Genomic DNA, 144,179 nt, shown 5'->3' with positions numbered 1-144,179 from the left:
GTTTCCACTGTTCTAATGACTTTTAAATGTTAAACATGAAATATTGCCTGAGGTCATTTCCCTAGCATATTTCTAGTACAGGTTTGTAATTGTCTTCCATATTTCGAAACAAGAATGATTACAAATCTGTCAGTTCTTCAGAACAACCTGCCAGTGGGAAAACTGTCACTGTTCTTCAATGCAATGAAAAATGGTCTACTATTAATTAATAACATTAGCATCTGTAATTCTAACACCTAGGCTGTACTTGTAACATATTCTTCATAATGAGCTAGCAAACCCCCAAGAAAAGACTCAAGGTTTACATTTTTTTAGTCAATTTGACCATACAAAATAAATATTAGTTKTTTCTTTCTGCATTGGTACAGCAGGAGTCACTATCAATATAACCATAATTCCACCTGGAAATCTAGAGAGTGATTCTTTCATCCGTAAGACAAAAATCTAAGTAGGTTTATGGTAAGTTGGGCTCTTGTAACTTCAGCCCAAGCAATCTTATGTCACTGCACCTGAGACATCAAACTGAAGAGCAGTCACACAAGAGTGAGATCTGTCTGTCACTCCCCGTAGCCCACAGCTCCGTCATTTCTGCTGATGTAGTGGTAACATCTGGGGGTCCCAGCACCAAATTGTATATTGCTGTTGAACCTGTTCAGCAATCAGGTGGTAAAAAAGAAAGAACTTGTGTCTAACAGATTCACAGCCTGAGAAAGGTCCCACTCAAAAAACTTTTTCTTAATACTCACTATGGCAAGAGATGGAAATATGCTTTGGTTTTTATCAAATATTTTGTTTGCACAGATTTCATGATAGTAAGTTTGGCAATGGAAGGAGCAGAAAGTTCTCCAAAGATCACAACTGAAAGTATGCAGAATTATACAGCACAGGTATCTACCTTTGCAAATTTTTATGAGACTAAGAGGTAGGAGTCTATTTCAGGTGCTGAAACAAATTTTCTTTGCAGATATGTTCTGGCAGAAATGTCATAACAGAGTAAACAGTGCAAAACTAATGCCCTTTCAATATCATTTTGAGCCCTATTATTATGCTGTAGAGCAAGAAACTAGTCTGATGAATTTGCACACTTGCGTGCCATTTAAGAAAGTTCATCAGTGAATGCTGTTTTAATTGTCCCTCATTCTGTGGTGGTCATACCTAGCCACAGAGTTGCCACAGTTTGTAAGACTGGAAGTTAGCATAAAAGCTAGCTGAGGCATAAGAACTGCTGTCCTGATTTCAGCTGGGACAGAGTTAATGTTCTTCCCAGTATCTAATACAATGCTGTGGTTAGAAATTAGCATGAGAATAAAGCTGATGACACACTGATCTTTAGTTTTTACTCAGCAGTGCTCACCAGAAGTCAAGGACTTTTCAGTTTTCCATGCTCCATCAGTTAGAAAAAAGTTCACCTTTTTTCTCTTTTATTATGTTCTTAATCTTGTTCTAGAAAATAAGTTGTGATTTAATCTTTCTATGAAACAATAATGCAACAAATTTACTTACGAAGCTATACTGAAAATATCAGTAAAATCAAACAGAAGTGTCACATTTTTAACCCTTACTCTAGGCATCTTTGCATCAAGAATTAATAACAAAATATAGAAATTGGTTATGTTTTTATAAGACCAGACTATGTACTTGAAAAACATGGTGGGCTTTTTTTTCATAACTATTTTCAAAATAAATTTTAAGAAAAACCAAAGCAATTTTATAGCCATATGAAAAAGTTACAGTGCTTCATCCCTGTCTGTACAACAACTGTTTTCTTTAGGCTACTTGCTAGTAGTAAAAATTCTTTCTCAATAAATACATTGGTACAAATCAATAGAAAACCCCATACCTTCTTCAAGTGGAGGGAAGGAAGAAAGTTTCATCTCAAAGTATTCTTCTTAAATCTCACATAATATTTATCAAAATTATAAATCTAACTTGCATCTGTGTTACTTCTTAAGCAAAGCACATGAAATGAATAAAAAAGGAAACATGAGGAATAAAATGGAAAAGTCAAACATTATATAAAAAAGGTCTTTGTCCTTTAATGTTACTAAACTTAAAAAAAACAGGCCAGTATAAAAATAAAATATATTAAGTGACAGACTTAGCAAAATACATGCTTAAATAATAGATAGGAGTATACCTCTCGCCATACCGTGAGGAAAAAAAAATCGGCACATTTTAGATCCTTTTCTTAAGCTAATTTTATATGCTGAGACATTATTATTATTATTATTATTATTATTATTATTATTATTATTATTATTATTATTATTATTAATATTTCATACTCCTTTTGTAGAAGCAAGGTTTATTCATTATAATTTCACCCAAGCTTGTCCCCTATGGCTGACTAGGGATACCATTGAAAAGAGTATGCAAATATCAAAAAGAAAAAGATAACTTTTTCTTTCCTTTAAAGATTTGGTATTGAAAGAATATGTAAGTTGGCAGCAACAGTAATTCTTTGGGTTACAAGAAAGGGTACTGAAGTGTTAACGTTGAGGTTTGAGAGCAAAATGAAGGGCATTAAAATTCCAAAGGTAGGGAAGAAATAATGTGCATTCATATGTGTTTTGTATTTCATTATATTTAATTTCCACACTTAGCATAAATTACACAAATTTGCACTTAAAATTCTCCATGCATTTTATTGACTAACTGTCCATTTTATCAGTTTGAGAATTAAAATAAGGGAGACGAATGGGAAAAATATACATGAAAAATGTTTTCATTTGCTTATAATTAAAAATCTTCTTCGGAAAATTCAGAAAGAGTTTAGGCTTCAACTAGTGGTTTGAAACCAATTCTAGTAATTTATCCAAAGATAAMTAGTTCGCACTGAAGACACAATATGCCCCCTACAGACAGCAATAGTTAGTCCACATCTGTGCTTGAATCAAAACACCAGACCTGAGCAGTCAGAATCTGAAACTAGGCAGGGAAGAAAACTCCAGCCTGTCGTAACATTTAGAGTCAATTTCAACTTGACTTGACCTATCTCATCAGCTCTGCAGGTGTCAGCTCTCTGGCCAGCTCATTCCCTCACCGCATATGCCATTTTACACTGGAGAGCTGTCATAAAGTTAGCGCAACACAGAATTGCTGCTGTCCTCTGCAGCTACAGGGCAGAATGGAAGTCAGGAAATACACCGTGATCTAACATTTATCTGTAAAGCCTAAAAAGTGCTGCCACAGGTAACTTTACAATCATAAATAAGGATTTGTTACCACTTGCTAGTCAATGTTAAGGTTAGTTATAGAATAAAATTTACTAAGTCTTTGACAGGCAGGTCTTCTCATTACAAATATTCCTTTGTTGGATGTGGCATTCTACATCACAGACCTTTCTTTACTAAGAGGAGATAATAATCATAGCACTGACAAATGAATCTTGGAGTGACAGAACAAAAGCCAGGATTTCTAYAGATTGATGTCTCATGTAGAGTTCKTCAATGTATACAGTGATGTGAGTTCTGACTGAACTTTTTATAGRTGAAACATTCACAGTATTGCTCTCACACCTGACAATTCACAAGAGGTAAAAGATTGAAATCTCTTTTCTCTATTTTCAAAGGGAATGGAGAAAACACCTCCCTTGTGATAATTTGTGCAATTTCAGAAGCATGGGATTTTGAATTAAACTTGGTCCAAAAAAAAACTTGAACAAACAGACCAAAGCTTCTACTGAAATACAGAGACATGGTACATTAAGAACTACAGCTTTCATTATTCATTAAGCATCATCTCACAATAAAGAGAAACAAATGCTCTGGTACATAGAAATAATTTCAGATTTTTTTACAAGATATTCAAAAGAAGAGATCACACTGCATTAGTAATTTTTTTTWAAAAAATCCACTGTATTGAAAATGCAGTCAAATTAAAAGCCTGTGATAAATGGCAGAAATTGTAACAATTTTAATGAATGCAAATCAGGAACTACAAATTTAAGAGAAAATAAGAATAGAGACACAAGAGGAAAATAGTACAAATCACATGCGATTCTGAGGGTATTTTAAATGTACACATTGAAAAMCAGTAATCCTTATAACCGCATTAATATACTCCACATCAGAAAGAGTAGATACAAGAAGGAAGAACCAATCGTTGCTACTGCACACTAGAAAAGGAGAGGTGAGAAGGGAAAGCTGAGTCATCAGTCATAAGAATGTTTTTTAAAAATCAGGTRTTTAATCTTCATAACTCAAACTAAGATCAATTATTCTATGCCATCCTAGACACTAATTTCTAAAACTCAGAACTAAAATAAGTCTTCTATCATGTGAAAGACTGTGTATTTGTAACATCCTTATTCAGATTTGTAAGCTCCTAGCCTGTGATCTGACACTTTTAAAACAAWTAACCTTAAAATATTTTAACCTGTGTACTACTCGCTCTTTCATTTCTGGATGAAGAGTGCCTTTTGCCACTGATTAAACCCAGTTCCCAGTTATTTGGCTTGTTCATGTAATTTCAGAAGGGTAAAATTTGCTTTAACTATGAAGCTGCTACAACAAGTAGACTGGAACAATCATTACCGCTCTTCTTCTCATGAATCTGGACACCACTTTTCATAATATTTGAGTAAGAAATGTTTCTTCAGTAAACTAGTTTACTTCTTTCACAGCTGTAGCTCTCAGAACAGCTAACCTTATTATGGGTATTTCCAATCATAATATCTTTAGAATACAATCTGCAGTAATGCTGATACTAGGGTTTATAGGAAGCCAGCAAGATTGACAGAGGGATTAGAACCTTGCACTTTAGAAAATCAAGGTTTAACTTCTTCAGGTGCCTTCTTCGCATGGAAACTGCCTCAGGAGGCTAAGGTGTGCAGGAGAGCTGACTGATTTTCAGTCAGTCTCGTCAGAGCAGAGGGATGGTCCTTTCCAGTGGGCAGGAAGGCAAGTAAGAGTGGCAGGAGGCCAGCATGGGTGAGCACAGAATGCCCCTCTCTGCACAGACASACCATGTGTGACTTAAGGTGGAAGCAGGAGCACAAAGACATTGTCTGCACATGTAGGTACAGAGCGAGGAAAGCCAAAGGTCGGCTGAAACTGAAATTAAAAAAAAAAAAAAAAAAAAAAAAAAAAAAAAAAAAAAAAAAAAAAAAAAAAAAAAAAAAAAAAGGAAAGGGTGTGCATCAGCAGCATAAGGAAAGGTAGTCAGAAAGGAATTGAAGAAAAGAGTTGGATATTGCTTAACCCTGGACATGCAAAAGTCTCAGATACCAGATAAACGGCAGGAATAAATATTTTATGTCACATGAAGAATCACTGATAAAGGTACCTGTCCTAGATGAGAGGAGTACTCCTAAATATTATAATTTCTGTAAAAGATTAATTAATTTATGTGAGCTGAAATTTTTAATGCTAAATTAAATTATGTTTCTTATTAAAAAGTGCTGGAGATCCTAAACAGGAAGAATTTCAGACATGGAGGAGACAGCCCCCTTTTTCAAGTTTGTGTTTCTTAAATTGAACTCAAAACAGCTAAAGAATATTAAAATACTAAAAAAGTAATTATTATGCTTATAATAAAAGTATAAGATGCTTTCAGCTGCTTCTGTTATGCTTTGCTAATTTTTTTAATTCCTGGGAAGATTACAAATGTGTAAGAACACTAACATCATAACTGCTACTCTTGCTTCCACCACTGTCTTTTTGTTTTAGTGAGAACATCAWATCACCTGTATTCTCTTCCATGATCAATGAAATAAGTTTCCAAAGGTGATATTTGCATAATTACACACACAGAGCAACAAAGATAAATTACTACATATCTAGAAGAAAAGTGTTCTCTATTCCCACTGTTGCTCTAAACCGTTTGGCAGAACTAAATAGGAATGTAGTAGCCCAGATGTTGTTGCAATGACAGGGTTGTCTAAATTCATTGTAAATTTAATAGACAACAGTGAAAGTTCTTCTGCACTTAACGCTTGTATAACTGGCAGCTGTAGAGGATGACATTTAGAAAGGAATGAAAGGTTTTAAAGAACAAGAAATATGAGAWAAAAGGGCATGGTACATAGGTTCTAGGTAGTATAAGGGTTAAAAAACTTAATTTAAGGAAAGATCTACAAGAAGCTAACGTTATAAAAATACTTTTAAACACTATGCTTTCTAAAATTTACAAAGAAATTCAGTCAGACATCTGATGGAAGTTATGCATGTAATCTTTTTGGATGTAATTTCRTTTCAAAGTCAACTCAGAGGATTAAAGTGCTCAGGGTTACTTAGTGTAGACCTCCAAAATGAAAGGCCATAGTCAAGAGCAAACATTTCCTCACAGACACTGCACCTTGTTGCATACTCTTCTAGAAGTATATACCGTGATTTCTTTTTACATTATTTCTTCCTGTTCCTTCCCAATAAACTGTGAAATAGCTTGTCAGTATTTCTGGACATTTTGGAAGGTGATGGAAGAAGATGAGAACTGAAGTAATTTAGCTTGTGTTATCACTGGGAAGACCAAGTTAGCCATGTGTGTAAAACGTTTAAACTACATCCTACACATCTCTGCTGGAACTTTAGTGTCTACCATGGCCTTACTTGTACACATAATTTGAGATGAAAATAAACAGTTGACCCTTTCACTTCAGAACAGAGCCATTATTGCCTAAAACACTGAAACAAACTCCAGGTCAGAACAGTCTAATATGCGCTTGCAAGTGTATATAGGTACGCACACACAGGTGCACGGTAAGTGAACTATGGAGCCATTACAAGAAYGGAGATCTTCCTCACCAAAATTTTTTGCAAAAACTGCATGTGWGTGGTTAAATAAAGCCCCACCTGTTGGGCAAACTATTGCCCTCAAGCTGTAGATAACACAGCACTGTCTCCCAGCTAATGAGCCCATGGAGTGCCCTGCAGGTTTACACATGACAAGTTGCTTTACACATGGCCGGTCTGAGCTTGTTTTATTTCCTGGAAATAGTTTTGCAGGCACATTTTAAGAGTAAAGACACTACGCTCAAAATTAGTGCCACAGGTTGCCATATAATGAATGGAATCTCCCCAAAATACTGAATAACACCAGATCTAGCTGTAAAACAGTCCTGGTTTGCTGAACTCAAGAAACTAGGACAGTAAAAGAAATTCTTCATTGAAATGGTCATCAATGGAAAACTGATGGAAAGTCAYACATTTTCACAGGTGCAGACATAATGAAGTAAATAATGTTCAGAGACTAATTTTGTTAGAAAAGCAAACTTTAGTTTGCTAGAAGAAGGCATACAAGTGATAAGTGTCATTGAAATAAAATATTCTCTTACATCCAGCRTCTTTACTAAGGTATATTCTGGTGTAACTGTCAAACACATAAAGCTCACTAGAAGATCCCAGGGTGTATTTCAGTTCTAAGACTGATATTTAGGGAGAGGATTTGAAGATTCTTACCCTTTTTTATATACCAATTTTATTTTAATACGCAGTAAGCCTATATGCAAAATTATTTACAATGAATTTCAATTTTAAGATTTTGCCTCAARTTTTTCTCCCATTCTTATATGATCCATTTAGCAAGAACTGCATTTGAAGTCATTTAGAGGTCAAGGTGAATTCCAAGTTTCATCTCAAGCAATTCCAGAATCTGTAGGTTCTCATACACATTTCATATGATTTTCTCCAATCAGCAGCTGCCACACACATGAAGAAAAATTTATATGGTTGGATGACTTTAAAACTTGTCTTTCTACACTGAAAAGCTGATGCATATCATTAAACTCTTTCTTTTCATCCTTGAAGAATGACTTGTTTTTTACTTTTCTAATAACCTTTTTTAATGACATTTTGTATTCTAGTCACTGCAGCTCCTTCAACCTCTGACTGTTAAGATGCATTGCTAGAAAGAAGAAAATCACAAAACTCTAAAAATTAAGYTGATTTGTATTAATTCATCTACTTTATTCATGGGGGAAAATGTTCTTTATTAAATTCTTCTCTGGGAAAAGAAATGCCTCATTAATTTTAAACACATCAGTCTGAAAATGCAATCCATGTCAGATGGAATAATGACTGACATTACAGAAAGCACAATAAACTGCACAGAAAATACAATCACCCATTATTCACTGTCATGTGAATTTATACTCCTGTGTGTAAATACACATGCTTTTTTGTGCTATGAAAGCCTTTAAAAGTAGAAATTTCAAGACTAATTGTATGTAGGTAAGAAGAGAGATAAACAACATGGATTTAGAAATCCATGTTGAGACTGATTGAATGCTGACTTTTGCATATTTTTGAAATAATTGATGCTATCTTGCATACCCTACTCACCCTATGTCCACAGACATAGACATCTCTTCAGAGAAAGCAATCAAATTGGTCAGGTTTGATTTATTCCTGGTAAATCTATGCTGGCCTGTTCTCACTCACTCGTTTTACTCATTTCTGGAAATGACATCCACGTGGCTGCAATGCTATGTTATATTGCGAGTATCAGTCTGTTAAGTATATCTCGCTGTCCCATTTAATTTCTGAAACGTATAATTTTAGAAATGCATTCTTTCTTGAGATTGCTACAAGAGAAGTGATCCTTTTGCTTGTTTTTTCTTGTTACACATGGCATGGACATGCACTAACAGCCTGACTGATTAAACATCTGATTGAATGGAGTGAAGGTGGGGAAACAAATAAACAATAGTTTCATAATATATGCAAATGTCAGCTAGTTAACCTCTTTTGAAGATAGCAGCTATCTGAATGGATATGAAAAAAAACAAACTGCCAACATATCTGTTAAATCACACCCCCACACCACCTTTTTGTAATCCCTATGGAAGCTTGCTCATCTCCAACATTAATAGTCACAATGTGTCACTTGATTTATTGCAACTAAGTTAAGTTGAAGGTAAAAACATCCAAGGGATTTAGGAAAAAAAATCTAACCTGATCACTTGAAATATGTGAAAAACAATAATTCTCAAAGAAGGAAAAAAAAACAACAAAGTAAAATATGTTTTATGAGGGAAAAAATATAAGTAAAGGTATCTTTTTCTTCAGCATGTACAGTTGCTTTGAGGCATTTCTTCTGCAATACCCAAGTCCCGTTTGTTGCTCTACAAGCATGAGTCATTCTTCTTGTCTTGCCTCAATATCTACTTATTTCTTAATTTATACATTTGAAAAGATGGTCAGCGAATCAGTCAATTGATATGAAAGAAGACGGCAGCTGAAAAAACTTGACTCACTAAAGATTTATAAATTGTTATCAGTTTTTTATTAGCTAATACAGCTCTATTTTTCTATTAACAGTGGTTATCGCTTCTCAGCAAGTATAATTTTTAATGCCTGACAACTAAGGTCTATTCAAAGAAATTCCTACTGCAGATCTCTCATTTGTCTGAAATAGAATCTGTTATCAGACTAAATTACTGTACATGACTTTTCTCTCAAAGTATATCTGTCCATTTAAAACTACAAGCTCAGAAGGAGTTTAAGGGAACTTTGAATTCAAAGTTTATATTCAACACCTCATAGCGAGATGGAACTTTCCTTTCCTTAGTTATCAATATTTGTCCATATTTGTCCAATATTTGTTCTAATCTCTAATTCCTGGCAAGACACAATAGTTGTTTAAAACATTTATATGTGGAATCCACATTGGCCACTCTAAATGGATGTAAWGCACTGTATTTCACAATTATTATGATATTTGATCCTATTTCATAAGAATGTGGGTGACTCTGAAGTGATGAAATTAACAGGTTCTACTATACACTGGAAAAAAAAAAAGAAAGAAATTTTATGTTTAACTTTCTTTTTGCATCTTATACTTTCCCCACATATAAAGAAGAAAATGGTGTATAGCATATTCTAGAAATAGCCTGACATTCAGTTTATGATGAGGCAAGTGTGGAAAACTCCAAGCTGACACAACTTTTTTTAAGCAAATGGTTGTATCAAAGCTACTTTTATCAGAAATACACTATTCCTGAATATTTCAATATAGGGTCTTAAAATAAAAAGCATCAAGACTTCTTTAAAGATGCAAAGAAAGCGCACTAACATTGTGCTGACAGAAAATGCACACAGAGATACASGCTTTTTTTCTTACAAAGAACTTTACACTTCTCCTAAACAATGTTTAAGACCCTTTTATAACCAAAAGGTGAAGCTGATAARCTTGTAGCTCCCCTTAACATTGTTTTCCTTCTTGAAAAATGAGCCCAACATTTGATTTGTTGTATTCATTGGGAATTCCCTTATATATACATCAGTTTAAAAGTAACACAAATATATGACTATAGGACTTGGATGTCCTAACTGTTTGTTGATCTGAATAAAGTATTTGTGAAATTCACTGAACTTCATTGACTTCAGAGAATGTCAGATGGAAAACACTAGAGATGAATAAATAATAAAAAATATTTAAAGCMGATAAAATATTAGAAATGGGAGATTAAATTATAGGAAAGACATTGCAAGATATCTAGACTTATTTTATTTCAAATACTTAAAAATTATTATTTTGATTTACAACAAGAAAGCTTACAGTGGTTGTGTAATTTCCAAAAAAAAAAATATTCTAAAGCATAAAATTTTTRATAGTGGTAATATATTCGTAAATTCTATTTAGGGTGCTGCAGAGAAATAAAGAAGAATAAATAAAAATGTCTTTTTTAAAATCCTAGCATTTAGTATATTCAGATCGTCTATGATTTGGTTTAAAAGAAAATAATTCATTACTGGTCTCATCAGAAAAAATTAAGCATGATCACACCCTCTGTGCTATGAATATTCCTGTGATCATTTTCATCAAGAAAATCCTGGTGGGTTGTTTTTGTTTGTTTGTTTGTTGGGGGGTTGTTTGTTTGGTGTTTTTTTATTTTTTGGGTGGTTTTTTGTTTTGTTTTTTGCTATCAGTTTTCCATAATTATTCACATCCTACATGTTCCAAATCCTTTGGATTGCACCACAGTAAATCAAGTGAACACATCTTTTCCAACACTTCAATTAGTAAGCCTGTATTTTATATTAGMTTCTTAGCAACAGGCAGTTAGACATTTAACTTTGCCTAGTTTCATACATTAAAAATCAAGACTAAAGTTCAATATCTCAGCACCTGAACTTGTTCAGTTTTTCCTTTAATAAACTGAAATTAATGGACCACAGCTAAGGTATTATTAATTGATTTGCTTTCTGAAACTCCAGAAAAACTCTGACACAAAACTGCTTTCAAGTAGTTTAATTTATTCTGTCCCTTTTCCAGGTGATTGTTTAGTGCTTTTTGATATTGCCTAGGTGATAAAATGATGTTTTTCCTTAGTGAAACAGTAGTTACAGGAATCAGTTTTATGAAAATTGTAAATAATTTTATTTTCCCCCTTTGGCTCTTTGATTTAAACAGAATTTATGGATAAGCATCAGCAACAGGTCTGGTGATTTTCCTAAAAATTATCTCATCAGCTATTTTGCCTACTACTCCTAGAAGATATTTTTGAATAGCAAAAAAAAAAAAAAAAAAGAAGCTAACTGTTGAGTTCATCCTTCATTACTGAACTCTTTGTATATCTTTTCAGATAAAATAATGGGTGTATAGATATCTGCTTTTTGTATGTTCATATGGAAAGACAATTATCTAGAATTCACATTTCATAATTATTTCAGTTCAGAAATATTCTAATTCATGACATACTGAGTTCAAATAATAGTGTTAATATTCAGAAGTACTCATCACCAAATCAAACACACCATTAAAGAAAGAGAAAAAAAAAAGAACTGGCATTTCTGATGATGGGCTTATTACGGACTAGACAGTAAAAGTTAAACAAAACAAAACAAACGTGAAAGTCCTGCACACACACTTTAGAATAAAGACTCTTATTATTAGGTATCTTACAATAACAGTATCTCTAAAATGAAGTTTGCCTTTTCTCAGAAGATCAAAACCAGGTCTTGAATTTAGCCTTTTCACTTCTGTGTCCTGCTGCACACGGGGATAATAGATTCCCCTGCTATGTTAGTGAAAATGAGAGTTGGGACTTACTGTCCAAGATTTCTGCCGAGCTGAGGGATTGATCAAAGTATGATGAACCTTGTCTTACTGGTTCAGTGGGGCAATCTCTGGGCAGCAGGTAATGAACCTCTGCCAACACTGCCTGACAGGAACTGAACAAATCTCGGTACAGCATGAGTAAAAAGGATAGATATGAAAAGAAACACTATTTTTTAAGACAGACACATGATGACAAGAAACATTAGTTGAAGATGTTGTATTTTCAGATACTTCTGTATAGAAGAGGGAAATTGAAGGAAATTCAAAATGTTTTGTTTTGGKTTTTTTTTCTCACAGAACTGAAATTWGWTKWWMWATYATWTAWATRATWKWWMAWCWAAAGTGCTCCTTTTGCAAAACAAATACATGCAAGAACCTTAGTAATTTATCTGGTAGGTAATGGTTAAACTGAAATTTCCATCAGATGTTCTTATGGAATATTAAAAAAGCTTGCTTTGGGACCCATATTTGAAGTTAAATACCAAAGGGAAACACTGAAATTGCATTCAGGCATATTTTTCCTCACTCCTCTCCCTCTATCCAGTGGTTTTGCCCTTTTTTAAATGAGTTTGCCCAGGGGCATCATCAGCTGAGGGGCTCAGCAGAGCCCTGCAGGGGTCCTGTATATCACAACTTGCTTCTAAAGGTGTATTGCGAGGTTTTATTCAAAGATATGGCATGAACCAAATATATATAAAACTAACTGAAACACACTCTCCTCAAAATTATTGCATTGGTTCTGAAAGTCTTCATACAACTGAGCACTTTGACAAACTGACTCTTATGACCAGTAATGACTTTGTATTAAGAACTATTGTTGAGCAGAATTTTAATACAGTTGCTTGGAAAGATTTGATATATACACACAGACATACCAAAAGCATGTTTTGTTCAGTACTTAGAATTCACAAGACTTTCTAATTAAAAAAAAAAAAAAAAAAAAATTATTGACTACATGAGCTGTGTTTGTAACCCTGAGAACAGCTGGAGTTTTGTTCAAACTGTACAGGGTCAACTGAATTAATAATTACAGCTGCAACTATGGGTGATGAATTACAATTATGCCCTTTCTAAATAATGAAAATACTATACAGAAAAGCAAATGAAAGCCTTGGTATTAGATGCAGCAATAATTTTTTTGAAAGGGCATCTAAAAGCCAGTCACATCCCATAGTTTTTATGAATCCACAATAATTTTCTGTTCTTCCTCAGCACTCTATTATTTGGTCTGTACATTGGTATATAAATGGAAAATCAGTTATGTGTACTTATTTCATACTGTCCATCTTTTCTCTCTTAGCTGCTATTAAAGATCAATAATTTTCAGACAAGGCAAGAAGCCAAAGAATAGTCAAAACACTGACAACATGATTTGTTCTTAAGATCACTTCAGAACCACTCACAAGTGTTAATCTTCCTGTATACTGAAGACAGATAATTTTAGCCTACTGGACAGTCAAGGATCCCATGTAATTGTCAAAGGGTTTTAAAATGTCCCCGTGAATTTTTTAGTCACAGCTCAAAGGCACAAAGTAATCCCTTTGAAAATACAAACATACTCTCTAACCTGTCTTTCTCTTGCTTCTACATTCCTTCAAGGCTGACCCTTAAGGGGACTCTTGCGAGTTCTATTTTCCAGTCAAACTGGCTCCCTCAACAAGCTGGTTTCAAAGAATCAGAGAAAGACTTGGCTTGGAAGGGCACCTTAAAAATCATTTGGGTCCACTCCCAGTCATGGGCACCTTCCCCTAGACTGGGTTTCTCAGACCCCCAACCAGCCTGGTCCTGAACACCTCCAGGGACAAGGAGTCCACAACCTTCCTGAGCTGCTTCACCACCCTCACAGTAAAGAATTTCTTCTAATATCCAATCTAAACCTACTCTCCTTCATCTGAAGGCCATTCCCCCTTATCCTGGCACTACATACCCTTGTGAAAAGTTTCTCTCCAGTTCTCTTGTAGGCCTCTTTAGGTACTGGAAGGTGCTATAAGRTCTTCCTCAAGCCTTCTCCAGGATGAACAACCCCACCTCTCTCAGCCTGTACTCACAGGAGAGGTGCTCCAGCCCTGTGATCACCTTAGTGGTCCGCCTTGGACTCATTCAGGCAGTTCCATGTCTTTCTTGCATTGAGGATCCCAGAGATCTATGCAACACTCCAGACAGGATCTCTCAAGAGCAGAGGGGCAGAGTCCACTCCCTCRCCCTGCTGGTCACACTGCTTTCCTTGCAGCCCAGGATGGAGCTGGCCTCCAGTAAGAAACTTTCCAGTTTGCAGAAGATTAATCTAAGTGAAGATAAAACACTGGAACAAGTAAATGTTAAACAAATAAATTTATCCTGAAAAATTTTCCCACAGAAAATGAAGACAAATTTGAATAGTCTGAAGGGCACTGTCAAGAATTTTTATAAGCCTACATAATGAAATGAGAAGTGGCAGCTCCTTAGTATGTTTCTTTCATTGAGCAATTTTGTACAAGGAGCACACACAGACTAAGAGTTTTTGGTGTATTTACTTTTAATACCTTTTCCTTAGTTTCCTTACAAAAATCCATATGGATACATCTCTTAGCAAAGTGTCTATGACTTTTTTGTAACTTGCCAAAATCTCAGATTTTTGGAGAGCAGATCTTGCTCTATCACAACACCTTTACTTACAAAAATGAAGTAAAATGATAAGATGAAACAGCACAACAGATATAATACAGTTAAAGAGATGTTAAAAAACTCCACTAAATAGTCAAAAAAATTATCAAATATATGACAGGCAAATGAATGCAATATGTCACATGTAGAGCTCAGCATATCCTTGCATGTGCTTAACTTGTTCTGTGCCCCTGATGCTGAGATGAGTTTTCAGCTGTAACTCTTTAGGCAGCCAGAATCAGTCAGATCTTGATTCTGGCTCTGACTTGTAAGGTTGTGGAATTTAATTGCTCTTGAGAGGGAGCAGAAAACAATACCATCAACAATCACTAGTCCAGAAAAAACCTCATGTACCAAATGCGTGTATGGTTAAATTCAGCACAAAGAAAACTTACTTTTAAATGTTGATATAGCTGGTTGGAAGTTCCACACAGGATTTATTAAACAGACAAAGATCTAAAAACTGGCTATTTGAAAAAGAAAATAAAATGTTGATTGGAAAAAGGAAGGTAGTTTACAAGATGAAGCATAGACCTGTGTGTACTAATTGAGTAAAATAGCAGAAACTGCAACAGTGATATTAGTAGATAAAAGAGACAATTGAGAACTTCCACCACTGGAGTTTAGAAGCCACAAAACCCGACAAGCTCCAGTAAGATCCTGACCATTGCTTAAGTAGAAAGCCACGTGGATTGTTTAGTACTTCCAACCTAATCTCTGCTCTGGGAAAAGGATTTGCTAGTAAAGTATAATATTGGGGTGCACAAACAACAGCATGATGTATTGGCAACCATCCAGCCTCTCCTTGAAAGCCTACAAAGTGTAGAAGAGCATGTGTGCTTTTTGGGTTAGGGAAAGGGTTTGGTGAGGACTAAACTGCAGAGTACTGGAGTCTGTAGGACTGTGAAGGGTGACTAGAGATCACAACACTCATCCAGCAAGCTGCCCAGACTGTAACCCTATTAAATTAAAGTTCTAAGACTTCCACTGAACTATGTCAGCATTACCATCAGTCTGGTTTTCTCCCATAACATGCCAATATCACTTCCCTGGTTTTCAAATTCCTCAGCCATTTGAATTGCTTTATCTATTTTGCTTTTTCTAGACTACAATTCTGCTCCAAAGACTGGATATATTCCAAATATTTGGTCTCCTGTATATTCATTAACTATTCAAGTTTCACCTTACGTTTCTGTCTATTAATATTTCTAGTATTTCGCCATTCTAGAAGGAACATTTTAGCCAAAAGATTTGAGCCTTAATTTGATGACACCAAGAATTGCTCATTTCCTCTGATGCTTTAGTCAGATGTCAAACAAATGTCCAAACTTTAGTGCTTTATCTCAAATTAGGAGTGAGTTTTTGAAGATCACCCAATCATCAGTACCCACAACAGATCAATTTGTAGGAGGGCCTTGTGGGGTATACATTGTAGTCTTCTGTCTGAAGCCAATCTAGAAAATGCAATTTACTAGTGGATCTTCAAGACCTGAAACCTTAGTTTCATCTTGGATCTTGCCTTTGCCCGTGAAGAGTACCATTGGAGGAAACTCCAACAAAAACATACCAGAAGGTTTTCTTTAATCGTTATTTTCCTCCGACAGTTAAAGGTATTACCACAAATAAATTTTTACATGTAGAAAAAATAATAGTTAGATCCAGTATTAGACTATGCCTTTTTATGATCATCAGACAGACTAAAGAACATACAAAAACCATAATACACCATGAAGAGGAATGTGCTAATAGATCAGAGATGATAAAAACATTTTTTCATTATGTATTTAATAACTTACTGATTAAAAGAAATCCTAGACAGAAGAGTAGTAACTCACAGGAGAATAAGAAAAATCAGGTAGTTTCCTATAAACATGCCATTTACAATGTTTCTGTTTATCCTTCAACAAATGATTCAAACTAAATCTTTCAGGATACTCTATGAATATAAGGATATACTGGTTACTGAAGTAATGTGCCTCTCATACACTAAGAAGGAAAAAAAAAAAAAGCTGTATTTGTTTTTTTTGAATTTCATATCCCTTATGATCCATAACACACAAGGTCAGGCAGACACAGCAGACGCTAGTCACTTTTAAGACCAAGATGTTTCTGTTTAGATATGAAAGCTAAATTTTTAAGTTGTAGCTGAGCAGAAACCATAGTTATTGGTTTATCTTCACTTAATGCATGATCTAATAAAACAGCCTGCACATGAAATTCAAATCAGGCTGGCAGGAACTCACAGAAATCAGACAAAGATAGCAAGAGACACCAACAGTGGAAACTCTAAATCCCCTCTCACAGGACAATTGTTATGACCAGAGAAGGATGCTTAATACTTTTTTCATCACCACATAGTTTCTGACCTGCTTATGACTTTGTTCTGTAGTTTTCTCTGTTGGATAAACAGTCTCAGAACAGCCACTCGGGTCTGCAGGTGCTCTTTGTAAGTGGGATTATGAGTCAGCCAGATACAGGGCAGAGCCARGAGAGTCTGTTTATAAAGTCCTGGAAGGGCTGGCCCTGGTCTTCTGGGGTCCTCTTAGTTGCAGGTTCTGAGTCAGCTGAAAGAGCTGCATAAAAAGTCACCTGCTCCTCTACCCTTCCTTTTCTAATTTCAAACAAACAAGATCCTGCAGTACCACAGTCCAATGACAGTGTGATCAGAGCAGAGAAAATTCACTTTGCACTGATGTTGCTGTTTTGTGCAATCAGCAGACCTTCTACAGACAAAATTGATTTAGCTCCTGAGGTCTAAATTACAAGATGTTGGACAAAAAAGAACAGCTCACAGGAGACTGCTGTCAGGCTTTCAACATATATTCTCTCTGGTGATATTTAGTACAACACAATCTGATGTACTCTCTGTCTCCTTTTTACTCCATCTATYTTCTCTGCTGATTAAGGTTATTGGTCAGACCCAATACAAAAGAAATTGTATTCATGACTTCCACAATGATGTTTCAAGGAAATCAAAATGGGAAATACTTAGTAAAAGGTAATTTATTTCACTGTAGCATTAGGTGGAAAATTTAACTCACCTGTGTTCCCAAAGTAAGATGCAGGTTTCCTTAGAAGTCCTAACATGCAAATCAAYAGTCACTCAAAGAACAAAACCTCTAAAATCTGAAGTGAAGAAAGCAAAGGGAATAAAGAAAAGACTTTCAGTTCTAAAATATTCAGCATATTGGTTATATTCAGGGAGATAAGTAATTTAACTAAGGCCTGAAATACAGTAGAAACACTTCAGGAGAGGAAACTTTTGCCCAGAAAGAGCTCCTGCAGGATGAGGACTTGAAATTTTTCTCTTTTGCCATTAGCTATACCATTTAGGAAAATTGAATGGATTTTATATAAATAAATGTTTTGTCATGACTAATAAAGCAATGATTTTATTATTTTATATTTATATTATTTTATTCWTCTTCTTCTAGAAATATATACTGATATTTCTACAGTGCAAAATCTCATGASATACAATATCGACCTATACTGACATTGTCAGATGGCAGGTCCAAATGCACCAAGACATTTTTGTTTAATTTTAATTGGCCCAGCAGAGTGGCCAATAAGCCTTTCAGGAAAAATACAGAATGTTTTACTAGAAAAACAATATAAAGTTACAGAACAAATCACCTGTTCTTTGTTTTCATGTTTGCCCTGATTTTTCTTCCTTCTCTACTGAGCACAGGTTTACATTATTTATCTAAAAATCCTCATTGCAATACAGCCTTAAAGAGAAGAAACTCCTATTAAATTTCCAGTACAAACATTTAAAAACTATGTTTCATGCTTCCAGTGATTCCTAGTTCAAACCCCTCCATGGTAGGAGAGACAAGTACAGGCTTTCCTTTATACAGAGAAAGGTGTGGGAGATGTGGGAAATAAAGGACAAGGAATAGCCGCATTTTCAGATTCTGGAGTTAAGGATTCTTGCCTTACAATGCCTCTCACTAATCAGTCTAAAGGGGACAATTTTAGACATCACARCAAGTGAACAAGCCATCTCCATCCTTGAGGTACAAACAGATTTAGTTACATTTGACTGTAGTTGCACTATAGCTGGATTAAATATTTCAAGCTATTTCTGAATACACTCAGTCCATTTCTAACCAGCATGATAAATTGAACTTGTAACACTTAGTACATTAATTCTTTACAAACACATAACATATGTTATTTTAGGATATGAATGACAAATTTCACAGAGGTGTCCTATTCTTATCAATCTTCTCATCACAAAACCTCCCATAACACTCACAGCAAGAAAATAAGTCACAAGAGAAAGCCACAAGTAGAGCTGCATTAGAAGAAATATTACACATAAAATTCAAACTGTAATGACACAGCAGATGATCGTCTGTCTGTTTCAGCTATCCAACTGTCTTTTTCCTCTCAGATCTGCTAGTATCAGTTAATTTACATACATTTTTGAAACATAGGGTAATTATTTGTAGTGTTCATTTTTATGTTGTGAACTAACTACSCAGATGTTAAACATTTCATTTGTGGAATTTTCATGTCATTAGCATGGAAATACAAAGGCGACAATATATGCAACTTGTACCTGTTTACACTGCTAATATGTGATAAAGCAGACTTTGCCTTTCCCCTGGTATTCTCACTTCTTTTTTACACTATGAGTTGAGGACAGAATTCATGAAATACAAGTAATTAAATAATTTGCATCTCTGAAACACCTGAAAGAGGAATAATTTTCTGCATGGTAATCTCTAATCTTTCTCACTGTCACAGTCTTAACACAAAAGAAGATACTTTTTTTTCCTCCTCGTGAAATGAACTTACATGAAATGACATACTTAAAGAATGCCCATCACCCAATATRATTCCCCCACCTCAGAGGAATAGTGGAATAACAGTCTCTTTTCCGTCTCTGGAAATAGAAGTGTTGATTTTGCAGTTAACTGTGATTTCTAGCCTTCACAGCTGAAATCTGCAAGTGATGCTTGCCCAAAATCAAATGTTTCTATCCTTTTCCTGAAAACTCTTATCTCATGGTCCTGTGAAATTTTATTATTCCCTTCTTTGTTAAGAAAATACAATGGCAAATATTGATTATGTATTTATCTCCAGCTAATGAGAGGCATGACGAAGTGTAAACACTGGGACAAATCCAAATAATTCCCCCCTCTTTAAATTCTTTTTCTACTACTCTACAACATAGTCCAGTCCACCACTCAACAAAACATAAWATGTAACAAGCATTTCTACTGAGTCAACATGCAATTTCATTTAGAGATCTAAACATACAGTCAGTAGTGACTTGAATCCTTCTAAGTTGTCACAAGTACAGCTAGCTGTATGGAAGCTAAAACTTTCATATTTCTGGTCTTCTGGACAGCTATCCTGTCCCAGCCAAAAAATCACACATATGACCTTGAATAGATATTTAGATAGAAGTTTCCATTTTAGAAGAATTTAGAATTTAGAAGTTATTTTTGGTAACTGACCCCATGTAGAGCTAGGGTTGACATACAAAATTAATTGCAAACCATTTACAATGCTACTCCATTCTCATTTGGAAAAAAAATAGAAATATGGTGATAATGGACTATTTCAAGATGAAGAATGGGGGATAGGGAAGGAACACTTAGTTTAACTACATTTAGAAAGCACTTTAAAGCTATATAACTTGTAAAAACCAACAATTTTATAATATTCTTGGATCTTTGATATTGGCTATAGCATAAATAATACTCATCAGAAAGGTTTTTAACTGCCTAGGCTCCCTTCAAAATTTTTTATTGTATCTGTTTTTTTACAGTTAATATTCCTATGGATGTGGTGGCATCTAGTGGCAAATCAAACATGTTTATATATAAACTAGCTGGTTTTCAATTATCAGAAACCTGCTTTCTTTTCTTTTCAGAAAACTACTCTCTTACTTAAATAGAAACTACTCTTCCGTGTAAGATTAACTTCAACACAAAGTAACATCAAGAAATAACAGAGGTACATAGCACACTGGCAATTTCACTGACTCCCCCTCCCTCCCATCTCCTGCTTGATGTGTGTCTATAGGAGCTAAAAATAGACTTTGCAAATAAAATCCCTTTTTATCCTGTATGCTCTGTCAGAATTCATAACTCTGTGAGCAGCTTCTTTTAGACATTTCACATGAGAAGGGTTTATTTAATGCTAAACTTACTTATTTGAAGATATTTCATGCTACACTGGATTTTGATTTAGCATAGGGATATGACAGAACAGTGAAATCACAATAAAAGCAGAACATAGCAATTCAACATACAGTGGGATCACAATGCAAATATGATTTCTATTACTGGTCCGTATAGGTTTGTTATCATGGCACTGGGTATCCTCAGACACCAGGAAGGARTATTTATGTTGAATCCAGCTCAAGCCTGTTTCTGTCTAAATTCATCCTGTTGGCTCTTAGTTTTTATACTTTATTGAGCAACTTATATCCTTCCTCCACGGTAGTCAGGCTAGCTCATGAAAATCCTCACACTCTTTATTAACTGGGGAAGCAAATAAAATAAAATAAACAATTAGACAACCAGGTGATCCACTCAATGGATACAGCCAGCTGATCTAAACCAAAGTCCACCCTCCAGTCCTCCTTGAGCTGATCTAAAATCAGCTTTTTTTGAAACAGCTGTTACTGGTCAGTCCTTGCTTTCTTCCCTGAGCTAATGAGACAACTGACTGCAGCCACTTCATCTGAGCAGCCTTCCACAGTGGCTTGATTGTTGTTCAGCCACACCACCAYCTCTTTTTCCTTGCCTCCATCAGGAAGAGACCATGAAGAAGCAGATTGCCAATTATGTCAAAGCTGTACTCAGATCCCTGAGGAGATCATCTAAAAAAAACACTTTTCTCTCTTTCATCCCAAGATGTGCAACTTAATATATGCAATAGGTACAAAGGTGAGGAGAAGTTCTTCATTTGAGTATTTTTTWAATTGAATAACTTGACCATAACAAAAATAAAAAGTTAGATAGTTAAAAATATTTCTTCATTTCAAAAATCAAAATTTTTATATGAACAGTGAATGCCTCTCTGGAAGTTTTAGAGCTTGTTTCATCTATTCAAATTCTACATGCAGCTTTGCAATAAGTTTCCTCAGTTGTCTTCCTTAAGGCTTTCTCCCTGATCATTTGAGCACATTCATCTGTCAAATTGTTTTTCCTTTCCTTGTTTCTGTCCAAGGCCCATATGAAGTTAAACAGGCAAGCAGTCTGCCTAAGCCTTCATTCTGCATAGCAAAATCCCAGTGTTCCCAGAGATGCACCATGCAAGGATATTTTACTCGCTTCTCACAGAATCCTTGGCACCAAGTTTTGTCCTGCACTGACATTTTGATTATTAATATTTTAGCACTCAGAAGCCTCATGCTGTAGCCTTTTCATTATAATACTGATTTATGAAAGTCAGCTTTAACTAGGCTTTTCAGGTTGGATTGGGTTTTTTTTTTTTTTTTTTTTTTTTTTTTTTTTTTTTGTTGCTTGTTTGTTTTACCTAGATATATCCAGCAGCAAGCAGTATCTCCACAGGGCTTTGCAGATCCTGAACCAAGGCTCCTCTCTAGGGAACTGAAAAGCAAACAAAGAAAGCAGATTTTGCTATGGGACTACAACACAGTTTCACCATGCTTAGGAACAGAAAAGACAAGGAAAATTTACAATCTATATCCAAATACATATCTATCTTTTTTGCCAGTACTGGTGCCTCATGGGGTCCACCTCAAAAAGTCAGATGCTTCCACAGGACTCAGAACTCCCAGCAGCCAGAGAGCTCTGACCATTCAACCTGCTCCTCAGGAGGAGGAAAGAACACCAATCCTACTATCCTCAGCGACCTCACATAGCTCAGTCACCAACATCATTTTGGCTARCAACTCTTATCATCTGGATCTCATTATCAGCTACAGAGAAAGTTCACTGAACTCATTATAGGCAGCAGATAGGAATCACTTGTTCATCTTTTTTCCAGGATACAGAAAAGTTGTGCAACTCCATTGTTGTATTGTAAGCCTCTCCATAAAATTGCACAATTTGACATGTCTCACTTAAGCTAGCAAATTTTTTTAGTACGGAAATGGATTCTTTTGTTCAAATTATTCTATCAAATCTCTCTCTCACCATTACAATGAAGCATTATAAAGTAGAAATGAAATACTAAGAAGTGAACTGCCCTCTGAATATCTGGCATATGGTCTTGCAACTTTATCTAGGACTTTTCTAGAAAATCTAACTACATTCAAGACTTCTTAAAATCACAAAGTCAGTCTTTCCCAGCCCACATTAGGAGAGCATAAGTGAGTACACCTATTAACATAAACAAACACAGGAAGAGATTAGTCAATTAGTCAACCTGATTTCAGTGTTTATACAGCTGTAAGGCAATAATTTCCATGCATGGATGAAATTACTAAGATATGCTTAGCCAGAGAGGGATGGCCATAAATATACAAAATACAAATATTTGTTGAAGATTCTGCTATAGTTTATATATGTAAGGACACTACATTGCCTCATCTGTGGCAATTAAACTGTTTTTATTGCATCAGTATTGTAATGCTGAAAAGATAGCATTACTCTCAAAGTGACCTGAAAAATACTTGCTCTACAATTAAAGTAGTAGAATTAACTCTTTCCCAGATTATTTAGATCAGAGAGATATCCTCTCACAATGGCAACGGGAAAGGGAAGTTTTATTTTTACCTTTTATAATGTGTAAGCGTGGAAAATCATAGGAAATGAAAATTATAAAAGAGGTGAACAAACAGAAAAATTACTGAAATACCACAGAATTTTCAAATGTATCCACAGACTCTCCATCCAGCATTGCTAAAAAGTGTTTTTCTATTGTCACATTTTCATCTTTATTTGTCCATATCTAGATATCTTTTCTCTGTTTAAATGGTGTATGTCCTATATACTCTCTGTATTGTGCTCATGCTAAAGTCTTATAATTTCAATACAGAAAGCATACAAGATWAAGATGATTTTCATCATCCTAAACTAGGGTACCCCAATTTTTAAAGACCACAGGTCAAGTAGGCATTCTGGTAAGACTTTTTTTCAGCACTGAGGAGTTATTCTGGAGCATTCATTCACATATGGATCAGGCCATGTCCTAAAAGAGCTTCTAACAGAGGATAGAACTTCACTTTTCTCCCATGAATAGTCATCTGTGTTTATTGTTATGATAGAAATTACAGCAAAGTCTCCTCAATTCAGAACATAAAAAGTAACCTGGAGGTTCAGGCAATTTGTCCACTTGCACAGTATTCTGTCTCAGACAATGGCAACAGGAGATTTCAGGGGAGACAAGCCTGAAAACTTTACGTCTGCTTCCCCTCTACTTTCCCAGAACCTGCATCTACTATATTTATGATACTAGAGGGTCCAACCTTATCAAATCTCTTATTTTGTATTAGAATAACTCTTTTTACAAATCTGCCTTTTTTTTTTAACTCATGATACCCTCTGCTTCCATAGCCTTCTGTGGTAGCAACATTCAGAAGCTCACTGCCTCATGTATAAAGAATAGCTTTCTTCTACCTGTTCAAATCAACCCTTTCTAGTTTAAATGCCTTCTAACTCTTGTATTATCTTAGAGAATAACAGCTCCAAATTYAATTTCTTCCTCAGATTTCTATGAAATGAGAGGTGCCTGTCTTTTCTCACTGCCTTTTTCTAACTGTTCTTGTCCCCTTACAGAATTTTGATTTYTCTTCATGTCTTACTTGATGATACTCAATGTCTTGCCGACCATTTTGGTCACTGCTGCATGGTAAGACAATTTCAAAGAACTGTCAAAAATGACTCTAAGATTTTTTCCTTAATTGGAAACATCCATTCAAAATTTGATATTGTGTCAACCTRCATGCACTCTTTGCATTATTTACCTTAGAGCAGCTCAGGGTTGAAYGTCAGCTGCCACTTTTTGTCCAGTCTCTCAGTTTTTAATGTCTTACTTGAAGCCCTTACCACTGACACAGCATTTGGCTGTCCAACAAAATAACTACTGCACTTTGTACAATATATCTAGCAGCCTTCATTCTGCTGGGGTGCTTTTAGCTGCTTACTGAGCTAAAAATTTATTAGGTTTTGGAACTTCATACTAATTTAATTTCTTTTTTGAAGCTATGCTTAGGATTGCTGTGCTCTTACTCAACTCTGCACTGATTAGGTTAACTACTAATRCATGGGAAATATTAGAGCACATAAAGAAAAAAGATACAGGCTGATCTGTCGGCCTCCTACCTATCACTCATCTTACCTAAACATCTGCCAAAAATTGATCACAGCTTTGCCATTTAAATTAATTATCATTCCACAGTTAACAACTGACAGAGGTAGAAGCAATCTACAGCCTGAAGATGAGCTGACATTTCAGCTTCTATACCTTCCTTTCTAGGCTAAGCATGGTCCACAATCCGCCTTCCCCATTTTGAAATGTGTTTCAGACTGACATAGTTCACCTAAGGTTTGCCTATGTGATCTTAAAATAGTGTTGAAAGKTTCCTCAGGATTTATGTCAACCAGGGGCCAGCCATCAGTTTTTGTCTTCCCTTCTCCCATCAATACAGACCTTTCCTAATTAGCAAATATCTTTAGTCCACCAGCCTACAAGTCTATATGCCTGTGTGACATATTGCCTTCTTAAAGCACCTTTTTTTTTTTTTTTTTTTTTTTTTTTTTTTTTTTTTTTTTTTTTTTTTTTTTTTTTTTTTTTGTACTGTGCATGCATTGAAAAGGCTGGAATCTAAGATGCAGAAAGTGAATGTGTCAAGATAGAGGAATATTATTTCAGGGAAGAAGTAGTGAATGTGAGCTAAGATCCCTTTGATTAAGCACAGAATAAGCAGAATCACAGAAAACTCRAATTTTCAACAGTGCAACCCGGGAGCAGAAAGTGAAAAATCCTAACAAAAGATGTTATCTCAAGGAAGTTTTTGTAAATGCAGACCAATGGAGATGTTTTACTAGAAGAGGATTAGAAATATCAGATTGGCCAAAAGCATGTATTCATATCCAGAGGAGAAAAGTCTGCAGATAGACATTAAAAATATGTGTATGTGTCAGACAGAGAAAGAACACGCTTCCAAGTTCTTGTTTATAACCTGTTTTTGTCAAAAATTTAAACACTCAGATAGTCACTGGGCTGCAAATGAAGACAAAAGGACAGGAGTTGTCTAAATTTGAAATCACAGGACATGTTCCCAGGATCCATTTTATAAAATTAATGTGATGTTTTCTGCTGACTAAATCTTCCATTAAATATTCTTGTCCCACAGAAAGGGAAATAATCTGCTAAGAGAGAGTAAAGGTTAAATATCGATCCYTACATCCTTAATTTGCTGATATTTACTTCCATACCTGCATATTTTCTTAACTGTAGTACTGAGAATTACTAAACATGATGCAGTTAAACTTGGATATGTGCATGCAGTATTAGAATTTATGCCATTGTTTAAAACCTTTAAAGTCTAATTGAATTTATATTATTCATAGATATTTAAAGAGAAGTCCATAATCTTAATTTAAACGTGCCTCAGGAAAAAATGTGTCATTTTAAGAAAACATTTTTCACTAATTTAGGTGAAGAGGAAAGCAAGAAGGGAGGAAAAATAAGTGATCATTTTTCCAGCAAACATTACATTTTCAAGGGAAGATAAACCAACCAGATTTAAGTTTTCTTAAAGCAGTAAAAAATAGATTATCTCCTTTTGTTTTCAACTAATTTTGAAATTGATTGATTCTCAATGTCTTGTGGTTTATTTTGTTCAAACTTATCATTTCATCATGAAACGAAACTTACTAACAAAGCCCTGAATCCTGAAAAGATTTATGTACCTGCTTACGGTTACAACATTTGGCTATTATCATTGACTTTGATAAACCTTTTCAATATCCAGGATTTTCTGTGTCTACACACAATATATATTTCGGTGTGTGAATGTAAACTTCTTATATTTTTTAATTTTCTGCCTCTCTCCATTGTTAATCTTTCCAGTTCTGAAGCTGGATAAGTCTATACATCACTTTTATTCTCCCCCCTAAAACATTTCCAGAGGAACTAATGTAAATCASAGAAGTAGCAAACAAACAAAAGAAAATTTCTCTAACACTGACAATGATCTAAGAATACTGTTAGCAATACCTGTAGGATTAAACAATGCCTTTGTGAGAAAATTCAGCAGCCTAATCATTGTCTCAGACCTAAAGCTACAGGCTCCTTAGTTATTTATAAAAYAAACACAAAGATTTTTGTCCTCAGTTTTGCAGTAAGATATGGATCTATGGTAGTTAAATAAATCTATAATATATACCTATTCTTAAATCAGTAGATTTTAGTTCAATTTAAGTAAAATCAATTGAGACTGGATTACAAGCAGATTGGATTTCAAGAAGTGTTTGAACAATAGTCTCAGGCACATAGTGTGATTCTTGGGGTGTCCTGCGCAGGGCCAGGAGCTGGACTCCATGATCCTGATCGGTTCTTTCTAACTCACTATATTCTATGACCCTACATTTCTATTTTTTTTCTAATTCTTGGTCTGACATGCAAATTCCTTATTTTTTGTGCATAGTACACAGAAATTCTCATTTGAAACAGARAATACAGACAAGATTCCATCTTTAAATTTACAAGATCAAAATTATAATGGTTTGACAGTGAGAGCATGAATTCTTTTTAAAGATTTCCTTAATGAAGTTTCATTTAAAGACKTTTTACCACTTCTGTATTGAGAAGCCTGTTTTTATCTAGTTTTTAATTKCACAATACAAAAATACAAGTCGTTGAAAATAAAACCAGATTTTATACTACAGTATCTCTTGTATTCTTTGCTATTCAAGGGATCATTCTGTGACTTCTCGTCATTTGAAGATCTTCTACATAATAGTAATACTTCCCTAAAGATCCACACAAATAGTTGGATTTAGTTCTACTTAGATAAAGACTTCTACTTTAATACAACTTTCTATTAATACTACTTTCTACTAATAGTTGGATTTATTTTCTACTTAGATAAAGATTTTTAATTTCTTATTATATTTTATTTAATTCATTCTGAGTGATTTCTGTCACACATCACCTCTGTCAAGACAGAAGAGAGATCATAATTGTGTCATTTCACTGTGCCAGTGAAAACTTTCTAAGAAAAAGTCTGTTCACTAGCCATTTTTCTTTTTATTAACATTATTTTTGGGTTACTTATAGATGAGGAAAGTCAGACAGAGCCATCGATGTTATTGCAACTATTCTCAGCCACTGCAATGGATCTCATGACAGTATCAGTCAAACTTTTAGGAATCTGCACTGCTGCAGCAAGTCAGTCGAGTTGAGGCTACAACATAATAATAGCTAAATGCTTATTTCAATCACTAGCCCCACATACWTGCTGTGGGACCTGAGCATAAAAATGCAGCTCACTAAGAACTGAAATTCAGTCCAGTAAGAAGAGCAGAGTCATAGCAGCAATAGTCACAGTCATATTAGTAGTTTTCCAGAGCTTTGATTTATATATAATTATTTTCAGTAGATATTCAGGCTTAAGTATAACAAATTTAAATTAAGTGGCAATTGTCTTGCTCTGTAAATTGCCCTTTATGTGCTTTGAAAACGTCTCTGGTGGGGGTTAGAAAGCACTGCTAATGCCAAAACTGGAAGACACCCAAAACAGTCACTGTTACTTTCTCAGTATCACAGTTGGGACACCTTGGACATAATGAAGAGTCTTAACCTCTAAGAAATTATGATTACTATGAGCATCTGCAGGGAGGAGACAAGACTCCCAATTCTTCATTTGCTGGATGAAAAATTTAAATGGTGTAAACATTTCTAAAAGAGTAAATTCTTGCTTCTCTTTTTTTTTTTTTTCCAAATTGTATTGCAACGACTTAGTGATACAGGAAATCATTCTGCTTCAGCACCCTGGTTGATAAATGTCTGTTTTATCTGGAGTATTGCATCTTTACAGTAATTGTAAGAGAAGAAAGGAGGAATAAAGGGCAGAGGAAGTTTGCTTTCTTTTTATTTATTTCTGTAGAATTTGATAATTCACTGGGCTGCTTTTTTTATGTACTAGACTTTGCAGGCCATGTCGAGGTAGCTTGCAAGCATTTCATTCTTTATTTAGGCAATGTACGCTTAATGATTTTAGTGTCTGAAGTTCCATCTGAATTAAATTTTTTGCAGTCTTGGCCAGCCTTGGTTTCATTTCATTTGGAATCTGGCAGAAAAGAAGTCACAGAGGGAAAACAACGAAACCCCACATTCCTTGTTTATGTCCTTTYTCCCAGCCACATTTGAGGCAGACTATGAATTAATTATGAATCTGTATGYAGCCAATAACTCGGTGACTGAGGTTTTTATGTGTTCTGATATTTTATTACAATATTATACTCTGTGATTGTATTTCCATTGTTTTTGCTTACATTCAGAGTTGCAAAGATCTATGTGCACGTGCTTCTCAGGCTTTTTTCAAACACATGAGTTATCCAAATGTAGTTAATTTTAGTGGTAAATATGTTCATTTGGTACACAATCAAGTAGTTGCTCTGAAAAAAAAACAAAATTAATAATACCAAAGGGGAATGTTGAATAGCTTACTTAGATCTAAAAATTACTATTCCCCTGAAGGTTCAAATGAGCTATGGGAATTAATACTTTCTTTATCTCTGGAAATAAATAAAGACCCATGACATTAATTATGGATATATCTTTATGGAAAGKATGGATCAAAAAAGAGTATATACAAATAATTATACAGCAAATGTATTCAGTACCATCCCAGAAACAAATGTTAATCACACTGTAACTTCACAAGATGTCAGTAAATAATTAGAAAGATATTGTTAAAAAAAGAACATGAATCATTGAATAAATGATCACAGTGCTGCAATGCTTGTTACAATACAGGCACATACTGGAGACCTGTGTCCAAAAACTCAGGTGCAGGTTGCATGCTTGGGATTCAGGTCTATTTACCCAGAAGGGTATCAACAATCTTGTGAGTAATTTTCTCATGACTGCCCAATACATCTTCTAAAAGGGGTGACAGTAGCATTATAAAATCTAACAGAAAGAATGCTTAATTTACGTGGGAAATCATCGTGTAACATGGGAAAAATATGTGGGAGATCTCTGCAACATSAGACTGTCTCACACAGTCAGCTCCTCCTAGGGGGATTCTGATACTGCAACTCGCTGCACAGGCTTTCACCTGGTAGAGAACAGCTCTATGGCCAAGGCTTTGATCTGACAAGCATACTGCTATCAAGCTGACAGAAAGTTAGCAAGCCAAAGTCACTTCAGATAATAAARTTAAAAACAGACTGCACTTATTGAGATAGTGCGTGGCTCAAGGATTCAGGAGGAAAAATACTCACCTGAAAGGATATAAATCTCTACAGCTGTGTATATCCTGTTTTCATCATGCACAGTAGAAGACCTCGAACAAAAGTGACCTAGTGAGCTGGATTACCAATAAGATCCTACCATGAGCCGTGTAAAACTTCCCAGCTTAACAAGCATTTGGGTTTGAAGTAAGCTAACTGTAAAATTTGATATTCTGTCATACAGAAGAGATAACACTACATGATTTAGACATCCTTTTTGAGTTTAGTTTCACAAATTTAAGTTCTCTCTCAGGAAAAGGATAGCTTTGATTTTTAAAGAGAATCAGTTATAACATTAGAATGCCTCAATGTTAAAAGCAGCATCTTGCTCAGCCTGCCAAGGACTATGCAGCAAAGGACAAAKAACAGCTTTGTGGATACATGCCATGAAAATACAGGATTGTGTTTATGGTGGTGTGAAAATGCTTTAACTGTCTGAAGTATAAAGGATTTTTTATCCAAGTTTAAAATATGTCTGTATATTATTTTCCAAAAGCCAAAACAATGTGCCAGAAGATACAACCTGCAACAATAACAGCTTAGGCAATGCTTAGGTGGCCCCATATGGTAGGATCAAAGGAGTCCATATAGYTCATATTTTGGCAAAAAAAACCTTACTGGATGACATATTTGATTCTGTCAAGAAGTTTTGAAAGTGCAAATGAGCCACCAACAAATTCAAAATCTCAAACCTTTGAATTCAAAAAGTGACTTAGAAGTGAGCTAGCAAAAATTTCATACGAAGACATTTTCAGAAGTGCAGAGATGGGACAGAAGGAACTCAGCGATTTATGACACACATACTAAGATAAAATTATAAAATCTTCAAGGGGAGAATAAAATAAAGCGGAGAATAGGACATCAACTCAACAGTATAAAGAATTAGCCTGTACAAAAGGRCCTGTATTTCCCCCACTTGAGAGGCAACAGTTGGGTTGGCAGACTCCCTTCATTGAATGTGGTGAGCACATTAATGCTCAGCGTCCTGGCCAATTATCTCAGCTATCTAGCTCTCTGTCTCGTTGAACCACCAATAAACAATTGCTGCAGGTTGCCTCTGTTACAGGTAAAAGATCCCAAAGTGACTCAAAGTGGAAAGAGAGCTCTCAGCAGTGTGCTAGCGTCCTGGCTATAACTTATTTTCTCACAAACCAAGTTAACCCTGGATTATTTAAAAGTATATGATATAACAAAGCCATATTTTCCACATCTTGTTTTTTTCCAGCTGTTAGGAATTAATCTAAGAAGAAGGTGGTAGCACACTCACTACACTATCCTCCTACAGCAGTCAGGCTTTGAAAATTGATTGATTAGCTCTTATCAGTCCATTCAGAGGGTGCTGAAAAGTGTTAGTGGATTACTTTCTAGATAAGATTCTACTTTCTGAATTTTAAATGGAATCATGTTTTTTGCTGAAGAATTATCTGACTCAGCACCAAAGCACCATGGAGTAAACAGTGATTAGATGTGTTTACTCTTTCCCAATAGCCCTAAGTTTGGGCTCCAACTAAACTCAGAAATATTTTTAATTTACTTCCTTAAGTTCTTAAGTTCTTAAGTTGCAAGTTTCCCAACACATGGTATAAAGATACTCATCAGCCTTCATAATCTACTCCAAGACCATGCACCCTGTAGTTCAGGATCTTGAGTGTGTGAAATCACAGACAAGTGCAGACTTAATGGGGCCTTGAGGGGAAGCCATATGAGAAGTGTCTGAGGTRACTTAGTCTGTTCAGCCTGGAGAAGGGGAGACTGAGGGAGGATCTCACTGCAGTTACAACTTCCTTGTGAGGGGAAGAGGAGAGGCAGACACTGATCTCTTCTTTGTGGTGACAGTGACAGGACCTGAGGGAATGGCCTGAAGTTGTGTCAGGGAAGTTTAGGTTGGATATCAGGAAAAGGTTTTTTCATCCAGACAGTGTCTGGGTACTGGAACAGCTCCCCAGGGAAGTGGTCACAGCATCAACCCTGACAGAKTTCGAGAAGTGTTTGGACAATGCTCTCAAGCACAGGGTGTGGCTCTTGAAAATGGTCCTGTGCAGGGTCAGGAGTTGGACTTGATGATCCTTGTTGGTTCCTTTCCAACTCAGCATGTTCCTTGATTCTGTGATACTTTTGGACATAGAAGAACTCCTATGTTTTGCTAATTTCAAGGACAAGAAATCAACACTATTTATAGCACACGTTAAAATACATATAGATAAAAACATGTTGAGCCTTATTAAAAGTCTTCTTGTTACTATTTACAAAACCATGAAGGTAAAATTAACTTCCAGCAAACAGAAACAAGTCAACTCCCTTTATTTCATAGAAACCTTAAATATTTATAACAAGTTGGTAGGATTGAATYACTTGGGGCATCAATAATTAATTAGTAGAAATGTTTCAGATAGCTTATAAATATCAAAGGCTTTTAACAATTACTTTACAAATCCAGATCAGCAAAAAATCATGAAGGCTTTAAACATTGTGGGAGGTGGAAACAAGCTAAGAAGTTGAGAACTGTAAAAATTATCAAAAATGAATCAAATACTTTTTGATCTTATGCTATAGCCTTGTTACGATGGAGATTAATACTATAAGCATGATCCAGCATGGATCTTTTGATGCTCACTGGAATTAACAACAAAGCTTTTCACAGCTTTAATGATCCAGAACCAGACCCATAGAAATGTCACAGTATCGACCATGTACAGTTCAAGCATCAATAATAGCACTTCAAAGCAAGGAAGCCAGCAGTTGCCATTAGAGAGTAAACTTGCTTTTGAATCTTAYAAGAAAACACATTAATGATTTCCAAAGTATCATTTAATGTGAGCAAATGAATAGAACTCCTGAGAAGTTAAACTCTAAAAAACAAAACCCTCCCAACTCCGTACCAAGAGACTAAAAAAAAAACCCATAATAAACCTCACCATGTATTCTTAAAGAAAAGCCCATTGTTTCAACTTTAGATCAAATGCAGGCCACTTCTAACTATGAAAAAAAATCATAAGAAAGGCATTTTAATTACACAATATTGCTGATTCCCTAGTTCTGACAGTTGTCCTGCAAGGTCAGTGTATCTATGAAGGATTTTTTTAACTGTATGCAAAAATAGGAATTTTCCTTTTAATTCATTAGACTGCTGTATAAATGCTGTGAAATTTTCTATTACAGTTCTTGATACTGATGTTTTCTTAATGAAAAACACAAAAATCTCCAAATATTGGAGTAGAAAATCTTGTCCACTCTTTAATTGTTTTATAAAAAACTGAAACTAGATGACCTTTAAGGTCCCCAACCCAAACTATTCCATGTTTCTATGAAAAATAAGCATGTATAGTCCCATTACTTTCCCATTGGCAGAAGACAGAGAATAAATTGCAAATAAACAGTTCATTGTCAAGTATGTGATTTCTTGTATAATATAGTTATGAAAAAATCCTGTGAATCTGTAATGGCAGATTTATTTGCACTAGAATCAGATGACAAATAGATCCTGAAGAACCAAAGGCATTATCATTAACCATCCCATAGTAGACATCAAAATCCTCTATCCCAAGTTGGAGGATATAACTTTCCTGATGTTTTGTGACACTCACATTTTTTCCTGACATCCAACAGCATGAACTATGAGACATCTGAAAGGACAGGTATTTCTCAGATAAATCATACATGGAAGTAAATTCAGTGTTAAGTTCACCTTTGATCTGTGCATACTTAGCAAACCTGAAACATCAGACATACTCAGCATGCAATAAAGTATCTCTCACAAACGGTGTAGTATATCTATTCCAGCCTGCAAACACTTCCAATCAGCACCACAGGCAGTAGTCAAAAGGATTAAAATAGCCAAGGGAACAGAAAGGGGCTGGTAACAAGTTCATGACCTTGCAGTGAGGTGTAACGGTACAGAAGTCTGGGCATTTATTCTAACCTGGACAATTCACACTATTTGTCACTTTATTAAGTGACAAGAAGCCTCTTTACTATCAAAACATATCTTGTTACAAAAGCATGCAATTATACATTACTTCTTTCCTTGTAAGAGAAGGTAAAAGCATTTTTCTCTCTCACATACTGTTACACCTCAATAGTTTTAATTTACACCYAATATTTGGACTTTATCTACATTTCTTCATGCAAAATTTGTAAGGTGTTAATAAATTGACATATAATTTAGACTCCATGTTGTAGTCTGCCATGTTTAGTTAAGTCGTGAATGCAATTAACTGTAGTATCTGGCATAGATTCATCCTGGGTATTTATTAGGAAGAAATAGAAGAGAAAATAGAGCTAAACTAAAGCAGCTACATAGAAAGAAAAATCAATCCTGGTCATATTAGAGCAGTAGTGCAGCATGGCTCTAACTGATTATTCAGCAATGCTGCAGTCTGTGGCCCACCCTATTTAATCATTGATATCGATGGAGAAAAGAGCGCATCAAGGTGTTCACTGCATCGATGCCATTTAAGAGGCAGCATTTGATGGCAGAGCTCCTGCTGGAGTCCCCGCACAGCCATTATTTGTTGGTGACTTGTAGAGCTACTCTGTTGTAGAGCTCCTTTCTGGTTCACAGGAGTAAATGGGTTGTCCCTATCTGGTATAACGTGACCTGAATCCTTTGCCTCAGCTGTCTCTATTTCACCAAAGAGGCTGTATCATGTTGGTCACCTACTCACTAGATAACTTTGGTTTTCTTCACTCTGAAGATTTACAAATCTATTTTCTCTAATTTTGCAACAGGTCAGACACAAGCATCCTACTTTTTTCTTTCCCCATACTTCATCAATGCTTACACTTTTATGTCTAGTACATTCCTTTGCCCTCAGTGGATACCAGGAAATGAAAATTAAGAGTCTTAATCTTCTTAAACTCTGAAGCTGAGATTATATAACAGCATTCTTCTCATGAGTGATTCATTCATAGAGCAAAAGCTGGCTGGGCAGAAAGTAATATAATTGCAGTGATTGCCTGTGAGACCTTCAGATGCAGAACTTTGCAATACCAGAGATTTAAAACTCATAAAATATATAGTTCAGTCTCACAGGAAAAAATCAGGCAAGGCCAGAGAGGATTGGCCCAAAAGAAATGTCCTAATTGTTATTGAGCTGTTTTCTTTTGGTAAAATGAAGATTATTTCTCGTTTATTAAGTTCTGATGAGATGGCGACAGCAGAAATTTGCAAAAAGTTCTGTACAATAAAATTATCACTACTCCAATACATAGTATCAAGGGCAGAGGATCATGACAAAAACTTTCACCACTAGTTAGCCTCTCAAATTAAGTGATTATAGGATTTGTTTGCATTCAATGGCCCCAAATTATAAATAAATAGTTATATTTTGTTTTATTTTATCGCTACTCTCTATGATTTGTTCTAGCTTTTAATCTTCTTTTGAAAAAAAAAAAAAAAAAAGCAGCTCACTAAAGAAATGAACACATTTATTTTTGGATTTTTGCTGCCATCTTGTGCAAAGTAATGTTTTGACTGCCAAGAAACTTCTGGAGTATGACAAAATACCAAAGTTCCTATAAATTCTATGAAAAAGAATGGTTTGTGGGAGGTTGCACTGAGACCTCACTTCTTTCTCATCAGCCCAAATATTGGCATCCTTGGATTGTGCCTTGGAGAGTGACTGTAGACTGCTGAAGCCTTTTGCCCTATCTAGAACTTTCTCTTTGTCTAATTTACAGCTGCAAAAAAAAATTCTTCTCTTAAGACCTGGACAAAAACAACTGTCCGTCCTGTGCCCCCAAGAGTGTTATAGCTGTTCTACACCTCTAAGGCAAATTCCTGGGGCCAGGTGACAGAAGAGAAACCAGAGAGCAGAAAAGTGTCATCCTACAGAGAAGATACCATTTACCGTAACAACTTCACATTTCTGCGGTCAAATTCCATTCAAATACAGCAAACCTTATGCAAGAAAAAGGAAGCCTTGTGCATTTTTCCCCCAACACTGCTGAGAGGCTGAGCAGGCTGCTGCCAGTTCTCATGCTTCATTAACAAGCTTATTTTTCAAACTCTGCTAAGATACACCTCAACAATCCTGACTGAATGGCATGGATTAGCCATGATGCTGTCGATAATTTAATCAAAAGAGTGGAACTTGCACGGGAGTAATAGAGAAATGAATTTGATTCCATCTCATTTTTGAATATTGATCATTCCTTGGAAAAGAAAAATAAAATCAAAAATTTCATTTTTCTGGAGGTCTGGCTGATATTTTTGTGTCAACAGCTCATGAGACCGTGATGAGGGGGGGTTGGGGAATTGGGTTTGTACTTTAATGGGCTGAATATTAATATTAGATTATTCAGAGGTAACAGTTATATGTATTTACATTCTTTTACATCCTGCAGTCAGTAGGATGGGTAATGACCTTCCTTTAGGAGGAAGAATTTCTTGTGACATTTGCTTTTAATCATGCTTACAGGGCACAACTGAGCAGGCTATGATGAGCAGACTCTCTTCTCGACAGTACTCCTCCAGGAAGTAATTAAAAGTTAAATTGCAAATACAGCTTGTGTTACTATTGAGTTATAAATGTTTGCAAAAAATCATTCCTAMTTCAATGTTTTAGAAGCTGACAAATTTCTTCTATGAGCAAGCACTATCYGTAAGTATTGAGCAGGGAGCCTGACAGAAGACAGGTCCTTAGTCTGCCAGGAAAAAAAATGAATCTACTTTAATCCTTGCTATTTGTTTTACAAGCAGCAAACTGCTACACTGCAAAAGCCCAAGAGGCTAMACTGATCTCTTAGCAGTTGCCAACTAAAGGTAGAAAACCTTCACTCATGAAATCTAGATAATTTATTCATTTAAATATCTTTCCATGCTGACCACTCTTATATTAAACTTTCTCTTCTTTGTGATGCCAAAAAAAAATTTAAAATCTCCATGTTACCATACATTTGGCTTTTTTTTCCCTGTGTGTTATTTGCTCTTTGTATTTGCCTGTACCAGACAGCTTGTGTCGATTGTTCAGTGTGCTCAGCTCCCCAGTATGGTGTGCCCAACTCACAGAATAGTTTTCAGCCAGGAACATCAAGTAAAAGCACATATTAAAGAATAACAAAATCCCAAAACATTGAGCATTTTGTCAACAGCTGTGGGGTTAGTTTTTCAGGAAGCCTTCAGTTCTCTTAAAAATAGAATATTTAGGCAAAGGCCACAATCTTATAGGACTGAGATTAGCAACTTAAATTAAGGCAGTTATTTTGCCAGTTCTCATCCTAAATCAGAGTGCTGATCAGCTATGTATCTGGTCATTTTTAGGGTAATACCAGGAAATAATTTCTTCATACATCATACAGTCTGCAGTAAAACCTAGGCTTCTGAGGCACAATTCTTTGAGAGAACTAAGGACATGTCACTTTCTCCTTAGTTTTTTCTCCTCTGATAACCCGCAGCTGGAGAGAGTAATTGTGAGAGCAAGAGGAGGGTCACACTGATGATAAAAAGGACAGGTCTCTGTGGGGAAGACTTTCYCTCCACGCCTGTGCTGGTTGGTGGTTGGTGCAGTGTGCTTGCAGAGTCCCAGACCAAATTTCAAGCTGTGCTCCCTGGGGGAAGCCTGATTGCAATGCCACTGCCTGTCTGCCTTGCAGGACTCAGAAAGAAAAGCTAATGATAGATATTGGGAAGAATAATCTGAACTACTAAYGCACCTTACAGGACTCTAAATTATCTGCAATTGCGGAGGGGAAAAAAGGACTTGGACACTTCTGTGAACAAGCCAATAACAGTCTCTGTTCAATACATGGCATTGATCAAAAGAATGAATGTTAAGATGCAGAGTGGTGTTAAAAACAGTATTGAAAGAGAACACCATCGTATAAATCAATGAGAGAACTTCCTCTGAACTACTATTCTGTGCTGACCACTTCATCAAAAAGGGATGTGGCAAACAGTTTACATACACACAACAAAAATGAAGAGATGCTTTGGCAAACATCGATTATGTAGAGAATTAAATGACTGGGACAGTTCAGCTTTGAGAGGTACTATTTAGGGTGCCATGAATAATACTTTCACTAAATTGGACTTAGGCAGAGCTGGGAATTTTCTAACAACCCTTCCAGTAGAAAATATGAATTTGTCAAAACTGGAGTATTCTGTCAGAATGTACCATTTCAAAGGAATAACAGCCAAGGTTACTTCTTGTCAAGGACTTTTCTCCCTTTAGAAAAACACTTTGTTTCCTCCAAGTGGGCTGTCTGGRATCCCAGCTTTCTGTGGCACATGTGTCATGGACATCTTCAGACACAGTGCAAGTGATAATTTAGCTTCAGAACTTCAGGTCAAAAATACTGTAGGGACAACMAAGAATTTCAAACTGAACATTTCCAATGCTCAGGGATTTCTGAGGTCCAACACCACTGGGCTTGTAGAAAGGTAGAAAATCTCTCCAAGTTGAATAACTCAGGATTTCACAAGTATGAAATTCACACAATGTCCTTCATTTTTTATTTAGCATGCTCCTCTTCATAAAGGAAATTAGTAGGAACATGCAGACTGTAATCCAAGGGGAACCAAAGTGTGCAGGCAGTGGGGCACCATCCTAAATAATCATTCCTGAAAATAATTTCTGTTGAGCAATGACSTCCACTGTGCCCTTCCACATCCAATGGTCTTCCTGTACTCATTGCTGGTCAATTCCTGTCCTGAGGAAAATGTTGCCCCACAAGTGGACACTGCATTATACTCTGGACATGATCATGGATCAACAAGGTCCAAAGCAATTGCAGAGCCTTTGAGGATGTTTGTATTGCATTTACACAGCCTGGTTTTGGTAGCAGGGTAGCTACAAGAGTAGCTTTGTGAGAAGCTGCCAAAAGCTTTCCGTATGAATGGCAGAGAAATGCCAGCTGGCTCCGAGATGGACCTGCTGCTGGCCAAGGCTGTGGCACCCAGGAACGATGGTAGCACCTCTGTGGGATCACATTTAAGAAGAAAAACAAAAGGTGTCACACAGATGTAATTGTGGACAGAGAAAAACAGGATGAGAATATGTGAGAGAAACAGCCCTCCGGACACCAAGGTCAGTGGAGAAGGAAGGGGAGGAGGTGCTCCAGGCACTGCAAATGAGATTCCCCTGCAGCCTGTGGTGAAGACCATGGTAAAGCAGGAAGTCCCCTGCAGCTCACGGAGGACCCTTCACCACCCTTGTGGCCCTCCTTTGGATGTGCTCTAATAGTTTAATGTCTCATTTATACAGTGGTGCCCAAAAATGCACACAATATTAAAGGTGAGGCCACCTCAGGTCAGAGYAGAGMGGTACAATCAYCTCTCTTGCCCAGCTGGTGATTGCCTGATGACCTCAGGACACCCCAGGCTGGCCCTCCTGGCTGCCAGGGCACTACAAAAACCTATTTCCACTATGAAATTTCATAAAAAGTGGTTGCTAATCTATTAAAATAAACCTTTTGAATTGCCAATCCTTTGCTTTTAAATAAAGATAGTGTGTACCATCCTAGAGATTTTAAAATAATGGCTTTAAAACAGCTTTTTTCCAGCAAACCAAATGTTGGATCAGTCATGTTAGAATAAGGGGAGTCTGCTGTGAAACCCTGAGGTGTGTCACTTTAAAATAGTGCAGCGCACTCTAGGGCAAATAAAACAACAACAAATCAAAAGAGTTCATCTATTGCAGCTATTTATTCTACAGCAACTTCAGCTCAAGCCATGCTGGTAGTTTTTCTAGAGCCTTAAATCAAACAGCAGGTATCTGTGGCCTGAAGTTAAGAAATGCTAAACATCTGCCAGTTTCCACATTTGAAACAATGCAGCTGCCTTACCTGAAGGATATTTTATGATTAGAGGACCAGGAATCTCAGTGCTACTGTCATGTGACATTTTCACTGTGGAATACATCACTGTCACTTCACAAACTGTTAAACGATTCCCTTGACCAAGGATCCAGTTTTAAGTAATTTGCAAAATACTTTGATTGTCATATTTTTAAAATCCTTGTATTGGACACAAAAATACAGCTGCACATGATACAGTCCTACTTTTTAACAGGCAGAAGAATTCTCTTAACAGCTGGCAGTATCAGTGCGTAGTTCAGTAGTCCATTCATCCAAGGTGTATTGGCACTATTCTTACTGACATGCTTTAGCCTACGAGAAAGATCTACAGCTGTAAGCATAATGGACTAAAACTAATACTCCCTGAAAACAAATATTTAATTTCTGAATGTTAATGGTCTGGTACTTGTGAACACAAACTATTTAAGTCTTCTGTCTTCCCTTCATCATCAGGTACTCCCAATTCCAAACAGAACAGAGGTTTTGATTAACAGTGGAAAACTGAAAGACCTGGGACAAATCACATTTTATATAACTTGCAACTGATGGTTGCATTTTAATAATTTATTTTTCTGCCTACAATTCTCTACTATATTTTCCCAGTTTGCAAATTTTGYCTCCAAAGTTAAAGACTTGCAGCATTTCACATCCTCATCCATCTCCAAGAGCAATATCAATTTGGCAGGCTGCAACACATATTGAAATGGAAATTTTGGAAGTCACTCTGATGTGATCAATCAAGTTACACCTGAATTTAAGAATAACAATGACAGTGTTGAAATCACAATGATTACTGTGGGTCATGTTAAAGTATGTTTTGCTTGGTGCATATTCAGTGAGGCAGTAAAACTTCAAAAGCTGCCCTGAAGAGGATCCTGGGGGGCAGAATGAGTTGTGAAGATGTAAGGAGGACAATCTAGCCTTAGATTAAAAATTCATTAATAAACCTTGGACTCAATGATCTTGTTGGTCTTTTTCAACCTCAATGATCCTTTTGCCACGGATGAACAGCAACAACAATAATACCAATCTTTGAAGACATTACTTTTTTGCAGGGCAAGTAAAATGCGCCATAAAACCCCCAAAAGTGTCTTTTGTTTGTGTCCTTAAATCACCTAAGGAGACTTGGATGTTCACCTTACCTTCTCAAATGGCCCTATCAATTTTATATTTAGTCTTGGCAAACTGCCTTTTCCTTAGGGAGTAAAAAAAGCAAAGAGGGAGAAGGGTTTTAAGCATACTATTTGTACTCTCAGGTGCCTCATATCTATTACTGTAGCATGTATCTATCATAATTTCCACCTGTAAAAAAACCCAGACTTTGAAAACCAAAGGCATTTAGAAAAATTCTAAAATGTTTCCAGACTGGAAAAATTAAAGGAGACTCTCAGCCTGGGAACACCTTGTTTCAAAGACCTCTCAGTTTCCCTGAAAAGAAACTGTGATGACAACTGTCCAGGAGAGGAGATAACAGGAAACACCTTTTGGAAAGCATATAGAATGAGAGAGAAGTAGGGTTGCATCATCACTGTTTTATGAGGGAAAAAAAAAAAAAAAAAAAAAAAAAAGAAAGCTATATTATCAATTTTGAATATAGGTAGCTGTATTTCGCCCCCGAGTTGGCCATAACAAGACTATTGTGGCCTTTTCTCTGAATGTACAACCTTTGCAGAAGACCGCGGAGAGGCTTTAGCTCTGAAGAGCGGGAATCAAGCACGTGGGAAGGAAGGATCATGCTGGGCATTGTTYAGTCCCATTCCTTGGACTGCATCGTCCCCTGGTGGTGTGAGAAACAGTTAAATGATTGACAGACTCGATTTTTTAAAAAAAATAAATTTATATATTTACATAATGTATTGCTGTACAAGGAAGATTTTATCAGAAAATATCTTTATTAGGGGAAAACTTTCAAAATCCTTTTTAAAACAATGTCTACAATTCCCAGGGACATTTTGTTCCATTTTTATTATACAACAACCAATGTTTTTCTCATTCAGGTGTTAACTTAAGATGGACTTTCCTACCTTAATTAATAAACAGGTTATTTAAAATCTCAGTGCTGATGAGATGCTGGAAGTTAATGGTTTTAATTTAGCCATATAGGTTTGTTAAAGAATGCAGGATCTCAGACTGAAAGTTTTGCAAACTTTAGTCAAAACACAGGTAGTAATACTGTTATTCTATTGACTAATGAATTTGATTCACCTAGATTAGACGTTGGATGTGCTTTTAGAAGTACCATCTGGAAAAACATTAGGATATCTTAACATGTATAGGGTGAAAGCAACAAATTTCTTATTTCCCCTGTCCAATTCAGCAACAGATTATGGCCACGCATACTTAATACCAGGGCAAGTTCAACTCTGCTCCAGTGACCTCTGCCTCTGATCTTTGGCTCATTATCTCAGGGCTTRTTTTCTAAGTGTAAAATAGGGAGGTCTGTCATGCAATGATTATGTGAAAGTACAGAAATGCATTCTTCAGGGCCTCATTGYAAGAATATTCTGTTTCCTTTGGCTCCTCTCTAGGGCTTTAAAGGACAGAGACAAACAGAAAAGATTAAAATGTGTAACAGGGAAAGTGTCTGTGATCAGGAAAATAAACAGGTATTTTTATTATTTTAGAGGATCTTAGTGTCTTTGAAGCTATGAAAGGAAAATCTTGATTAAGGATTTGATCACACAAAGCACTTGATCCTTTTTTGTTCTCCTGATTTCTGTCAAGAGCAGTTAACACTATTTTTTAGTATCTGTGAATTCCTGGGTTGAGCAAGTAATGACTAACAGCATTCATAATTTCTCTACAGAAAGCTCTAGTGAAAAGAGATAATGTACTGAAGCTGTGATTCCACAACAATCAAGGAGTAGCCCATTATTGACCTCATGGCCACGTCCTTCTCCTACATTTCCTTGTCTTTCCCTGGAGCTAGGACTGACACTCAGCCCAATCATCTGCTGATATATTCACACCTTAAAATGCTAGGAAATTATTTACTTTTGGTTTTGGTTTGTTGAGTTGCTTTTTCAGGGTGAGGACATGGGTTAGTTAAAATTGTATCAGAAGGTGCCYTGTTCTTTACGATCCCAGTCACAAAGGTGCTCAGATTCTATAAAGGACCTCTTAAGATCCTGATTTTTTGAGACCACACTAAAAAGAAAAGGAAGATAGTATAGATAATCATATGACCCTTCAGATGCTGGAAGCCCCAAGTTGTACAGCATCGAATGGGCCTCTGATCRCAGCACAGCACACCCTGCAAATCCCATCCCAAGTTACCTCACTGCGGTCATTGTAACTCTTACAGAATTTTGCCAAAGAAGCCAACAATATTCCTCATTTCTACTGTCAGACAGTAAGGATGTCCACCTGAGAACTTGCTGCCCTGATAAAGGTGTGGCCAGGCAGGGAGTGTAATCACTCTGACCAAGCAGGAGCTGCCACTATCCCAAGAAGCTGGCTGATTTTCTCCTGCAGTAAGGGATCTGCGTGGCACAAATCAGCAGGCAGCATATGCAGCAGAGCACAGCCTGCACTTTTACATCCATATAGCAACAATACCAACCAGTTGCACAAATTAAATATTGAAATCCTTTTAAATGAAATACTAAAATCAGACCAGCATAAAAACATTTGCCCATGCCCAATTATGGTTTTATCAAATTTAATACTCTAAATTGTGGAGACATTGGACAAATAGTAAATGAAAAAATTATATTTCTTTTATGTGAAAAAGATAATTAAAAAACTTTATCAATATACTAAAAAATAATTTGATAAAACAGCCTTTTAAATTGAGATTTGTAAATTGTTTCAGGCAGACAACATGTGACATGCTGCTGCAAGGCATTATGTGCTACAATTTCAAACATCAATGCCTAATTAGAGGTGGAGGAACATTTCCAACACACCTAGTTTTTGATTTTAAAAAGAGGCTTCTTGTTGGTTTTGTGCATTTTTACTTAGCTAAACCGGATCCTCYAGGTTTTTCTGTTCTTCTCTCAGCTATGAAAAATTATGCATAACTGCATATGTGTCTAATCAGTACAGCACTTTTTAAGTTACATGATTAAAAATTCAATTTCAAAAGAAAATAAAAATTACACCATTATTGACATAATCTCAACAAAGTAGGGTAGAGAAATGCATGAGTGTGTTTCTCAGAGCAATAGAATCATTTCAGCCAGAAGTACCCTGGAAGGTATCTGATCCAGCTTCATCTTCTAAGCAGTCCCAGAAGAAAAAAAAAAGGCTCTAAGATGGCAAAACGTTTTCATACTCACAGATGCCACCAAGATAATTACTGATCTTAATGTTACAGCAAGAAGTTTGAAGGGCTTTCTTCAAAAATTGATTATGTTCTAAGAATGACCAAAGGTCAGGTAAATGCAAAACAACTGAAAAAACATCTGAGACAAAGATATGAACTCATGTATATGTAACACTTCAGTATGAGGTTTGTTTCCCCAGAAAGCAACATTAAAGCATTCTTYCTACCAGTCTTCCTCTCAGTCTTTATAGCATTCTTCATATTTTAGTTTAAAATGCTTGTAAATACATATCTCAGCTAATTCTGAAAGTTTTCTTGTGAAGTACATTTAGTTCATAACATAGTTCTCCTGCTCTACTAAAAATGCAAATTCTCAAGATCAAACTCAGACTGAGTCCTAAAACATCTGGCAAAACAGCTAAACCATCAAGGAATCTGGCTCTTGTACCAGAAAACCATTACATTACACTACTGCTGATTACATTAAAAGTCYTCTGAAACTGCTAAGTATAACTAATAGTATTTATTCATATTAGGAATTATGCCTTAAAACATCTGTCAAAAATAGGGGAAGACTCTGCTTAGGGGTTTTTTTTCATCTCTATGGACTATTCCTATCTTATGGTGTAGAGCCGTAGTCTGTAAAAATAAATTCAACTGCCAAATTTTTAGAATAGATTAAACTTAGTGAATTATAGATCTTTATAAGTGACCATGCAGAGCATACTTTTTAGTGTTTTTAACCAGTTTTGAAACACCATGGTGTATTTCCTTCCTGCACCTTCTTTTAGGAATTCATAGTTTCTTCATCTTTGGATATTCCAGTTGATAATTTCCTTATTTCCCTTTAGATGTTTCTTTTTCTCCGTTTCTATTCACTTCCATGTCTTCTTTACTCTGCTGTCAAAAACAGATATATACAAAATTTTGAGCATAATTTCTTAGAGTAAAACTACATTTCTGTCTTCCAGAAACATTTTAAGAAGTAAAATTTCAAAATGAAGAAGGAGATAAAGGCTCTAATTTCAGTTTTCAAAGCAGCTGTAAAATGTATGAACAGTCTTTAGGGTATCTTGCAAATGTTTTGTAGCCTGAGTCCTTTCATGAATTCAGACCTCAGCTGCTTGTTCAGCCATTGATGCTTCATGAACAATCCAGCAGAGAAACAGATAGATCAAACTTATTTGGTCTCTACTGTGTTTGTCTGGTGCTAGAATCCAAAATCCCTTTTTGTAGCACCATACTTTAAAGTCAGGTACACATTTTGCTTTCATATAAGTCTTACTGTAAAAAAAAATTAGAAATCACAGGTTAGTTATGCAGGCAAAGGTACATACCTGCTAAGAAATAAAACTATTTCATGCTCTTTTGGACTACTCAGCTTTGATTATAATCTTGCAGGTTTTGACTGAGGAAGTTTTACAAGAACTTTTACATTTTCTAGGTGGGCAGAAACACGCCAGTTCTCCTAAAAAGGTTGAATTGTAACCATTTCTATCAGTTACCTGAGTGGTTGTTTTAAATTTAGAGAATGGTTTTGCTTGTGGATTTCTTTTCCTCCAAGTTGGTGAGTTAGAAGATCCTGAAGTATATTTGCCTATCGGAAAAACACACACATTGTTTCTTAATTTTAGCACAATTTCAAGAAAGACTCTTTTATTCTGATATGTGAATTAAATATTACATTAGCTGAAGTTTCAATAAATGCATCAGATGAATCAGACATCACCTCTGAAACAAATGCTAGTATTTAAGGCAGACTCTAGAACTGTAAAGACAATTTGTAACACTGCAGCATTTCCATGAGGCTCATGGGATCCTCCAGATGAGGAGATTCTGCCATGGACATCCTTGGTTTTACCAAAAAGAATGTTCCTGTGCTAAAGACCTTGCCAAAGGCATCAATYGCTTCCGTTTTATCCCTGCTTGTGAAAACACTATATGCAAGACTATATTTTGTTTTTGTGCTGGACAGTTGATTATGCTTCAGAATATGCTGCTTAATCACAAAGCATTTTTTTTAAGAAATTTGAATTAAAAATGAAGATTATTAACCTTCTTCTGTTAATTCCATCTTAATGTGATTAATTCAAATCATTAATTTYGTTATAATCAATATTTGCAGTTTATACACAATGTGTAAATATTACCATAGTTTTCTGTTTGTGTCCAAAATCTCCTATTGGTGTCAGTCTGATTCTTTTGTTTGGAGCTTTTCTGACCATAGGACTCAGGAACTGCTGGGAAGAAAGGCAGCAAAAATGTTGATTGCTCTTATGACAAAAATGCTGATTACAATTTTTTCCAAAATGTTCTACCCTTTTTTAACCTGGAAATCTAATAAAACGCTTCACAAAACTCTTCACATAAAGAATGTTCTCTCTATAATCTCTATACCAGCCTGCTCACATTTAATGAAAGAAAACATTCTAAGAAAAAAGAAAACAGACACAGCTATTTGTCCCCAAGACAAATTCCAAACCGATGCTGGAATTTGTTTCACTTAACTTCATTCACACTAAAGTAGGCATTACTCTGTCTGAAGGAGGTTCCTGTTACTAGAAATTAAGAGAGGGAGGCACCTCAAAATGGAGAATCAACCCATCTTAAGAGAGATGACTGAAACTGGCAAGATTAAATCACTTTCTTAACTTGTCATTATTTAAACTATTTACCACTAAATCTGCTGACAAAGTGACAAATGAAAAAAATACAATTATGMAGAGAAACCATGGACATAAAAAGAGGAAATTCAAATAAAACCCAAAAGATGTACCAGATTGGGTGAGGCTATATTAGCATGATAAAAATAAAGTGAAAGATGTAATAAATCTGAAGCAGATTGCCATAAAGAAAGATTCAAGACTCAGAATCCCACCTTGTAGGTTTCTTGTCAAATTAATGACATAGCACRTACCATCAAGAAGACAGTAAAGTAAGATGAAGGGAAGTATTATGGACAGCAGAAAGAATAGTCTTCTGTCCAACATAATTAATGTGAAAAAATACTACTAATGTATTACCACAAAGATTTATACACACTTYTCTTATCAATTTAAATGCAGTATAAGACCCAAACCTCTGTTTATTCAAGATAAAAAATAATCCCAGATAATGAAAATAAATACAAATCCATAATAATGAAAACTCCATAGATAAGTTATTATTCACCTGCAGGGAACACAAGTCAATACAGACAGGCATTTTAAGAAATCTGTGTAAGCAGGAACCCACCTGTAGATCCACTGAATTTCGGTTTTTGAGTGACAGTCCGGTAGACTACATATGCTGATCGTCGAGGTTCTGGAGAATTTAAATTACTGTATCTTCCAGTTTCTCTCCCATAAGGACTGGAAGAAGTAGTTTCGTCATCCTTAGTTTGACCTCTTTGCTGGTAACTTGGTTTTCCTTTGGGGTCCAAAGTGTGAATTCCTAAAAGAGCAAATAAAAGTAAAAAAGATTGTGCTATTATTCAAAATTTCACAAATGCGGGTGRCCGGAGGCTGGACAACGAGATTTAAAATATGTTATTGGCAGACAGGCAAATCAAAGTATGGGTTGYCCATATTTGACACTAAGAACAGAAATTAACTAGATACTGGTAAATCATCTCACAGTTTAGTGAATAGAAATGAATAAGCCAAAGTATTTTTTTTTCAAAATACCTTTGCCAGTTATTGCATTAGCTGAATTTCTTCGGTCCTCAGAAATCCTTCTATTTTCCTTTATGTCCTTACAGTGGTGGTTCTTTACCAAATCAGTGTGGTTTGTTTCTGAGGGATTAAAATAACACATATTCACTTTTTTAGAAAGTACAAAAAATATTATCCAAAAATGCTCCCACTTCATACGAGGTCACTTTGGGTGGAACATGGTTTCAGAAGTTAATTATTCTAAAAGTTCCATTTCAGAAGGAAAACACACTTGTCTATATTTCCTCTAGCAGAAAAAGTCATTAAATCCAACCAAAAAAATTAACTCTAAATGCAAAAATCAGATCAYCCTTTCTCTATACAGCACAGGTATGGACCTCTGGAACACCCATGGTTGAGCCCATGGAGACCAGTCATTGTAAATTAACTACAGCGCTCTTCTCCTGGCCCCTGATACACTTCAGGAAGATGTGGCTTTGTTCTTCCTTTTCTCCTGCTATTGTAAATAAGCACTTTTTGTTTCTCTCATTTCAGGCCAAAATGTGGTAGAAATTCTCTACTTCTACTTCAGTTTATGGGGTAGTTTAAAGACAAAAATCTGTCCTSTTTTTGTTCTTTTTACTCTAAAACTGCAAAGAAATAACTGGATAACAACCCATTCACAATAAGATTTTCTACATTGACAAATATATTCTGAAATTCTCTTGTGAGAAGGATGAAATTTATCATCAAGGTACTTTGGTGTAGGTATTTTAATTTGTATGTGACTAGGTTTTAATAAACACAYTTTATTCTAAATGTTATGCTCTTTCCTTAACTATATTTTTTCTGATTTTATTAAGTCCCATGTTCTATTAGACACCATCTACAATCAAATCTGTTTTACTTGATGGAAGTGGAAAGTGCACAGCACTCCATATGATCTAACGTGCAAGCATCAAGGGCTTTAGTAACTCAGGGACTCACACTACCAGAGGATGCAAACTGGCTGAAAGAACCAGAATTAAACCATAACATACAACAAGTGTTGTCATCTTGCAGTGAAGGAAATCACACTTTTAATGGAAATTTCTCTTCAGATTGTTTTTACACAAATATATAATGTTCATCATACTTGCAGAGGAACAAAAGTAATCTAATCTAAAAATTTGGAGATATAATATTGAAGTACCTTTCATATTGGAATACTTTGTTGTAATAGGCTCTTTTTCCCGAGGTAGTACCTCCAATCTGCTCCCATCAACAAATGCGCTCCTTTGTATCACAGTACCACCACCTCCTGTAGGAAAAAAGCCTTACAAAATTATCCATACTCAAGAGCACTCTCAGAAAGATGAACAATAGAAACAGTCTGCATTTTATTTGGCATGTCTTTAGCTGAAGTGAGTATAAAAGTACAATGAACACAATGAAACCAATTAGCTGACTCAATAAGGCCCACAAAAATTGGAAAATATAGTCTGTATAAAAAGCTTTAAATACATATAATTGTGAACATGGATTTAATTATTGAATTGTGTCTCAGTGGTATCTGTTTATACAGACATAAAGAATATTTTAAAAGAAAAATACTTTTGTACATAAAGATTTTAGAATGTAAAACACATTTCTACTGTGCAGTGCAGTTCTGGAGCTAGAAAACCCACACCAGTTTGCTCCAAACTAGAGCAAGTAGCCCTAGCATCATACTGCACTATTTAGCATTGACAAACCAGGAGGAAAAATAGTACAATTATTATTATTATTATCACTAATAAATATTTATTAAGAAAAGTATTGAATAACACTAAGTATTAAGTAAATTCAGGGAGAATGGGGCATTCTTTAACTTCAATGACAGGATTCAACACTGAACTGAATTGGCAAAAATAGTGTGTCTTCATTAAGGTCAAGCAAGTTCATGCAGAATGGTAGGATCCTGTTACACAAGAYGAAGGATTGCAGCTTTGTTATTTTTCTGCAGGATAACTGAAAAATACAAAGCATATTCATCCTAACTATGAATAGTCCCACAAAACTAACAGGTTTTGAAAGCATTTTGACTTCAGAGAGTCACAGAATCACAGTCACAGAATATCCCTGTGTTGGAAGGGACTCGCAAGGATCAAGACCAGCTCTTAAATGAATGGCCCAGACAGGAATTGAATCCATGACCTTGGTGTTACTACCATGAGGCTCTAACCAACTTGTCTGCATCTCTACACTTGCTTTTTCATAACTCCAMAGAACCCTGTTTTTCCCAAAATCAACTGTAATCTGCATAACGGATTCCAGTACATTCCTAAAATTAGCCTAATATATAATTATAAATAATGAGTTTGATGGTTACAGTTAATGGTTCAGMATGAGAAAGAGTGTCTAGAACATAAAGAATATAGAATAACTCAAATGCAAAATGGTGAAGTGTAATGCATATTCAGTTATTTTATTTACTACATAATGTTCAGCAATGAGAAGCTGATGCTACAGTATATTACCTCCATTGTCAAAAGATTTATAATCTGTTCTGGGAATACTCTCTATTGATACTCTCCTTTCAGAACTCTCTTTTTCTTTTCTTGTATTATTAAATCTTGTAGGAATTGTATTACAATCACCTAGAAAGGCAACAGAATGAATGTTTATCTGTGTATAGGAACAGGTAAYGGCACTGACATTCTCTTCCTTCCTCCCACCCCTATGGACCATTGATTAGCTTAATGCAATTGCTCTTAAGCTCTCATTTCATAACCTTTTTTTCTCTTTCATTAGTTATCGGGATACTGTCTAGTGTAACTGATGTATAACTTTCATGCTGTCTAGGAAAAGATCATAATTCATAGATTAAAGAAGACTATGGCTCCAAAGTAAAGACCTAGGTAATAAATTACCACTTATTCATGAGTTTCTCACTATCCATGAATTGTTATGCAACCCATCGACTGAATTTATGGCATTTTCAGAATACATGTAATGGTACCTAAAGCCTCAGAGAACTCAACTGAAAAACTCTTTTGGGGAAACATATCTCTTAATGCATCTAGTGATAAATAAAAACACTTCTTAAAAGGTAACATTTTTTAACACTTCTTAAAAAGTAACATTTGTTACTGATTCCCTCATCTATATTCTAAATATGTCTATGTATTTGTTAGAAAGAGTTTATAAAAACTATTTTAACAACAAACATTTTAAATTTAGAAATTAGTAGAGAGTAATGAATAAAGAACCATAAGAACTGGGGTAAATTTTTATAAATTTGTATTCCTTTGACCTTATTTATTTTGGATAAAGCCCAGAATTCAAAACAAAATGCAACTCTTTTGTCCCTCTCTTTTATAAGGCAGTACAGAAAAGTTTTAGGTATCACTACATTTTGACATCAAGACATCCAAGATAGCCAGCAGAGATCACCACACACCTCTGGGAAACAGGCTCATCTCACCTTTCTGTGCCATTGTCTGTTGACTCAATATATATGAGATCTATAAGAGATCCTGTCTCTCTCCAATAAAACAGAGAGCCTCAATGAGAAATTTATAAACTACATTCCTAACCTCAGGATGAATAAAATTAGACTACATACRTTTTATAATGAAATTAGGTGAAATACCTATGTAGTGTATGTCAGAAAAGTACACAGTGGGTTAATACTATTTCCCATTTCTACTTTTTTCATCCATAACTGATGGAGGTCATCACCACAAGTACGATTATAAACATGGCAAAAGAGAATGAACTGATTTTGTAATAAGCTTACAAATACAAATATGTGTTTTGTAATATTTTATTTTTGYTAAATTTAAAATATGGGGAGGAAGAGAAACCTATGCAATAGTATCTCCCTGTTACAGCAATTTTAACAGTGGTAAATACAGTCTAAAGAAATCAAAAGACTTGCCTTTCTGCAAGTTTTGTTCAGTAGCTTCCAAGGGTAAAAACTCATCTTGCCATGGTGAAGACACAGTTTTTGCTGATTGGTGTTTGTAAGGGTTCTGAATCCCATAATACTCTCCTACACATGTCCCAAGAGGGAAAAAAACAAGGCTTAAAGTTTACCATATTGGAAGCATTGCTGTTTAGGAAAGAGTGACTAATTTAATATTTACCAGACTTATAACATATATCCCTTATTGCTCTTTCCTCTTCAATATCTGTAACAGTCTTAGGCATCCAGTTAGACACATCTGTAGGAAATATTTGTAAAAGATTACATAAAACATTACTATACAAAGACCTTCATATTTCTTAATAATCAAATATGATAATGACTTCCATTTCTGTCATTGGCTATTTTTGTTTCTGACTGCAACCTCTGCTTCTGGACTGAAAAATGATTCCTTAATGTTAGGTATTTTCAAGTGCAACGGAATTCCAGTTAAGACACATTTTAAGATGCAAAAAATTATTCAAAAACATCTCTAATATTCATTTTCAAAATAATCCTTCATTTACACCCACAAGGAAATCTGATTCACCTTGCCACCAGGGTGTACTTGTCACAAAATCTCTGCCCAAAGTTACTATCCTGCAATGATGGCAGAGACGGTGAAGTGAGTGCTCCTTATCCCTCCCAGTTAAGGCTATGAAGATCAGCAAAGACCTGCTTTCCATATTGTTTTAGTTAAAATGTCATACTCAGACTGAAACCAACTTAGGAAACACTAACAGGCTGCTCTGCCAGCCAACCTTATGGGCAGGGGAAAAGTGAATAGTGGCTTGGGGCAGCACAGTAATTTGCTGAGTGCATGCCTGAAAGTAGGTAATTCTCTCACTTTTCACTCTCCAGGAATGTGTAATTTGTTCCATCCCTATGAATCTCTCATCTCTAAGTGAGATACAGTCAATGGTTTGACTGTATTTACATATATGTGTGTGTAGATAGATAGATAGATAGATAGATAAACATTCAATTCAACTGGTGAAGAGTTTGCAACAATTCTATTTGCTAGATTTAATAATAACTTTCTCTAAAAGAATAAGACTGTCTACAGAGTTTGGTAATTCAGCTAAAAAAATTACTTGAAGTCACACGACTATCTTTTGTAAAAAATCTGTGACCACCTTCACTGAGGAGTGCATACAGACCTGGYTCAAAAATTTATTTTTGAGAAAAGAAGTACCTCCTAAATGTGTAATTCCATCCCAAAATTTTGAAGAGTTGTTGATGGCCATCTGAATTAGGGATCACAGCAGTTAGAAAATATTACCTTGCTCACATCTGGTGACAACCAGTTCCAACATTTTAAAGAATAGCTGAAAACTATCTCAAAATATTTATCAACAGCTCTTTTCTAAAAATGTAATGGCTCTTATAACAAATCAGTTGTGAAGTACATTGCAAGAGCTGACAAAACCCATTCAACTTCCTTGTAAAAGAAAGAAAAAAACAGTTTACAGTTCTCTTCCTCYTCATCATCCTCTTCATCATCGTCTTCATCATCCTCCTCATCACTGAGGTTTATAATCAGTGGAGGGTGAATTGGTACCAAAACATTTTCCTGGTTTCTGAGTGAGTCTTGACGATGGGCTGGATGCAGAATGCCTCCTTGGACATCCTGTTTCAATGGGACATCTGCAGACAGGAACATTGGATTTACTTTATTAAGGGAAAACTAGAGTATGAAATTCAGGTTCACACCAGSAGGCATACTTCTGAAATCATGATCAGGATTAGGCATTATCTTGTGCAAAAGTTGGAGAGAAGGCACCTTGTTACTCCAGGAAGTACAAAAAATGCAGGTACTAGCTCCTGTGAATGGACACGAGCCACTGTTGAATACAGACTTCTGAAAAGAGGAACATTTTCATCACTGCACTATTTAAAATGTAGGCATGCTGTATTCACTTCCTACAGCATTCATTTTGAAGAATTTATCAGTGTTAAGCACAAGATTGCTTATTTTAAATTCCATAATTTTTTAATATCAAATTGAATCTCAACTCTCTTTACTAGATACAAAATGTAGATTTTGTGAAAGAATGTGAAGTTCACGAAAACAATCTACGCTTAATCAGAAAAAAATTGGAAAATAGATTAGTTTCCTTAGGGTTTATAGTCACACATAATATTTCCAGCTAAATGGGTTTAGTACTAGGATAACATATTTCAAGATCCAGGAAATGCAAACGACTGAAAAGAAAAAATGATGAAAAATGGTGAGTCTATGGTATTGTTCAAGCTGACTGATTTGCAGCCATATTATATTTAAAATATTGAAGTTTGATATATTTTCCAGTCTAAAAGGAAGCATGGGCTTTTTCTATTATTCCAGTTGGTTCTATTCTTGTGMAGGTCTTGCTTGCCTATGAGCAGCATGTATATCGTATTAAACCCTTTCTGGTAACATGATGGCAGATCAGATTTGTTATATCTCATGTAAGAGATGTGTAAGRTACAACATTCTAACTTAATAGAACCTTTTTCACTGTCCAAAACAGACTACTTTTAGCTCCAGGTAGAGTAAGCAAAAACAAACTGGAATTAGTTTAACAAGGTTTTTAGGCACTAGAACAAAAAACAGCAAGTTTAGTATTTGCAATGACACAGTGGAGCACACAGACTTTGAATTTGTACATATTGCAGTAAAAAGTAAAAGGGTTTRGTCTATTTTCTAGTTGTGATTTCAGCTTTTGATTTCTCTTAAATTGTTACCTGCATACTAATCATTTGAATTACTAGAGGGATTAAATCTATCAAAAATTTAAGCAGTATCTTTATTCCATGGATCTCAGAAACCTAAATGTGACTTCATCTTTTATACCACTAAAAAGTATGATGTTTCATAACATGACAGCTAAAATAATTCATGTGGCAATCTGATTCAAATCCCTTTCATTCCCTTGAATTTGCTAGGATAGCAGACCACACTTGATTGATTCGCTATGGTCCATTTCTTGACCCTATTATATATGTTGCATATGCACTGGAAGCATATTTTTGTCTATTTTGTTACTCTAATGAATAAAGTTGATAAAATATTTTTACTCACTGTTACTAGGTGGCAAATAAAGTCCATTTATGTTACGAGGTTTTCTGTGAAAGAAGTCACAGCTTATCCTCCTACAGCCTACGGGCTCTGTCTCCCAGAAACAGGAGAACTTGCTGTAGTTTTGCTGCAGGAGAAAACAGTTTTCAGGTGTTGTAAGTGCAGCAATCAAAACTGAATAAATGGATTAGTACATGCTGTGGGAGCATAGGATCAAATATATGACAGTTCACACTGTTGTAAACATATGACCACGATTTTGTAGGACCACATTCTTATTTCAAATTATCTTGAACTTTATCAAAGGCCCTAGATAGCTCTAAAGTTATCAAGTTAGGTCAATGGCATTTGTTGCTGTAAAATTGTTTCTATATTAGAATAGTCTGCTTAGTTTACTGCAGACTTTTAATGAGATGCTGTGAAGAAAAAAATCATAAAGTCACTTAACTGACATGGATGAGATTACTTTTCTGAAAAATGGGAAAATCAGATTAATCTCCAGTGAAATGTGCTTCACAAATGCAAATTTTATACTAGTACTGCCTTATTCTTAAAGGACATGGATCTATGAGGAAACATTGGGTAAGAAATAAAACCCAGAAACAAAAACTGAAAAAATAGGGACATTATGTTGAGACTGCTGCTATTACACTGTTTACACCATCTTTCACGTTTTTAAAGATGACAAACAAAAACCTAATAGAAATGGGAATGATCGTCTACATGGATTTTTTTAAATTATCTTTTCTTTATTCTTTCATGTACTCTTACTGCTGCTCTCCCTCTATTGATCAATGAGACACCAGCTAGTCTACACAATATGGCAGAGATAGTACTTCTATAACACAAGTCACTTCTTTTAGTCATATATAAAATTATTGTTCTGCATCTRTCTCATCAGAGTTTGTAGCTTTTAGCGTCATTTTTGATAATGCAATTCACTTATCCTTATAACCTGAGCTATCTTCCTTAAACATATGATAAACTTGTAATTCTAAAGAGGCAAGTGCTCACAAGCTTTACTCTAAATATGTAAACTCMGATTTATATACCAGGTGTGAATGGCATCCCACTGAGAACTGTAAAATCCAGGTTGGGGTTATTTCTGAATGAGTTTCTGAGTATTTTTTTTTTAATTAAAACAAGGCCATACTCGAAAATACTGGAATATYTGGAGGCATATTTCTCCCAGTTCCAGACATTAACAGCTAGGTCTAGCAGCAGCATCTCCAAAAACTTTTGGAGTTTAGTCAGTACAACTGGGTCACCCCATGAGATACAAAGCCCATCTCACAGGCTTTAACACCTAACTCCCCAGCTCTTAAAAATGGATGCAATAACCAAAAGCCCTACACCCATCCCTGGATTTTTACCAGGTGGAATATAAGTACTTCTCTGAATTAAAGCCATCAGCAGTCAGGCAAAAATCATCATCTTATCCTGAAAGCAGTTTTCTTCCAAATACTGGACCTTCAGGTGAAACGAAACTCAAATGGATAGTGTAGTTAAAACAAAAGATAGCTGAATGTAGTATGTGGTACCTTCTCCATGTGGTTGAACTGTTGAACTGAACTGAGAGCAGTTGTTAGCCAGGGTGGAATGTTACACTTTAACAGTTGCCAACTGCTCCTCCAGCTTGGGACATCAGCATGATGCTGCTACATGTCCTATCCAGGCTGAACATCTTCCTTTCTTTCTATTGCATCCAAGTGAAATATAGAACATCAGACTGTTTTAAAGAGTTGCCCATTCTGGTGCCTTTTTAATGTGAAATGGAACAAACCCATATAGTCAAGCTTAAATAATACCCAACTTSTTGCTGATGAAACTGTCCTCTTAAAAAACAGATCTTTGATACCAAAAAGGTACCATAGTCTGCTGGGCAACAACAGTCAGAGGGGGCAATGAGAATATACATGAGAGAACCCTCCGACGCCAAAGTCAGGGAAGGAAGAGAGGGAAAAGATGGTCCAGACGCTGGGGTAAAGAGTGTCTCCTGCAGCCCGTGGTGAAGGCCATGGTGAGGCAGCTATGTCCCTGCAGTCCATGAAGATCCACGCTGCAGCAGAAATGCACCTGCAGCCGGGGGAAGCCCCACGCCAGAACAAGTGGATGCACCCAAAGGACGCTGTGACCCCATAAGAAGCCTGCGCTGGAGCAAATTCCTGACAGGACTCCAGACCCAGGAGTCTATAGAAGTCCACTCTCGCAGGAGCCGGCGCTGAAAAAGGCGCAGCTGCCCCCGGGTCCCGGTGGGCCGGGCCGGGCCGGGCCGGGCCGAGCGGAGCCCCCGCGCTGATGGGCCCGATGGCGGGAAGGAGGAGGCGCAGCAGCAGCGCCCCCGGCGGCGGCCGAGGCGGACTACATTTCCCGTGGTGCAGCGCGGGCGGGCCGGCGCAGACGCGGCGGTGGCGGGCGCGGGCGGCCGGGGCCATGAGGCGGCGGGGCGCGGTACAGCGCAAGGTGCCGTGTCTGTTCGTCACCGAGGTGAAGGACGAGCCGTCGGCCAAGCGGGAGCGACAGGTGGCCGGGGCGGCACCGGGACGCGCGGACGGGTGATGGGCGCCAGGCAGGTGGGGCTGGGCCCGTGCCCGAGCCYAGGGGAAATCGCTGGGCCGCAGGTTGCAACAGCACAGACCATGTCAGAGCCCCCGGCCACACCCTCGTGGCCAGAAGTTCCGCTGAAATTTTAAAATACTTAATCTAGCGAGTTCAGGGAGACTCACGGGAGAGGTTGGCCTAGGATTGTCCCCATGCAATGCAGGGAAGAAGGGCCGTCTGAGTGCCGTGTCAGCTCAGCCCCACGCTTTTCCTGGCAAGTGCATACAGGTGTTCGCCCTGATGCTGTGTTTGCTTTTTCTAAGTGAAGGCCACTCCAGCATGACGCATCCAGCCTCTGTAAAATCCCCCTGCCATTCCTACCTGTGAGCCTCGTAGGAAGAAAAAATACTTTATCTCACTTTTGAGTTTGGTTTTTTCCCCTCTTGTTGTTTTCTTTTTGGAGTTATGACAGAAGAATTCATTTGAGGCTGTGAGATGTGAACAGATTGGGGTGGCACTCACCTGTCTAGCTGCAGACCGACTCCCAGCTTGTGTTTCCTGGTTTTAGTAGCAGCTGCATAGTGAACTTGAATCCAACTCTGGGTGACTTTCTCCCATTGGTGATTGGCTTCTGGATGAAAGAGCTGAATGGTTTCCAGTTGTTCAGTTCAGAATGAAACCATCTCAATAATGGTCATGTAAGGGTACATCCCTACATTGTTGTTCCTATGTACAGAAAAGGCTATTAGATCTGGAACTGGCACATGCAGGGTTTTTTAATTTGTTTGTGGGGGTTTTTTTTCGTTGTTGTTGCTTTGGTTTGGTTTTTGTTTTCTTTGTTAAAGTTTAGGCAAGGATAAAACAGGATTGTGATTGTTAGGGAAGAAAGAGGATGGTAGTGATGGTGAAACTGATGGGAATGTTTTCTCACTACCCTGAAATTTTTCTTTTTCATGTAATCTTCATACCTGTTGTTTGTGATGGTTACAAATCCTATAATATAAAACGTCTTGTAGTGTAACAAGGGTTCTCATTTTATGAATTCCATGTTCTGTTTCAAGACTTCTGCAAGAGAAGTCTTGCTTTGTGTTCTGCTAGCAGAGRCAGTCCAGATTAAAAGACAAAATTGGCTGGGAAGAGGGAGGTACGATGATTACAGAGTAAAAGATTTGAATCCAAACACAACAATGAAACTCTTAGAGAAGCTGTGTAGAAGAAATCTGTACTAGTTGGCTATTTGTTCCAGATCCACAGATAATGTATTTCTTTGCTCTTTTGAAGCACAAGAGTGTTTAGCTAACAATACTGTTAAGTATTTAACACCAGGATGCTTTTGCCACCACCCCTGGTCTGTATATTGCACTAACATGAYGGTATTGACTTTCAGCTCCAAGCTGAAAGCTGGGGAGTACTTGTCAGGAGGAATTCCTACTGCCACCCTAATGCAGGAGGGCATTTTTCAAGCTACTGTGGTGTTGGACTGGAGCCCTGCTAGCTTAAATGCCCTTTTTAAAGTGGAAAGCAAAGTCATCTCTAAATAGTAATCAAGAATGGGAGAGGGAGAGAATTTACAAACAGATTACCCAGTTTCTTCTAAGAGTACTTCGCAAGCTATAAAGTTTTGAAGAAACAAGTGTGCATTGTAATGGTATTAGAAATCAGCTCTATAATACATATTATTTAAAGAGTTGGCTTTATAGAGGCCAGCTGTAAGGAGCAAGAATCTGTATGAGAGCAAGGCAGTAACACAGCCACTTGTCTTCTTTTCAGCCATTTAAAGTTTTGGCAACTGACACCATAACTGGAAAGGCATTAGAGGCAGATGTACACAATGCAGTTCCTACTGAAAAGGTGGATGGAACCTGCTGTTATGTAACTACGTATAAAGGTAATAAGGAAGATCTATTTGCATATTTCTCATGCCAAGTAGAAGTCATTTTACTTAGTTTTCACTTTTATTGCATGATTTATTTACAGCTGCTGTGAATTCAATTAAGTATCTTGACCACAAAGTAATAGTTACCATAGATTTTAGGTGGTGTTTCTAAACCTGTTCTAGAATTTAATGTGATTATGWACATCTAAGAACTATTCCAGTTTTTAAACTTCCTATTAGAAGTGTTACTTGCAAACTGGCTCATGTATAAGAGAATGTCTAATTTCCTTGGGGAATATCAATAGAAGTACAGAGGTTGGGAGGAAATGAGAAGACTGCATTGACTCACTAGGGTTCATGCCTTCACCTAAAATTGTAAGAAACTCTRTATTACACTAAGCAAGTATATAGAATCTAAAATAGATTTGGAAATTCATATWGTGTAATTTGAATTTAAATAGTGGCTTTGCTTATAAAATTTCTCTAGTAGCAAATGAGAATTCATATCTTGCTGTTATGTAGTTGATTTCAGTATTCTGCAGGGTATGGTTACCTCAGTAAAGTGCTGGTTTTATATCTGGATATTCCTAGGACAACCCTACCTATGGGCCAGGTTGGATCGAAAACCCACCAAACAAGGTGCAAAAAGGTTTAAACGATTCTTGTATTCATTGGAAGCTTGCAAAGGTTAGTGAAGAATTCTTTCCTTCTTTTTGGCAAYGGAAGTTATCCAGTTGGAAGATCAGCTAGTCTAACACGGAAAGTATCAGTGATTTTGCTCCAGTTTTTTTTTTAAACGTGGTTCTTTCCATTAAACTGGAATGTGTAGCTATTTTTTTAATCTTAATTTTTGGACTTTCAATCTACTTAAAGTCTAAATGCTTCTTTAAACCGACCTAATTGTAGACCACTTGAATGYGACCTCTGTTGGTGCTTGTACAAAGTGACTGGGACTACTGTCTGTAAAACAACGTTTACATCAATGGTATTTTGGTATTTGCATTAGAGCATATAAAACAAAGTTAGTTAACAGTTTACCAAAAACTAAATATTGTGTTTATATGTCTAGAATTTGTTTGGAATATTGAAGAGGATTTCAAGCCTGTTCCAGATACCTGGATTCCAGCAAAGGACATAGAATTCTGTAATGGCAATCCTTTGCCCGATGAAAATGGACATATGCCAGGTACCTATGATGCAGCACGGGTAAAACTGGGGAAAGATGTGTGTGAATTTTTGAAATGAATTAGAATTAGTTCCAGAATTACAAATAGTAGTTAACGTATTCAGAAAAAAAAATTTGAATRTCATTCATTCACTATCCAGAAAGGCTTTGTTCTTCTGACACATAGAAATAACTGCAGTTTGCTGTACAAACTTACAGGCCTTCAGCTTAGRTATAATTGTGACATTTACATTTATCTGAGATACAGTTTTTAGTCTTTTTGTAGTTAACTGTAGGGTTTTTTTCTAATGCAGGTAACAGATTCTAATATGTGTTTAATAACTTCAAATATTTACTTTGGTAAAATGCGGTGTTTTCTCATAGGTTGGGTGCCTGTGGAGAAAAATAGTAAGCAGTATTGCTGGCACTCATCTGTTGTAAATTATGAGGCTGGAATAGCACTGGTCTTGAAACACCATACTGACCCAGGGCTTCTGGAAATCAGTCCTGTGCCATTATCAGAAATTTTAGAACAAACATTGGAGCTTATTGGGACTAATATTAATGCAAATCCATATGGTAAGTTTACATGGTCTGTTAAATACTTTTTTAATTTAGTGGTATTTTTGAGTCAAATATGCATATCCTTTGTGTGAGTTTTTTTTAGAAGTTTTCCAGTAGCAATCTTTTTAGAAAGGAGAGGAAGGGCTGGCTGAAGGAACTCTCACCCAAAAATACTCACCTTAGAAAGCTGAGTTGTCATGGAACTAGTTATGTCTATTCAATCTGAGTTACTGTAAAAATGCATTACTTTAYTCCTTCAGAAAATACTTTAAATGGGAAAGCTGTTTTAAATATTACTATTAAAATAGGAATAGAAACTTTTACAATTGTGTTTTGGTGCCTTCACTTTACTTGCTCTTTTGATGAATTGAAGTAGAAAATTTTATTCAACCTTTTTTTTGGAGCCCCTAACGTTAGTCACAAGTTTCAATTTTTAAATTTTGAAATAGGAGTTTCTTTAAGGAAATGTAATTAAGCCCAAATTTTGGTTGTGGCTTCTTCCTTTAAAGGCCTTATAATGAGAAACAAATTAGGTATGAGAACAAGTGAGTTCCAAYTTCTGTGCTTTGCTGTTAGGATAACTTGAAAGGATGGGTAGCAAAAATAGTCCTACCTGGTCTAAGCATTTTCTCAGTATGTAAAAGAACGGCAGCAAATAGTTGTAATAGCTGTATCCTTAAATAAAGACTTAACATGAAAAGGCAATGCAGTTGTTAACAGCCCAGTTTTAAGTTTTCATGAGAACACATGCCAGATTTTCAGGAACTAAGGTGTTTGTGCCATTGATGGTGATCTGAAGTGTGCAGGATTTAGCTGGTAGCTTTATGGTGCCTGAGGAGGTGACCACAAGGAAAAAGCAGACAACTGTATAAATCTCTGTCATGTTTATTTTATACAAAGGAGGAGTACATTTTAATAAATAATTATAAATTGTGAGGAGAGAGAACTGCATTTGGTGCTTAAAAATATAATTAACTATTCTGTTAAAGACAGGACAGTGTTGTAGTATCTAACAGCAGTTTACAGAGTGCTTTAAAAATATCTGCAATTACAAAAATGAGGAAACACATTAACTAGCAGAAAGGTATTTGTTTCTKTAAACATAGGACTGGGAAGCAAGAAGCACCCTGTACATCTTCTCGTACCACATGGAGCATTTGAAATAAAGAATCCACCTGCTTTGAAGCAAAATGACATACTATCTTGGTTTGAAAGCTGCACTGAGGGTAAAGTTGAAGGAATTGTGTGGCACTGCCATGATGGGTGTTTAATCAAGGTAAGTATATGGATGGACATATGGAAAACACTATAATAATTCATGTGAAGTATTGTATTTGTTTTTTTCTTTTCCAAATTCTTTTCAGTACATGTTCTCCAGCAAAGGAGATGACAGTAGAATTAGTAAAGCCACTGAATCACTACAGTGACAATATACTGAACTTTCCATTCCCAACATGCCAATAAAGTAACTGAGAACAGATTTCCTTGCCTCYCTGTATAGGAATCATTAGTTTTAGACTTAATTCTTTTATTTAAAAATGAAGTTCTTTTAATGTTAACGAACAGAACAAGTATTATTAGTAAGAATGTGACATTTGAWTAATTAGCAAGTTTGTATTATTTCTGAAACGGTGGAGGATTCTGTGGTTCTGGTTTGCCTTTTGTGCTTTGTTGTTGTTCATGTTATACAGAAAACTGATTAATGGTTTTTAAGTGCTCTAATGCATAGAGGATCCTAGAATCCACACCCACACACCTCCCAAGTTGGCAATTGTGTAACTTTATCAAAATGGCTGAACTGATCTTCTTTCCTTTCATTTTAGCTTCATCGTCATCATCTTGGTTTACCTTGGCCACTTGCAGAGACCTACCTGAATTCTCAGCCTGTTGTAATTTCTTTTAATAGAACTAAATATGACTATGACTTTGAACCAAAGAGTTTGTTTCACCATTTTTCAGAGTTGGATGGACAAAGATTTGACAGACTAAAAGACATCAAGTTTGATGCTTGAAATGATTATTTTTCTTTTAAGTTAATTGTTGTATGTGTTGCATTCCTCTTACTTGTGTCTACTACAGAATTCTTCTTCATGAATAATCTTCTATCTTAGGCAACAGCCCAAGTAGTATGTAATTTTAAGTTTATACTTAATGACTAATTTTAAATAACAGATCTGACAGCTCGAGCAGAGATCTAGTTTCCAGCATGTTTATTTTCTGAAAACTTCTTAACTTTTGAACCCATTACTGGAAACTGTTAGCATTAAGTGYAGGAAGTGTGTTGTCTAACACTGGCTGGTCCTCAGATCTTTACTAATGAATGCAATCAACTGGAAAATTTACACAGGTTGAACTTCTACAAATGTGTAATTATTATGATCTACTATGTGTAGGTTTGAGATGTAGCATAAAGTTTCTTAACAGTAAAAGGACATATTTCAGGTGGGACCAGAACTAGTCCTAAACTTTGACTCTTTAAGTTGTAACAGTTTCTTGCGGGGGGAAAACTTCCTGGTATAATTTACCTGTTTATCTGCAACCTGATACCATTTAATACCCCAACTAACATATATCCTACAGGCATTTGCACTATTTTGGGGCAAAAAGAGTTAATAATAGAGAACATACTAGTTTTATTTTGGAGATCCTAGTAAGTGGAGAGAGRCAGGACTTGGCTTAATAATTTCCATTTACAACAGCATCTCTGTTAGGAAATTTCATCAAGGGCATATTAAATAATAGAAGGTGTATAAATAATAAAGTTGAAATTGATCATTTGAGTTGTCTCTATTTTATATAGCTAGATGTATACTTTTATAGTAGAGATTATTCATTTTATTTAATCAATTATGTACAAGAATAGCAGTCGTTTGGCTGCAATACTATAGCTTCCGTTTTAGTTTTTATCTTGGATAACCAGGGATGTAAGAACAGACATCCAGAACACTGACCCCRAGTTCAGGATTAAACACTATGGTCACACAAGACAATAAGCAAATTCTTACTCATCTGGGCCTTAGTATGCTGACAGTTTAAAAGATAATTAACTTTTAGGATAAGCCCAAGGTTTCAACTTACCTGACACCTTATTACCCAAATTAACTGTTCTGAATATACTATTAAAATATATTATTGCTCTGACAGGTAGAGGAGAGGTAAAATTCATTTTATTTTGACTGTTGTATATAAATACTGACCATAAACTGTTCAACGATCCTGATTCTGCACTCCTARGTCTGTGCAAACTAACATAGCTTTAAGAAACTTGTATAATTACAAGATAAACACAGAAAATTTTAGTTTTTGTTTCAATTATGAGGATWTTGAACACTAACCTAATCAACAGAAATGTTGCCTGCACTATCCTGAATGCCAAACTCTTCATAAAGCTGCTTCAATCTCTCTTCTAAGATAATATTTTTTTTTACTTCTTCATTGTAGTTGTATTTTAGATCCTCAAGTTCTTCAAAAAAGGAAGGGTTATAGGTTTCTAGTTCTCTTCTCAGCTCTTTTGTCTCTTCCTGTTGGAAAGAATGAAAGAGTACGACCTTTATCCAGAACTTTGTTAATACGACACAACACCTTTTTTGCTTTTTTCTTGAGAGGTTATGTGGTAAGAGATTAAGGATGTTGTCTAGAGGAAAAAAACTTTACCCATAAATAACACCTAAAAACAAAATAGGTTTTGTAAACAATGTTTAGAAATTGACTGTGTCATTAATTATTAATTTAGATATTAAAGGGCTCTTTCTAGCTAACTATAGTTTTGCTCATTTTGATCATCCTGCAGCTCACCTTTAATTGMTGTTTTTCGAGCTCTGAAGCTTCCAGCTGTGACTGGAGGTCAGCCATTTCTGTCATTAGCTTGTCAATTTTATCTTTCTCTACAATTTCATTATGTCCTGAAAAAAATAATGATTTTTTWAATGAAGTTTTAAATTGTGAAAACCCAAGGCACAAATAATCTTGTTTCAATAATTCTGGATGTCCTTAAAGCTGAAACAGTTTAAGTGTAGAAATCCAATGGGGATCACCAAACATTCAAGTCACGTGGCCTTTCCTTAGTTCTTGTACAAATTAAGCAGTGCTGTCCAGTTCTGTGACTGAATGCAGGAGCCCAGTAGCCAGTCTGTTAGCACACCTTTGAGAAGTACAACATGGACAGTTCCTCTAAATTAAATGCAGGAAGTTTGGAAATAACATAAGGATCTTGTGTTGCATGCATTCATAATTTCAAGAGGGTTAGTTTGTTTTTTCTTCCAGTCCTATGGCAATGTGTTGCTCTGTAGTGCTCTGCTTTTCCCAAGGGACTGATGCCTGCTAGGTCTTAAATCATTCACAGAGCTGGTAACTGGAAATAGACACTCACTCTCTAGCAGTTCAGAACCCAAAGCAAAAGGTCTAGGAAAGAGGATTTCAACGAATGACTGACATCTTACACAGTCTTTTGAGGTTAAAATGCAAATGGGGCAGAAACTACACACGTTCTTGTGAGGGGAAAAATCAKACAAAGTTTACAGCCTCTTGCTCATAATTGGTTAGAGAGATTTTCATTAAAAATTCTCTATAAAAATCTTGTATATGTACTAAAAAATCCAAGACCTTAATCTGCTCCAGTTAACACTACTTTGGCGTCAATCTGTTTCAAGTACTGCTTCAGATTTATTATCACTTTGCACACACATATTAAGTTAAAATAGTTTTCGACCCTAAATATAGGAAGATCTTTATTTTAGGTATTGAAAATTATTACTAGCTGCAGGACCTTCACTTCCATCCTCCATCTGGTGCACTAGTTCGGCTTTTTCTTTCTCTAACTGACTGTTAGTTAACCTGGAATATAAAAAGAAATAATTAAAAAAAATTAAAATCTTTAACTAAAAATTGCAGTGGCCATTTCCTGGTCATTCTTATTTCATGTATATTGGCTGAGGTATTTATTTAGTTATTTAGACGTATATTACCTTAAAAGCTGAAGCTCCTTGATTAGGTTTTGCTCTGTCCCTGTACCTTCAGGAAGATGTTTGAGAAGCTCAATCTTAAAAGAAAAATTAAGGAAGTTTTATTCTTGAAAACAGTATCCATGGCAATGCAGTTCAGATAGAGTTCTCTTGGATACAAGATTAAAAAATGAATGAAAAGTAATACTAAGGATGTAACCAAAWATTAGGCTATCAGAAGAAAAATAAGTGTTCATGTGGAGTTTGCAGGCCCAAAGCTAATTTTTGACAGCCTTTTTAAAGTTAGTAAAGATCACTGATTGCTATGTATTTCATGAAGGGTGAAGAAAGAAGTATTTAGAAGTTAGATTTACAAAGAAAGTTGGATACGTAGCTACATCTACATAAAGTATATATATGCTTAAGGAACTGATATGCCTAAATAATTTAAATGCATAAAAATAATTATTGATGTTTACATACCTGGGTGTCCAAGTTCATTTTGAAAGATAGTACGAAAAAAACGTGATTTTGCAATGATAACCCAAATGAGGATACACTGACTAGGRCTGACCTGCAGTTGTTAAGTTAGAAGAGGTCCCTGACCAGTGAGGGTGGGAGCCTCTGAAAGAGCCACCTGGTGAAGATGCAGGAGCAAATGTAGTGGTTTAAAAATGTGATTATATACAGGTAATGWATGCAGTGACAATTCATGAACTCACATGAAGCTATTGGCAATTATAAGTTTTTGTTCTCCTACTAGCTAAAGTGGTAAGGATTTGGATTATTTTTTTAAAACAATGAAAGAAACTGGAARCTGATGCTCCAGAGTAATATGACATAATGAAAGAATTTTATCTCTGTTAAATTTGCAGCTGGTATATACTTCATGTTAATAACACTGATGCTAGAAAAGGAAAAACTACTAATTTTTTTACAAGAATCAATTCCAAGTTCTATTTATTGAACACACATACATATGACTTTGCAAATTGAAAGTTTGGTATTTGATATGTTACTCTGAGAAGGGCCAGTACAAGATGTCTGGGGAAGAAAACCATCCACATATAAATAAATGAGAAGATGGAAGCTGATGTAGTTCTAAAACTCACCTCTGTACTTAAAGCTGAAATGTGATACATCTTTGCAAAGGTGCCTCTGTTTAAAATTCATCAGTTCTTTCACAAGTAAAATAGTATTTGTAARACTGTTAGAGACTGCATGTAAGAGGCCAAATTGGAAACAGAAATGGAGATCCTATTTAGGATGGCAAACTCAATACTCTTCCACCCCCCAAAAAAATCAAACTGGAGGGAATAGGGAAGTCTCTGTAGCAAACATGCTCTGCAGAACAAGTTGGGAATATTTTAAGACTTTTTGAAGCATCTGTACCTAYAGACATTCATGTGATCACTGAAGCTATAATAAAAAAGCCCTACAGAAGGACACAGTAGAAAATAATAGTTTTCCTCTATGACTGCAAGTCRAGCCTATATGTTGATAATGTGGTAAACCTCATTAACTGGCTAAATACAGCAACTATGACTAAAAAAAAACCTATTAAGGAATGGATTAGAGAAAAAAACAAGTACTCTGCCACCACAGACATTACAAAGTCATAAATTAAGCATTCTGGCTTAGAGTTACCTGGCTAAATTTTACTCACTTGTTCTTTTAGATATTGTAAATTTTTATCAGTGTTGTGTTCACGTTCTGTTGCTTCCTGAAGCAGCCGTTTAAGGTTAGCAATGCTTTGGGTTTTTTTAGCAATATCCATTTCCATTTCCTTCAATTTAGCTTCCTGCATTCTGGCAGTATTTAGAGAAAGATAAGAGCAAAAGTTAATACTACTGCAGAAATAGAATAAATGCTGTAAAATATACCCTAAAATATGTTTGGGGTATTGGCTTTGAAATAATCAATGGCCTTGTAAATACAGTTTGCTGAAAGAAGCATAGTGAGATTCTAAGGCTTTTCTAGATATTACACTTCTGTGGATCYTCTTTTTGTATCTACACTGTATTAAAGGGAGACAGGAATCAGGAATCTTTTTATGCTATTGCACGTAAACCCCAAACTACCTGCTGCTAAAAGGATGCATGTTACCAGTGCAGTATGTACACCAGTTGGATCTTCAGTGTTACACCTCTGAAAGTGTTTTTCTACTGATTTTATATTTTATGGAAAATAATGTACTGAGGAAAAGACTAATACAGATGCAAAAGATGAAGACTACAAGGCCAAAACTGTTCTGCAATAAATTGTTTACCCTGGAGGAACAGCAGTGTGAGGAAGATTCCATTTTGCTTTGAGCTGTACAAGGCTACAAAAAGGTTTGTGTAGAATCTGAAACGTTGGAAGGTACCTCTGGAGATAAGTAGCTCAGTCTCCCATCTGAATCCATCTGGATTTTCAGATAGCAATACAATGTCCGACATCTTGCTACCTGCCAAAGAGTCTTCTGATGGGTTCACTGGGATGACACCTCTTTGTCTGCCCTATCAAACACTTTCTGTTACCACATACATGTTTTGGTAGATGTGCTGGTGAGGTGGATTGCATGTTAAAGTTCCCYAAGCAGCTCCTCTAGCTTGGTAAGATCTTTATGTTATTAATTTCCTTCAAATTCATGTTAAAGTAAATGCAAATAGAAGGCTTTATTCACATGAATTGTAATAGCAAGTACAATTAAATGTGACAATGTATTTTGTATCTATCTATCCACAACTACATACTTCTATCAACTAGAACCAAGTAGAAATGTTTTTCAAAAGAAGTGAAGAATGAAGATAATAAATACATGAAAACTGCTGAGCTGATACACCAGAGGTTAAGGGCCTACCATCCTCACTCATAKGCATGCTCATATCCTCTTTCTCCTGTGGCCATCAGCCACTTTTGTCCTGCAGTCAGTTTTGCCCTCCTTCCTTATACAAGTTATGGTTGTTATCTGGCCTTATATAGAGACATCTTACCTCACTGGATAGTTATCGGGAAAGTTAAAAAAAAAATCAAATGGCTTTTTGAAGTCTCAGTGAAGTGAAATGGCTCAGCAATATGTCAGAGAAGCATTAGACCCCCCTCAAGGGATCCTGTGAGAATACAAGACTGGGAAGGGGATGAAATCTTGGCCATCAATAGTGATCTGACTTAGGATGTCTCCTGCTGATTTTCTGCCCTAGTAAATTTCCTGTCAGAGGTTCTGATTTTGTAGATATGTTCCATCTCTGTTTACCACTATTAAAGAGTACTTTTGCAACTCTTCATCATATTTCACCCAGGAGTCTGGGACTAAGTATTTCATACCAAAAATTTGCACTCTCCCATCCTTATGCAGGACACAGGTTGTTTATTTCTCCTAACAGCATAAGCATTCCTTAATTTTTCTGTTCTATTACATTCTCAATTCCTACCTTGTTACAATGGACTTCCAGCTTCTGCTGTCTGCTCCATCAAGTTGGTTCTCAGCCAAATTTAGCTTCTTAATGGTTTCCTCCAGCTGCACATTTAACTTCTCATTTAATATCTCCAAGTTACTCTTCTCTATTCGCAGCTTCTCTCCATTGTCAGCTTCCTATTTGTTCAACAAAAGCAAAGGTTTATGTAATACTTAACCTCACATGAAACACAATTTTATCTCAAATGGTGGTGAGATTGGTTCAGTGCTGATAGAGAGGAAAATGCATCCAATATTACTAGCACTGCAACTCCTAAATTTAGTCTTGGGCTAGTCCTTGGATATCTCCTCTCCACAGACAATGAAAACAATCTGTCATAGCAATATCAGTGCTGAATCAATGATTTAAAAAAAAAAACCCAAATACTTACCATAACCTGTACCTAATGGAAATAAACAGATACAATGCAATGATCATACCTTTCTCAGCTCTTTACGCAATCTCTCGTTTTCAGTAATGAGTTTTTCCAGTCCTTTGGTTTTCGATTCATAATGCATACTCAGCTGGCCTTTCAGATCAAGTTTCGTTTTTTCCATTTCAGACTAAATAGCAAACAATTTGTTAAAACATATTTACATTGCTTAGTAGAAGATTTCAGATTTCAGCCACTTAACACAGTGAACATAACAGTTCATCACATAGTTAAATATATCCTTAAGGTACAAAATACCTTAAATCATGCAGTATGTTACGCTGAAATGAAGTTTTGCCTTTCTRTTCTGTATATTTCATATCTGGCATTTTTAAAACAGATTTGTGCCAATCAGTATCAACAGGCTTGCTGCTACATTTTGTTAATAACTTGCACATAAACAGTTATCTAAATATAGTTACTGGAGATGAGTCTCTACCTTTAGCCTCTCATTTTCCTGCTCAAGACCAAGTAATTTCTCATTAGAAACCACAGCTGGGGCTTTTTTCAGCTCTTCATTTTCTCTCTGGACTCTCTCTACAACCTTTTTCATCAAGCCAATTGTTTTTTCCAATTCTGGGACTGTCTTTCCACTTCTACCAGCCTACAGAAAGGAGGGRAAAGAAAAAGTAAAAGTAAGCAAATAGTTTATCTCAATATTCTGAGATACTCCAAATCTTACTTTWTTGCTTGTTTTCCCATTGCAATTCATATTTATTAAAAAAAAAATATTTTGGCATAACTCGAACTGCAGAATTTCTTGCATACTTACCTCTCCAAAACATCTAATGATATATTCACCCCCCAAGTCAACAAATCAACTCCTTCATTTTCTATGTTACCCAAAAAACCTGCAGTTAAGTCTCAAAATCTGCTGTATTTTATGAACTTAACTGAAACATCAGGAAAATAAATCAAAGAAATACTTAATTTATTTTGCTTTTCTTGTAGAAAAAATCCCCAATCCTACAGACCATGCAATTGCTTAAATGCTAATACTGTTGGAGGCATGGGGGAAAATGGCTGGGAAGAAAAGAGGGCCCTTTTATAGCAACCCTTCTTCTGCTGAATTAAAGTGACAGAACGACATTTTAAAGCATAGGTAGATCTCCCTTTCCAAAGGCATATATTCTTGCAGAATGATAAATTAATAAATGTTGGGAGAAATATGTTAATTTCTCTATTTTTCTTCTTTCACTACATTACTTAATGAGTTAGAAAATCTGTTGGAGAGTCTTGAAATCTATTTATTTTCTCATCATCTTTGTAGCAATTTCTTCAGCAATCGTAATTTAAATATGMTGCTGATTCTAGTTCTGGGACCATAAAGTACCTCCTTTTCTTTCCACAGAAGTAAGGAGCAAAGCAAGTGGAAAATGGGAGGATTGTACTCCCTGGATTTCTACATAACTGTATACAGCGACCAAATTRCAGAAGTAAAAATTACTTATTTCTGTAAAATAACTGGAGGGATTAAGAAGTTTGTGTTGGTACACAGCAAAGTTAAAGAAAAACCTGTCACATCTTACTGCCTGGGAATGGAGACAGATGCAGAATTTGCTGATTCCTCAGAATCTTTGAATGAAACAGTTTTATAAACTGAATTTCCTTGTCGAAAAACACCATTGTATAAGAGAGATACACAAGTAGTCCATGCAAGGCATGAGTAAAAGAATAAAAAATACATGATCTTTTCCATGTACCCAGAAGCAGAACTCATTCTCCATTGTATACTGAGCTACAAAGAGCTACAAAGGTAYTTAGGAGCTTTTACGAACTCAGCCTTCTTTAGGAGATCACACAAATAGTTTGGTAAGTTAACAGTAAGAGACATGCTGGGCACTGCTGAGTACTTTTTTCGATTTAATTTCTGAAATATTGTTCTATTAAGGTAGTTGACAACAGCTAGGATAGAACTGTGTGTCACCTTGCATAATCCAACAAACAAAAACCTTTGCTAACAGTAACTTACCCTTTCTACACCCGCATCAAATCATTTACATAAATACATGAATATAATTTTCATTATTATGGCTGTAACTGCTGTTTATTGTACAAATATGCTTCTGAAGGTAACTAATTCAAATTACAAAATAAGGCCATGATAGCGCAAATATTTAATAGTGTAGCTCTAGTCCTACTGGTCCTGTTAACTTAATGTAATAATAATTTAACTTATTACAGTATTTTGTCAATCAAATAAACATGAATAATTCCTGTTTGTTTTTGGTTGATTCCAAATAATTTAAATAATACTTTGGCGTTTTTTTCTGTATTTAGTTTTCATTTAATTATGATGGAAAGTGCTGTTAGAATACTCACCCCTCTAAAACTGCCCAGCTTTCGTTCAGCATCTGCTTTCTCTTTTTTGAGAAGTTCACACATTTCTTTTAAGTCATCTACTTGGTCCTACAAGTAAAAAAAAAATGAAAAAAGCAATAAGCAATTTAGATCTCAAATTGAGGTGAACATCTGGTGAAAACATTTCCAATGTTTTACTTGGAAAAATTTAAGACAAAGCAATTTCCCATCTCAAAGACACTTTCCATCATTTTTACCAGCTATTCAACCCTCTCATCTTCAGTAAAAACATGAAAAACTTACAGTATGTACAGAAAAAATATCCACTTCTTTTTAAGTAATTCACTGATCTGTGTCAGRGTAAAGGGGACTAAAATAAAAAGATGTTACCTTTAGTCTTGGCAAATCCTTATTGGCCTGCTCGAGTTGGAATCTTAGCTCAATGTTTTCAGATGACAATCTCAAATTTTCCTTTAAAACTTCTTGTTCTCTTMGATACTGATCACTTGATCCTTTTCCTGATGTCTTGAGAGAACAGAGGGGAAAAAAATATTATTAAATAGTAATGTACTAATTCAATAAAACTATCAACTGTAGCTGATTAAGAGCAACAGAGAATTAGTATTTTTCACAAAAATGAAACATGACAGTATTATTACCAGTTTTGATCTAATCTGCTTTGAATTTAACACCTTCTCTTACATTTCATAAACCTGCTTACCCTTTAAGGAAAGTTTACAAATCAGTATAAACCAGTAAAAACTTTGTCTAACCAAAATTAACTCTAAACTATTCTGTAGAAATAAATCTCAAAGACTAAAAGACAAACAAGCTACTGAATGTAGTAAAATGTGACACTATACCTGGGAACATGATTTAATTTTAAGGACACACTCTGATAGTTTTTTAAGTACAACATAGATTGTAAGAAATTTCATTTATGTCAAATGGATTAGAGAGCAAGTCAGGAAGAGTAATCTAGAACTCTCATTTAATCTGTTAGTTCCCACAATATTAAGCCTTTATCCATGGAGGCTACTAATTTCTACTACACAAAGAGTGCATTGCATACTTTATATTGCCAATTCAAATTATAGCAAGAAAGGTAACTGTTTGACTATTAAAGAGTAAAATGTTTTAATAATATATTTAATAATATAATCAGTAGGTTTTACTTATGTAAATTGGGAATTAACTGTATGATTCATTACTTCATCACTAGTAAGCATAATCATGTATTTGCTTCATTAAACCTTTTTTGTTTTCTTAGTGTAAATAATAACATATCATAAGTCTCTTAAAGAATGAAGGACATCAATTAGCCCCAAAGATACATTGAGCTATTTGCAAACTCTCTGGATCAAAATTTTAGAATTGCCAGTAGCTTACTTGTGAGCTGACATGCATGTATATTATGAAAATATAAGGTTTGCTTTATGGACCACTGGTAAGTACATCAGTATCCCTGCAGAACATGCATAGGAAAGCACTGCTTTATCAAGATAAAACTATTCTATTTCTACATCATTTGTACTGAAGAAATGCTAGAGGGCCACTACAATATCAAACCTCAGGCATTTCACACAATTCTGGGGTAGTTTCAACCCTTTCTGTACAGCTTTGGTCATTTTCCTGTTTATTCTCTGCAGTGTGTTGATTCATTTCATTATTCATATTGATTTTGTCTGCTTCATAGTCATTAGCTTGATTAGGAAGTTCCCCTGAATCAGACTGATTGCAGCTCATTCTGTCAGTATCAGGCTCTTCTACACATCTGTCTTCATCCACATTTGACTGCTTGAATATTTCTTGCTTCCTCTCCCCTTCTTCACATTTCTCATTAACKTTACTGTTTTCAGGCTGGGTTATATTTTCTTCTTTTTCACTGCAGTTCTCTTTACCAGCTTCTGCTATAATTTTGGTTTCCAGTCCTTCCCTAGAAACATCTGTGTCCTTGCATTTCTCGCTGTCTTCAGGATGCTGTTCAGGAGACATTTCTCTGCTTGCATCCGCAGCAGGCTCCTGGCCTTCATTATGYAGGATGCATGTTTGYATGTTTGCATCCTCATCTACTCCATTGCCATCAGTTATACTATTATTAGTCTGATGTTTGATTTCATCCCTATTTGAAATAGATTTCTTGTGAAGGAAATTCAGATACTTTTGTTTACTGACAGTGATAGGAACAGACTTGGTCAGTTCAGTTTGGTCATATGTGCTCTGATTCAAGTTGAAGATAGAGTGAGGCATGAAAGAAAAGCAGAACACAGTAAAAGAAAACAAGAAATAAAGAAAATAGAATGTACTGTTCAGTCTATTCTTGAAAGATTAACTTAATTATGCAAAATCTGCAATAGAATTAACCTTGTAAAAATCAAAGYACAAAAAAACCACCTAATGTAACTGAAATGCAGTTCACTATTTCCCCATCTCTATGCATTCCAATTTTTTAATCAATATATAGTATAAAAGAAATGAGTTGTGGACTCATATGTTTAAAAATGTATTTTCCTTATTTCTCCACATATGTTAGGATGCTGAATACTCCAGCTTCTACTTGCAGGACAGAAAAACTTTAAGGTTTGGGCATTTGGGGCTTTTTTGTTTGTTTCATTGTTTTTTTTTTAAACCACTAAAAGCTGAATATTTAATATCTTGCTGTAGAATACTGTCATTTGAATTAAACCCRCTAAGTGACATAGAATAGCAAACAGAAAACAAGTATTTTTTATAAGTAGTATTCTACATAATAAGGTTACATTATTAAACTTACCAARGGTCTTGAAAATGTCTCTCTTGAACATTGTCTCTGCAGTGCATGAAGCTTTTCCTGAAGGTATTGATTTTTGAAATGTAAGTCTTCTACAGCAGAGTCTCGTGGGAGTGCTTGCAGTGTTCTACATYAGAAAACGAATCAAGCCAAATCAAACAAATGGCTATTAATGCAGAAAAGCATCCTTTAAGGTAAAAACACATGAAATTCTGGGTAAAAACACATGAACTTCTGGATTTTCAAGTGTTTCTAAGCTCATTATTCTAAATCAACATTAGCCATATTTCAACTAATCCCCATGACTGAAAGACACTTGCTTTGGCAAAAAGAAATTTTCAGACRTGTACAGCTTCTATTAGTCAGGTACTTTACCCACTGTGGCAGTGCATACACTGATGGAGAATATTCTTCCTAACTACACTTAGCAGTTCCAGGAAATTTCACCAACTCTAAGCTGCAGTTAAAATTATCTACAATAGGAGCCATATGTTTATCATATCATTTAGCTTTTCAGAATAATGAACCAATGCTGCATATTCTCTGAACATGCACAACTGCTCCTAAACAGTTTTGTTTGTTCATCACACACTCAAAGAAGACATTTTAAAATTCCTCTCTTTTCTTTCCTTCTTTAATTATAGTATGCCTATTAGAGTCTATCTCATTCCACTGTTTTTTTACTAATTTATAGACTTTTTCACTTTTTATAGACTTTTTTTTTAAAGTCTCTCACCTCATGTGTGCAACTTCATTTTCTAACTCTAGATTCCGTTTTCTTAGTTCTTCCACTTCTTTTTCAGTTTCTGTGGCTCTTATTTCAACAACACGATCAACAGTGACACCAGTAGTTTTCAGTTTCTTCTGAAGAGCAATTTTCTCTTTTTCAGTCCTGCAACATCCAGTAAATTTACATTTTAAAGCTTATTTGCTAACTTGCTTTCTTGATGAGAAAGTATTTTCTGTCTTTTCTGTTTAGTAAGGTTACTACTGTACAGACAGTAAAGCTTTACCAAAACCCAATGCAAACCCAAAAAACAATGGATGTTAAGTCAGTATCTTTCACATCATAAACCACTTGTTGATCTTGCCTGTGTTGTATGTGAAATTCAGGCAAGGCTTGCTAATAAATGCTGTTTTGAAGCAGTTTCAAATCACAGTTTAACAACAGCTACAAGCACCATCACACCTTTTATCAGTAAAAATCTGCCATTACTTTACTGAATCCTGCCATTACTTTACTGAAGTAAACATAACATCTACAGAARGCATGGATGTATGGTTGTTTGTTGAAAAGGTTTCCATCTCATAATCCCAGAACAGTCATTACTGCAGTAACATYACATGAAATAGTAGCTAAGTATCCAGTCCTAGCAATCTGGTCAAATAACATCACTGAGAAACAGCCTGTCTCCATAAAGTGGTTAACTGCTTTATGATAATGACAGAAAGCTAAAACAGGAAGCATAATATAGAATTTCAATTAATTCTATTTTGAGTCACTTTCTTGTAATAAAGGTTGTTGGCTTCTACAAGGGAAAGGATGCTAGAGGAGTTAGTAGCCTGTTTCTTGAAAATTAACTAATCCTTTTAGTCTCGACAGCAATGCCAAATTCTCACCATCAGTCTTACTAACATAACAAACTGCAACAATTATTATATGTCAAACATATCTGGATTTCCCTTACATCATCATTTTGTAGCTGAATCAATTTATTCAGTTACAAAGAAATTGAAATACAAAGTGAGTATTCACTCACTTTGTATAAAGTGAGGAAACTCACTTTGTATAAAGTGAGGAAACTCACTTTGTATAAATTTCCTTCAACTCACTTTGTATAAATTTCCTTCAATGTATTCAACTGTTTGGATAAAGCATCTGCTTCTTTTTCCTTTTCCCTTAGTTTGTTCCGCACTCCTTCCATTCTGATTTGCCATTTTTTACCTTCATCCCATCTAATTATTTCCTCCTTGGAGCTCTGTGAAGAACACAAACAGATTATGTATTTCCTCTTGATTTATTTTCTTAAATCAAAGCAAGCAAACATGTTAGAAAACTTAGAATGATACATTCTTCATTTATCAATTTAAACCAGGAGGCCATAGCAGGCATATATTATTTGCCATAGCTAAGTAGCAGGTTCAGCTCGATATACTGCTGTGACTGGCATATAAAGCCAATGCAGCTTAATGCTCCTACAAAATTCTTCCTTAGCTTTTAATTTCATTTTACAAAAAAAAAAGGAGTGAAGCATTTTATGAAATTAGGTCTAGTGCAATGTGTCCTTTTACTCTGAATTACACATTCGACAGATTTAAGAAAAGGTAGGGTTTTTTGTATGGCAATTTACAACAGATCTGTCTTCAGCAACTCACCAGGGACTTGCATGSTCCTGATGCACAGCTTATTTTTCTGCACGAAATGGAGTGTCTACTTAAGAGTTAATAATTCAGTAACTATAACTTACACATTCGTTAAAACTTATAGGGTTTTAACCTTGTTTGTGATTCTATTGGATCACAAATACCTACCGAAAAATCACAGTCAATATTCCTATAGGAAATTTTTATTTTGATTTGGGATTTTATTTGTTTATTTTTAGTTGGAATTTTTCCTTCTCTGGTTATTCCCTGTAMTTCAATTTCTGTCTCTGTTCTAAACAGTTACAGGTATTAAGAGAAGGAATGAAATTAAAATCTTGGAAAACAGAAAAAAATGCTTGCCAACTGGGAGAAAAACACCTCTAGAAACAAAGCAACAGGTATTGAAAATATTTCAAATTAACTGAAATCATAAGTGCAGTTCTAGAATAATATTTAATATCATACATAAATAGTCTGAATGTCATTACACAGGTGTGCTATAATATTCCAGAATACTTTATAATTAATATGAGAAGCCACTAATTAGTTACTGACATAATAACAAGCAAGAAACCAACAAACAACTTATACATTAACACAATTTCAATCGCTCTTATAAGAAACTCTTATATGTGGAGATCACAATTGTAAAGAATAATCATTTATTGAGATATAGTCCTTTTTAGGATTCACTTTTTCTCCTCAGTACTTTGTGTTTTTATTATTGCATTGATTTCACAAAGGCACATTTGGCAGAACTTATGTAACCAGTTTGACAGCTACCTAAAATATCTTTGTTTTCTAAGATCGATAGCATTAAAGATCCATTAGAGAAAGGCAGGAAAACATTAAGATACCAGCACTAAGTAACAAGAGCAGTAACACAGAGCATGAGAAACACGAGAAGTTGCAGCCATGAAACTGCTTTTTTTCTGATCAAGTATGGCTGGTAGGTTTTAGAAGCAATAGGGAGAGTGAACTGCCTTACCCGAAGCTGACAAGGTCTTTCAAAGCAACAATATCAATATCACATACCTTGTGTTCTCTTTCACCTTTTTTTTCTGTTTCTTCACACTTTTTCTCAAGTTCACTTTCCAACTTTTTAATTTTTTTCTGAAGTACATCTATCAGATTTTGTTCATCAGCTTTGCTCTGAAAAATTACAAATTTTTACAAACTTCAAGTTTAGTGACTACTGAGATTCTTTTCTTGAGTCAAAAAATAAGGGTTTTAATTTCCTATTGGTAAAATTAGTTTGGAACCTAAACGATCTTTTAAAAATTAACTTTAACTTACTAATATTGGAATGTAACTTTTCATTCTGAACTGAATAATCAGCAACAAGCAGTTGAATTTTAAAAAATAATTAGATGATTCTTTAGTAAATCCTTTATTTTTCTTCTAAAAAGGGAAATAAGGACAGCCAGGAAGATGACAAAATACCATCTTTCCAAGAAGCTATCAAAGTGGTTATTCAACCCCTCAGACGCTTTCAAACATATTTCAGGAAGCATGTAATTTTTTTTTTTTTAGCTGAAGCACAAAAAAAAGCTAATAGCTTATGTGAAACCCAGCTGATGAGGAAGCAATACATTTTTTAATTAAGTGAAAGATACTTAAATCTTTCACCCACACAAACCAGCACACCTATACAGAAACTTAACCAAGATCAGAGTTTGAAAAGTCAGTTCTACCTGAATGCTACTGCTTAGCCTCCTAATCCGGTTCTTCAGTTCTTCATTTTCTTTTTCCATTTCATTCTTTTCCCTCAATATTTTAGCAAATGCTTTTTCTTTCTTCTGAAGTTCTTGGTTTAACTCATCCCTTTCATTAGACAACGAAGTTTCCTTGTTTTTACTTATTTTAAGGTTATCTGTAAGTTTTGTTATCTGATTATTCAATTCCTCTATCTGTGTCTAGAAGAAAACAAAAAAGCCAGCAATGCCCCCAAATCAAATTGGTCAACAATACAACAAAGCAGCACAATGGTATTACCAAGTACTCACCATAAGTCCTTTGGTTTGTTTGTCAACAATCTCCTGGACATTCATATATGCCTCTTTTTGTGATGCAGCAGAAATAATTTGCTGTTCAGCATAGGCAGCCATTTCTGCTCGGAGTTCTAGAAGTGCTTTACTCAAAGCCTGAAAAGAATTAATTTTTTTTTTTTTTTGCAAGTGAAGATGCTGCTACAAAACAAGAAAAGGCAATTATATTTTACTATGGCATATTATGCAATTATATTGTACCTCCTGCTTAGCTATACAAGGAATTCTTAAGCATTAAGAAACAGTTAATATATAAGTGACATAGAGATTAATTTTTGTTGACTAACTTTTTGCTGGTTCTCTTTTATGGCTAACTGGCTCTTCAGGTGTTCCACCAGGTTTTTCATTGTTGCTGTGGGTGCTCTATTATTTGCTTCTTTTTGGATCTCTAATTCAGCTTTTACATTTGCTAATTCCTTCTCCTTCTGAGATAAATTGTTCCTCAATTCATTTGCTTCTTTTTTCATTTGTTCCACATCAACTGTGTGCTTTTCTTGAAGCCTAATAAAAAATAAGGATTMACAGGGTACAGTGGAAGAATGAAAGTTACCACACTCTAAATAAATCAAAGGACAAATGTTTTAATTTTTATTATTATTAAAGAAAATTACACTTAGATTTGGAAACAGCAAAGAAAGACTGACTAAACAAAGACAGCCTCCATTTTATAAGAGAATCACTCATGAAGGTCAGGAAAATAAGATTAGGGCATTGCTCATCTTCATTCCTGGCCCTTACAGGTAAAGAAAGCATCATACTTTTTTCATTTTAGACATGAGTTAAACTTTCATGAGTTTAAACTTGTTCAGCAGCAAATCCAAATGGATATATGGTGAGGAGAAAAATAACAAAATAATCCAGCAAGTAATACAGTAACTTAAAAACAYCTTTCTTTTTCACTAAATGGCACAAAGCTAACAACCAAAAGGCATTTTTCCAAGCCACAGTTTTTCAGTATTAGCCCCAGTGAAGGGCTACAGATTAAAAATAACTTGCAATTGCCAACTATAGTAATGCTTTTGAAAATTCTTTTTCAGCTAAATCTTAAATTCAGCAAAAACATGTTCAATTTGATAGATCAGTCCTGTAGCACTATTACATAATTGACWGGAACCACTCCAATTGTGACTTATGTTAACAGTCTAAAAACTTACTGGGCTCTGATAGTCTCAAACTCATTGATTTTCATTACAGTAATTTGTTTCTGTTTCTCCAAATCAGATGATGTTTTCTTTAATTTTCCAACAAGTGAAGCAAGAGAATTATCCTGTTCTGCTACAGTTTGCTCTAAGTGTTGAAAATATTCACTGTTGGCCATGGATACAGAAGTCTTTTTTCCTAGCTCCTGTAAAACAAAAGAAATGCAGGAGATAAACATTTTAAGCTTTAAGTAAAAGAAAGATAAGCCTTACTGATGCATTTTTAATTCCATCCTACATATAATCAAGCATTAATAGCTACTATTTATTTACTCAAATGTGATTCTTAGTTCACAGAGAAACCCGTCAAGCTGTTTTGAAAAGAGCTTTGTACATCTAATGATCAACAGAATACAGCTGAATACCTTAATATAAAGTGCAGAGAGAAACTTTGTATTGAAATGGGTTAGCTTAATATAACCATGCACTGAATAAGAAGAATAGAAAACAATATGTAACTCTCTCCCCTAGAAGTTTCCATAAATTGGGACAATATGCAAAATGTTCATATATATGATAAGGTGGTAACTTTGGATTTTTACACTTGGCTTCTAATCCATCTCATGTGACTTCTCTCAAGAACAATACAACCGATGTATATCAATCACCCATTTATTTTTCCTGTCATCAGTTATTACTTGTTTTTGAYTGCAAAACTGTTCTTTTCAGAAACAATGTAAAAAAAATACAGGAACAACTTCATTAATTCCACGAATACACATGACTCACCAAAGCAGTCTCTTTGAATTTATTAAGGGAATTGTCAGTGTACAAATCTAACTTCTGGTATAGAACTCTTATGTCTTCTTCATACTTTTTTGCTATTTCCTCTTGTTCCTGTTAGTTCAAAATAAAACTTAAGTAATGCACACTATCACAAAAAGTCATGAAACTACAATGCCTTCAAACTGTTTATTCAATCACTGCTCAATATTACTCCCCAGATTTCCCTCTAATTCCGGAAGCTTTTAAAAATTCTTTTCTTCTTGCCACGATCCATGATATTTTTTAAGCACTATTGGAAAAAACCCAACTGTTGCAGTTTTAAGCTATGCAGTAAGTAGTATGGTGTAACAACACAGAAGCTGGAACACAAAACAGYTGCTGTTGGTCCTCACAAGCTAGGACTATCAGTATGGACAGTTATACTCATACTAAGTATATTTCAAGTTTATTTACTTTGGACTATAGTGTGATCCCATGATTGAATGCTAGCATACAGAGCACAATAGGCTCATTTTAAGTCTTCATCTTCTGGGKTTTTTTTCCAAATAAAACCTTGATTTATCCAAAAAGAAACAGCTACACATGTTAACCAAAGCACACTAAGTGAAGATGATAGAAAATCTGCTTTGGAAATGTGCTTCTGATCCAAACACACTAAAATCAATGTGTGTTTGGTCTTGAAGTAGCTCTTTGACAAAAGATAAGGAAAAAATTATATTATTTAAGCATAATTCATATTAAGTATGCTTAGATACAACGTTTATGTTTTAAAAAATGCTTTCATTTAAAAAATACTTTAAGAAGAATGTTATCCATAAATGTACGTCTTTCTTGTACCTTCCAAATTCACTACCAGATGCAGTCCAGAGATCTGTCACAACTGAAAAATCCCAAAGAAATATACAGAGTATATTGAGACCACTTCAGCAGAACTTACATTTTCTTCTTGTCACACTACTTTAATTCCTAGACAGACATTACATAAATGACCTCTTGAATAAGCAAACCTCCTATTCAAAAAAGCTAAATATCTTCATGAACTTTCCACAATTTAAATAAGTAATTGTTCTGTAATGTGCAAGTTCAGAAACTTTTTTTTAGATTTCAATACGAATGAGATAACAAAGAATCAACTAAAACAATGTGAAAATGGAGGAAATTTTAAAGAAAAAGTTTAACTACCTCTCTTGCTTTAGCAAGCATATGTTGGTATCTTTTTAACACTTCTTCCTTTTGAATTAATCTTGCTTGCATATTCGCAATGGTTTGATGAGCAATTATAATGGCATGATGGTATTCTGAATCATCTTGCTGTTCGCTTAATTCAGCCATTATTTTCTCTCCTGATGTTGCAGGTAATCGAAGTCTTAATTCATTTATAACTTTGTCTCTTGATAGAACATTTTGTTCAGCCTTCCACAGAGCAGTTTCCTTTTCTTTTAATTTCTAAAACAAAAGGCAATTCATGCATTTCCAGAATTCAAATGCTGCAAAAAAGATCTTAGTTTCAAATGTGCCAGAAAGATTTGTCTAAATGGACTTATAAACACAAAATCCTTTGCAATGTGTTCCGTTTGTATAGGATTACTGCTAAATGGAAATGTCCCAGAATACCATTACTGTATCTTTAGGTATTATTTGCTTGGCACAAGACACTTCAACAATTCATTTTGTACGATCAAATAAAGAAGCCTGTATTTTACAAACGATTTAAGAACCACAAAGTATCTTCTGTAACAGAGTAGCAACTTAATGAAAGATGAAAGTATTTTGTAACACTTGCTACATTAACTAGGTGTAGTCAACTGAATTTTGTACTGCAAGAGAACTTTATCCTWCTAAATAGATGCAAAAACATCCTCTATGATTTGTTTCAATGGAAAAAATATTTCATTTCATCCATGGCTGTGATCATATTATTTACATACTCTCTGTGTTTAATATATATGACATTTTAAAAAGGACGTTTTTAACAGAAAAAGAAATAAAAGGGAATGGAAATATAATTTAAAGTGACAAAGTTTGTAATTTATACATTTAATTACCTCCTCCAGTGATCTGCAGGTTGCCCTAGTTTCCATAATTGTTCGAATATGCTCCTGAATCTTTCTCAAAGCCAACTCAAGTTGTTGTGGGATTGGCAAACTAGGGTCTGGAACTGAGCCTGTAGCCTCTTCTAACTGCGCAGAAAGATTCATGTTCATATAATCTGACAGCTCTGAAAAACATGCTTATGAGTCTATTTTACTACATATACCTTTAAAGCTGTGCTAAGTATTTCATTTTGTTGATGATCGTACTGGTCTAATTGGCGCTGCAGTTCTACTTCTCTCCGGTCCCAAGCCATTTGCCTTTCTTCATGAAACTGTAACAAATTTTACATGAAACTATAACATGCAGACAATTTTTTTTATTATTATTTATTTATTGAAGGCAATGGGAGTTTTATAGCCAACTTCAACAGAAAAAATAGTTACCAAAACCTAAAGTACTCAAACAAGCTATAAAAAATAATTATGAAACCAAGATACAAACACCTATGTTAAAAACTTGTTAGAAAATCACTTAGTAAAATAAGGAATAAGGCTTTTTCATAGCATGCTAAAATACACACCTTGTTCTGCTGTACAATTTCTTCTTCCAGGTTACTGATTGTACATTCATATTCAGAAATTATATTACGCAAATACTTCACCTCTTCCTTTTGCTTGATTAATTCTCGACTGAGTTTAAGTTCTTGCAGATGGAGTTCCTCCATTTTCATATGCCATTCAATTACCTTGCAATGAATAACACACAGTATATTATAATTTACCACAGGCCAACTAGATGCAGATTCACTCTTTGCCTTTGATGCACGATAGAACTTCTCAAACMAACTGGAAGATAGATATTCTGTCTTTTTAAGCTTATTCTTTTCTCTTGAGTGAGGAAGCATGACAAGAGTATGAAAATGCAAGGGGTATGATTGATAAGTGCAGCAGACAGCTAGAGAGGCAACAGGTTTCCCTCACACTKACAAAAGTACATTGCAAACTATTTTGAAATTAACCACGTTATACCCTATGTATGTGTCCAGACTGGAAAAAAAGGTATGCAAGCGGTTTGTATGTTTTTTCAGAAAGACCAAAAGAATTCAAAACCATTAAAAGCTGTACATATTCAAAAAATGCACATGTACTAAGAATAACAGATATGTCAAAATGCTCTAGATAAATATTTGAAAACTGACTTTAAAACTAAAACGTGCCTACTGCATTACAACCATTGATTGCTTACATACAGACAATTTCAGCCATAACAAATAAAATCCTATTATATAATATACAGCGGCCTTGAGGAGAAGTGAGAAAGCCTTCTTAAGATTTCAGGGCAACATTGCCTACAGCTGCAAATTATGCTCAAGCAGAATTATATAAGCAGAGTAACGTTTCTGATCATGCTGCCCAAATTCCTGCTTCTGGATTTATTTACAATGACATAGATCTGTAGTGAAGATTTCACTGCAAGCTCATGGAACAGAACCTCAGAATGCCTCTCTGTATGTAATTTGATTTAATTAATCATTTAATCCAATTTAATAYAACTGCATTTAAAGTTAGCCTCTAGTTCCAATTAATGACTTAACTGGGCAAAAAAGATAATCAGTAAATAAAACTGCACTGACTTTCACAGAAAACAAAATATGATAGCTGTCATATTCCAACAGTGTATTTTGAAATTAATAAGTTTTACATTAAAATACATATTTAGAGAACAAACTGAAGTGAAACAACTTAAATGCAGATCAGTTAAACAAAGCTATTCAAAGCTGTACAATCACAAACCTTTTGAGCTCCTCTTGTATCCTTCAAAGCACTTACTAATTCTTCTAAACTTTTCAGTTTTAATTCCAGCTCTAATGYTCTGTTTTCTGCGTTTCGACACTCCTGCTGGGCATGCTGAACTTCTTCCAGGATCTTCAGTTTGTCATTCTGTAGCTGAATCATTGTTTTAGAAAACTTTTCTTGCTGTGCTAAAGGCAGAGCACCACTAAACTGCCGCCGCAAAGACTGGACTGTCTGTTGTAGATGTTTGGCTCTATTTCTTCCTTCGAGTCGGGCAAAGTATAAGGCTTGATCTCTCTCATCAAGCTTCTGCTCTAATCGTAGATTATGGATCTCCATCTTCTGTAGTTTCAGTTTAAACTTCTCCAATTTGCCTACAGCAATAGATTCACTACCTTGAAGGGCTATGATATCTTGATGCAGTTTTGCAATAACTGCTTTTTCATCTGACTGTGCCTAAGAACAAAATTGATAGAACAGATTTATTTTTCATTTTGAATATGTTAATGCAGTTTATATGTAAACACAAACAAGTTATTTTTTATTTTATATACTGCATATATTTTATTCCACAGAGAAGAGCAAGAATAAGTGTCTAGCAAGCTTTCAGTTTTTTCACTATTGTTTCTACAGCCACATTTCAGAAGTGCACCTTTTCATACACTGAGCTTGAAAATGGTCTCTTCCCAAAATACCACTAACTGATGAAGAAATATATACCTAAACTCACCAAATATGGTAAAATCCCAATAAAACTGTTTTAGCTAGTAACAAAACAAAATAGTGAGTCTATTGCAAATCTTCAATATTTAAAAGTAATTTCTTGTCTTGTAAAAAATTATCAGACTTTATCAGACTTTCCTGACCATGATCTTTTCCTTGACCGTGAGCCATTAATGATACAGGAATGAGTATTACTTAAACAAAATGGGAAAAGRTTATGACCTGTAATGGAAGTAAATGGAGAAGGGACGAATTAATAGAAAATGGAACTTTTGGAAGGGTGTGGGCATTACAAAGGCTAGCTTGCTAAGATCTATCTGAAATATTTTTGCAGTTTTCTAATTCATTATAAAATTACTTCATTTCTTCACACTCCAGGAGAAAAAATCCAAACTCCAGTTTTAATAAATGAATTTAATTTTACCTGGTAATCTAAAATTTGCATTCTAAGAGATTCYACTTCTTTATCTCTGTATTGCTGGCGTGCCTCCAGAGCTTCAACTTGTGCTTTTGCTACATCAGACAGTTCTCTTAACCTTCCAGAAAAAACAAGAATATTGTGTCACTTGAAACCACTGTGCAACCTATTATATTTTTCTACATAGAAGATGCTAAGGAAAGATACTTAGTATGTTTCCTCATATCAAAACATTTGGATTTCATTCTTTTCAACATACTTGTCTGTATTACTCAGAGTTGTGGTTAAGAAAATTCTTCTGTATTGCCTCTCAACATTTTAAAAACGTTTTCCTATACATTATACAGAAGTTTGCTAGCAGCAACCTACTGCAGGAAAACAATGCCATGGTTTTTTTTGCCTGAATAAAGCATCTCTGTCCTCTATTTCTCTCCCACTTCAGGATATACATACTCAACATTTTCTAAATGCTCAAAAAGTTTCATTCTCAATTCCTTTCTCTGCTTCCTCAAGTCTCATCACTTATTTGCAGTGCCAAAAATCACTGCAAGTATCCCTATATACTATTTGATAATTTGGGAATATAACAGAATAACAYTAATTATTCAAAGACAAATGTCCATATCAACATATCTAAAAAACTCAGTTTTTCAATTTATGCAAACTTAATCTCTTTCAAGTAAAGGCAAACTTCCCTCCTACTGTAGCTTAATCTTTGAGATAGGAGTCTTTCAACATAAGAACTACTTTCCAATTAGCTCTATGAGCTATTCACACATATAAGAGGCACAGAAACAAAATCAACTTTTATTAGTTTAAAAATTACTATTGTAAGAATCTAATTGCATCCTTACCCTATGAATCCATGCCAGCACTTAGTTCCATTTTAATTTGAATAAGTAATTATTACATTCTTTATAGTCAGGAATTAAATGCTTCATTTTTAATGTCAAATTTGGTATATATAAATGCTCAAAAACACAGGCATTGAAAATTGGATGTTAGTGATACATAAGTAGTGTATTACATACAACTAATATGCCTAAATTTTCACACATTTCCAAACATACAGCATTCAAAATTTGTTACTTCAACACTTACTTTGATACTTCAATCTTGAGCTCCATCTCACGCTTCTCTAGGTACATGATTTGTCGTCTATCCGCATCACTTACTGCCTTACTTACACTCTTTGACAGTTCATCTCTTAATTCCTGTTCCACTTTCTGTGCCTCAAGGTTGATTTTGGTGAGCTTAAAAAAATCAAAACCAGAAACAAACAAAATGGTACCCTAAACCCATAACTGCTCGAACTCTGCAATGAAATAGCAGTGCCAAAAGAATTTTTTCTTTTCCACTCATTATAATACACAGKTCAGCTGTGTTGAGGTTGTGCTCAAGAAACAACTTCCTTTACACTCTGCTTAAACATCTTTTTGTTTTCAGAGCTGCACACATACAGGAACAGATACACAAGTTGGCACAGAAAAGGACTGTAAGCTAAACACAATTTTTATTTGTCAATTTTCTTAAAACCATTACTACAATAACTTGTTCTTAAACTAAAAAGAAAAATATAAATAATTTTTTAAAAATTACTGTAAATACTTTAGCAAATGAACAATACTTCTATTCCTGTGTTACAGACAATGTGTGGCATAGGGCATAGCCTGCCTGTAACTGAATCATAACACTATCATTTCCACAAGGGATGTAAAGTTCTAACAATTTTTTTTTTGTAATTGGTAATTATAAGRAAAAATTAATTGAAAAGAGATTTAAGATCTGTAAAAGAAACTCGGGGTGAACGAGTTTTTCTTGAATAATGGGAATGTAAGCTATAAAAAGAAACCCCAGCTATCAAGAAAGAATACTTTCTTACCAAGCATGAATTAGATAAAAGAAATAACAGGTCAGGAACAGACCTTTTTCTTGCAGTCCGCTGACAAAACTAAGAAACTGTCAAGATGTTCATCGTGTGTTCTACAGATATTAGCTAACATTTAAAATATACTACTGGCAAATTAATTAGTTATATTTTTAACAATGTCCTGCACATGCAAAACTGCAGCTTTTAAAGGCAACTATGTTTTGCATAAGCTTATTTATGCACTTATTTATTGATACAAATTTGTATTATTGATACAAATAATTTTTGAAAAAGCTAAAAAATATGCTTTTAAGATCTATCAAACTAGGTTGTTAAATCTCAGCAGATTTACCTCAGCAAACTTTGTTTCCAATTCAAAATTACGATCTTCTATTTGCTTTACAGTACTCCTTAAATGTTCATACATTCGTTGTGAATGTTCTGCTCTCTGTCTTTCATTTAGTTCCTTCATTTCCAACACTGTAATTTTCTTAGAAATGGACAGAATCTCACTGTTGGTTATTGCTTTTGTGGCTTTGTCCATAGTACTGTCATCCCCTACAAGAAAAAATATTTAAATTAGGGAATATACAAGCTGATTCAACTACGAAAATAATTTCCACAATGTAAACTGAACATGAGTTTTGCTTCATCTGTGTTAGATAAACTTTATCAGAACATCTGTACTTTTTTTAAAACTTTTAGGCATGGTTATCTTGCCATATTATGTTTGAAAAGTATGCAATTTAAATAAAATACTGCTATCATTTATAAATGCATATATCTGCAACCAGTTAGTGAGACTGGTAACTATTTTCAGTGTAACCTTTCATTTTATGCTTAATATAACTGGTAAATCTTCAGGAAAGTTAATTTAAGATCTGTAAAAGAAACAGGGGTGAASGAGTTTTTCTTGAATAATGGGAATGTAAGCTATAAAAAGAAACCCCAGCTATCAAGAAAGAATACTTTCTTACCAAGCATGAAACCAGCAAACAGAAATCACTTGCTTGACAACCTCTGGAACACTATGACTGACAATCCAGTTGGAATATATTAAGAAAAAAAAAATCAGGTGCTGTTGCTTTAAAAACTTTTAAAGCCTTGACTCAATAATCCAAGAAAAGTCAAATAATCCAATAGTTTCCAGAGAAATATACCAAACCTGGTTTTAGTCAAATGACACATACAAACAAAAAATTCAGAAAGAAAATTAGGACCATTACAAAAGATAAAAAATAGTTCTGATTTTTTAATTCTGGTTATTTGAAGATACATCAGTTTTAAAATATTTTCAAGTATTACTTTTAGACAGAATATATCATTTGGTTTTTAATACTGCAATATARTTTTCATACTTGCCCAGTTTAGTCATCTGTTCCCAAGCTTGTTCTACAGTGTGAAGTTTCTCTTTCGTGATCTCAAGCTCCTTATTCAATGAATTTATCTGTGCTTTCAAGGATTCATTCTCACGCTGTATGACATAAAAGTTGCAACATAACAGCAAAGTGTTTAATTGTAGCAGGTTTCTTCTTTAGTATCTATGAAATCTTTCAGCTTAACACATTCTGTGTGCAACCTATAACCTACACATATGGCACCAGAAGAGTATGTTTGCTCCTAAGTGTAAATATGTTAGTCTTTGTTCTCTGTATCTTACTGTCACAGCTAGTGAATATTTATTACCAGTAATACTGTGAATATTTATTACCAGYGTCTGTGATTCCTGCAGTGTCTAGAATTAGATGAAAAAATCTTTGTTTGTCATACTGAGCACCTCATTAACAGTGGAAAAGAAGTACTTCTGGAGGATATTTCATCCCACACAGGGTGCTTCATCTTGCACATAAATACCTATTTGAGATAGATCATACATTTCTTTTAGTTTTTTTCAGCACCTAACAAGATGCCAAACATTACTCTGGCAAATGTTCCATCATTCCAAATAGAAACACAAATTTCCACATTAACCAATAAAACAAACTGAATACTTCATATTAAATTTCCATTTTTAGCTTTCTGGACATATTTGCAGTTGATAAATGGTTCTCTAACTCAATGAAGTTGCTGAAATAGACAATGCAAGTTTTCATACATGCAAAATTCCATAGACACAGGAGTCATTCATTCTTTTTCATCATGAAAAGTAGGAGGTAGAAATGTATCTTTGAAGCCAACTTCACTTCCTGTGAAGAAACTCCCTTCTACTTCAGAATAAAAGTTCACAGGAAGAGTTAAATACCTGCAGTYGCTACAACATTTTGGAAATACATTATCAACAATCTCTAGTCTTTTTGGATTCTTTTATGGAAGTACAGTCTAAAGCTTTACTCTTTTCTTGAACTAAACATTTAATTCCTATGAAAGCTGGAAATTAGAAAGAGCACCTAGTTTGAGAAAAAGCTTTGAAAGTATCTAAATTCATTCTACTTTCTATAAAACCTCCAAAACTGAAGATGATAGCAAATATTCCTTCTGCCAGCCTTGTTTTAGTAATCAAAGAACTAAAAATAATTGCTGAGGGAACATATCCAAATCTTAATTTAAAGAGCAAACAAAAACCTAAAGAACCAGAACAAAATGCTTTTATGACTGCCCACTGAAATAAAATCTGGAACTCTGTGTATCCGTCTTAATCCACTAAAGAATACCAGGAAGGCAAACTAAAATTCAATAGCAACAGTCACACTGGCTCAAACATGTAATTTTCACTATTCTAATACTGTTCTAATCAGCAGTTTCAGTGCTGAAACTTCTATTGTTCTATTAAGTGAGAAAAAAAAACCAAAACCCAAAGCAGAATGAATATATAACCATTTTTTTTCCCTTATGGTCAGAACATAACACCCACATTACCTCCATGTGTTCCATGTCTGTTGTCCGTTGGACCAGCAAATTATCTTTTTGCAACATCTCTCTATACTTAGCAGTTAATGCATTGAACTGCTTATTGGCCACTTCCAGCTCAGACAATGGCACACTACCATCCAGCACTTTCTGCAGAGCTGCAATCTTAAAGCAAGCCATTTCCTGTGAAAACAACCATCACAATGGGCTACTAAGGTCAGCTAGAAATTTAAATATAAAATTACTCCATTAAAAAGAATACTACTTAATATAATGTTTTAGACACTGGTTTATTTTCRTAATTTACCGTTCATTTTAAAAACTGCCTGCAATAGACACTGATAAAATTTGTCTGATACTTAACTCTCTGGATTATTTTTTCAATAGTTGCTCTCAAGCACTGTCAAAACATATTTTATAAAATTAATACAGGCCGTAGCAACCTGCAAGGGCAAAACGTAAGATTTAGTTTCATATGATGATCACAGAACCACAGAATGGTTGGGTTGGAAGGGCACCTTGAAGATCATCTAGTTCCAAACCACCCTGTCATGGGCAGAGACACCTTCCACTAGACCAGGTTCTTCAGAGCCCCATCCAACCTGGCTTTGAACACTTCTAGGGATGGGGCATCCACAGTTTTTCTGGACAACCTGTTGCCAAAAAACACCTCACCACYTTCACAGTAAAAAATTTCTTCTTAACATCTAATTTAAATTTACCCTCTTTTGGTTTGAAGCCAATGCCCCTTGTCGAATCACTATATCCCCTTGTCAAAAGTCTCTCTCTGTATTTCTTGTAGGTTCCCTCCAGATATGGAAGGCCAGAATTAGGTCACTCCAAAGTCTTTCTCTTTTCCAATCTGAACAATCCCAACTCTCTCAGCCTTTCTTCATAGCAGCCACAGCACTTTTGATACAGCCCAGGATACCTTTCCACCAGCAAGTCCTTCTCAGCAGGGCTGCTCTTGATCCCTTCATCCTCCAGYCTGGACTGMTAACAGGGGGTGCCCTGACCCAGGTGCAGCATCTTGCACTTGGTCTTGTTAGACCACATGAGATTCCCACTGACTTACTTCTTGAGCTTGTCCAGGACACAATGCTTATTTAAATATCAAGAATATTTCTACAAGATTTGTAACAGCATTTAACAAGCTTTTGGGTAATGCATTCAAGAAACTAGTACTGACTCCATTTAAAAACAAAGGGTATTTACTTCCAAATTGTAAAAAATAAAAATGTGTGCTATTACTACTATAAACTATACCTTGAATCGTTGCAAGTTTCCAATCTTCCCTGTAACTGCAGTCTCCATATATGTTATTTCACCCTTTAGTTTCTCATTTTCTTTCCTGAGGTGCCGTTCCATTTCTAGTAAAGTGGTACACTGCCTCGTTAGTGATTTTTCATTAACTCGTAAAACTGTTATTTTTCTATTATTTTCTGCAAGTACTTTTTTTCCTTCATCAGGGTCCATCTGAAGTGCATCGAGTAAATTCTGTAAAACATTTTTTTAACAAGAACCTCATACAGAAATATGGCAAAGCACAACTACATAGACAAGCTTTCTGGTCTATTTTTAAATGTAGGTGGAAAAATTGCATTAATCCATCAGAATTAATTTTTTTTTTGCTTCTAAACACTCAACAGATGCTCAGGCATACAATATTCTAGGAAAAAGATGAATCTTCAGAAGCTAAGTACATTTGACTGACTAACTGGAATTTTAATCAATGCTGACATTTTTAAAATTTAGAACAAGAATGGTTCTCTACATTCACTGTCATCAGTCTTCCCTTCCATACTGGAATAAAAAAAAACCCATTGGAACAATTTTCTACACAAGACAGAAGTCCTGTGGTTCTAAACAAACCCTAATTATGTCCTACTTTGAAGACCAAACCCCTACTTGCAAAGTAACCACAGGATCCCTCCTATAGAAACATTTCTGTGTATGTGTGCACATGTTTGCATGCACGTAAAAATCTCACGAGGGGCAGCAGTGGGGAGAGCAAACTATGGCATCTCAGAAGTCATGTGAGCTTTAGCTTTGCTGTCACACACATCAGCTTGCCAAGGAGACAGGTAGTAGAAAGTGGAGCTGCTAGAACTCTGTCTGAACATCCACAGCTACTTTCAACACCCTGTGATATCCTTGCCCTGTGTCTGCTTCTCCAAAAGGATACGATAGGCAGGTATGTCTTCAGTTAAAWTTTGCAGTTTGGCGCCCAAAACCACCCATAGCTATCTAAAATTGCACTATGTCTGTGATAAGACACCTACATCAATTCCAAGAACTTTAAATACCACCAGTACTTTTAAGTTTTCTTAATGTAATATTTAATTCAGATACAGTGGAAGTAAATCAAAACAGAAAGGTGAATTCTGTTTCCTATTTTTCTGAAACAATATTCATTTAAATTAGCAGTTATATATAATAAAGTGCAATTAAAAGTAATAACCTTCATTCTTAGTATAAACTAATGTGTTTACCAAGGGGTTACCGTATCTCCTCCTTCCAAGCAGCCTGGATAACAACTGCTGTTAAGAGAGCAGTGTGAGTGTAAATAATGTGTGTGAACAGAACACCGGAGACAGCTTGAGAACGCATTTGCTCAAAACCGATTATGTTAAAGGGAAAGATCACCATGAACCACACTGAACCGTAACCATAAAAATAGAGACTTGAAGTTGTCAGCATGAAAATTAGTGTAAAAAAAGCATAAAAACTTCTAACAGCAGGGGCAGAAAGGGTTATAATGCAGCACTCAAAACTTAATTCAGCTTTCTCCCATGTCCCTGCATCTTCTGCGCAGATGTGAGTGATTCTTCCCCACTGAACACCACCCCTCRGTACTCCAGATAATGGTCTGGAGGTACTAAGTGCAACAATTAGGGACCCACATCTCAGGTGTGTGATGTGCCCTCCTAGAGTGGTTTCTCCCCAGTGCATGGATTAGCACCCCGCAGGAAGGCCAACACACAACACTGGGGCACCACCACATGTACACAGCACCCCAGAGTACACACACAAGGTGTGTGTATACATTTCCCYCATCAAACAAATGAGGGTAGTGTATTAAAACCTCTGTTCTATGTTCTAAAGTATTTTTTTTTAAATGAAAGGAACAAAATTACTTACAGAATATGCTTTTATTTTTGTAGCATCCTGTTCTTTTTGCTCTTTGAGTTTTCTCATTTCCTCTTTAATGTTTTCTGATTCTTTTTGCCAGCTTTCCTTTTGACTAAAACAGTAAGGAATTTTAATTTATTATGATGAATTTTAAAACTGTAACTTCAACAGCAGCTCTGAGATACTGCAAATCAAAGTACTTAATTTTAGCAGCAATGTAATTAGAAATACACATGATAAATTGTAGATGGTTTACTGAAAAACAAGAGCCTCTTTTTAGGCCACTTGATTCAATGATGAAAATAATTCTTCAGTGTCTTATTTCTTCTTCAAATATATATTATAATATATGCCTTAATTTCCTACTTTTTTGCCCAAAAATCTTTCCTTCTATTACACTTATCTTAATTCAAATGCATAAAGGATGTAACTTCCCACCCTTGTTTCGTTCAGTGAAAAACACACCCAAAACTTAAAAACATTCAGCTTATTCAGCTCCACTTTGCCCAAACTACTTTCCTCTATCCATTTTTACTTATTTATTTGGGGAAAAAAAGACTATGAACTTCCATACATGTCTAATAAGAAAGTTCCTATAGGCTGTATGGCATAGTTTAGGCTAGTTTAAACAATGRTTAATCAAGGGTATTTCAGAAGTAGTTTTTTCTCTTCAGACAAGGTACCTTAGTTTCTTACATTATGAAGAAACTGTCACTGGAGATATCTCATGTGTAGTAAATGAGGCAGTAGATTACAACCTTTAATAAAAAAGCTGTCTCTTTAAAAAAGAGATAACATTGTGTGAAGACCTGAGCTGATTTAAAGAACAAACAAAAGTTTCTGAAAGGTTAAAACCCTTATTCCAGAAGCCATCCAGGTGACTGTTCATTCCAATTCAGAGTTTTCAACTAACTGTTACTTGAAAAATCCAAATCATCATATTCATCCCTATCCTCCTCACAGATGGAGGATTTATTTTTTTAACTGTAAGAGTAATTTTATTCAATTTAGGTTCACTGAAGCATATAAAAGAACTAAGAGTCTGAAAGAAAACCAGCCATAAAATCCTGACAACCTGAAATTTTCAGAGATCTCTGACTGGATAGCAGTTTGCTTTCACTCCTCCCGTCCTCTCCGCTACCAAAAACCTATTRAAACTCATACCTGAAAGCCAAAGAATATGAGGCTGAAGAGTCTGTCATAGCAGGTTCTAATAAGATGCAGCAAGCACAATGAAATCCTCATGGTAAAATATGCAACATGTGAGGAGTCCAGCAGAAAACAGTTTTGTAAGAGTTATTCTAAGTCTTTACAGGACCCAAGAAAATGTATGGAGTCCGTATACAAACACGGCAGCACTTACAACTTTAACCAAAAAACTACTTCAACACAGCAGCAAATCTTGTTTCAAGACTGTTAAATATTTAGGTAATTGAACTTTCAAAATTCAGGAAAGAGAGCAATACCTTTGATATTCTTTATACAGCAAGCCTTGTTGATGACGAATTACTGCAAATTTTCGCTTGTAGTCYTCTACTGCATCTTCCAATTGTTTAAGTAGCTTTTCTTTGTTTTCCAGCTCCTAATTATTATTTTCCAAATAAAAATACAGAAATTATTAATATAGATTCTAAACACTGAACTATCAATTTAATCAAAATGGCAGTCCTTTGTATTTTCATGATAGATGCTTCTGCCATGAACTGTGTGAACTAAGGATATGAAATATATTTTTTCTTTAGAAGCAACAGATGAAAAAAGTCCAATGAGCTTTGGCATTCACATTCACAGGTGTGAAATAGAGCACAATTGCACTGTAGGTTACAGTCCTCAAAGTTCAAAACACCATGACCTGTAGCTAGCCCATAAAAAATACTAACTGAATGTCTAAATGGGAAGTGATATTTTCTTCTCATTTTCCTAAATATTCTTCTACTTTATAAGCATATAGAGTTGAAAAAATATTCTCTAATGAAAAAGTAAATACTGGTGGTAGGAGTCTTAAGAAAAATAATAAAACTTAATAATAATAAAACTTAACATAGGAATAGTAATAAAAAGGCAACTTTTTTTTACTCCAATTCTGAAAGAGTCAATTTTTCATTACTATATGCCTGTTTGCTTTGCTTCCCAGGGGAATTACCAGCATCTGTTTCAATGTATTTATGTTTCTATTTACGATTGTTGATGCATTTTAGACAAATAATGGAATGAAAATTTATGTAGTAAATTAATAAGAGACCTTGACTCTATAGGGAAAAACTGTTCAAGTAGGATTTGCACATGCAGACTCAAGATGTCGAATCCAGACAGCAGAAAGAGACAATTTCTCACAGAAAGTGCAACTGTGGAAGCAGAAGGAAGAGTGGGCAAATATTTAGATGAAAATTTAGATTTATAACACAAAAAATCTGAATTGCTGTCCAAAATTTAGTTAACTATTACCTTTCAGGCTTATAGTACAGCAAAACACAGCTTTAAAGAACAGAATAGCCCAGAGTTTAGTAGATGTTAGAACACCAAAATAATATTTGAGAGATCTCTCGTGTCCACAMGTGGCATTTTAGAGGAATTAGATACATGTTATGAATACTCTGTATTTCAAGGAATATATGAGTTACCTGTGTAAGATGTATTAAATATTCATTCAGAGAATTAATCGTATTAGCACTTGAAGGAGCCATTCCTTCTGGAAGATTCACTGTTTGGAAGACAATATTGGTTCCTTCTGACTGATGCAGTAAGCAAATTTCATTTTTCATTTGTGCAATCTAAAGAAAGGATACAAAACCATGAAGAAATAGCTCTTGCTATTAGATTTCAAAAACTGATGGAAAATATATTGCTACATCAGTTGCAATTAACAACCTAATTAATTTTCACTTATATTCTAAAACATTCTAATACTCCTTAAAATAGCCTTTTTAAAATGCTGATTTCATAAATAATTAAATGCACAATAGATTTAGTCAAATTTATCAAATTATCCCAGCAATCAGGGCAACTACCATATTACCACAGTTTTATTCCCAATACTTTAAAACATAGTGCATTTCTACTCCTTTAGTAAGATTAAGTTTTGAAAAAACGAATTGCAATGGTTACTTCACAGTTTTGAAGTAACTTGTGTTGTATTGTATTTGTATTTAAACAAATATTTGCCTTTTCATTTAATTTAAAAGCACTCAGGTTCTCTAACAGTATGTAAAACACGATTCTTGAAGATTCATTTCTGGCAAATCTTTTTGCACCACCAAAGATAATCACAAAAGGTAAATTTAAATYTGGCTTCTTGTAAGAGAATATTGCATTCCTCCTTCTTTCCCTAGAAGAAGCATTCCACAGAATGAACTGTACTTCTTAAAACAAGACTTTAGAGAATGCTTCATCATTTCAAACACCTAATTTCTGTTACTTATTTATAATAAATGCAAGACTCATGGCTTCTTTAAGACAGATTTGTGAGCTTTTTTGGRCACAGCTCTCCCCAGAAAATAGGCATGCTTGGTGTTTAACAGGATAGAATATTCAAAGGATAAAGCAACATTAAGAAGGGTAACCTGAACTTGAAATGGATTAATTAGTAGGTCCACTACATAAATTTCTGTAAGATTTATACAATCACACTGTTCCTATAAGCTAAATTCAGTCTCTTATAAATTGTGTGGACTGCTCTAAATTATCAGAACAGCCACTTTTGAAGTACAAAATAAATTATATAAAGTAAATTATATACCTTTTCGTTGGCACTTGCCAGCTGATTAGACAAACTTGTTGCCTCCTTCTGAGTCTCTTTCAGCTCCTGTCTCAATTCCTCATTTCGTCCTGTAAGCTGATCAACCTGAGCTTTCAAGTGCACGCTAGCATCAAAGATCCCCTCTGAATTCTTTGACTCCATTGCCTAATACAGTGAACAATTAACAAATCAGAGAAAAAGTGCAGAAAAGCTTTTTCATAGTAAACTGGAGCCCTCAAGTTTAGGCTACATAAAATTATTAAAAATCATGACATTTTAACATTGTAAAATCTGTTTATCAGTTTCCTGGTGGTATATTTGCCATAGATTATGACTTATACAGTTACATTTTCCTGGAAAACTGCTAATTTTTTGCAAGATGTTTGAATAATGAAATTTTTAAAAACATTTCCAGCAGATCCCACAGAGTTAAAAGACAGGCAAATGAACTTTTACCTAAGCTTTATGAATGGAAAAACAAATTTGCCAAGGACAGTTTTATAATATCCAGCAGAAGGTAAGAGTTTTTTTAATTGTATTTGCAATCCCTTCTCCTGTGTAATTTAATTTACCTTGTTAAAGAGGAATCACACTAAGAAAGCATATGTTGAAAGAAACTACTATTAAATTATACAATAACCTAATAACTGAGGAAGACAAGAATACTCTGTAAATCCTATAAAGCCAAATAATACTTTACATAGCAAGCTTACATGAACTAAACGATCCAGACTAGGAATTATTAAGGCTGTTTCTCCTCCCTTCATACTTGGATCCTTCTGCATTTCCTTGATGGCTTGCAATATTTCTTTCATTCCTTGTTCAAGTTGTTTATTCTCTTCTGACAGCTCTTTTACTGTAATAGAAGTTGTAGTTGTGTTAAAAAGCACTGAAAAAAATGAGTTGTTTCCTAGGGCATTTCATCTTATTGATTTGATAAATTAAAATAATATTCATATTATGCATACATAGGTATATCCAATTAGGAAATTAAAAGCAGAGCTGCTAGGAATATCCAGAAAGTTCTTATTGATGAAATACCAAGAAAAAAGGTAATTAAATGCTTCATGTGAATGCAATAGACTTCATTTAACCTTCCAGTCCTCAATGTTTAATTCTACTTTAAACTTCTTAAGCAGCCGGACTCTCACCAGTCCAGAAATATGGCTATCTTGTAAATGTCTGGGTGTAACAATGAAGTATCTAAAAATTGCCTGAATTCCTTCTGCAGACTGAGGACAAAAAGGAGCATTTAAATTATGTGACTGCCAAGGATTGTCAAGACTCCGACCACCAGTAGTTTCTCAGTGAAATTCCAATTTCCAGCATAAAGCAAGAAGTCTGTGAAGTAAAAAACCCCAACAAACCTGTCAGGACATTCTCTGAATTCAAACAATATGGCTAATCATCCTGAATATCCATGAGTGAACTGAAAAAACTTGACCAGTTTTCACCATTTCTATTTTGAAATGTCAGAAAGAATTTTTAGAATCCACATTCTCTGGGGGAAAAAATTAAGCTTCTTGTCCTGGGAAATATTTTTTTTTTTATTTCAGAGTTTTCAAGCAGTGCCTTTCAGCTTACATACATATATTAGTAAGCAGCAAATGGCTCCAATTCCCCAGCACTTCCATAGAGCCAGAAAACTCAAGTTGTATAATTATTACAATTGGGATTACTCACACACACACACACACACACTTCAAACCCTTAGTGGATCTGAATCAAGAATGAAAAACATAAGAGATCGTATTTTACTGTCTTTAGTGTGAATAAACGATGTTTCATGTACTATCATTGACTTTCACATACACTATATGTGTATATTGACACACACATGCAAAGATATACACTAATATAAACATAAAAMTTTTTTATAAGTCTGATAGTTATGATCACATTATGGAAACAGAACAAATAAATAAGCAAACTATCTACAGGTACCTGATAATCTTCCCTAGTTTAGGGAACTTAGACTTACAACTTACATTTAGATTGAAATTTGACCATTACAGTCCTGCTCTTTTCCAAATCTCTCTCTCTCTGATGTAATTCAGTTGCAAGATAGTCATTCTAAAGAAAAAAAACACAAAATTTCTCCTAGACAAAAAATATGCAGAATCCAATCTTAGCAATGTACTATTTTGGTCCAGAACTTTTTCAAATTTGAAGTATGCATTCATGAAAATTTTACAGTCTACATACTGATTTCTTGCCTAAAATATGAACAGAAATTGATTCACTGGAATAATTAAAAGAGGTGTAASTGTCCAGAGCAAAATAGGTATTCTCAGGTCATGCAGCAGCTGGAATAGTGGTCTGGTACAGACCAAAAGTCTGTAAGGCTGTGTGAATTGTAGCTCTGCTGGTGATACGAAAACASTAAGAGTTTCAGAATTACATTTGTGTTTAACTAGTTGCCACTCTATAACATGTTTAAAAGCTAAATGAACAGAAAAAGTATTTGGTTTTTTCCAAGTGATCTGAACCCTCATGTGGCCAGAAGCTCTTCAAAGTAAATTTCCCACAACCTGTTTCTAGCTATATTTTTCTTTGACTTCGGAATTTCAACTGGTGCTACTCTATCTGCAAGTGCATTTCTCCATTCCACATTACATGGCCTGTATTTACAAAAAATATAGAATATTCTTAGTCTTCTAAAAATATTACCAATTATTAATTTTGGGATTTTTTATAGTCAGTAAAATACCTTAGATAAATATTTAATATATATTTGCAAAAYAGTTTTTTTAGATAATGAAAGATAAATACAAGAAATGTTTATAAACTTGCTTTATGAATCTACCTTTGCTTTTTCTTCAGCAATGTCATGTCTGCTCAAGCAATCCAACTTCCTCATATTCTTTTCCTTCTCTTCAGTAAAACTATCAGTCATCTCCATATTATCAGCATCCAATCCTAAGAGATGTACAAGTAATGAWTTATAATGACATTTTAATTGGTCTCCAAGCAAAAGAATATATTCCATTTATTATAACTGAGTTCTAGTTTTCTACCTTTCCATCTGAGCACATTATGCTACCCTCAGTGGCACAGAATTGAAATTTTAAGATTTTTGAGACACAAGAATTAAGTGTATTTACTGGAAATTTTAGGGAGAACATCCTGCACCCATCGCAAGGCAATGACAGAAGTCTTGGTGAGCCATTACAAGCAATTACAACTCAAAAAGATACTGGGCTCTAAGATTAGGAAATCCAAAAGCASTCACCTCTTCCTACAGGTTCAGTGTGAAGTATTTAGCCTTTTAATTCAAACAAAGAAGTAAATATAACGTAGCTATATTAATAAGTATAAACAAAATATTTTTGAAAGGACAGTTTATAGTAAAAACATCCTACCTATTGTTGCAACTCTTCTTCCTTTCTCCTGAGCCAACTTACGAATGTGTTTTTTCAGTTCAATTCTTTCCTCTTCCAGTCTTTCGATCTGTGTATTATTATCCACAGATCAGTATTCCATTTTGTTCAAATACACATTTATTACATAGCTGTTACACAAAAATAGGATTTATCACTTACCTCTTGCAAAAGAATCTGGTTTTCAGCTCTATATTGCTCCTGCTTCAGTGCTTTGCTGTTTCTGAGTTCATTTAAATCAATCATTGTTTTTGGCTCAAGACCTAAAACAAAGTATAACAGCATATACATTAAGGAGGAACATTAATGTTAGCTAATGCAGTTAATTTACAAAACAACTTAACTAGCCAAGTAGAATTAAAAAAAATAATTTGTTGATAGTTGAATATATTTCAACTATCTATAAAAATACATAACTATCTATGTAACGTATACACACATCTTATACTTCAGTCATTAAAACCAGAAGAAAGCTGAATTTTATCAGTTACTGAAAACCCAAAAATGTATTAAAGTAGCACCTAAAATTAACTTTATTTACATTTAAATTCTTCAATTTTAAAATAAGCATGTCTGAAATTTTCTGTTTTCATCTAGCATTACAACTTCAGGATGCCCCAGTTCCCAAATACCGTATTAAGAAGTTTATTAGGCGGTGYGTGGTGAAAGAGAAATCAAAACCCAAAAAGATAACCTATTCTCCTACWTTCTTCAGTCAAAGGAACCTGTAAGCCAAGTTGATTCATGCAGTTTGTCCAAACTAATTAAAACTACTTGGAAATATTAACCGAAAATACCAAATTGTTACCAGTGACTTGGTAGAATAAAAATTTGTATTATAATATCCTATTGTATTTTTCACACAACAAATAATTGAACATGTACTGGATAGAGCATACCTAAGCGCTCTCTGAGTTCTTCATTTTCATCAAGAAAGTCATTTATTTTAAGTTCAAGTTTATTGACTTCCTTAATTAATGATTCAATCTCACATTCTCGTATTTTGACTTGCTTTCTTAAATCTTTGATTTCAGCAACAGCTTCTTCCAAGCCATATATTCCCTGTAAAAACCCCACATGGGAAGTAAAAGAAAAACAATCAGTAGAAGACTTATTAGAACAGATTGAGAATCTTTCTTGCATCATTATACAGACAAGAAAAAAAAAYTTTCTTTTTCTTTTCATCCTCTATAACTCTTCTGCACTATGCTTAGTGAAATAAATTGCTGAATAAAAGGCAGATCTTAYAAATCGATCCTTGACTACAGATTTCAAAAGTGACTCCTCCAACTATGTGATCCTTTGAAGAACCACATCCTGAGTGCTCTATTACTGTCCAACAGAGAAGGGAAGAGGAAGGGGAAGGGCATCAAAGTAATTTATTTAAATTTTGATTAGAACACAGTCAACAATAAATGTGGAAGGACAAAATGCTCTCCTACAAATATAATGAACACCCTGTCCACTCTGACAAACTGTTTACCAGTTCATAGTCTCTCATTCTTTTCAAAGTCTCAACAAGCTCTTGGTCCTTTTCTCTAGCATGTGCTTCTGCCAATTCTGCTGATTTCTCAGCCTCCATAGTTCTCTCTTCTAGCATTTTTAACTTTTCTTGCATATCCCCGATTTGATTCTGCTGAGAAAGAGATGAGTAACCTGGAAACAAAAACCTTGATGTTTACAATTCAACTAGGAATTCTTGCTATCTGCCACTAATCAAGACAGAAACACTTCAGAAAACATTGTAAAAGAGACCTTAATTTCCTGCTCCTTTTAATTAGAAAAATACAAGAGACTACATAAAAGAGGTTGGGTTTTCTTACCCCCAATAGTTTCTTCAAACATTTATCATAAATGAGTGCACAGAAGTGGTATCAGAATTTATTTGGAACTGCATGCTATTACTCCTTTTCGATTCTTGATGGAGCTGAGACCTTATACGTTATGCTCTAACTTTTACAGATCAGGTAGTTTTATTGCCCATAAACCCCACTGAGATAATCTGGATAAATTTAAACTTTTCATGAACATTTAATAAAAGGACATGAAGAAAAAAAATTACTCAAATACTACAATTATTTTWCCCCCTGTATTTCTAGAAAACAAAGAATGTACAGTAAATTTGTGGTTTCTGATTCTCCTAATTCTGATGTAAATACAAAATAGTCAGGTTACCTTTATCTTTTTGGAGATCATCTTTTAATTTCTCAATAACAAATGCATTTTTCTCCATTTCTTTAGTATACTGTTCAACTTGCTCAGTAAGCAATCTTATCTGAGYATCTCGCTCTTGCACATCCTACACATGCAAAAAAAAGAAATTCCATTAAAGGATCCTTCTTTACTGACAGGCAAACTACCAACACCACATGGTAAACAAAGAAATAACATGTAGCTAATACAAAGCAATTTATAGAAAATCAAATATACTACACTGACAACAGAGATTTCAGATATTACCTAGAAGTTTGGTATAGAAATGCAAAGCAGGAAAATTTTTTTTAAAAGTGAAAACAAGGCCCTCAAACATAGGAAAAAAGCAGCCTTTTAGCAGAATGATTTTAAATGGAAACAGTACTCTCAATGTTTGCCAGTGTTAGGTGAAAAGTTACAGATTATACAGGTTTTTTGCAGCTTCCTCATAAACAATTGCCACTGGGAACTGAGAGATACAAGTTCAAGATTGCAAAGACTAACAATCCATCTTACATGACACCTGAACTGTAGACAGCTTTTCAGCAAGTCATCTAACTTTAAAAAATTCATATAATGCCTTGTTTTGCATGCATATACACACAGACTGTGAAAGTGACTTGTATTTATACTATGCTGTTTCTGTACTTGTACCTGAACTCTAGAAACAACATAGAAAGTTTAATCTTATTTTTTCTGTGATTAATAAGTAAAATGGGAAAAAGATAAAAAGAGCCTTTAAAACAGTTACAGGCATTAATCAAAATAAAAATGTAAAAATCTCAGTATTGCTGTCCTTGCTTTATACCAATGTACTTAAAAACAAACTCCTAGGCTTTCTTACAAATATAACCACATTCCATATCTAAAAGCAGAGCTTAGCAAAGTTGTAAAGAACTAAATATAACCCTTTCGAACAAACATACATTGAACGACAGCAAGGTCAGTCTGTTCTGAGGAAAAACTTGAGCAGTAATTTGATTTAATTTTTATGTGTCTGCTTAAAACACATGTTTATTTCCACAAAACATTTAAAAATGCCATGCTAATAATAACCTCTCACCCCAAAAGCAACGTTTACAGCCAACAGTCTAGTCAACGAAAACAGGTAGCTGCTTATCAAAGTTACTTTCAGCTGCCTTCCTCTTCCGATACCTAAGGCTGAGTTGGTACTTTAGAGTTCTTTTCTCTCAAGAAGCTACCTGTCACTAGGTTTGGAAGACTGCATAAATATAYCTCACCATAATGCTCGGTATACAAGTACCCAAAATGCAGCACATTTACTTAAAAAACTTAAAGCAAGGCAGGAAATCATGCTGGAATAGGAGAGTACACTTTCCATGATTTTCAGGATTCCTAATGGATCACATTATTTTGGGAGGGAAGGGGAGGAGGTATTGCTTTATTTTTTAAGAAAAYAGAGACATTCAAAATCATAAAGAACTATGCCATGTTGCATGAATATGAGAGATACAGAAATTTAGCTAGCTCTGCCACATGATGAACCACAGACTTAATCAGATGAGACAAATGAACAGAGAAAATAAAGCATTAGGTAAGAATGTTCCTTAACGAACACATTTAGTGGACAGAAACTAAGCTATATTTTAAAAACACTATGTAATATTTAGAAAAGATAAATACCAAAGTAACAGAACCAACAAYCAAGAGTTCAGGTCATACATACAAGCACAGATACAGAGAACTTTCTTTYGTACATTGTCTATTAAGCTAACTTTACAGTGGAATGGATTAACGTGYCTCATAATTCTCAAACTTAAGTATTTCATATTGGCAAACAATGAGATACTAAATATATATTTGGGAATTAGCATGTTTAGTGAACGGTGATTTGTATGTGTACAGTTTGTCACATGGACTGTACCTGCTGAAGAGACAGTATACTGTTTCTGTCTACATCAAGTTGGATCATTTTCATTTTCTCTTCCAAGTTAAACAACATTTGCTGATACTGCAGGAGCTCATCATCTTTTAAAGCTAAGATTTTCTGAAAAGAAGAAAAATACCATCAGAAAACCTGAAGTCATTCCTAAAAATTATTTTAAAAATGTATTAGAAAATACCTTCCATTCTTCAACTTTTGCATTTACAGCTGCCATGAGTGGATCATCTTCCTCATTTTTTGCTTTCAGCTGGTCTGAAAGATCCTGAACCTAGACATGCCATTTGGATGAACATCACATTATAAAAAGGTTTTGTGTATAAATATAAACACACTACATCAAGTACATAACTTCTAACAGAGCAGCATTACAGCAGCAATGGAATCACTTTTGTGCATGACCAACATTTTGTACAAAAGAAGTTTTTGTGATCTGCAGTCAAATTTTAAAATTGGTACCACATTAAAAGATCACACTGCTTTTAAAGAGCATTACTTTAGAGGAGTGTGTGGTTTTGACTGCATAGGTAGAATGTTTTAAATTAAGTTAAAATATGAAAACAGAGTAGAAACCTAAAAAAAAAATATTAAATGAGTCTATTCTTACTTGAAATTTGTACTGATCTTTCTCTTTTCTTAACTCATCCATAATAATATCAGATTGTTGCACAATTAGTTTCATTTTACTATATTCATCAGTCATCTTCTCCATTTCTTGCACTGATTCCTCAAGATTTTTCCTCATTTCTTGGTTCTGAATTTCTAACTTCTCATTAGCTTCAGTCAAATTCTGCAAAAATAAAGAAAACACTGCTTTTAGAAAATGATCAACTTAATACCTGAATAAGAACTTGAAAGTCTTTATATGAAATTAGCACAGAATAGAGTATTTCACCTCTAAGTTATCAATTTCAACAAATCCAAACMGCAAATAGAAGACATATTGCCTTAATAGGAACTTTACTACGTCTGTCAGATTCATAGATGCAGACTGCATGTATGACAGAACACTACTATACTATGAACTTGACAGAGCATCGTGAAAGACACCAGGGTCAGTAAAACTCCAGTAGATGGTCAATAGAATGCATAGATTTTTACCTGAATTTCATCCAAATACTGGACAAGCTCAGAGCTTCTTTTGGACAACTGTGATGTGTAATTAGAAACCTCTCCTCTTCGTAATGGAATTGCTTCTTTTTGAGAATCTATTTGCCTCTGATAGTCAGCTACATCCTGACGCAATTGCTCATTCTGCACAAAAAGCAATCTAAACTTAAATCCAACTTAAATTCAACTTAAGAGTTGAAGACAAAGTCTTCTAGCAAGCTAACACAAAGAGCTAAGACAGTCAAAACCCATTCAAAGTCCTACAGTCTGCTTTTAAAAGTCTTAGAAGCCTCACCTTTTTCTTTACATGCTTTTTCTTCACATTAAAAAGAAGCAAACAAGACCAAAAGAACAAAAAAATATTAGAAATTAGAAATTCCTTTGCTTTAGGAAGACTAAATGTTAATCAATATAGACAAAATAAAATAGCTTTCTATCAGTGAATGCATATACATACACAGACATATGTAGAGACGTATTTTGACATAATATTCTCAAAGTTTTATCCCACGACAATAATTACACAAATCTACTTGGCAACACCATTTAAGAAAAATACTAAAAATTGAAAACACAAAATCCAGGCCAAACTAATGCACAGTAGGACTATGCAAATGAAATGCAGAGACTTCCTGGCCTCAATTAACTAAGCTTCATTAGAGCAGATGTACAACAYATTTACTTTGCAGTAGTAAACAGGAAATGTTCCAAAATTAAACATCAYGCCACACCAAAATTATAAATACAGAAAAATAGCAATTTACAAAGTTAGAAAATTTACTGAAATCAGCAATAATTTTTGCTAACCTCTCTCCTGAATTTGATGTTCTCATTTTCAGCAYCTTCAATTCGAAGAGCAAGCTACAAGAAGACAGAAAAGCTTTATTTGCATCACAAACACCACAAATAACTCCAGCAAAAAAAAAAAAAGCAATCAAAGGTGCAGCAGTCCTATTTGATCAGTGGTTTGGAATTTTTTTTTTTAAATTTCAAAGGCCTTTTTCAGAAGATCAACTTTTCAAAATAGTTGACAGAACAGCTTCTACAGATGTCAAGCTCAAGTCCTTCTTACCTGTTCATTCACTTTCTTCTCCTTTTCCAGTTCTTCTTCTATATCTGTTAACTGTCTCTCTTTTTGTTCCAACTGCTTTTCCAGTTGGCGGATCTCATCACGCAAAAAACGAGTATCACGACCACCAGCAGATCTTTGTGCCAACTTATGAACATTAAAATAATGTTATAAATACAGTAGCTATTCAAAGTACAAACAATGAAAAAAAATGAAAGCAGATGTTAAGACTAAAATACATGGGATTTTTCAAATATAAAAAAGTCATGTAATTATTCACCCAAGACTGGTGCATATTCAAAAATACAATAAATAGCATTTGTTAAAATGTAGGGCTATTTCATACCTTCRCAAAATTACAACACTAGTCTAAAATCAAATAATTTAAAAAACCCACCAGAGCATTCTGTAAACTAAGGACATTTTAAAACATACCTCTAATTCATTTTGAAGTTTCATCAGCTTTGTTTTAAAATTATTTTCTGTTAAAACAGAACAGATAGAGTGAATTACCCAACAAGCTAAAAAGCATATAAAACAACAATGGTTAACCTTAGTCTTTAAATATTTGGCTTCATTGAAGCAATTTACTTCAGTGCAGTTGGTATTTTGTCCAGTTCCTTAAACCTAAAAAACCCCACAAAACAACAAAAACCTGAAAAATACATTTAACAAATCATTTAGGAACAACACAAAAAAGCTTGTTTACCACATTTGGCCTGCTCTTCCCCAGCTTTTTCAACTTCTTCTAGTGCCAGTTCTACCTCTTGAGCTTTCATCTGAGAAAAGAAGCATAGTAAGCAAAGAAGAAATATTTACTACCAACATAAACTAAAAGATTATTCCATAGACCCGTGTTTWAAATACCGAAAATTTTTATTTTGAGAAATTTGTTTGCATTTTCCATCTATATAATTATTTGAGTCTAATTCACTTCATTTCCCACTAGAAAATTCCAACAGCTACAAGCAGGTACTTTGGTGCAAGCACACATTTAGCACATACATTACCTCAGGAGCAACCTGAGGTGTTTTCAGGAAGAGTGGAAAAAGATAACAATGATGCTTCCATTTGAACAAAAAACAAATAAATAAATAAAAGAAAAAACACCAAAAAAACAAATGCATCTGCAGAATTGTAGAAAGTGTGCATTAATACATACCTTTAGTAGAGACTGAGTAACTTTAAAAAGGTGCATCAGTTTTTCAGGAGTTTCAGTTTTTATGTCTTTTCCATCAACCTAAGGAAAGAGACAATAATAGTTTTACACTAATACCAAAGAAATCCACAAAATAATAAATCTTTCRTGTATGTGAAGGAGCAGAGAGTTTAGGGAAGAAAGTATAACAAAACCCTCATGTTCCCTTTTTCTCAAGCACCTTGAACAGTATATCCAGCAATCTGTCTGCCAGTTCCTCTTGATGAGGCAGAGAATCTGGATCAACTTTCATGAGCTTCTTCCAATTTAAAATGGGTGCCATATTGAACTTACAATTTCTTTTTCCTGGAACAAAAATTAAAGTGCTATCAGGTATTATCAGTTGAAATCAATTTTAGGTCAAATGATTTAATGGAGGCTGGCCACTGAACCACACCAGATTATTTTAACAATTGTATCCATTTGAAACACTGATTAACATTCCATTCACATTTTGATCTATTGCAAACTGGGAAGTGAAAATAAAACCATTTTTTCTTTAAGTTAACAACTACATCATGCTCAGTGAATCTTTTAAACTACCAGTGGAGATCAGGACACATATGAAAACTGCACTTTAAGTTCAATATCCTTGTTTTCTACCCCATTTCTTAATGTGGTATTTTTATACTAACGAACAAACACAAATGGATGCCCTTTGAACCAGCCCTTGTAGGATAAACATCTTCTTATACTCACAAAAATAATTTCTAATATTTAAAACACAATGAACACCTTATTTTGTTTGATACTGTGAACACCTATTTAAATATAACTTCTTTTAGATTAGCATACTTGAGTTGACAAAAGGCATGAATCAACCYGGTGGGAAAAATCTCACCAAAAGATTTTCCACCTGGTGGGAAAAATCTCACCAAAAAGTGTTGGAAAGTTTTCTTCTACTGCTTACCTGCTGGCTGCTGTGGGTCACTGTGATTTCTCACATACCTGAAAGCCCATGGAGTATCTGAAAAAGGCAGAAGGGATTGGAAATCTTGGATTAGTCTATTCTCTATTCTATTAATAATTATCTAATCTTGGATTATTCTATTCTGGAGCTGTCTCTAGACTTTCTGATCAATATTTCAGAAAGTAAATTCTGCCAAGTTTAAAATAGAACATTTTTATGCACTTATTGCCCTAAATTATGAATATAGAATAAATGGTTAAGAAAAACTAAGAAAGAAATAAAGCTAACTAGAATAATAAATGTAGTATTAGTCAAAAAACTAATGACACAGCAGGGGTATGTACTTTATAGAAAAAAAAAATCAAGCTCAATCGGTAACTTCAACAATGCTATATGCTGAGCACAATATTTTGAGACCTGATCCATCATGCATACAGTTCCTCATTCAGAAGTTTAAAGACTCCAACTGAAACCTCCTTCCTTAATAAAAGGCTGAAACTCGTATTACTTTCCCAAACAAATACGCCTCAGCATTCTGAAAGTAGACCTGTAAGATTCAGAAATCCAGCTGTATGCTTGAGGATAAAAATGACCCTTTGTTCATCTTTTCCAAATATGTGAACTACTTAAGAGCTCCCCTATATTTACATTTCTTCAGTGTTTGCTAAACACAAAACACACAGTACATCCAACCCACGACTCCACAAGCACAACACCTTAGATACATTTTTGCTTTTCTGTTTTTCTGTAGGTGGCCAAGGATAATACAAGGAGCATAGTGGCACTTCTATGTTAATTGAATATTACTTRAGTTATTCAATTAATTGAATACTACTTGATTTCAATAACATACTTGTGTAAAGATCAGTTTTTAAACGTATTCATTTTTTCTTAAACAATGAGATGTAGAACTTAGAAGTTTGAAATTGCTTATCAAAACCATTCTGAAAGCAAATACCCTACTTTCAATCCTTTCCCACTTCCAGCTCTCATATATCACATGGTGATACCTTATCATCATAGTGAAATCAAGCACCAGTAGGAACAGCTGTTCTATCCCCACCAAGGTGTGGATAACGGGCAGCACAGTTACMCTCGAGGGGGATTAAATATCAGGAAGTGCCACGGTCATGCGGGAGATGTGCTCTGCTAAGTCCGCATTTGCCTACTAGGGGTAACCAACCCAGTTTAAGCTACTTTTGCCTTTCAAATTCAAATTTACCCGGAGTAGCTCTGCGAAGCACTAGAGCCCCAACCAAGAGAGGATCTACAGGGCTCCCATTCTCTCCTAACTGGCGTACCCCAGTCCCGGGAATGATAAAGTCCCAGCCCGCGATCCCTCCAGGATGCTGCGGAGACAATTTTGCCCCCGTTTCATTCCAGCTCTGCTGAATGAACAAACTGCCTTATTCGGCGGCCGCCTGCTCAATGAGGCGCAGCAGAGGCACCAGCCAAGAGCAGACAYCGCGGGACGCTTCTTTCCCAGGCTCAGCCTGCGCTCCGCAGGAGCGGAGCGGCCACGCTGCCGCCTCCGGCCCAGTTGCTCCCGGGCTAGCGCGGGCCGCTCCTGCCGGCGGCAGCTTTTGGTCTCCTTTCCCAGAGCATCGCCCGCCCCGTGGCCTCACCGCTCCCGGACGATGGCGGTGGCCGCTGCCAGGCGACGCCATCGGACTCTCCCGCTGACCCGGATACTCGTGGGCGCAGGGAAAGWCAGCGCCCCCCGGCACTCACAAACAAGCCCACAAGCGTGCCAAGTGCGCTCTTCCAGTCCCGAGGGACAGCCGCGAGGGCAGGGCGCGATCACGCCCGGGCGCACCGCTTCGCCGGGACCACAGCCCCGAGCATCAACCCCACCGCCAGGCGAGCTCCACGGAACTACAACTCCCGGCATGCCTCGGGGCCGACAGCACCGCCCACCTTCCCGATCGCCGCTGCGGGGCGGTGGGCGGGGCGGCGCGCATGCGCTGTGTGCGGCGGCGGCGGAGCGCGCGGTGGGTGGCGGTTCCGGTGGTGGGGCTGCGGCTCCGGTGTTTGCCCCGGCCTCAGGTAGGGCGGGCACGGCGCGCTGCGGCCGCGCCCCCGGGACGGGCCTTCTGGAGTGGGGAGAGGGAGGCGTGGGTCCGGCGTAGCTGCTGCCCGCGGTAGTTTCGGTTCTTTCTCCGCTGGCCATGCCTCCCGTGCCTCGTCGGTGAGCCCTCYGCGCCTGCCGGGCCGCGGAGCAGCCTCGACCCCTGACAACAACGCCTGAGCAGTGTGCGGCCTGTGCCCTGGTTCGGCTGCCTCCACCACCCAGCCTGCCTTTGCCTAGCCTGCCTTGCCCAGGGCTGCGGGCAACGTGCTGGTTCCTGCCCGGCTGGCGGCTGGGCTCCGGGTACGCGTGTGCTTTGGGGTTAGGCAGGGAGTAGTAGGGGGACAGAAGGCACCTCGGGGCGTGGTGCAGTGCGCGGGAAAGATCGCACCTATAAACTACTCAGATCCATTGGGTACTGCTGGCCAGCAAGTCTGAATTTTGGTAGTGGTCTCATAGCCCAGAAAGTTTAGGATCCTGTGTTTCAGTTAAATGGGCGTGAAGACATCTTTAAAAAAAAAAAAAAATACTAGTAACTATTCCAGGCGTGTTTATCTCTTTGTATTTATTTATTTAACGGCTGTGGAGAGCTGAAGCAGATTTGTTTTGGTTTGCTTTTTTTTTAAATGGTAAGAACAAGGTGATCATAACGTTAATCTTCGTATTTTTGCTGGTTTTATCTCTGGATCAGTGTTATTTAATGAAGACTGACAAGATGCAAGATGATTTCCACTCCTTATAATTATGGAGCTTGTTCCAGTTACAGCACAACTCCAAAGACTTCTATGTTTCAGCCAGGGATTGGTAAATTATAGTTCCATATTGGGTGTATAAAGCAAACTGTGTAGTCAGGGAAGGGAAAGAGACTCGGTTACATTTAATGAATGGGTAACGTTACTAAAAATAAAATAAATTACGGCTAATTGTAAAACAACGATTTCTTAGTAGCCAGGACTTTTATAGGTGTAAGAAKTGACACAGAAAATAATGGCACCGTAGCCACAAAACAAGCCTTCAGGAAATGGATCCTCCTGTGGTAGAGAAAATAATCCATTGATGTTAGGATGCTTCTGTATAGTAGCTTTTTTTTTTGTGCCCTTTATCAGATTAACAAGGTGTTAATGTAMTCTAGTTAGTATGTGTCAGCATTTTTGAGTGTTCTGTTACACAGCCGACAGAAAACATAGTTTTACATTTGCTGGTAGTGAAACCACTTCTAGGTTTTAATTGTGTGCAGCTCGTAGAGATGATTGGTGCAGAAGTAAAAGGTATTTGGTTTTGCGGTGGGCATAGAAACTCCAAAAGTGAAAAATCCATAAAAAGAATTGAAGTATTAACCCCACACAAAATGAGAAAACATTTAAACTATAGCATGGCTTGGACCAAGTAAATTAGTTTCTGTTTTGTTCTGCCTCACCTTCCCAGATGAACTTTGTGTAAGTGCATCTTCTTTTATTATTTTGAAGGAAAAAAAATTCATTTTAGCTCCATAGTGCACAGTTTTACCTACTCTGTTAGAAGAGCTAGGCGTACGTGTTAAGCCGCAGCTTTGATAACAGTGTGCCGTTGCAAAGACCTAACAGAAAAACTGCTATGAAAAGTCTAATGGAGTGTTATTTAAAGTACCACGAGAAATTGTATACAGACTAGGCATACTAAATAATAGAGTTGCAGAGTCTAAAGGCTGTGTTTTGAGCTTGTATCTCACATATAGCTTTTGTTCATTTACTCTTTGGTATAAACAAGCATGCAGTTTCTGCTGTTGCATTTCTAGAACACTGAGAGTGGTGATCAGTGTTATTTTAGAGACACTATTTTTGCATCAGTGTCCTGTGAGGCAACAAAACATGTTTTATTTAGTTACACTAAGTAGAAAGGTATTATTTTATTACTGTTTCAATGTAACAAAAAAAAAAAAAAACATAAAACAACCAACCAAAGCAAACCTAAAACCCCTAAAGGTTTGACGTTGAAGTGTGAGATTCTGCTACTGTTTTAAGTTATAAAGTGCAAACTAGACCTGTGTGGTCTCTATTTCAACTGACTTGTACCAGTTGCATTGAACAAATTGAAGCTAAACTACCAGCTAAACTACCATCTTCATCTTACCCATTTTAAATTGTGTAGTGTTTTGATACTTGCTTGTACCTGAGTAACCTAAAATGTCCTGAGTGTTGGTTCAGCTGCSTGGTTGCCAGCAAGTTCTTCAGTCTTTCCCCTTGGGAAGTCTTTGATCTGACCTGTAGCATGTGTTCTGACTTTGTATCAGAACTGCTGGTCTTCTTCAGAAGAAGTTAATCCTTCAGAACCGTAAGAAGAGAAGGCTGGAGGCCATTGTCTTCCTGCATAGTGAAGGGTACTTCATAGCAGCCCGATCCCTCTTGATCTGGTAGTATCTCTAGAGGAAGGTTTTCACAATAAAACTTCCCATGTTGTATTTATTCCGTTTTAGGATCCCAGCAAGATGAAAGGACAATCCAGGCATGTTTTCCATTATTTCTTCTCTCATCTTACCAAATACTTCTCACCTTCTACATCAGATTCCAACCCAATCATTTTAATCTCAGCTGTGCATCTAAGCTGTTTCATAGTGGAGTTGTACTTTGGAGTGGCATTTTTAAGAGAAGATAAAGTTAATGGCTTTGTTGGAAAGGTACAACAAAAAAAATTATGATCTTTCTCTGTCATTAAACATTTGTATTAAATCAGCGTAAAGAATGTTCAGTTTAGCCAAAAATAAACAAAGGTTAGCAAGTAGATGATACAAACTAAGACATTAGCAGAACCTCAGAAGATGAATTAAAATGCTATTTTTAGTGACTGTAATACTGGTTTGTAGATATCTCTGTTGATATTTATCAGTTCAGCTACCAGCTCTTAGATTAACTAGTTGCTCACCTGTTTAAAAATAACCCTAGGAGTGGTTTTAAACAGCCCTTTGTTGTCTTCCACCTTTGATGATTTGAAGGTTTTCTGTGTGAACTGTAAATATGTTCTAAACAGYTCAGGATCTTCAGTGCTTAATAAAGTTTATGTCTCTAGAGTAAGTAAATCTCCCAAAATGCCTGATTATTTTTTAACAAATAGGCATAAAGTCAGTTTTCATCAATGCCTTTCAATCTATGAAAGTGCYATAACTCAGTAGAAGAAAAATATGTAAATGTATGTTTAAGTTTCTAAAGTTCAATAGTAAGATGTGTCTGATGGACAAAAACATGTTTATTTCTGCAAGAGTCTTTTAATATGAGGTGGCAGATACTTAATTATGGAGTGCTTTTGCATGTTTTGGGATTGCAGCTGTATTTTTGCCAAGATACACGCTTGCCAATTTCTTCTAAATTCTAATGGGCAGAAAATGGCTTCCGCACTCACAAATTTCCTAACTGAGGATACTCTTAGAACATCATTATGTATTTTTAATTTGTGACAGAGATTTTTTTGTATTTTTTAGACTACTGCATCTTGTAGTATGTGGTGCTAAACCGTCTTCAGTGTCATGGATTTAGTAGCTATTGTTGAGAAAAACAATACTGTTTTCTTACTTTCTGAAAGTGGCTTTTGGTGGTTGTTGCTTGGTTTTTTGTCAGTGTTTTTTTCAGTTTTGTGAGATTTTCCTATGTTTTGCTCTTGCATGTGATTCTTGAAGACTGGATGAACTGTTAAGAGGAATCGCAAGAAGTTGAAAGAGGAAAACTGCACCTTCTGAGCCCTATGGGCTTGAGAGTTCTGGTTCTCTTCTGTCCTTTCCACTTAATGTCCACATGTTTTCATGTGAAAATGGTGCACTGCAAAATGCAGATTTCTATGCCAAACAGCTTGAGAAATTTAGTCCAATGATAGGGTATCTTGCACAGCCTGGGTGTTCTTTTTTTTGCAGTTGACTCTTTGACAACTGTGCAGTTTCTGACTCTCAAGGCTTATCTTTCTGTTTGTTGTTTTCAGCTGTATATTCTTCATTACATGGTCAGACTGTTGTAAATTAAAGCATCCAACAGAAGTCTTTGTAATAAAGTATGTCAAGTATGTGTCTGTCCTGATTTCATCCAGTCAAATGGTAGTTMTGTGGCTGTGTGCTAGACCATGAGCTGGTATTCATATAGCCCAAGGGGTGGTTAAGGTATCTATGGGGCAGTCTTAGAAGCTGTGAAAGTAGCAGGTGGGTGAGATGAAAAAATAACTTGAGGGTTGATCAGTCTGTTTGCATGTGTAGGACTAGACAGTGATGTGGTTCTCTCTCATAGCAAGTCTGTGTTAACAAATAAGTTGTTAGGCGGCATTTTGCAGGTGTTTATCAAATGCATCTATCACTGGGAGTGAAGTACTGGCACTTGCAAGACCATACTTAGGTTGATCAATGTGTCCGTGTCCGTGTGCTAAGAAGGGTAATACATCCACTCACATGAGGAGCCCAGTCATACTAAGGCTTCAGCAGCCTCTTCCAAATCCATGGTTACAATGTTCTGAGTCTTCTATACTRCTTACATGGCTTCTTACTTTCCAGCATCAAACTGATGACAGATTAGTTGGTGTGAAAGTAGTTTTGCTTGCCAAGAAGTTGCTGTTTTCCACTGAGATTAATGGCAGGCATACTTTTGCCTGGTTTACTAAGTACAGATGTTCTTTTATAAACCTCTGTTTTAGTTTTGCATTCTCAACACGTTGATGATACAGGTTTGGAGCTTGGAGTGCAAGAATCGACCAGCTACAGTAGCAGATAGGCAGTAGTAGTTCTGATAGCAAGACTTCCTTAAAATCTTCATTGTTATGCTAGCATGAAGGACTGCAAAACCATCTTTTCCATATTTATTCTTTAATTTGGCAAAAACATTAAAAGTATCCTGTAATCGGATGGAAAAAAGTAATTTTCCTACCTATATATCTTTACACTACATTTCAGGAAAATAACGTCTTAGAATGCCAGAATGCAAGTCAGAAGTAGTAAAGTACCTGTGCTACAGTTTTGTGCAATCTTGCAGGTTGCATGTGGCCTTACATTTCCCGATTTTCTCTTTGTGCTTAGCCTGGAAGCAGATTGCTTCGATATGAGGGCTTAACTAGATTTCCATTCCGCTTCTGCCTTCAAGTCCTAGTGCTTTAGTGGACAACAAAAATTTGAGAGAGATGTGGTGTGATGCTTTAGAGGTTACCAAGTATGGCACAGTTCAAGCAGTATGTTGTGTAACTTGCTGCATTTTGTTGCATATATTTGTTGCTTTCAGTAAATTTTGTAGAATTGTTTAGGATTGCCTGGAGTGCCTGTGACTTGAATGAAAGATGAGAGTGTAGCCATGTATTTGCATGTTGTAATTGTATCTGTTTGAAATGTGCATGTAAAGGAGAAGGTGAATTGCAAATTTTAAAATTCCAATATTAAAGATGAATATATTCTGGAGTTCTCTAACAGGTTTCTCTGATGGTGGGCTCATTCAAAACATGAACTTTGGGATTATGTTGAAATCTGAATTTATTTATGTTTAAGAGTTCCCTTTGATTCAAGTGAAAACAGTGTTTTCCCTACAGTTGGCGTATAGGTAAGTGGAGCTCTGTCAGGAAACCGCATAGTCAATAGTGGTGTAGGGTTCTGAATGGAAGGAATACTAGAAATTCAGAGCAGAAAGAAAGGCTTGTGAAAGTATCAGGATCACCTAAGATTAAGGRATAAGTAAAGTAGATGTCTTGACATACTTTCTTGTGTGTGGAAGAGTGAAAAGTTGAAAGAGGTAATAACTAAGGTTGCTTAAGCTATTAATTTTGATAAGAAACAATACATAGGATTCAGTCTTGGTTTTTTGCTAGTTGGGTAACAGTAGCTGTTTCTGAAGTGGTATTGTTAAAGAATTATAAGTCWCCAAAACCCTACTGACCTTACAATGCCTTTTCTTAAAGGTCAAATTTAAATAAATCTTATGGTTGATTAGATAAATCTAATGGTGGCAGTATTACCTTGTCACAGTATTTAAAATAATAGAGGCTTGTATGTTGGAAAGTCRTGACATGTTCGTTGTAGGTGCTTTTCAGATGTCACTGCTTTTCAGTAGAATTCGTGTACTTCAAGAACTAGGAAGTGCACTGTTCAGAAGCTGTTGCAAAAAAAGAAATTTCAAATTCTGGCAGGGTAAAAGCATGAGTTTCATATCCACCTTCTTTGAAGGGGTAACTAAAACAGTAGTGATTTGAAGTTCAAAAGTGGGCTGGCTTTTCATGTATTCCAGTGGCATGCTTTGTTTTCCTTTTATAGTAAGATTTCTCTGGGTGCCAAGAAGATCATAGATATATGTTCAATTGTAAATTTGGCTTAATGTTTTAAAGTACTCTGATTGAAGCCATGGTAGGGGGATTGAAATTAGATGATCCTTAAAGTTGCTTCCTTCCCAAACAATTGCGTGATTCTGTGAAAAAGATGTAACAACATCCTTAACATTGTGGTGGGTTTTTTACATATTTTTGTTAATTACAATGTAGTGGCAGCTTTGAAAAAAGTTACTTCGTTCGTTAGAGTAACATCAATAGCCAGTGCTCCAGGTACTACAAAAGTGTGAGGAACACTGAATGGTTTGGTTTGATTCCTTTGAGATGATCTGTGTCCTGGTTTCTAGTTTAGCTGCCCCTGCATCTTGTTGCATATGTATTCCTTCCTGTATCCCACTACCCCTTTACCACTAGTTGTGGTGGGTGATTGTCRTGCTCTCAGGTATGGACTGCAAACCACAACAAGATCACCTGTTTAGATTTCTGGGGCCTGTTCTAGGGTTCAGAAAGCATTTGGACAGCGTTCTCAGGCACACAGTGCGATTCTTGGGGTTGTTCTGTGCAGGGCCAGAAGCTGGACTCAGTGATCCTTGTGAGTCCCTTCCAGCTCAGCATGTACTATGATAAATCTGAACACAATTTTAAAAAAGCCCAGCAGACCAAAGAAAAAAAACCACCAGGATTTCCAAGTTTAGGACAATAAAGCAGACWGTAGCTTTCAAATAGCTCATCAGTTTTGATGTCTGAACTGTGATAAACATAAGGCTGCAGTCTTTGCATATTCATAGATCCACGCTATCTGGCTGTTCTATGTCCTTACAGATGTTACTTCTCTATACTTTKTGTTCAGTCGTCCTTTTTTCTCATGAAGTCGGTGTTCAACTGTCTATAGCTTTTCAGGATCTTTGGTCCCAACAGTTGGTTGGGTGCTGTGTCAACCAGTGCAAAGTGAATGTCTTTGACCTTCATTTAAGAAGGTAGTTACCTTCAACTGAGAAGGTAGTTACCTTCTTATTCTTCCAAGGCAGAACAGTATTTTCAAACAACCCAATACACAATTTCGCCTTGTKATCAGTTCACCCATATAATATTCTGTAAATAGTCATGAACAGCTGATTAATAATTTTTAGGGCTTTGGAAGCTTATGCAAGAGAAGAGAAAATAGTATAAGATAAATTCATTTTGTCTTTTTTGCAGGCTATTTTTTTTACACAGTATGCTCATGAACAGTCAGTGACATCAGAGTAATTGGCTGAGTTAAGGAAAAAAATGACCTTTTCATGAACTTCTACAAAGAATGCAAATGAACCTAATGTGACTGTCAATGGTAAGTTTAACTTCTTACTATTATTATTATTACTATAATTATTATTGTTGTCCTGTACCTGTTTTTGAACACCCATATTTATGAAGTTCTTCAAGTTCCCTGTTTGTTCATCAGAATGTTTGAAGTTTATTTTTGTTTTAATTGCTTTTGAAATATTTTGAGAAACACCTTTAACTTTAAAGCCTATAAATAATTAATATACAATCTCCCTCTTTGATAACTTAGAATTTTGTGTAAATTACTTAGGGAACTTATTTCTCATATTTTTTCAGTTTGCAGCACTCAGTTGAACTGCATAGCCATCTGCCAAAAACTACATCACAATTTATTATCAGTGCTTTTTTTTTCCCCTATAGTAAAACTTGATAAGTAGCAGTGTATCCATCTCGTGGAAGGCTTTTTAAGGGTGAGACTTTTCAATGACAGTATTTATTTTAAACACTAAACTGTGTTACATGCATGAGACTTGACTAGACTTTTCTATCATGCTGATTTTTAAGTATGGAGTGTCATTAACTTCTGAATTATTTGATGCAAGTTTAATGTTTAGTAAGTAAAGCTACTCAAGTTACTTTACATATATTTCAGCTTCTGTCCATGAAAACTAGAGAAGATGGCTGACGTTACMCTGAAGGAAGCAGCACTAATAGTTGGTGTGGTGGCAGCCTGCTACTGGAACAGTCTCTTTTGTGGMTTTGTTTTTGATGATGTTTCAGCAATTTTGGACAATAAAGATTTGCATCCTTCTACTCCACTAAAAAATCTGTTTCAGAATGACTTCTGGGGCACTCCAATGTCAGAGGTAAATGGTTAAATGGTTCGTCAAACACTTTGAAATGTTTAGGAAATCAAAAAAAAAAGCCTTGCAGAGTGTTTTTAAACTTCTTTTCCCTAGTGTGGTTTTAACAGAATAGCTTGGATTTGATGGAATTTGGTGGTGTTTGTATTTTGTACTATAATATCAGGAACACATTTAGGTTATATTCTTTGCCTTTGTCCAGTAAAAGAACTGGTGAGAAAATGAAGTTGTACAGACGGCACACAGCTGCAATATGCTATTTGCTATGTAGTCCCAAATTGAACAACTGTGACCAATTTCTTTTCTCCTGCAAAAGTTAGATATTAACATACAAGGACATTTATTTTGGAATGCGGTCTGGAAGGAAAGACAACACTTTACCAACAAAATTTGGAATTAGAATATTGAATCCTTTAAATTTATTTAAGTATGTATATATATATATATATATATATATATATATATATATATATATGTATATATGTATATATGAATTCGGAGTTTCTTGTTTGTAGCCTGTATAGTGTAGTTATGTCTTATCTGAAAAGTTGCATTGCTGTTGAAGTTATTGATAAACATTGTTAAGTGGCAGTAACTAAAGGATTTAGATACAGTTTTAAAAGTCACACATGGTGTTATTGCTGAGCAAGAATAAAWATTCTCTCCCATTCATACATTTTATGCCTATCAAGGCATTCTACTTTATAATCTTTTTTTTATGTTCGTTACATATAGGCTTAGTTCCTTGTGCAATACTGTTTTGATAGCTCTACAAATAGACTCTGATACATAATTTCTATATAACCCTGTAACCAAAGCTTACAGATGCCATTCAGTTCTGTAGTCATTGAGGGTTAAGTAGGTTCCTAAACTCYCCCACTGAAGTTTCAAGTAGTGTTTCCCAACATGTTTTTGCGAAAAAAAAATCCTTAACCTTGTCTAGTGGAAAAAAAGGGGTTTTTTTGCTACTGATTTTCATATCTTTATTTTGAAGGTAGATGCCTGACAGCAGAGGGRGACTCATGTATGCATAGGTGTTTAGAAATGTGTTTTGGACTGCAAGTCACTTTGTAAAGTAGTGGTGACTGATTGATTTATTTTTCTTTCAGGAGAGGAGTCATAAATCTTACCGTCCGCTCACAGTTCTAACATTTCGCTTAAACTACCTGTTCAGCGAGTTAAATGCAGTTTCTTACCACTTTCTAAATCTGGTCTTTCATGTGGTGGTTTGCGTCATCTTCCTCAAGGTCTGTAAGCTGTTCCTGGACAACAGGAGCAGCATAGTTGCATCCTTGCTCTTTGCAGTGCACCCAATACATACTGAAGCGGTAGGTATGGCTGTGATGTGTTTAATTTGTTCTAGCTGTGTTAAACTTAAATTTCATGGTGTTTATATCTGGTTGTATATGTACAACTCCAGAAAGTGTGATTATACTCATACTTACTCTTCTCCTTGCAGTGAATGGTGGAAGTGACAAATTTTCATGCTCAGAGTTGTTTTATATTACATGCATCTACTAGAAAATAATTAAAGAAACATTCATTTAGTTTTTAAATAACTATGGCCTCTCCTATGCATCTTGGCTTTTATGACTTCAGCTTATGCAGATATTTGTGTTCTGTGATGATTCATCCAGTATCCTATTTTGCAAATACCATGAATGCCTCTTAATTCATTCTCAGAATCCCTTGTGGCTAATTACCTTGTCTATTCTATCTACCTCTTTTTATGTGAGTGTCTGTCTCAGTGGGACTTTCTCTRGGATTGTTGTCGCTGTGCTATAGCCAGCCTTAGGCCCATTCTGTTTGAACCTTCCATTTTTTTAACATAGCATATAAGGAAGAAGAAATACATTTCTCTCCTATCACATTTACCTTTTCTTTGATTTGGAAGGAATTCTTCACTGCTATTTACAAAAAAAGCTTTATTTGTACAAGTTTTCTGATTATGTAGTTTTTAATGGGCAACGAGGCTTGCAATGTTGTGGAGAAAATGAATGATCAATGTTGTGATTGCCATTCATTAGACTTGTTTCTACCAGAAATGCTGATAAAACAGATTTGTGGCATTTTCTGCAGTTACTTCTGCACCCCTTCAATTGGTTTTCCTGGATTTCAATACACAGGTATTGCAAAGCCCTTTCTCAATCTCTTTTTTCTTAAAGGTATTAGCTTATTTTCAGAAAACTGAAAGTGTTTCAATCTTTTGCTGCTTTGGAGGAGGTATGACTATTGTGGTGAAGGGTTTTTTTGGTGGCAGGAGGGAGGGAGTAGAATCTGTTTATTTTAATGAAATGAGAGGAATTTGTTTTTRCTTTATGGTGTAATTTTTTTGGTCCTGGTTTGTTGGGTAAAGAGTTTTCATCTCTCTCTTATTCACTTATAGTACAAATCCCTTTAAGCACTGATTAAGAAGCCTACATCCATGTATTTTGAGTTCATAAGGTTGGCTGCTATTTAAGCTACTATGTCCTTGCTAGAATTTAATGGAATGTTTAAAAATGCAGAAGTTAAGCACCTAAAAATTTCTGCTTACTCAAAAGCACCAACCCTCATAAAAATTTGAATTAAGTATGGGTTAAAAAAATATATTTTTTATCTCATTTGGTTTTCTGTTCTTTGAAAAGATATGCTTTAAACTGCCAAATTTAGCTTTGCATCTTTATAGTGAACGTTATACTGTCTTTGTAGGAGCATTAGCAAGTTGCTAGTGACTTTCAGTGGTGGCTCACAGGTTAGATGAGCCTGTGTAATTTTATCACTTTCATTCTAAATTTTACTGATTCTTTATCATGCTCGAACTTACAGATTCTGCCTTAAACAGCAAGAAACACAGTTGCTTTTAGTACCGTGCATCAGAGTTAGTAAAAAGTAGTGTTGGAGTCCTACAGCGCATTGTGTAACAAAGGCTAATTGTGTAAGGCAAATTGCGTAGTTCCGAAGAGATCTGGCAAAGGGAGTGTCAGCCCTGGTATCGGCCACATGAGGGCACTGTAACACAAGGATCGATACAACTTGGTGCTGGCCTGGAAACGCTGGGAAACTGCAAATTCCAGTCGAATCCCCCTGCTGTTGTACTGAGGTACTCAGTGAAGAATCAGATAAGGGCTCTTTTTCCTCCAGCCCCTCCTTTTCCAGTTTCTAAAAACCGGTAGTTTCATTACAACAGAAAAGGGGAGGTAATAATAAGATGTGTGTTAGGACTGGGAATTTTTATATCTTTTATAACTGAAAGGTATCTGGTTTTGATTCTTTCAAATTAATCTCCTGTTTAGACACCTGCACAAGAGTTGAAACAGCAGATGCAATACATAAATATTTTAGCCCTTTAACTATCTTAGGATACAGATTTTTCTTGGAAAAGTTATCAGAGCAAGATCAATAGAGGATAATTTTCAAGATAAATAGAAGATAATTTTCTGCTTGAGTTTAGAGGGAAGCCGTTCTCGTGCAGTGGTAATACCTGTTTTTCTGAGGAAGAAGTTTTTAGGAAATGGGTTGAATAATAGCAACATAGTTTCATTTGTCCTTGTCCTTGCAATTCCAGTTCAGTCTCCTTAGCTACTTTTCTACTGTTCTGGCAAGAAGTATGTAAACTACCTTTATAACTACAGGATGTCAACTAACCTTGTGAATGCTGGAATTTTCTCTCACAGGTCACGTTTGTATCCAGAAATAGAAATTCTCTTTTGTTGGCAGTCAACTGTGGAGGCAACATGCTTTATTAACTTTCTCTTTCAGCTGATCTGCAGATAAAGTTCTCTTTAATGTCTTAAAGCTAGACAATTTTGCAATCCAGACTAGGAATCCTTGAAATGCCTGAAGTTATTTTGGAAACAAACACTTRCATACTCTTCAAAACATTAACACAAACTTTGGTGTCTTCCCATTTGTGAAACGTTCTTTGTCTGCGCGTGATTTAGTGAGTCCTTTGGTAAACATACAGTAGTCCCAACAGAAGTACTAGAATATGATTTCAGATTCAGATTTGAATGCTTTTCTTTACATTGTGACCTTGGATACTGAGTTACTTTTTCATTTTATGCTGTGCTGGATCAATCGTGCTTGACCAAGAATGTACCTAGYAATAAAATTTTCTAGCTGGATCCAGCTGGTAGAAAGTCAGTTTTCAACATCATTATAGTTAAATCATGAGCTATGGGATTTTCTTAGCTAAATAGGACCKTCTACCTCAGGATAGCATGCCATTTTTCAGCCATGTTACTTGCAAAAATTTGGAAGCAATCCAGAGGCATTGCAGAAGAGGACAAGTGAGGAAGATCGGTAGTCGTGGAAGGTACTGTAGTCAACACAGTGCCTACTGCAGTAACCATTAACATAATGACGTGTCTTCCATGTCTGGTTCTTAGTTTCGCCTTAGCATTTTTTTAAAACAGTTCTTGAAATGGAAATAATCTGTATTTCATTGAGGATTCTGAAACAACCTTCTGCCCTATGCATTTTAGCACTTCTCTGAATTTCTTGAAATCCATTCCTCCCTGTCTCATCATCAAGGAGGCAATTTTCACGTGGCCAACCAAATTGTCATTCRGGAAACTGCCTCACCTGTAGTAGAGCCTGAGTCATTCTTTACTGTATAGCACTGAGCTTCCAATCAATTTATTTTAACTGTTGACTGCTCACCTAAGAGCTGCCATAGCAYCAGTCAAGGGAATGCTCCTTTCAGATTCAGGTCTGTTCAACCAGTCAGAAAAGGTATGAACAAAATAACAATCATAGCTTCTGTATGCYGGTATCTAAAGGATACGTATGCGCAACATTCTTTGTGAGTCTTGTTAAAACTCAGATTGTTGAAAGCTAATATCTTCTAAGTATTATGAAGACAACAATTGTTACTTTGGCCAGATTCTGCCTCAAATGCTGTTTGCGACTGAAGTTAAGAGACAGTACAACATTTTCAGTCGTGCTCTACTCTAGTACTAGAATAGTCACTAGAACAGAATCATAGAATGGGTTTGGGTTGAAAGAGACCTTAAAGATAACRTAGTTCCCACCTCCCTGCCATGGGCAGGGACACCTTCCACTAGACCAGGTTTCTCAACGTCCCATCCATCCTGGCCTTCAGCACTTCCAGAGTTCCRCAACTTCTCTGGGTAACCTGTTCTGATACCTCATCACTCTCTCATAGTAATGATTTTTTTCCTAATATCTGCTCTAAACCTACTCTCAGCTTGAAGYCATTTCCCCTTGTCCTGTCACTACATGCCCTTGTAAATAGTCTCTCTCCCGTCTGCTTCTAGGCTCTTTTCAGGTAGTGGAAGGTCAGAATTAGGTCACCCTGAAGCTGCCTTCTACTCCAGCCTGAACAATCCCAATTCTTTTAGCCTTTCCTCATAGCAGAGGTATTCATTCCATCTCTCTGATTATCTTGGTGGCCTCCTCTGGACTTGCTCCAATAGGTTGATTCCTTCATGTGCTGGGACCCCAGATCTGGATGCAGCACTGTGGGTGGGGTCTCACTGGAGCAGAGCAGAGGGGCAGAATCCCCTCCCTGGCCCTGCTACCTATGCTGCTTTGGATGCAACCCAGGATTTATTTGGTTTCTGGGATGTGAGTACACATTTCTGGGTCATGTGCCAGACCYCTTCTCCACCAGCCCCCCCGAGTCCCTCTTGGCAGGGCTGCTCTCCATTTCTTCATTGCCCAGCCTGAATTGATGACAGGGGTTGCCCTGATCCCGGTGCAACATCTTGCACCTGGTCTTGTTAAACGGCATTGCATTGTCATGGAGTCACTTTTCGAACTTGTCCAGGTCCCTTGGATAGCATCCTATCTCTCATATGTGTCTGTACCATCACTCAGCTCAGTGCCATCTGCAAACTTGCTGAGGGTGCACTCCATGCCTTTGTCTGTGTCATTAATGATGATATTAAATGATACTGGTTGCAGTATGAACTCCTGAGGGACACCATCTGTCCCTGATCGCTACACTCTGTATGCAACCATCTAACAGTCCACCCATCTGTCTCTCTCCATGCTGTGGGGGACCATGTCAAAGACTTTACAGAAGACTAAATTCATKACATCTGTAGCCCTCCCCTTGTCCACGCTGGTGGAGTCACTCCATCAAACAACATCACTAGGTTGGATAGGCAGGGTTTGCCYTTGATGAATTCATGCTGGCTGTCTCAAACCACCTCCCTGTTCTCCATGTGCCTTAGCATAGCTACTAGGAGTATCKGTTCCATGTTGTGTCCAGGCACAGAGGTGAGGGTGACAGGTCGATAGTTCCCAGGGTCCTCCTTTCTACTTTTAAAGATAGGTACAGTATTTCCCTTTTTACAGTCACCTGGATTTGACCTGACTGCCAAGACTTTTTAAAAATGGGGAAATCAGTTCCCTCAAGACTCTGGGGTGTATCTGGTCCCACASACTTATACATGTTCAGGTTCCTAGGGTGTTCATGAACCTACCTTTACTCACAGCAGGAAGACTTTTCTCCCTCAGTCCCAGTCCTGTCCATCCACTTGAGAGATATGGGAAGAGACGTTGCCATTGAATGCTGAGGCAGAAATGTTGAGTACCTCAGGCTTCTCGCTGTCTATTGTTACCAGTTTTTCAGCATTGTTATTGACGGAGGTACACTGTTGACCTTCCTTTTCTATTAATGTACTTGTAGAAAGAAGCCTTTCTTGTTATTGTGTCCCTTGCCCCATTCAGTTCCAGTTTTGCCTCACCCCATCTCTGCACAAGGGAATTTTGTCCCTATATTCTTTCCTGATTACCTGTTCTTTTTTCCACTGCCTGTGCTTCTTTCACTTTTGTTTAACCAGTTCTCCACTCACCAAGCTGACCTCTTGCTTTCTTTGCCCAGTTTTTTTCTCCTGGGGATTGCTAATTCCTATGCTCTATGGAATACTTCCTTAAAGATCTGCTAGCTCTATATAATAGTAAATATCTAGTAACATATGACTAGCATACTTAGATTGCTAATAATAACTCCACAAATACTGCCATAAAATACTGAGTAAATATTTAATAATAATTAAGGTTTTTCTTTTACTTTTCAGGTAACTGGAGTTGTGGGCAGAGCAGAGCTTTTATCATCTATTTTTTTCCTAGCTGCTTTTTTGTCATACACAAAGTCTAAAGGGCCGGATAATACCATAGGTAAATGATTGACAAATAGAGTAATTTTCAACAAAAATGCCCTTAAAACCATAATAGAGGTGTGCTGGTTATTAAGCAAGTGTGTACCCCTTCAGCCCCAAAATACTGCTTTTCATTATAAATTGCTTTTTTTCCCMCCCAAGACTTAGGCCCTTCTTAATTAGTTTTATAGCACCTACTGTAGGGGGTTCCTGCACTGACTTTTATTATTTTGATTTGCATGGAAGGGTGATGAGGTGCTTTAGATGGTCAGTCCTCTGTAGTAAGCTGCAAAGTTTGACTGCTGATGAAGGAGGCTTGCCTCTTTGCCAGTCAGACTGAGGCAGTGAAAAGTCATGACTCCCTGTAAAGTATTCCATTTGAAAAAGTGATCTGGTAATTTAGGAAATGCTGCGTTATTTTGTTTTCCTTATTATGAATTAGTCTTTTACCCATTATTCTTTCAGTTTACGGGAGGCAGTTTTAAAATTGATTCATATGTATTATTTTATGTAGAGTAAAACTGGTCATCTTTCATAAGAAATTACATGCTAAACAAGTTTATAGAACATGGCATATTCAAATATGAAGAGCCAAAGTCTTCACTTTTTAGGTTAATTTGATTTATTAAATGTGTTTTTTGTAAGATACAAAATTTTCAATTATGTCTTCTTTATTTTCAGTGTGGACTCCAATTGCAGTGACTGTGTTTCTAGTAGCTGTTGCAACACTGTGCAAAGAACAAGGAATAACAGTGGTGGGGATATGCTGTGTGTATGAAGTATTTATTGCTCAGGGGGTAAGCTGTTGAAAAATCAAGTGGATTTCTGTTGTGAGACATTAAATACTTTGAAGCATCATATTTCAAAGCTGATATTTCTCAGTTCATGTTAACTCAATAGTTCATTTATCAGTTTTTTTTGAGTTAGTTMATGTTTGACATAAATGGTTTATGATGAGAGGGAATCAAATGACTTCCAAGTTGTCCCTTACATGCCATACAAAGATGTTAGTAAATACATTTAGTAAAGACTTGACAGGTCTTAATGGAAGCCTACTGTTTTAGTTGACTGAGGTTTGCAAATGCTAACGTGTAACAGGTGTTGATTAAAGTGAGGTGCATAAAGGTGGAGGATTAGTTGTTTTTAATCCATGTAGTAAAAATAGAGAACATACTATATACAAATTCATTTCATAATTTTCTATTGAGTAATCAGATGTTTTGAAGTAGTCCTATTTGAATAAGTAAAATTCTTAAGAAATTTATAGTTCTAAGAATGCTATTATCTGATAGATTTCATTTTAAGCATGGATAAGCCTTTAAATTAATGGTAACATTTCCTTAAACAAACAAGATGTTCCTGCAATTAAATAATTTTAGCTTTTTAATAATCAAAACAAATGCAATTTAAAATCTATGATTGTATGTTCTAAGAAAATTTTCTAGTTTACTATTCCTTRACTACTTGTAAGAATATTTTGCAAAAAAATGCACTAAAAGCCAAAAGATTTTCTGTCCTAGGGATGCATATTCAAGGCCTAAATACCAAAATTACATAGACATCTTGTAACTATTGCCTTTGCAGGTCTAGTGAATAAACATATAATTTTCAAACTGGATTTTCAAGGAAATCACCAGTATGTGACTGGTTTTCAGCCCATTCTTCCTTTTGTTTAGTAACTTTTCATCTGATCTTCAATTTCACAAAAGTTTAACAAGATTGTCTAAGTGAATTGAGTAAGAAATATAAAATGCAAACTGAGGCTTCTTCCAAAAGCACAGATGTCACATGAACTTAAAATTTGACAAGTCCCCAATAACGTTTCAGTTTTTGTGTGGTTTAGCCAATCATTATGCGTGAAGCAATACGTCATCACCAGCACAAGTCATGAAGACAAATGGAAGGAGGTACACAGGGAAGAAATTAGGTTATGTAATGGGAAACGGTGCAAGATCATGATGTTCATGAGGCAAGGAGTGATGATTTACTGCAGTAGAGGCAGAAAATAGAAAGCTGGGGCTAATCAGGAAGGAAATAGTATTTCTATCATTCATAAAGAATTTTGTTTGTAGGGYAAGTTTTCAGAGGGGCTAATAATTCTGAAAATAGTGATTTTTCTTCTTGACAGTTTATTTCATGGTTATGATTCATTTGTTCAAGTCTCTGAAAATGGTACAATCTTTTGATCTGTCAGCACAAAGCAGAGAACTACAGGTGCACAGGTTCAACTGTGATAGTGTTAGCAAGAATACTTGAGTAGTTTATTAGAATTATTTTTAACTTATTTTGGGGACTTGCCCTGAAACCACTATGAAGCTAAATTAAGTAACTATTGGGAGCAGACATTTAGAGAAAAACAAGGAACAAAGATATTAGATAGCTCATATTTATCTAAGGGAGTAATAAGTACCTTGTCTGATTATAAATAATTTTTTGATTTGCAGTACACCTTGCCAGCATTGTTGGACACAGCTGTACAGATTCTTCGAGGAAAGGGCAGTATTCCTTTCTCWATGCTCCAAACACTGTTGAAGCTCATAGTCCTAATGTTCAGCACACTGCTGCTTGTWGTTGTCAGAGTCCAGGTTATCCAGTCTCAACTTCCAGTGTTTACAAGGTAATAATAACAAAGTGTCTTGTATTTTTTGTTGCTGATAAATGTGACTTAATTACGTCTGAATAAARTGGCCAAAAATACTTAAACTTAAGTGTTACTGGCTTATTTTGATACTGGTAGTCAGTCTCTGTATACTATTGCATTTTTTTGTGAAATTGCTAAATGATATATTTCAGTAACTATTGACTAAAATGTTCAAAATATGGAGGTATCTGAGCAGGCATCAGCATGCAGCAGCATAAAAATTTGCAGTTGATAGTTAATCTTAGTAATTCAGAATTTAAATGTCTTTTTGCTTAAGTATTTTTATTGTCTCTATATTTGAACCTTCACTGAATAAGCCAAACCTCTTAAGTTTTTCCTCTTCTACATGCAGAATATTTTTTTCATTTTAYGTATGTACTATGTGGAAAACATGGTAGTCTTTCGATAGACTATGTGAACATAAGTATAAGAATGACATTAGCACTGAAAAACTAATATATCTTGAGTTTGAGCAATGTAAATATACAAGAATCTAGTACTGTCCCTGAAAAAATGAGACAAATTAAAACCAATAAAAGCATGAACAAGGACCACTTAACTCAACTCCAGGTGTAAATCATTCTATTTCTTCAAACTTATGTTGATTATATCCCAAAACAGTTCCATAAACATGGAGGTGGTTCTGTGCCTCTCTGCAATGAGTCATTGTGTATGGTTCCACACCTGATAAATGCAGCATGATTAGGATATTGTGTCTGTAATTGGTAGTTCTAGCTTTTAATCTAAAGTTTGCCACAAAGTGAATCAAGACCATATATTTTTTCATTAAAAGCTCATTTTTCTCCTTTCTTTTGCTTTAGGTTTGATAACCCAGCTGCTGTTAGTCCATCCCCAGCAAGACAGCTGACCTTCAACTACCTCCTCCCTGTAAATGCTTGGCTTCTTCTCAATCCATCAGAATTATGCTGTGACTGGACAATGGGAACTATTCCTCTTGTGGAGTCTTTGTTAGATGTTAGAAATGTTGCCACCCTTACCTTCTTTTGCTTTCTGGGTTCTTTGATGGTCTTCAGTCTCCGATATCCTGGGGATTCCTCCAAGACAGTATTGATGGTATGAATGATGCATTGGTTTTGTCCTTTTGTTAAGAGTAAGTGGCTGAGGTTTTATGGTCACATGTGTAATCTTCGGTGACCCAGAGATATTATGTGCATYTCCTTTAGGGCTAGAATGAACACAAAAGAAAAGAGGAAAATTATCTAACAACAAAACTTSTAAATTGCAATTAAGTATGTGACTCTCTCAGAGATGAGAATAAATATGTCTCTTGTTATGTATTTGCAAAACTGCAGCCTTTCTCAGATATTCAGAGCTCAACTGGCAAATACGGGCTTTCAGAATTTAAATGTGTTTCAAGGACCAGAATGCATTTTCATCCTGCAAGCTGTCTACCTTATTTAAATGTCAGTAGTCGTGATGTGTATTTAGCAAGAGACTTGATTTTCTTTCTCACAGGTAGAAAAGATAYCTTTATGCATTTATGAATAAGATTCCTTTTTTTGTGATGGTTTTTTTGTTTTTCTTTGGTAAATCATTTTCATATTGTAATGAAATACGAATTTTGTCAAGCTGTACGATCAGTTCCTGCTTATTCACTGTTATATGTGATTTTAAAAGTGAGATGGATTAACAGGAAAGAGTATTTTGGTAGAAATGGAAAGGATCAAAGGAGCTGATATTTTAGAAAAAAAAAGTCATGAATTATTGATTCCATTGCCAATTTTTACAAGGTGAATGATAACCTGATACCATACTTTTTATTAATTCAGTGGTGGAGCTTATGCGTATAACAAACCTGCATGTGTTTATTTTAGACTGCTTCAGAAATAATGTATTTTTTTAGTATGTTAGTCAGCCAACAAAGCTTTCAGATGGGTGGGAATATTTATGCATAACCTAAGATTTAAGTACTTCTTTGCTAAGCAGCTGACATTTTGATTCACTTCTAAAAGACCTAGCATAATAGTTGTGACTCGTATGGTTTTTCTTGTCTTGTCACTGGAGCATGGCAATATATTTCACTAGAAAATCAATGAAAATGATATCTGGTATTGTTGATGAAATCTCTTGTCCTAAATTTTGAAATTGTGTATGAAGAGAAGAAATTTAAATAGCTTATTGATATCATAAATGTGCAARGTGACATGCTAGGAAAATAAGTTTAACAGCACTTCAAATTCACAAAGGAGTAGTTTCATTTTCTTCCCTATATAAGCTGAGGCATAAGTTTTTTCCCAGTGCACTGTTAGCAGGAGAGTGCTATGTGGGGAGTGATTCACTTTTTTATAGGACAGCTCTTGAATTTTAAGGCTGTTTATTTCTCTGCTTTTCTGTTTATTCTCTACCCGGTGCAGCTCAGAAAAGGAAAGGGTTAATGGGTTTGTCACAATACATTGCTATAAATCAGTTAGCTTTTGGTTGAGGCTGGTATTTTTACATGTGTTTTTATTATTCCAAGTGCCTTTTATAGGAAGGCTTTTCTGAAATCATTCACTGCATCATGCAAGCCTCAATGTCACCTAACACAGCATAATCCTAGTTAATTCAAGTTGTTTTCCTTTAATCTATACCTGTGTTGCATATATAGCTTTCAATATGATGCTGATTGTTCTCACATGTAATATTGAAGTGCCTGGAAGCTAATTTTGTAGGAAATGGGAATGCAATATTTTATATTAAACATTAATTGTTATGTACTGCACAGTGAAACAATACAGTAAGCTAAAGCCTATTGCCACATTCCAGTAAGCCATTAATATCCCCAATTAATCAATATATTCTGTATACTGTGAGGCTCAGTTGTGGTTTTATTTTCACAGATCTTAATGAAGATCTGTGGGGTTATTTTTGTCAATTGTAATTTGTTTCTTGGCTGCAATTTGTCACAGCCTAGTCTTGGTTACTGAAGTTATTTGTATTTCTTTTCTAGGCACTCTGCCTAATGGTGCTACCATTCATTCCTGCATCAAACCTGTTTTTTCCTGTTGGATTTGTAGTAGCAGAACGAGTGTTGTATGTTCCTAGCATGGGATTCTGCATTTTAGTAGCCCATGGATGGAAGAAATTATCAAATAAAAGGTAAATAAATTCATACTGATAAAAGTCCTAATGGGAAAGCTTGCATAACCATAAATATGGTTATCTTCTATGAAAGAAATGAGTTAAAGTTTTGATTTATACTCTGTATAAAGTTGTTTACTGACTGAAGTTCATGCAGTGCATGTGTGTCAGCAAATTAAAGTATATTTTACTGATTAAATTTTCAGAAATGCCATGCTAGGAATGGATATCAGAGCCATTCAGTACTTAGTTACTGAAAGAATTCTTTGGTTAACAATTTCTCCTTAAAAGTTCTGCTCTAAAAGCATGTTTTGCACACACTTTAATGTTTTCTGTTATCTTCTACACTGATCTAGACATACCTCCCACTGACATGGATGCTTTACCTTTCTTAGCCCATTGGCATCCTAATGCTAGTTCAGGCAAATGGAAAGGCATCAATTTGCTGTCTGTTTTGTCTGCTATTATTAGACATGAGGATTTGCAGTAAAACTAAGATTAACTGGTGCTGCTGAAGCTGACAGCACCTGGATAATGAGAAATTAGTGATACCTTATGGGACTGAGGAGAAAATATTCTCACAAATCCCACCACAAGTCAGTAAAAATAGAAGTGATGTGAAAGAAAGCAAGGAACCAGGAGAGGATGTCTGGGGAGAAAAATTAGGCAGCCAGTGTCATTTGCTACAAAAATATTGAAAATCAACACTCTAAAATGAGAAAGAGAAGGCTCCTTGGTTTAGAAATATGTGGCATCATATTTTTTATATTTATAGTCTTGAATTACTTATCTAAGTCTTAGTTTCAAGAGAAGTATAATTTTTATATACATTCTATACTAATGTGAATTGGGTTTGTTGTTATTAAGGGAGTTGCATCGTCATAACAATAAAATCAGGTGAGAAACAAAATTAATTTGAAATGAAACATTATTTCCTTTCCAACTCTGGATTGCGCTAGTCACAAATGTGGTTCTTTGTTTGCCTTTTAGCATATGAGATACTTACTATAATAAAAATTAGAATTGTTGGTGTGCTTACAATTTGGTGTAATTGTTGGTGTGCTGTTTATTTTATTTAATAGTGTGCTAAGAAAAATTTCTTGGGTTTGTTTGGCTGCGGTGCTGTTCACTCATGCCTTAAAAACACTGCACAGAAACTGGGATTGGGAGTCGGAGTACACTTTGTTTATGTCTGCTTTAAAGGTACTGTATTCTGTTGGGAAAGGATAATGGGAAGTTTCTCTTGCTGTGCTTAAGAAGCTGCAGTGGAACATGATAAAAATGGACAAAAATTGTGCTTGTTTTGGCACRTTAATTTCTATATTGACAGTATTGGCATCTAATTAGTTGCTTTTGGGAATGCTTTAAAAGCAGCATGATGCACACATGGAAATTCATGCACAGAAAGTAGATGATGATTTTTCTTGTGTCTAAGCTGTTGAATTTATTTTCATATCTGGATGAAAGCAGGATACGTTTTAGTGTAAAAATCCACAAAAACTTCAATGCATAGAATAATTTTTTCTAAGTTCATATGGCATGATAAGACAGTTTGCAAACTATCCCATAACAGTTACAGTGAATTTTAAAATATTAGCTAAAATAAATTAATGTTTTTCCACCAGGTCAATGTAATCATTCTGTATGTAGTGTTTTGTTATTCTTTCCATATAGAAGCTTGATGCAATCTGTCATTTGCTATACATTTTTATGTCTTAAGATATTAACAGAAACTCAATTGTCATGTTATTTCAACTTAATGCCATATACTTTGGTATCTTTTTTTTTGTTTTAGGTAAATAAGAACAATGCAAAACTATGGAACAATGTAGGGCATGCGTTAGAAAATGAAAAAAATTTTGAAAGAGCTCTGCAGTTCTTCATACAGGCCACACAAGTGCAACCAGGTAAAGCTTTGACTAGTTGCCATGTCTGTATTCCTGGTATTTCAGTATACTTAGCTTACTTGACAGTTTCTCAATGGACTGTTTTGCTTCAACTGAACACCAAACAATGTCATATAGTAAGTAAATTGATCCATGGTTTTTGGACATAAACTAAAAAAATTCTCCAGAAAAGGTTTCTATCTGTAGAAAGCTACAAATTCTTTTAAAACAATTCCTTGTATGACATTCTTGGTGAATCAACGTAAACTGTCATTTCTTATGGAGTGTAAACATCACTTCATTTTTTAATTTAAAACTAAGGAAGTGTATAAGAAAGTAAAATAATCAAGATAATATCAAAATACATATTTAATCTATTTTATATAATGTTGAAAAATAGGTTCTAGGCAGTACTGGACAATCTTTGTTTTTGCCTTTTAGAAGGTTAATAAATAACCTTCCATTTATGTGCCTCTATTATAGCAAGAAKTTAAAGATAGATACATGGAAGTGTGATAGGACCTCAAACTTTTTAGTTTCCCAAAGAACTTTATAATCCCTCTTTAGTTCATGGTTAAATTATTAGCTTCACAATTAAGATGAAAAATTATAGAATTGCTTTGTTCTTTTGGTGATGGGGATGTTCCTTCAGAGTACCTGTACTTCACACTACTCTGAAGGTAGTGGTGTTAAATTGCATGATAGTCATTGAATGGGAATATTTTAAATTTCTTTTATTTCTTTTTTAAGATGATATTGGTGCCCACATGAATGTAGGAAGAACTTACAAGAACTTAAACAAAACTAAAGAAGCTGAAGAATCATACATGATTGCTAAATCTTTGATGCCACAGGTAATTAGTAACTTCATTTTATCTGCCACCGCAGGGCAGTGGCTGTGTCTTTAATGTTTGTGTGTCGCTGTATACTTTCAGCTTTGTCATTGTTCTTTTAAAAGCTATCTATGAAAAAAATAGCCTGTATACAATCATGGCTGTCACAAAAATGCTAACTTGGAACTCTGAGACAACTGTTTTAATTTACTTTTTATATTACTGTGTTGTGTTCGGGTTTTTTTTTCTGAAATTGAAGATATAAAGGAGAGCAGCAGCCAAAACCTATGGTTTCTAGTCACACTTAGTTTATTTTACATACAACTAATGCACTGATTGTGACTGATTTTCTGAGCCCTCCAGAGAAGACTTAAATACAGCATTGGAGGTTGGAGAAGGTGGCCACATCAGCAGCAAAAAAAATCTTTACCAGAATATGCTTTTATAAACATGTGTTTTGTTACCTGTACCATTTGTTAAGTTATATTTATACCTAGGAAATTTTACTTGCTAAAAGCTCTTTAGAGAAAAAGAGAATAGTGTTTTGGAGAATATATGAAGGTGGTTAAAATGAGACTGGCAACAAAAATGAGCAGCCCTTGGAATTGAAGCATGGCATTTAAAAGTTTGTATGGTGAAATGGTATGAAACCTCTAAATGGATAAAGTGTAAACAGTGCAACAGTTGCAGTGTCATAGCATTTTTACCCTTCCTGACTGCTTTTCATTTGCTGTATCTGTTGGCACATCAGTGGTTGTCAAATCTTATGTACACTTATCTTAGGCTGAAGGGTTATAAAAAGCAATGAAAATGATAGAATGTCAGTTTAGACTTTAGGAAATATTTTTGTCTGAACGGGGAAAGTTTTGCAAGGTCAAATTGGTTTCCAATGGCTATCATGTGCCCAGTTAAGTAATAATAGAGCTTAATTAACTGATATCTTAAATATTGTATAAATTATCTATGTTTTCCTAGAAATTAGGAAAAAAATATTCTGTTTGTTTTTGGGTATGATTTTTCTGGGAATTACTACTATTTGTTATTATCAAGAGCCTGCATACTAATGTCCAGTGGTACCCTAAAAGAAATGTGGCAGAGTGAAAAGGAATTCTATACTGACCATCTTTCATATTTTTTCTCATCTGTGTTTGGTACATATGTTCTCTTTGACAGATTATTCCAGGGAAAAAGTATGCAGCAAGAGTTGCTCCTAACCATCTAAATGTTTATATTAATCTCGCAAACTTAATTCGAGCAAATGAATCTCGCCTTGAAGAAGCGGATCAGTTATATCGACAAGCAATTAGCATGAGGCCAGATTTCAAGCAGGCTTACATCAGCAGGTATATTTTCTAATTTTAGACATACATATTCTTGAATAAACTTCTTTGTATTTGCAGTGCTGTGAACAGTATTTAGTTCATACAGTTCAATTAGCTGGTGAAATGGTTTCATTTCCAAGGGAGAAGATGAAGACTTGGGAAAATAATCAATTATTCATTGCAAGTCTTGTTTTTTTAAATTCTTGCTTCAAAGGTGTGTTTCCATGCAGGTTCTGTACAAACATTGTATAGAAAGACACTTCTATTATATTTCTTTATGAATTTCTAACTCATTTCTAATCTTCTAGTTTAGTTTTGAACTAAAAAGCTTTTGGTTAATCTGAATTGTGGAACTTTCTTTATACTTCTTTGTTAAGATGATCCAGAAAATGCAAGTCTTATCTATTTAGTTGGCATTAATTGCCTTTTAGTTAAGACTAATGTGGATATGGGTATTCTGTCCACTATTTTGTTTGCTGTGATTCCCGCTGGGACTTACGGAGGTTCAAATATGCCTGAACTAGATCTGTTACAGTGTAATTACAGAGCCAAATCAGGAAATCTTGATCACTTCTTTTTATTTTATTCTTGTCCTGCTTATGCATTTGTTGCATGCAGATTTCTGAGATCTGAAAGCTTTGGGAATGGTATGTAGAAGAGGGTCTTGTATTTTGTGCTTAAAACCAACAAAATTTTAAAAAACTGTTATCTGATATCTACTGTATGTAGGAAGGCAAAATTTAAAAAAAATTCCATCTGTTTTTTTCATATGGGTCACAATAAAAGCTGAAGGCTAAATCTGGTTCTTTAACAGGGGAGAATTACTTCTAAAAATGAACAAGCCTCTGAAAGCTAAGGAAGCTTACCTTAGAGCTCTAGAACTTGACAGAACCAATGCAGACCTGTGGTACAACTTGGCMATTGTTTACATTGAATTGAAGGATCCAACGGAAGCCCTGAAGAATTTCAACCAAGCACTAGAACTGAACCCAATGCATAAACTGGCACTATTCAACTCAGCACTGCTAATGCAGGAATCTGGTATGTTAATTGTCCCTTATATACATATTGCATATTTGCATTTATAGGATCCATACTATTTAATTTTTTTAACTCTTTTGGAAAAGAGAAGTACATAGCATTATCAGAAAATAAACTGTTTATTTATTATAGCTATATAATCTCTTATGCATATAAAGAATAGTGTTACACAGCCATCTTTAAAATTATGCCTATATAATCTTTAAAGACAATATTTAGAAAACTGTGTAATACCTGGTTTGCATTTATAGTGATTGATTTAATTATTGACTCAAAAATCTAATTTACATCTCTGGGCTTAAATTTAGCTCTAGTCTAGAAGTATGAATGTTTATGAATGTTCTTCTGTGAGGCTCCTAATTAGGATGAGTTCAGTTGGATTTTCATGAGTTGTTTTTTTCTTATGTATGGCTCTGTGGGTGAGGGTGAGTCGTTAGTGAATTAAGGCTGTTGCAAAGAGTATTTGCCAAGTGAAATGGTAAGATTTGTTTCCCTTTTGTTGAAATGGTACACTGTCCCTATGAAAGATAAAATAGTTGATTGAAGCTGAAGATACTTGATAATTTTCCATGCCTTCTCACATTTTAAGTTAGGTAGTTCAAGACATGCCTTGTTCCTTGTCTGTACAAGGAGTACAAAGAGTTTCAAACAAGCACATTAACTATTTAATAATTAGTTATTCATACTGRAAGGTGCAGCAATGTTTCAGGAGGTGAAAGAGAGCAGATGAAAGCAGCTCCCCTATCCTTCATTAATTCTGTGTCTGGAATTCATTACCAAAATATGTTCACTGGATTATTCACTACAATAGCACAGACTACAAGCTCATCTAGCTAATCCTGGTATGGTGAGATAAGATTGTTTTACTAAATCTGTTTTAAACTTTCATGCAAATTAAAATATGGGGGTTACAAGTTTTAATGTTTTGCTGTTAAAAGCTTTCTTAGCCTGGCTACATTAGAAGTTCACCATATGTGATCTCTGTCTAAACTTTTTCAATGTGTCTTTAATAAAATTAGATCTTCCACTCAAAGTTTGCCTCTGTAAGAGTGGGTTTGTCAGAACTGATGTCTGCTCTGCATTCTATTTGCTCAACTGTGCGTGAAAATAACTCCTCTTAGGCTTGTAGAGACACTTTCTGTGTTTGTTATACCAAACCTAAATGTCATTCAACAGCTAATTAAAGTAATGATGAAATTACTTTCATTTACTTTTGCTCTTACACAGCTATGATAAAAAGTAGCATTTTAAACCCTTTTACTGTTACATTTTAATTTGTGTAGATTAGCATTTTACAGTCTAAAAATCCCTCAGAATAAATGCTTCAGAAAAAATCTTGAGAATTAAATGCATTTTCTGTCATGTAGGTGATGCTCGGCTTAGACCTGAAGCTAAACAAAGACTGCTGCATTATGTGAAAGAAGAACCACAGGATGCAAATGGATACTTCAATTTGGGTATGCTAGCAATGGATGACAAAAAAGACATGGAAGCAGAGGCATGGATGAAGAAAGCCATAAGTTTACAGCCAAACTTCCGAAGTGCTTTGTTCAATTTGGCCCTGCTTTATTCTCAGACAGGAAAAGAATTGATGGCATTGCCTGTCTTAGAAGGTCTACTGAGATACTACCCTGATCATACCAAAGGTCTGATTTTGAAAGGAGATATCCTTATGAACCAAAAGAAGGATATTGTTGGAGCAAAAATGTGTTTTGAAAAGATTTTGGAACTGGATCCCAACAATGTCCAAGGAAAACATAATCTTTGTGTGGTTTATTTTGAAGAAAAAGATTTAATAAAGGCAGAAAAATGTCTGGTTGAAACACTGGCACTGGCACCTCATGAAGAGTATATTCAGCGTCATCTAAACATAGTTAGAAGTAAAATTGCATCACTCAGTGCTGTGGAGCAGTCATCACTTCCATCAGATGGGACTGCAGCTGCAGAAGTAAAAAAAAATTCATTTCAGAAYTTGAAAGAAGCAAAAAATGAGAAGACAACCACCCAATCAATAGCTGGTAACAATAAAGAGCACTCAAAAAATAAGAAACCAACAGAGAAAAGCAGTGTGGACAAAGAGACTCCAAAAAAATCTACAAAAGAAATCAAAGACATTGAGAAAAAGAGAGTTGCTGCTTTGAAAAGACTAGAAGAAATTGAACGTATATTAAATGGTGAATAGACTTTACCATGTCACAAAAAATAATGGGAAAATACTGTTTTTAATTATTGTTTAACTTGTGAGCCAACTGGAAAGTGTTCTCAGTGCTTTGAAAATAGAAATAATGTTGAGTGCATATCACTTATCAAGCAGTAAAATGCATTACAATGCTCTATGTGAGAAAACCACAACTTTTAAATATGATGGAGGGATGGGCGGGAATTGAAGGATAAAGGGTTGAGAAAAATCTTCAATGCAGAATCCTTAATAGTGAGAAAATAGCACTCATAAAAATTGTTGATAGTCAGGGATTTTAAGTAATGCAGCTTTCAAAGACTCGGTGGAAGAGCTGAATGGCAAATTACTGGGATAAGCCAGACACTGCTTCTTTCCTTTAACAAATCTGTTTGTAGTGTCATTATCTACATTTTGGTTTACAATCAGCTGATTTTTTTCYAGATCTCTGTCGTACAAGAAAAGCAGTTTTTCTTTGCATTATTTGTTTCCAGAACTTAACAAAGTCATCAAAATACCACTGGATGTAGTATAGGAGGATGCAACAACACACTAAAATTTTCAGTTGCATTCTAAATATGGAACCATATAATAACTTTTAGATGTTCTTTACTTACAATGCTAATGGTTTGTACTCTTTCACCTGGTAAGAAATCTTATGGTGCTCTTAAGATCTTTAGACTCTGCTTTTTATTTTAAAGGAAATGTGTGGGGTTTCTGCATATGYCAATCATCTGATTGTTTTTTAAAATTATATTAAAAAGGCTGGTTTTGTCACTTCTTCCCCAGTTCATTGGATGCTGATAAATGCACTTTGGTACAATAACCAGTATGCTATGCAGTAGTCCTTGTTGACTTTGTATCAATGGCTGTGGATTGATTCCTTGGTGTAGTAAATTCTTCCTTGTTTATAACAATCTGGTTTTACTATTTCTATCATTGAAACAGTATTTCTATTCTCATGACTTTTTGCAACACTAATATAAGCAATGTTTGCTCAAGACAATGCGATAATAATTAAGCCACTGAATTTAGTCGTGTTTAACACAAGGCAATGTAGGTAGTATCCTTTCAAATACTAAGTTCTGTTGTTTTGATACCTTGTTTCGGGTGTGTGGTTTTTATTAAATATTTATTTTGACTACTAAAATATTTCCATTTACACTTTTTCACTAGTGCATCATTTTAATTTCTTACATGGGATGGAAATCTGCAATTTCAGTATTGCTTTTATCCTTGTGCAATGCATATATTTTTGTTTAAATATACTACCCATTACCTAAACCTGTTTTCCTTAAATCTGAGTAAAGAACTGTAAGAGCTCAGTTCAGTAATAATTTGCACTGATCATTAAATCTAACTCTTACTCTTCATGTTTTGTCTTATTTCATGATGTAGAAGTATTCCTTAACAACTCTACCGTTGAAACTTAGTCCTTTCCATACCTGCTCAACTTTCTGCCTCYGGCAGTAATCCAGCTCTAAGATGTAATAATTATCTCGGTGGGAGAGATTGTAAGTAGATAAAGGGCTTCCTTGCACAGACCTTTTCTTCAATGTGTATCATTCTAAATGTTGGCACAATTGGTTGCATATAATAACTGGGGAGGAAAAATGTGTTCTAAAAAACATGGTTTACAAGCAGCTGACAGGAACAAGTAAGTGGTATGTGCAGCTGTCTTTCACACAAAAAAAAAAAAAAAAATTAAGTGCTACTTGTAAGGAAATGCTCACAGGAATCTTTTGACCACACCTTAAAAATCGCTTGTCTGTGAACAACTCAGATACTTGTACCTAAAATAGCTGGTATGTTGACCTTTGTAGAAACTTTATTTTGCATATTAAGTCTTCCTCCAACATTTTGTTTTACAAAAGGATTTGTCRTTGTTATGGGCAAGATAAAGGAACATTCATTTGAAAATGGCAGGAACTAAGTGGTATGAAGAGGACTTTGTGATAGAGAAGATCAGGATTCTCTCTTCTTTTTTAAGAGCTCCTTTTATTGCCACTGCGACACCATTTTTATTTGGTCTGTAAATTGAACAGGTACATTCTCAGTCTCTGCTTCTTAGCTTCTGTCTTGATCGTCCAAATAGCTCTTTAGGGACGAGCAAGAACTGTTAGATTTATTGATGCTAAGAAGTGCCATCAGGTTCAACTAAAACATCAGACAAATGTAAACTGAAGGTTGCTGGATGACTTTCAGTCTGCCCTCAAGTTCTAGTCCCCCTCTGTCTCTCTAAAAGAAATTTTAGTAAAAACAAGTATTTTGACTAGCATCAGTGTGCTGAGTTGTCTTTWTCCTGTTAGGATGTGTCAGCCATTTTAAAATTGAGCTTTCATGAGAAAAATGTCTCAGTAAATTGAAGGGACATAACTTGGAAAAAAAATATCAAACTACCATTTATGAATAGGAAAGCTATCAAAAAGAATAATTTTGGTTTTGTCTGCTTGCAGGTAGAACAGAATAATTGACAGGTGTTTTTCCCCTTCCGSTTCAACCTATCTTTTCTCCTCTTCCTTCCACTGTCATGTGCAAAGCACTATAAATAGCATCCCTTTTCAGAATTCCCTATTTTACTATAAAGCAAGAATTAGGAATTTCTGAGAGTGGGACAGGCATACTAAAATAATTTGTAGCCCTCTAACCATACTGTGCAATTGCTGTAGTTGCTGAAAAAATGAAACAGATGTCTTATATAATCTTWGCATCCATACACAAATTTTTTCCGACTTAACACACATACAGCTGCAGAGTAAGCATTTTACGTATTATACATATTAGTGGGTGTCATTTTAGCACAGACTCATGCATTTATCAGGGTTTTTTTTATCTTTTGTAGATTAATACATGCGTAGAGGGAGACTCATAAACATATGAATTAATTGGATATGCATGCATATATTTGGGACATTTGGATACCTAGCAATAGTGCAGTTGCAGAGGGACAACGTGCAACTGTAGATTAACCTTTGAATATAGATTCTTTTTTTCTGTTTTGCACATGAAACCTAGGATTTAATTGCAAGTATTCTTTATTTTCAAAATATTCTTCGTATTACAATCAGTTAAAAACATGATCAGTCACAKCTAGTTTCTTTTTTTTGTTGTTTCTCATCAGCTGTCAGGGAAGTAGTCTATTACTGGAAAAATTAGGAAATGTTTTCCTACAAACAGAAGTGTACAAAGTATTGGAGATTGGAGTGGAAAGGATTAAGTGAGACAGAAATCCCTTTCAAGGTGCAGTGCAGTTTTGTACCTTGATTAGCAATACTGAAAGAGAAAGTCAAGCTAGAGTAAACATACAGGAAGATTGCTGTGAAGGGAGGGCCTGGGGATAGGCAACCTTGTGTGTAATGGCACTTCAGAGCAAAGCACTGTCCTATGAGAGAGGACTCCTCTGAAAGAGGAGTAAGCATTCAAAAAGGAACAACTCCTGAAAGCAGCATTTTGGCACTGTTCATGTAGGCTGTCCAGCACAGCATCTCAGCAGCTTTCCCGTTCTCACAGCTGTTGGGCAGTCTGGGCCGAAGGGACACTGAGGGCAGCTCTTCAGGCATCTGCTGCTTTGTTGTCAGAGGAGATTTTTGCACAAGCTGGCTATGCCTGGTAGCTCACATATCTTCTTCAGGGGTATGGACCTTTGGGCTGAAAATGCAGGCATCTGTCCCTTCTTGAAATACKTTATGGAAAGACTTGATGAAGGTTAAAACAATTCTGGGAAGTTTTCAGCTCATCTGAGTCTCTTGCAAACTTGGCATTGCACAAAAGCTCCAGGAATGCTCCCAGTTTGGGTGAGTGTACATGGCTGGGCTCTTCCTTGCAAATTCTATAATTCACTTCTGCCTGGCACAATGTCTGGAACTGCAGCAGAGCCTGCTGCTCCAGGGAAGGTGTGCTTCAGCTGCTGCCAACCAAAACTGTGCTTTGAGCCTAGGAATCCTGCTTTGCTTAGAAAGCTTGAGAATGGAAAGGCTGTAAGACAGCTTCCACCCATCCTTCACCTCACTTTCTCTCCATATAAAAATATAACACTCCATAGTGTTTCAATCACAGCAAAAAGAACCTGTCCCCCAAACCTCCCACATAGCTTACATAAAGGTAAGACATTCCTGCTTGAAATCAAAATAACATAGCTTAGTATGTTACACACATTACAATGCTACTTTTAAAAAAATAATAATCCTAGATATGTATGGTATTTTTATAGCACTGAGTGGTACTGCAGCTAATATTCTTA

General features: G+C 35.5%; 4 protein-coding genes across 12 annotated transcripts; 2 read left to right on the top strand and 2 right to left on the bottom strand.

Moving 5' to 3' along the window:
• Positions 1-44,940: 44,940 nt before the first annotated feature.
• Positions 44,941-57,159, bottom strand: CUNH12orf50 (chromosome unknown C12orf50 homolog). The gene is made up of 11 exons (XM_057383346.1): positions 56,641-57,159; positions 54,728-54,851; positions 53,134-53,310; positions 51,845-51,922; positions 51,637-51,750; positions 50,234-50,353; positions 47,769-47,876; positions 47,338-47,535; positions 46,254-46,343; positions 45,609-45,700; positions 44,941-45,003 (listed from the first exon to the last, which is right to left on the bottom strand). Exons 1-11 carry the CDS (start codon positions 57,157-57,159, stop codon positions 44,941-44,943), a joined length of 1,683 nt encoding a protein of 560 aa, XP_057239329.1.
• Positions 57,122-63,645, top strand: RLIG1 (RNA 5'-phosphate and 3'-OH ligase 1). Of its 3 annotated transcripts, none has more exons than XM_057383354.1 (7): positions 57,122-57,211; positions 59,036-59,153; positions 59,733-59,828; positions 60,211-60,327; positions 60,691-60,885; positions 61,977-62,146; positions 62,694-63,645. In XM_057383354.1, the coding sequence occupies exons 1-7, from the start codon at positions 57,158-57,160 to the stop codon at positions 62,880-62,882; spliced, it is 939 nt and encodes a 312-aa protein (XP_057239337.1). In that variant the 5' UTR covers positions 57,122-57,157; the 3' UTR covers positions 62,883-63,645. The 3 variants fall into 3 exon arrangements, with proteins under 3 accessions (XP_057239337.1, XP_057239336.1, XP_057239338.1); XM_057383353.1 differs by having other exon boundaries at positions 57,122-57,247; XM_057383355.1 differs by lacking the exon at positions 57,122-57,211 and adding an exon at positions 57,240-57,297.
• CEP290 (centrosomal protein 290) lies at positions 62,747-111,303 on the bottom strand. Of its 6 annotated transcripts, none has more exons than XM_057383347.1 (54): positions 111,136-111,303; positions 109,405-109,461; positions 108,676-108,800; positions 108,459-108,536; positions 108,006-108,075; positions 107,732-107,778; positions 107,300-107,443; positions 107,035-107,088; positions 106,219-106,371; positions 105,725-105,907; positions 105,299-105,388; positions 105,100-105,222; positions 103,197-103,320; positions 102,505-102,677; positions 101,921-102,083; positions 101,184-101,284; positions 101,004-101,091; positions 100,448-100,560; positions 99,630-99,714; positions 98,355-98,497; positions 97,642-97,806; positions 96,527-96,676; positions 95,372-95,487; positions 93,915-94,017; positions 92,040-92,270; positions 90,783-90,956; positions 89,289-89,400; positions 88,279-88,484; positions 87,158-87,309; positions 86,063-86,174; positions 84,916-85,371; positions 83,703-83,867; positions 83,346-83,453; positions 83,134-83,268; positions 82,271-82,534; positions 81,092-81,199; positions 80,318-80,508; positions 79,451-79,664; positions 79,122-79,304; positions 78,810-79,031; positions 78,151-78,267; positions 76,585-76,730; positions 75,488-75,643; positions 74,755-74,878; positions 72,372-72,506; positions 72,003-72,089; positions 70,120-70,284; positions 69,688-69,810; positions 69,224-69,384; positions 67,477-67,618; positions 65,835-65,908; positions 65,624-65,703; positions 64,666-64,772; positions 62,747-64,391 (listed from the first exon to the last, which is right to left on the bottom strand). In XM_057383347.1, the coding sequence occupies exons 1-54, from the start codon at positions 111,293-111,295 to the stop codon at positions 64,206-64,208; spliced, it is 7,644 nt and encodes a 2,547-aa protein (XP_057239330.1). In that variant the 5' UTR covers positions 111,296-111,303; the 3' UTR covers positions 62,747-64,205. The 6 variants fall into 6 exon arrangements, with proteins under 6 accessions (XP_057239330.1, XP_057239331.1, XP_057239332.1 ...); XM_057383348.1 differs by having other exon boundaries at positions 65,636-65,703; XM_057383349.1 differs by having other exon boundaries at positions 79,122-79,259.
• Positions 111,304-118,918: 7,615 nt separating this feature from the next.
• Positions 118,919-141,117, top strand: TMTC3 (transmembrane O-mannosyltransferase targeting cadherins 3). 2 transcript variants are annotated; one of them, XM_057383344.1, is made up of 14 exons: positions 118,919-119,048; positions 119,637-119,850; positions 120,957-121,175; positions 126,879-126,978; positions 127,641-127,756; positions 129,404-129,576; positions 130,422-130,674; positions 132,551-132,699; positions 133,764-133,884; positions 134,477-134,588; positions 135,318-135,421; positions 136,574-136,743; positions 137,537-137,763; positions 139,131-141,117. In XM_057383344.1, exons 2-14 carry the CDS (start codon positions 119,662-119,664, stop codon positions 139,943-139,945), a joined length of 2,748 nt encoding a protein of 915 aa, XP_057239327.1. In that variant the 5' UTR covers positions 118,919-119,048; positions 119,637-119,661; the 3' UTR covers positions 139,946-141,117. The 2 variants fall into 2 exon arrangements, with proteins under 2 accessions (XP_057239327.1, XP_057239328.1); XM_057383345.1 differs by lacking the exons at positions 118,919-119,048; positions 119,637-119,850; positions 120,957-121,175 and adding an exon at positions 126,307-126,447.
• Positions 141,118-144,179: the final 3,062 nt, after the last annotated feature.

The sequence above is a fragment of the Malurus melanocephalus genome, unplaced genomic scaffold (genome assembly GCF_030028575.1).
Source record: "Malurus melanocephalus ecotype Western Australia unplaced genomic scaffold, MMel_1.1 scaffold_626, whole genome shotgun sequence".
In the NCBI taxonomy this organism is placed as follows: Eukaryota; Metazoa; Chordata; class Aves; order Passeriformes; family Maluridae; genus Malurus; species Malurus melanocephalus.
Note: the sequence above shows the minus strand (reverse complement) of the source record. Positions and strands in the feature narration are given on the sequence as shown.

Bases quoted from the DNA above. Each gene is read 5' to 3' on its own strand.
- RLIG1 (XM_057383353.1), top strand. From the start codon at position 57,158: ATGAGGCGGCGGGGCGCGGTACAGCGCAAGGTGCCGTGTCTGTTCGTC. The intron at 57,248-59,035 runs GTGGCCGGGGCG...TCTTCTTTTCAG, and splicing joins CGGCCAAGCGGGAGCGACAG to CCATTTAAAGTTTTGGCAAC. The intron at 59,829-60,210 runs GTTAGTGAAGAA...TTATATGTCTAG, and splicing joins TTCATTGGAAGCTTGCAAAG to AATTTGTTTGGAATATTGAA.